This window comes from Saccopteryx bilineata, chromosome 1 (genome assembly GCF_036850765.1).
Source record: "Saccopteryx bilineata isolate mSacBil1 chromosome 1, mSacBil1_pri_phased_curated, whole genome shotgun sequence".
Taxonomy (NCBI): Eukaryota; Metazoa; Chordata; class Mammalia; order Chiroptera; family Emballonuridae; genus Saccopteryx; species Saccopteryx bilineata.
This window is the reverse complement of record NC_089490.1, coordinates 82,018,029-82,160,584: the sequence shown is the minus strand read 5'-3', so window position 1 is coordinate 82,160,584 and position 142,556 is coordinate 82,018,029. Positions and strand designations below refer to the sequence as shown.

The 142,556-nt window shown below is 47.8% G+C and overlaps 3 protein-coding genes across 30 annotated transcripts; 1 reads left to right on the top strand and 2 right to left on the bottom strand.

The window, feature by feature from the left end:
• The first annotated feature begins 31,021 nt into the window (after positions 1-31,021).
• Positions 31,022-100,826, top strand: PPARA (peroxisome proliferator activated receptor alpha). Of its 22 annotated transcripts, none has more exons than XR_010728988.1 (11): positions 31,201-31,418; positions 32,566-32,647; positions 70,255-70,374; positions 70,607-70,697; positions 71,991-72,238; positions 77,224-77,384; positions 80,377-80,515; positions 81,182-81,384; positions 90,143-90,590; positions 93,839-94,227; positions 95,745-100,290. XR_010728988.1 is itself a non-coding variant. In XM_066255332.1 (11 exons), exons 6-11 carry the CDS (start codon positions 72,031-72,033, stop codon positions 94,084-94,086), a joined length of 1,407 nt encoding a protein of 468 aa, XP_066111429.1. In that variant the 5' UTR covers positions 31,201-31,418; positions 32,495-32,647; positions 68,018-68,092; positions 70,255-70,374; positions 70,607-70,697; positions 71,991-72,030; the 3' UTR covers positions 94,087-100,290. The 22 variants fall into 22 exon arrangements, 21 of the variants coding, with proteins under 21 accessions (XP_066111425.1, XP_066111429.1, XP_066111516.1 ...); XM_066255332.1 differs by adding an exon at positions 68,018-68,092 and having other exon boundaries at positions 32,495-32,647; positions 93,839-100,290; XM_066255328.1 differs by lacking the exon at positions 31,201-31,418 and adding an exon at positions 31,022-31,044 and having other exon boundaries at positions 32,495-32,647; positions 93,839-100,290.
• Positions 100,561-109,196, bottom strand: LOC136323581 (cysteine-rich DPF motif domain-containing protein 1-like). Of its 7 annotated transcripts, none has more exons than XM_066255464.1 (4): positions 108,315-109,196; positions 104,134-104,246; positions 103,066-103,177; positions 100,561-101,615 (listed from the first exon to the last, which is right to left on the bottom strand). In XM_066255464.1, exons 2-4 carry the CDS (start codon positions 104,244-104,246, stop codon positions 101,469-101,471), a joined length of 372 nt encoding a protein of 123 aa, XP_066111561.1. In that variant the 5' UTR covers positions 108,315-109,196; the 3' UTR covers positions 100,561-101,468. The 7 variants fall into 7 exon arrangements, 6 of the variants coding, with proteins under 6 accessions (XP_066111561.1, XP_066111552.1, XP_066111568.1 ...); XM_066255455.1 differs by lacking the exon at positions 108,315-109,196 and adding an exon at positions 108,165-108,286; XM_066255471.1 differs by lacking the exon at positions 108,315-109,196 and adding an exon at positions 108,058-108,152.
• Positions 109,197-123,849: 14,653 nt separating this feature from the next.
• On the bottom strand, positions 123,850-130,689 carry LOC136319919 (polycystin family receptor for egg jelly-like). Its single transcript, XM_066253053.1, has one exon. It carries the CDS (start codon positions 130,687-130,689, stop codon positions 123,850-123,852), a length of 6,840 nt encoding a protein of 2,279 aa, XP_066109150.1.
• Positions 130,690-142,556: the final 11,867 nt, after the last annotated feature.

Below are 142,556 nucleotides of genomic sequence, written 5' to 3'. Positions count from 1 at the left end.
TCCCAAAAGCCACATTGCACTTTTCCCTCTCAATTTTCTCCCTTTTCTTCCCTCCCGTTCCCTCCTCTGCCTGCTCTCCCCTGCCTCCCTTCCCCCATGGTTGGTGGTTTCCTCATGGGGCTCCTCTCTGTGGTGGGGCTGCTTTGGGGGAGCTGACCCGTGGGCCAGAATCTCCCCCCACGCCCCATGCCCTTAGCACCTGCAGGCCTAGACCCCAATCCCATGTCCCCTGCGCCTGTAGCCCTTCCTTGCCCCCCTCCAGGAGATGTCTCAGAAGCTGTGAAGCTCGTCCCAGCGCCAAGACTGACGGCCCTTTGGGGTGAGGTAGTAGGTTGTATAGTTTGGGGCTCTGCCCTGCTATGGGATAACTATACAATCTACTGTCTTTCCTGAAGAGGCTGTAATATCGACGGTGGACAGCACCCAGGACCCTGGCTGGGGAGGGGCGTGGGGGGCCATGGCTGCCATGCAGTAATTCTGAAAGCCTGAGTTCCATTTGCTGTGTGACCTTGAGCAGGTCCCTGGACCTCTCTGGGCTTCAGGTTCATCCTCTGAATTGGGGACAGGTGAGGATTGAAGGAGATATTTGAGTAAAGTGTCCAAAGCAGGGTAGGGCTCAGAGTGGACTCTTCCCTGTGCCAGTGGACCCATGGGGCAGTTTGGGCAGCTTCTCTCCCTTCCCTGCTTCTGCATCAGGCCCATGGGCCAGCCCCGAGTCTGGCCGGTGCCCTCAGCTGCATCCCTGTGGCGGTCACTGGGCACCAGGTGGAATAGACAGGCTTGAGGGCGACAGGGCAGCTGAGACTTGGCTGGGGTTGCAGGGCGGCACCCTAGGGAGACCTACAGGGCCTGCCTCTGTCAGCACAGCCCCCTGGTCAGGGACGGCACCTCCACGTAAGGACAGAGGGAGGCCAAAGTCCATTCCTGGTTGCTGGCCTTTCCCAAGTAGGAGGAAGGGACATCACGTGGGCCCTCTCTCCACCAAGTACAGGTAGATGGTGTGAGTGGGGAAACCGAGGCGCTGTTACCACATTCTTCCTGCCCCGCGCCTGCCCAGACCTCCAGCTCAGCTCTGGTGGCCACGGCCCACCGGGCAGGGGCGAGGCTGGCGTGGGGCAGCGGTAGGGATGGTGGGCCCTCCCGTACCCAGGGAACCGGCGGGGTGAGGTAGTAGGTTGTGTGGTTTCAGGGCAGTGATGTTGCCCCTCGGAAGATAACTATACAACCTACTGCCTTCCCTGAGGAGCCCAGTGGCACGTTTCCACGGGAGGGCCTGTCCCACGCTGCGCCAGTGACTCCAGCTATGTGGGAGCCTGTGGCATGTACACCTTTTCAATAAAAGCTGTTCTGATGAAAACCTGGAATTGACTCTGTTCATTCTAGAAGCTTAGGGGCTGGGGGCATGCCTGCTGTGGGAGAGCATGTGCGGCCTGACTGTGGAGATGTGTCTGGGCTAATGGGGGTCACCAGGCTTGATCGTATGTGCCCCTGGCCCATCCATCCCAGCAGCTTTCAGGGCCTTCAAGTGGCTGGAGTCTGGGACCCTGGACCCCATCGCATCCTCCAGCCCACCTACGCCTCCTGTGAGCACAGGGCTGGGACTCAGGCCACAGAAGTGTAACTCCGCCCCCACTCTTGTACACAGACCTCCACAGGGCAGGAGGTGTGGGCCCTGGTCAACAGCTCCAGGACCTGGCCTCTGAGGCCACCTAGGGACCTAGTGCTTGACCATAGACCAGAAGTCCCGTCCTGTGCCCAGCCTCCTCAGGACAGTTGTCAGGGTGTCCGTCCTTGGGCCGACTGCCTTCCAGGTGGTCACCCACATTACTCCTGGAGTCCTTGGGCCCTCATAACCTCAGGCTGCTGCGGGCCTGTCCCTACAATCTTAGCCTGCGTATTAGAAGAGCTGTTCTTGCCTGCAGGTGCCCAAGAGCACCCCTCCGGTCCACACCCTCCCCAGTGCCTATGGTGCCCAGCATAGATCCCCCCAGTCGGATACCCTTTTTCCCAGCTGTGGTCAGCCCCCACGTCACCCCACTACCCCCCTGCGAAAGACACTAGACCACTCCAGGCTGACTTGCCAACTTCATGGACACTCGGGACAGGACACCACCACAGCCCTGAAATGCTCCCAGCCTGATGGGAACGGATGGGACACGGGCAGCCTCAGACGCTGATCCAGGATAGGGACGCTGTGATGGGGACCAGAGGAAGCCCCTGACCCAGCTGGGGGTCCAGAGAGACCCCATGAGGAGGGGACCAGCTGAGCCAGGTGTACAAGAACCTGAGGCCTTAACCAGACCCTCCTTGTGCCCTGGCCCCTCCCACCGCCATGATCACTGTCCTGAGCCACCATCTGGGCGCCCCCCCTCCATCATGAGCCTCCTGGCTCCTGCCTGGGTTCTGTAGGCTTTCCCAGTCCCACATAGCCATGCCTGGGCAGACCAGCACACCCCTATCTCCTGACACCCACCCATTCCCGTCCTCACCCTGGGCAGCTCCCGAAAGGGGGGCTTCCCAATCTGGCCTTCTGAAATGGATCGTGATGGTTGTGTCGGAGTTTGCCGCTGGAGACAACAGAGCAGAGGACTTCCCAGTTGAGTACCCACCAGCCCCTTACCCATCCTCTGGGGCCAGGGTGAGGGACAAACTTGGGTACTGTCCACCTGCCTTTTCCTCACCATATGGTCAGTGCCAGTCTTATCACTTCTGTCCCCTGAACATCATTTCTATCCCTCCCCTTGCTCCATCCTGGCTCCCACCACGAGGCCTCAGAACCTCTCAGGGTGTCCCCTCTAACTTTCTTCTGAGCACCCCACCCCACCCCATATGCAGCCCTGCCCTCCGAGCTGTGCAGCCCCTCCCTGAGACTTCCTACATGTCACGGCTCTGTTATACAGCCCCCTTGTCTATCCCTGCAGCTCAGGCACTGCCTTCAACCATGGTAGTTTGTGTCTGTCTGAGCTGACCATGACTGAACCCCCCCAAGGAGTCAATCCTCTTCTGTGTTCCTGGCCCTGCCATCAAAGCCAGGCTCTGCGAAGCAACCAGGGACACACAACAGCTACCCACTATGGTCAGCACAATGGCGGGCACAGCCCAAGGAACTGGGAAAAGCCCTGAGGAGCCCTGGATCCAGCTCTGCAGTCAGAGGTGGCTTCCTGGAGGCAGTGACACCTGGCTCACCCTACCTTCCAGCCAACTGATTTCCAGGCTCTCCCCTGCCAATTTGTGATCCCTAGAGATGAGGGCGTTGGAATCCTCCCAAAAGGTGGGCTTGTGGGGTGTTGAGGGGCAGGGACTACCCACCATCTGGTTTTAGGCAACATATGGAAGCAGTTTAGTCCTGAAACAAACTGGATGAAGATATCAGTGTGGCTGAGGCAGTTTGTTTTTGTCCCCCTCCCCCAGCACAGGTAGCCCCTGTGGGGTAAAGGGCCTGGCTTCTGTGACAAAGGCTAAGGGCAGTCGCTCTACTCATCCCATTTCGTAGGATGCTGTGAGGTTGTCAGAAGGTCACAGAGCTTAGCTTTGGGTGGGGGTTGCAGGGTGGGAACAGAAGGGCAAGGCGACCGTGGGCGGGGCCTGAGCCCTGATTCACGGCTGGAAGCCTGGCGCCACCTGCCTCCAGGTTGGGGATTGGCTCCTGGCTGGACTGCGGTGAGGCTGGGCATGCCTGCTCCTCCTGGGAGACTGAGAAAGGCTTCTAGGGGTTGTCTAGGGAGGTTCATTCAGAGGTCTGTGAGTCCTACGGTCCACAAGAGCTATCTCTGACCTTGGACCCCCTCAGGAGCTAGTCCAGCAATTAGGCCCTGCCGTCCACAGTTGAGCCAGGGCCACGTGGCACCAAGGGACAGGACCATCACTCAGGGCTAGGATTAGGGTGAGTTGGCAACGGCCAGCATCTCAGGGTGCCCTCTCTCTAGGGGATATGTGGCAGGGCTGGCCTGTCCATCAGCACAGTAGGCACAGAGCCAAGGCTCACATACTGTGTGGGGCCTACAAAGTGCTTTTATTTCTTTTTTTTTTTTTCATTTTTCTGAAGCTGGAAACAGGGAGAGACAGTCAGACAGACTCCCGCATGCGCCCGACCGGGATCCACCCGGCACGCCCACCAGGGACGACGCTCTGCCCACCAGGGGGCGACGCTCTGCCCACCAGGGGGCGATGCTCTGCCCATCCTGGGCGTCGCCATGTTGCGACCAGAGCCACTCTAGTGCCTGGGGCAGAGGCCACAGAGCCATCCCCAGCTCCCGGGCCATCTTTGCTCCAATGGAGCCTTGGCTGCGGGAGGGGACGAGAGAGACAGAGAGGAAAGCGCGGCGGAGGGGTGGAGAAGCAAATGGGCGCTTCTCCTGTGTGCCCTGGCCGGGAATCGAACCCGGGTCCTCCGCACGCTAGGCCAACGCTCTACCGCTGAGCCAACCGGCCAGGGCCTTATTTCAATTCCTTTAAAACCCAAAGGAGCCTGACCTGTGGTGGCGCAGTGGATAAAGCATCGACCTGGAAATGCTGAGGTCACCGGTTCGAAACCCTGGGCTTGCCTGGTCAAGGCACATATGGGAGTTGATGCTTCCAGCTCCTCCCCCCTTCTCTCTCTCTATCTCTCTCTCTCCTTTCTAAAAATGAATAAATAAAATTTAAAAAAAAAACCCAAAGGAAAAGTGAACAGCAATATTGAATCTATGTAGCAATGAATGCATACATAACATACTCCATGCAGTGGGTGTATGTAATAACACGCAGTATGGGATATATGGTATTGGTAATAACCTAGCCTGGATTATATTCCTCATTATTCTAACCAATTATAAATCCATTGAATAATCTGTTTTATGGAGGAAGGACCCATAGCCCTGCCAACACGAGAGGGTGCGCGGCATGGCCCTGCTGTCATTCCCCATTGTCCCCTGTCTTCGCCAGCCTGAGGGAGACCTGAGCCATAGCCAGCTGGGCACCCTGCCATCAGTATGTGCACTTCCCAACAGCGACACCGTGTGGCAGTAGGAGGTGGTGGCAACTGAGCTGTGAGCCTCTGATTTAGGCATGGCCAACATACGGCTCACAGGCCATATCCAGCCCACGTAATGAGTTTATGCAGCTCGCGATTAAATTTTTAATATTCTCCGCTACTTTGAAATATCAGCTATTCAGAAGTGGAAGCGTCTTTGATTATTGGAAATCGAGATATTTAAGAAGATAGTGATACGCGGAAAAGAATTCTGCGTGTGACTAATCTAGGGTTAACTTCCAATGAATTGGTCAAATGGATTCGCGATACTTCTTTATTTTTATAAAAAATTTCATATTTCATTACAAAGATTTACAACATTTGTATTCATCTGTACTAGATATGAACTGTTTGATGTTTAGCGGTGATGTGAAACCCACATTCTTTTAGGAGTATGCCAGTGCACACCCAAGGTCAAACAATTCGTTATTTTTGTGGTCAAGTGTGCTGAATCAAGTGGCATCGTAGCATAGACAATAGCTGCAGTTGATAACTGAAAACGTGTCCAGGCTGTTTGTAAAACGAAATAATTGTTTTATTTGCGATATAACCCCTTCAAGCTCATTCTATTAATTAAATATTGTTTTGATTGATTGCGATACAATTTGGATATTTATACGGTATGTAATTATTAAAAATTTTTTTTTTGCCCTGGCCAGTTGGCTCAGTGGTAGAGCATCGGCCTGGCATGCAGGAGTCCCGGGTTCAATTCTCGGCCAGGGCACACAGGAAAAGCGCCCATCTGCTTCTCCACTCCTCTCCCTTTCCTTCCTCTCTGTCTCTCTCTTCCCCTCCCACAGCCAAGGCTCCATTGGAGCAAAGTTGGCCCTGGCACTGGGGATGGCTCTACGGCCTCTGCCTCAGGCGCTAGAATGGCTCTGGTTGCAACAGAGCAACGCCCCCTGGTGGGCATGCCAGGTGGATCCCAGTCGGGTGCATGTGGGAGTCTGTCTGACTGCCTCCTGGTTTCCAACTTCAGAAAAATACAAAAAATAAAAAATAAATAAAATAAAAAATTTTTTAATAAAGCTTTTATTTTTTATTTTATTTTATTTATTTTAATTTTTTATTCATTTTAGAAAGAAGAGAGAGAGAGAAGGGGGGAGGAGCAGGAAGCATCAACTCCCATATATGCCTTGACCAGGCAAGCCCAGGGTTTCGAACCGGCGACCTCAGCATTTCCAGGTTGACGCTTTATCCACTGCGCCACCACAAGTCAGGCCTTTTTTTTTTTTTTTTTGACAGAGTCAGAGAGAGGGACAGATAGAGACAGACAGGAAGGGAGAGCGATGAGAAGCATCAATTCTTCATTGTGACACCTTAGTTGTATAATACATTGATTGCTTTCTCAATATGTCTTGACTGGGGGCTCCAGCAGACCAAGTGACCTCTTGCTGGAACCAGCAACCTTGGGCTCAAGCTGGTGAGCCTTGCTCAAACCAGATGAGCCTGTGCTTAAGCTGGCTACCACAGGGTCTAGAACCTGGGTACTCTGCGTCCCAGTCTAACGCTCTATCCACTGCACCACTGCCTGGTCAGGCAAAAAAATATTTTTATTAAAAGAATATTATATATTAAAATTTTTTTCACTCACATTTTTTTTTTTTACAGAGACAGAGAGAGTCAGAGGATAGACAGGGACAGACAGACAGAAACAGAGAGATGAGAAGCATCAATCATTAGTTTTTCATTGCGCGTTGCAACACCTTAGTTGTTCATTGATTGCTTTCTCATATGTGCCTTGACCGCGGGCCTTCAGCAGACTGAGTAACCCCTTGCTGGAGCCAGCGACCTTGGGTCTAAGCTGGTGAGCTTTTGCTCAAACCAGATGAGCTCGCACTCAAGCTGGTGACCTCGGGGTCTCGAACCTGGGTCCTCTGCATCCCAGTCCAAGGATCTATCCGCTGCGCCACCACCTGGTCAGGCTCATTCACATTTATTTATAAACAAGTTACATAATAAAATTTTGTTTAAATGAATCATTTTGTATTTAACATTTTTTAATTTTAATATTTCAAATATTTCATCCGACCCATGAAAAAAGTTTTCTTTCTAATCTGGCTCGGGAGCAAAAACTATTGGCCACGCCTGTGAGTCTGACGCCTGCCTACACCTTTCCACAGGACACTCTTCCCAAGGCCACAGGGCAGGCTGGGACAGAGCGAGGATGGCATCAGTCTGTCCACCCCAGGGCCTGTAGCTGTCCTGCCTTCCTGGCTGCCTGGTGGTGGGGGGCGGAGGGAGTGGTGTTGCAGAGGAGTGACAAGTAGAGTTCTGAAGTCCTTCCTCTGTGGGCAAGGAAGCAGGCCAGGTCCAGGTCCAAGGCCTTCCCAGGTGCCCAGGCCACCTGCTTTGCTCCTGAGGGGCCACCTCAGCTACAGAAAAGTGGCCACCTGCACATCACATGTCTAGGCCCCCTTGCTCCCCAGAAAGAAGTGACTTGACTTTGGCTCAGAGGTGGTAGGGCTGTACCTGGTGGGCTTAACTTGCAACCCTCAACTTTCTCAAATCCTGGACATCCGTGTTGGCATGTACTCAGAGCAGTGTGTGTGTGTGTGGGGGGGACAGAACAGGTGAGAATGGCCAGTTTCAGGAGCAACGGAGCCCATGTCCACAGAGATCACCAGAGGATCCAGGGCCCAGTAGTTTGAGGGGCCCAGCAAGATGGCCACCACCTACTTGGCCAGAGGGAGCTGAGGCTTCGGGCAGTACCTAGTAAGTCCCCAATGGGGCAGGGGGTTGGGGGACATCCTGCAAGTAGTCTATGGTCACCCCCAGATAGAGGTAGCTAGAGGGGCCCATGTGGCACCAGGAAGGCCAGTGGTCAGCTAGGCCCTCTGGCCCATAGGTATTTGCTTCAGGAGGCCCTGAAATGCCATGCAGGGGCCTGGGGTGTGGCAGAAGGAACACAGGGTCAGGAGACCACCCAACAGAAAGGGTCTGGTTCAGCCACCTGCCAGCTGTGTGACCTCAGGCAAGCCTCCGGTCCTCTCTGAGCCCATCTCTTCCTAGACTGAGGGCAAGAAGATGGGTTTTCTGGCTACTATGGGCCCGTGGACCCAGATGCTGGCAGGGCAGGCAGGGCCGGCAAATGCTGGGGGGCGGGGAGATAAAGCCCAGCGCTGTCCTTTAGGATGGAGCCTACAGCCTGCCTGCAGAACAGGGAGCCATCACAGTGGCCTGTCACCCAGCCTGGTCTGGCAGCTGTGTGTGTGTTAAAGGTCTCCCTGGCTGCCAAGAGGGGAGACAGGCCCATGGAGGCAGAAAGCCTGAGAGGTGGCAGCTACTGGGCTCAGGCCAAAGCAGGTGTATCTGAAGCATGGTGGTGACCGAAGGTGGCAATGAAGTGGGCCTGTTTGAGAAATATTGGGAGGCGACACTAGTGGGACCTTGGGGTTGACTGGAGCAGAGGTAGGGACAGTGGGCAAGCCTCAGGCCTCTCTGGGTTGACAGGTGGACTGTCACTGAGATAGAGGAGCCAGGCTGGGAATAGGTCTTAAGCAGATGAGATTGGGAATTGAACTTGGGGGCCCCAATGAACTTGAATACAGGCCTTTGAGCCCCAGAGGAGCCAGTTGGGCCCACCGTGCAGGAAGCCAGACCTGTAGAGCCAGGCGCCACTGCTGTGCTCCCTGTTTTCTCTGTTTTCTGCACACCTTGCCCAAAGGACATCTAAGAGACCCCCAAGCTGCCTTGTCCACTCTTCCTGGGTCCTCGGGGTCACAGAGTGCTCCTCATGCCTTGCCCCCACGGCCTGGCTGGGGAACTACAGTGGGAACAGCAGCAGCGGTGCCCAAGGATGCAGGCCCAGCTGGGACCCAAACAGTGTTTGGAGCTGGGCCGTGATCCATGTGTTCTGAGAAGGCCCCAAGGTGGGCTCAGGGCTGGGAACCACAAGGACAGAAACTACGATAATACACTGTTCCTGGGGCTCCTATTCTTTTTTTTTTTTTTTAAGACTTTATTTATTCAATTTTCAGAGAGGAAAGAGAGAGAGAGAGAGAGAGAGAGAGAAGGAGGAGCAGGAAGCATCAACTCCCATATATGCCTCGACCGGGCAAGCCCAGGGTTTCACACCTGCAACCTCAGTGTTCCAGATTGACGCTTTACCCCACCGTGCCACCACAGGTCTGGCTGGGGCTCCTATTCTTGGTCAAGGCCCTCATCCTGGTCAAGGCCCAGGGTCCATTTTTCTCTCGCTAAGGTAGACCCTCAGGTGCAAGGCAGGTGTCTGAGCAAGCTGGGGCTCAGGATAGGGCAGAGCCTGGCTCTGGTATGAAGCCTGGTCCTGTTTACTCACTCTCAGGGCAAGGGGCTGTCTCACTAGGGTCTCAGACAACTATGAGATGGGTTGGGGGATAGCAGGGCAGGGCCTCGCTGGGCTGGGGCAGACAGCACCACTGACAGAGGGCTGCACAAGCCCCGCTGTGACTTGAGTCCCTGTAGGGCTGAGCTGGGTCCCCGCATGCCCTAAGCCACTTGAGTGGGGTCTCCCAGCCAGTCCCCTGAGTGCACCCAGAGAGAAAATGAGCCCTGGCCCCAGGGGTCATTTCAGAGCCCCTGGCTTCTGTCCCTCATTCATGCCCTGCATCCTTGAGGGATGTGGCAAATTTCTTACCCTGGTTTTCGTGCATCACTTTCCCTATGTGCACAACGAGGGAGGTCCAAACTTGAGGGAGACTCTCAATTGCTTGCTCAGCCTGCCCCAGCTCTGGTCCAGCTTCTGTGGCGAGGCCTGGAGTGGCCAGCAGATGGCGCCTGGTGCTCAAGAAAATGTCACATTAGGCTGGCCACCACTGCAGAAGGCAGGGCCCCCTTCCTCCTCACAACAACACCCTTTAGGTAGGTATAGTGCTTTAGTGGCTGTGGAGAGGGGTGTAGGGGACGTGGGCCATCCCACCTTCCAGCCATCCAGGAAGACTGCCGCCTCTTGCCCCTCCCATACACTGGATAGGGGTCTGACTATTGGGGCTGGGGTCCAACCCCCCATCTGTCTGCACTCACCCCCACCATGGCATTGGACCACACTACCTCTTCCTCTCTGAGCCTCAGTTTCTCCATCTATGAAACAAAATAACTGCATCCCTTCCCGGCTGTATGAGGCCAGACTCCTCCTCCACATAGCACTCCCCCTCTCCCCTAGCCACCTCCACTGCATGCCGGTTCCTGCAGATGGGGTCTCCCCAGCAAGGTCGCCTGCAGAGTGAAGTGTGCTGCCCATGCCAGGCTGCAGGAGGCCATGCAGCCCGAGGTCACACCCCACATGGGGCTGAAACAGCAGGAGAAGGCCCAGGGTAAAAGTTCTGGGGTCCACCACTTGCCAGATGGCAAAGATCTGGGCGGGGCCACCAGTGGTCTCTCATCCAATCCACAGCAGATTTCCCATCCCCATTTCCCAGACAGGGACACAGACAAGGGGTCAGTGCCGTGTCCTGGGTCACACAGGGTGTGACCTCCAGAGGCCTCCCTTACTCCTCTTGGTGTCCCTTGAAGAGGGACTGTCCCATGGGAGTGGTGGGCAATAAACACCACCTGTTGTTACCAGTGTGGTCACTGCTTGGTAGTCCCGGGTGGGCACCCTCTTAGAATCCCAGTGATCCCCACCCCAAAGAGAGTCCTAGGAGTATCACTCAGCTGCAAGGAGACCTCCCCGCCCTCAGCAAAGCTCTGGGCTCCCAAGGACAGACTAGTTATAAGTTATAGGGTGGGCTGGAAGCATTAAAATGGCCAGGGCAGCTGGGCAGCTGCCATTCCTGCACAGATGGGCAGGTGCCACCCCTGACAGCTGTTGAGAGCCATAGACTCTTCCTGCCTGGCTGACCTATACCCCAGCGAAGGGCAGGCAGCCCAGAGGGTGAGATTGCCCCATTGGCAGTGGGTGGGGTGGCAGCCAACACAACTCCAGGGGAGCCAGTGGGCATGTGGGGAGCAGGCCAGGACCCGGGCCAGGCCGGTGGGCTTGCTGCTCCAACAGGCTCTGGGCTAGGCCAGTGCTCAGCTGGGGAACCTTTTTGGGGAGGCCATAGGCTTGAGCAAGGCCACTGTCCTGCCTAGCTGTCTTGGGCCAGATGCCACCTGGTTCATAGCCTTGGCATGATCCCTCCCAGTTCCAAGGGCCTCACTTGAAGTAGAGATGACCCTCTCCTGCCAGCTTCCCTGCAGCCACTGGAGGTCACTGGCACCTGGAGCACATGGCATGTAGCCTCTGCTGGGTCCACCTGCTACCCCTTCTCCTCAGTCATCTCCCTTGGGGCCTGTCATTATGGCAGCGTCCCAGCTCCCATTAGCCACTATGTCACCTGACTCTCCTGTAGGTGTCACTTTTTTCTCCGTTTATCAATGATAAGCAACCTGCCCATGGTCTCACAGCCTGAAAGATGCCCCTTCTGGGGCACTGGGGCCTCAGGCATACTTGCACAAACACAGGCATGCCTGGCCTCGCCTCCACCAACTCATCCTGGAGGCAAGAGTGCAGCCTCTCACCTCTGCAGAGCTTTCCTGGCAGCCATCTTTCCTCTCTGCCCCCACATCTGTACCCAGACCTTCTCGAGTCCTTGCACCGGCACTTACAGAAAGTTGGGGGCAGATGGGGAGCAGCTCACAGTCCAGGGCAGACAGGCCAGAACAGAAGTTCATCACCTTGAGGGATGCAGCCCTCAAAACTATTTGTCCTTCGCTATGTTTCAGCTGGGAGACACACAGGGGAGGGATGCTGGGGGCCTTGGAGGCAGAGGACAGGGGAGAGAGAGGACCCACACCGCGGCGTGGTGTGGGGAAGAGTTCATGGAGAGCTTCATAGGACAGGTGAGTCCTGAGTTGGGTTTTGTAGCATGAGTAGAAGTTTGCCAGGTATGAAGTCAGAAGAAGGTTGAGAAGCTCCCACACTCCTACCCCATAGTCATATGTGTGTGTTGTGGGGAACTGTGTGGTGTGGGAAACAGGCTGCAAGCTGACAGAGTCCTTGAAGTTTAGAGTTTTGGGGGACAGAGGTGTGGGGGACTGGCAGTGAGCTGACAGGACTCCTTGATGCCCATCCCCCACCTCACTTGTTTGATTTAGTTGCTAGAGGCTTTGACAAAGATCCTTGCAGTTTAAGGGTTAAGCCAAAGGCTAAGCTCTTCCCCACAGCCTCTGATTGTTTGATTAAGTTGGTAAAAGGCAATTTTTTGCCCTTCCCCACACCTCCCTGTTAGCTGTGATGCTGACTGTTTCTACTCTTCCCATCTCCCATGTCCCTGAAAGAGACTGGAGGCAGTTTTCTTTTTACCCATTGTTTGGTGAAGCTAAAATGTTATGCATAGTGGAGGGTTTTTTGGGCTCTTGGGAGCATTCTTGGTTTGCCTCAGAAACGTGACTTTGTATCAGAGATCTCTTTGTTTTGCAAATGGCTTTGCTCTCCTGCACTATAAATAAAGTGTTTGGGGGGTGCAGGCTGCTCTGCAGACCATCAGTCTTGGCAATGAGTTATCCCGATCCCATTCTTTTTATTTCTGTGTTTATTTTCTAATCCTCCACCATTCCCATTCGAGACCTGCACAATTACGGGTTGCACTGGCACACGACAGTGTGGGTTGCTACGTGGTATACTGATGGGGTGGGAGGACAAGAGACCCTATGTGGGCACCAGGGACTACTCATGCCTGAAAAGGCTGGTCAATTCTAGAGTCAGTCTCAGAGTTAATTGGAAAGTTTTAGTTGTAGGTGACAGAAACCCAAACCAAACCAGCCTAGGCCCAGAAGGGGATTTATTGGCTAACATAACAAAAAAATCCAGGAATTGGACCACCATCAGGCATGGCTGGATCAAAGGGTGTCCTCAGGACTCTGTGTTCCCCATTTCTTCTGACTGTTTTCCCCCTTGTGACCCCCCAACTCAGGCAGGCTCCCCCGATGCCACAGAGATGGCACACTTCCATTGCACTCTGAGGAAAGTATCCCCCTTCCCCACTAATCCTGACAGAGTTGTGAAGTCACCTCTGATCGGCCCTGCTTGAGATAAATGCTCAGCACCAAACCGCTGGCTGTGGGTGCTCACTGGCCAGGCAGGGGCCTGGGTGGGGCCGCCCCAGGGACTGCTGTAGGATGAGGGGGACAGCGGACTCCCCATGGCCAGAGCCAAACGCTGCTCCCAAAATGGGCACTGAGAGCAGTGGGAATGTGCCCTGTGTGGGCAGGCTCCTGGCAGCCACCTTGAGCTGTGGAGGGTTGAAGCAGCCCCGCTGCTGAGTCTGCTGGGACTTCTCTCCGCTTGTCCTCCTGAGCCAGCCTGAGCGCTTAGCTCTGTGTGGGCCTGTGTTCAGCCTGGGCAGATGGTTGCAAAGGAAGCAGCACACCTCCAGGCCAGTGTGGACCTACAGTGACCTCTGAGTGAGTAGGGACCCCCAGGAGAGCCTCCCACAGCCTCCAGGAAAGCATGGTTAGCATATGCTCTGTTCTACAGACAGAGTTTGTGATCCAGCCAAAGGGAGCCTGGGGGTGGTGAGCTGAGACTGGCCAGCGGGACTCATCTGCCCAGGTGTGACCTGGGCCCGGGCCCTGCTTGGTTCCTGCCCCTGCCCCTGCCCCACACCCTAGCCCCTTCCTGGATAGACACCCCAGGGACCAAAGGACAGCATGACACCATTTTCCTCCCAACACCCTCTGTGTTGGCAGTAGGTGCTTTGCCCTTCCCCACCCAGGCTGAGTGCCGGGACAGACAGAAAATCGCCCCAGCCCAGGAGGAGCCAGCAGCATGCTCAAGCCTGACTCTCACACCAGGCCAGGACGGGGCTGCACGGTCTCAGTCTGCTGTTCTCTAAACAAGGGGCACACTGCTGTCCTAGTACCCATCCTCCTGGGGGGCCACTCTCCCTGAGTGAGCTCAGGGTGATGTCACCCACAGTCTCTGCTCTGACCCCGCATCTGGCAGGGGTCATAAGGACATGTCTGAATCAAATGTGGGGCACCACCCAGCCCCACAGACAAGAGGAAGTATGTGTGTCATGGATTCAAAATGCCCTGGGCCACTGCCGCAAGAGAAAGGTCATGAGGTGCTCAGAGCCTGGCACAGGGCTCCCTTCCCTGCTTCGGAGTGCCTCCTCCCACCCTGTGGCCTCCCCACCCTCACCTTCATTTCTTTTTTCTTTTTCTTTTCTTTCTTTTTCTTTTTCTTTGACAGAGACAGAGAGAGAGAGTCAGAGAGAGTGATAGATAGGGACAGACAGACAGGAAGGGAGAGAGATGAGAAGCATCAATTCTTCGTTGCAGGACTTCAGTTCATTGATTGCTTTCTCATATGTGCCTTGACTGTGGGCCTTCAGCAGACCAAGTAACCCCTTGCTTGAGCCAGCGACCTTGGGCTCAAGCTGGTGAGCTTTGCTCAAACCAGATGAACCTGCACTCAAGCTGGCGACCTTGGGGTTTCGAACCTGGGTCCTCCACATCTCAGTCCTCCGCTCTATCCACTGCACCACTGCCTGCTCAGGCCCCACCCTCACCTTCAAATGCAGCATCTCAGTGCTGCCATGCTGAGCAGTACACTCAAAGAGTCTCAGCAAAGCCCCTTCTAGACTAAGACCCACACCAACAGATGACAATCGCCATGGCAGCCACTGGAGCTCCATGCTGCAGGAAGGTTTGCCGCTGAGAAGCATGGGCTGGAGCCCTGTTGCTTTGTGCCCTGTGCCTAGCATAGAGTTGGTACTCTGAACATCTATGAGACAGACAGACAAATGAGGTAATGTTTGAGTTAGGTTTTGAAGGATGAATAGAAGTTCATCAGGGGGAAGAAGGGAGGTACTTTTCAAGTGGAGGACACAACACAAGCAAAGACCCAGAGGTGGGCAAAAACTGTGTGTTTCGCTGCTGCAAAAGAAGTCGAGACCCCTTAGTAAGAAGGAAGAAGTAGGGTCCTGGTTCCCTAGGAGCCAGTGTCTACTGTTCCCTGCCCCGGCCTTGTTGGTGCTGCTAGTCCTCTGGCCTGGCTCTCCAGCACAGCCCCTGTTCCTCCCCCAGCCCCCGCCCCCACCCCTGCCCTCCCCTGCCTCTTCTCTCCCAGCACTAGCTCCCTCCTCCAGGAGGCCTCCTGTAACCACCCCGAGCACTGGCTGTCAGGACTCCCTGCCCATCCTGCCCCTCATACCCCACCCTGGCCAGCCCATGTGACACCCCACCACCACTATAGATTAGATAGCATCCACTGGACCGATGAAGACAAAGGCCAGGGAAGGTGTCACAGTGGTGCTTCCAGCTGGAATGGGTCAGGTTAGAGAGCTCCTGCCCCAACCTGAGGCTAACTCTAAGGACAGACACGGAGCCCATTCTGGCTGGATGCTGCCCAGGGGCCAGGGCTGGACCGGCCAGGAGGCGCCCCCTCGGCCTCTCCCTCAGTAGAGGAGGAGGACACGCCCCTCTGCTTTCCACGGCTGCAATTCCAGTTCTAAATGCAGGAACACGGCTTGGCCAAGCGCCACATTCAGCCTGGGCCAGCTCCCAGCACAGCCGAGCTGCCAGCCACGACCCAGGGCCTGGGGATACAGGCAGGACCTGGCCCTGTCAGGGGCCTCTGAGGAGCGGTCAGCTCAGGAAGCTGGTGACCTTCCCAAGGGCGGAAGCCAAGCAAGGGCCAGAGGTATGTCCACTGCTCCTGACCTGTCCTCCCTTCCCTCCCCTGTGATGCCTCCTGGGGTAGCCTCCTGACTGAGTGGGCTGGGAGCCCCTAGGTGCTCAGGGGCCTGGGCCTTCCTACAGGCCTGTCATGGCCCCTGCCCACATCACCTCTGCAATCTCAGGCTCTAGGCAGGTATGACTATTGTCCTCATTTCACAGCCAGGGGACAGATGCTGAGCAAGGTCAACCCAAGGTCACACAGTGGTGAGAAAGCTGTCATTAAAAGTGTCTACTGGACCCTACCTATTTGCTCACCCACCACACCCCACTGCCCCGGTGCAGCACCCAATTCACAGATGAGGAAACTGAGGCTCTATGAGGAGAAGCGACCCCTGAGGTCACATGCTAACTGGGAAGAGCACTTGGTCGGTGGGCTCAAAGCCAGCACACCCCATCTCAGGTCTCCATATCCTGCCGCAAGGAGAGGGTGCGTCCGTCTGTTGTAGTTTGGGAGTGTACAGCTTCATCAGGGAGACAGGCACAGAAGTAGACGACATTGTGGGGTGATGGCAGCTGCAAGGAGCACACAAGGGTCTTGGGAAATGTGCTCTCATCAGCTTGGGGGACCAGAAGGCCTCCTGGAGGAGGTGATGTGATTACTAACCCATGTTCCTCTGGGGCAAGGAGCCGGTTGCAGGCAAGGGGTAAGGGTGGGGAGGGAAGTCTGTGGTGTCCACACGTGAGGGAGCACCTGGAAAGAGAGAGCTGGGAGGCAAGAGGCAAGTGAGTAGTCCACAAACAATCTTGGGCACCCTTGGGTCCTTGAGGGCCACAGGGGGCCACCAGAGGTTTTAGTGGGTGAGTGACAAGATCAGGTGTGTGTTTAAGTTAATTCTGGCTGCCATGTGGATTCTGGATTAGAAAATGGGGGCTGGGTAGCAGGACTTCACAGGCAAGCACCCAGCAAGGAGCCACTTGAAGCGGGGGCAAGGCTGTACTCCTACAAATGGAGCACCAGCAACCCCATCCCCCATCCCCAATACCAGGCCTCCCATCCCCATTCCCACTGTCCTCCTGGGTCCCACCCCAATGGCATGAGAGCTGGGGGAAGACTTGGGCAAAAGCCCCAGGACGGAGGGAGGGGTTTGAGGTCTTCAGGTGAGGTCTGCGTTCATTGTGGACGGTGGAAAGAGGGAAAGAACTCAGGCAGGGAGAAAGAACTGCAGGCAAGGAGATGGGGGAGGTGGTGCTGAAGCTGCAGGAAGGGATTGGGGGGACAGGAAGGAGACACCTGTAAGCCCAGAGGTCCCAGTGGTGAGGTTACATGGGGAAGAGTAATTCAGAACTACTTCTGTCATCACAGGATATCTGCTGAACTCTCCCTGAGACCCCCAGGCCTATTCAGGACTGTGGTACCAAGCACTGGCTGACACCAGAGAGCAGGGCAGGGAAGTCCCTAAACCCATAGAAAAGCCAAGGAGGGGCAATTGGTGGGATGGGGCCCAGAGACTTCTAGAAGCAGGTATCTAGTAAGAGTGTGGTTCCTGAAGCCACGGCTGGGGCTGGGCCCAGGCCCAGACTTGGGAGGCATGGCCTGTGGCAGGAGCTGAAGGTGTGAAGCCATCCAAGTGGCCAGGGTGACCCAGAATAAGGGTCATGCCAGGAACAATCTCATCAGGCCTCTGGATTCACAGCATGCTGGTGCAGAAGAGGCCAGGATGGTGAATCAGGGGCTCCTTCGGCATCTGGGCGATGGGTGTCTGGCACTTGGGGCCTCAGGTTCAGCAGCAGGATTCACCCTTGGCAGCTGGGTGGTCTGTAGCCGTTCCCCGCTGGACAGCAAGATTTGTGCATTCTGAGCACTGCTGGCCTCTCAGGCCTGATCACCTGTGAAGCCGTGTGCAGAGACTCAGGGCTCCCCAAATGTGAGAGGGGGCTCAGCTCCACCTTGGAATTTCATCTGGTAGTGACATTTTCTGTGGTCTGTGCTGGACAGTGCTGTGGGCAGTAGTCATCTATCTGACCCACCCAGGGTCAGGGGGTCATCAGGGTGGGGGGTGATGTGGGCAGATTGTCACAGGCAGTGCTGTCCCCTGAAGCCACCAGGTCAGAGTGCCTCACTCAGTGGCTGTGTGACGTGGTCCCAAGAGTCCAAAGGCCAGGCCAAGGTCGCCCCATGGTCTGGACCAGCCAGGGCCTAGAGCCAGAACTCTACTCCCACAGGAGCCGTCTCCCCCGCAGCAGGGCAAACGGTCCAGGGCTGGGCCGGTAGGGGGCTGTGGTTCTCTATTGTTCTGTGGAAGCCAGGCCCAGGCTGTCAGCTGTTGGATCGGGGTCCCAGGTGTGGAGTGGCTGGGTGATGATCAGAACCTGAGGACACCCTTGGCCACCCAGGGTGGGCGGGGTGGGGGTTGAGGGACAGCTAATAGTGCTGCAGGCTCTTCCTTTGCTGTCTAGCAAAGAAGAACCAGGGACTCCAGCTGCCTGGCACGGTGGCTTGGTGGAAGGCTGGAGTGTCTGAGCACCTGGCTCCCAGGGGGTGTGACTTCAGGACACCCTCAAAGGCCTCCTGCCCCAAGGAGGACCATAGTTTACTTGACAGCCCCTCCCTAGTCTTTTATCTGGATTATTGGTCTCATTGGGCTCTGAGGGCTGATGCCAGCCCACCCCCTGGGCCCCTGCTGCTCTAAGCGGCTACAGGTGAGCTCCCAGAGGTGAGGCCCTGAGTTTCAGCTCAGCTCCTACCTCCCACATCCCACCAGGTGTCTCTTCACCCCTCACCTGGTTCTCCCACTTTCCTTCCAGGGCAAACGGCCTGGCACCCTCTAGTCATCATGCCCCCCCAGCTCTGTCTTTTTCCTAACCCCAGTTCCTCTCAGAGCACCAATGCCTCCTCCCAGCCCAACCCTGCACCTGGCATAGGATGGGGCTGGGCCCTGGAGCCCTGCCCCTGGCTCCCTTCCCCCTCAGGGACAGGACTGCACAGTGCTTGGGTACCTGCACTCCAGACCTGAGTCCCTGGTTCAATCCCTGCTCCACCACCCTAGCTGTGTGGCCTCTCTCTGACTCAGTTTTCTCACCTGCAGAGTGGGTTCACTGGTCCCATCCTGTAGAGCCAGGTGAGGATTCAATGAGCTCATTCTTATAAAGGCTGCTCTGGGCATGCCTCAGAGCCTTCCCCTCTCCCTTGGGCCTTTGCTGGCTGTGCTCTGCCTAGAACTGACCTCACTGCCACTTGTCCCTGGCTTGCCATGCTCAACTCCCTCCACACTGTCCACACCACCTCCAGGACCTCACAGTGCCTTCCTTACCCCTACTCCATCCATGGGCTGACCTTTCCTGACTCTGTAGCACTCATCCCTGACCTGGCACTCCTCAGGGTCAAAGCCAAGATCTAAGTCACCTCTCTTCTCCCCTGCTCTCCTCCCTGCATGTTCAGTGACCCTACAGTTGCCCTGCCAGGGGGCCTGGGAGACCTCTTAGGATAAGAGACGTTCTCCTGCAGCAGTGTGAAGGCTCAGAGACATTTTAGGCAGCACAGTGATAGATAAGAGGTGCTTTTAGAGGAGTGTTTGAGGGGCAAGAGAGTGAAGGTGGGGCTGCTTAGGGAGCAGGTGGAGACTCTGAGGTCCTCACGGGCAAGGGGTGGCGGCAGTAAGGTGGGGAGGTGATGAAAGAGACGCTCTTGGAGGACCTTGACTTTCAGAGGTGATGAGTATGGAGGAGCAGGGGGATGGGGGGTGTCAAGGCCAAATCCCCGAGGGCTGGCTTAGGCAGAACTGGCTGGCAGGTGGCGCTGTTGGCCAAGAAGGAGAGCATTGAGGGACATCAGGGCAATTTGAGGACAGCTCAAGAAGGCACTGCCTCCCGTGGGGTTCATGGAGCAAGGCAGGGGATGGAGAAACACCAGGAGTTGGAGAACTGCACAGGCAGAGCTGGGAGCAGCAAGGGACAGTGCTTAAGGCCTGAACACAGGCCACAGACCCAGCAAGGAGCCCAAAGGATAACAGCAGGAAAGGCTGGTGTCCACAGCAAGGAGGGAGAGGCCAAGCGCATCCCAGACATGCATGTGGGATGATCGTGGTGTTGAGGGACAGAACAGACACCCCTCAAGGCACTTTTGGGACTGCAGGAGCCATGACCGCAATGGCTGGCCGGCCACCCACACTGCCGGCCCCAGCTCTCTCCCAGAAGCCACTTCCAAGTTCCCAGGCGGTCCCTGGGCCTGGTGAGAGGGCTCAGATCAGTGGAGGAAAAAATAAATTCTTTGTGCCGCACATGCTGCTGCCCCATTCTCACAAGCTGTTACAATTCTGCCTTTGTTCCCAATGAAGCAAATGATCAAGGAACCGACACTGTTCGCATTACAGCTGAGGTGTAGAAAGAAGTCCCCTGAGCCCTGGGCAGCTAGGCAGCAAGCTCGGTGTTGATGGAGGCAGATCAGCAGGACAGGGTCCCTAGAGGCTGCCTGGAGCAGACTGCACAGTCACCCTCCGGGGTGGGGACAGTCCTTGTGCAGCTGGAAGACAGAGCTTCCACTGGACGACGCTGCTGCAGGCTCTTAAATCTCAGAGTAGGCTTGGAACCACAGCACCTGGCAGGATGCCCTCAAGTGGGAACGGTTGGGAAATAAGCCGAGGAAATGGTCAAAGGTACCGGCAGCAGCATCCTGGGAAGCGTCCCAGACTGCTGACCTTGACTGGGGAGTGCCATGTCCTGAGGCCTTCGGTGTCTGCGCAGACTGTGGGGGGTGGAGGGCAGGCCCAGGCCCAGGAAACGGTCACTAGGACTGTCTTTCCACCCCCCTCCCTTGCTAACTCAAACCTCCACGGTCCTCTGGATTGCCGAGGAGTAAACATGCTCATACATACACACAGACATGAATACACAAACAGGCTCACACACGCAGATGTGAAATTACACTGCACACAGACATGTGCACACACGGTCATGAGCACCCACAGAGACAAATGCATATGTACACACACAGACACGTGCCCATGCTCACACACACACAAGCATGCATGCACACACAGACACATGCACAAAGACACACAATGCACATATGCACATGCACTTACAGACACACATGCATGTTTGCACACAGGTGTGCATGCATCCAAGCATGCATGCACATACTTGCTGATGCAGAAACACATATGTGCACACACATAGTCATGCACATGCACAAGTATAAACACATATACCCATTCTTGCCCACAGGTACCTGCTCAAGGTGACAGGTGTGGCCGTGAGCTGACAGTCCAGGAATGTGGCCTCCACTCCCCATGCGGCTGTGCATTGTGGAGTCCGGGGCTCTCTTACTCTCATCTTTGCCTTCTGCTGGGTGAGGAAATAGAGCCATGGTGTAGGGGGGCTCCCGGCTCTTGGCTGTGGGCAGCACATGCTCACTCAAAGGCCAGACACACAGCTGAGGGACTACCTGGCTCTGGGCAATGCCTGGCTTTCAAGGGCAGCTCCCAAGGAGGACACAGAGCTGAGCCCCGGTGGCAGCCACCTCTCACCCTGGTGTTGTGCCCACCCTGCACAAGTGGGAGTGATTTGCTGAAGGTCACAGCCTGCTGAGGCCAATGTTCTTTTTCTGTTTTGAAATAAATACCACTTACATTATGTTAGCAGAGAAAAACGGAGGCTTTGAGGCAGCAGGCAGGGAGCAACTTTGATTCTGTCTCCTCTCCACCACCCGGCCAGGGGATGACTCATTGTCCAACAAGTGTGCACTCAGTGCCCGCCATTCCCCAGCACCGTGGGAGGGCGCAACACTGAAGGAAGCTTTTTCTTGTAAACTGATTAAATCCAAGGGGCCTGGATCACCTCTGTGCCCTTCCACACCCACTCCCAGGGAGTGCCTGGGGGCTCTCTGAGTGTGCGTGCACTCAGGAAGGGGCAATGGACAGACAGCTGGGTGTCCTGCCCACTGATCTAAGTGGTCAATGTCTCTTCAGCTATAGGTGCCATGGCCAGGGGACGTTCCAGAAACATCACCCCTACCCACGTCACTCGGCTGTGGCCAGAAGGTGTTGTGGAAATAGCAGTGAGCCAGGAGCTGGGTGCTCACCAGCAGCTGGACCACTCTGGCTCATCCTCTGGGGCCCCGTCTCTCAACTGTGCAGTGCTCACCTTCCTAAAGCTTGTTGCTTCGGTGCCGTCCCTGGAGCCCCCCTGCCCCTGGGTCCTCAGGAAGCTCCTGCAGATCGAGGTGGGAGGTGGGAAGACGTGGCGGAGCCTACAGGCTCGGGACACAGGCCGGCCTCACATCCTGGGCTGCACCAGAACCGCTCTGAGCCTTCCCAGGTGCGTGTGGCGGGGGCTGCCCGGTGACTTCAAGACTGGGCTGCGAAGGGCATAGTGCCCTGTAAGAGTGTGAATTTTATCACATGTAAATATACTGTAATACAGTCATTAAATTAAAAAAGAGAATAAGTATCCACCTGTTGAATTTTGGTGCAGTATCGGGGAGTATCTGCAATGACCTGAAACCACTGTTCAATTGATCCCCCTTTCCACCAACTATTTGTGGGAGGCTCAATTTTCTGCACAGATGTCCACAAATATGATGTTATTTTAGCAGATCGGTTGTAGCAGCTGGCACGTGAACCCAGCAACCTTCTATTATATCAATAATTTAATAAATTTGCAAAACTGTTTTAAAAAACTGGAAGGGGGGTGCTTTGAGCACTAAAATTATTTTTATCAATGTGTTATATATGTTAACATATGAAGGATTTATGTTGTTATTTTTATGTGAATTAATAAGTATTTAAAGTAGCCAAGTTCACCCAGCAGAACTGCTCTGGACAAAATGGGTGACAGGTCAGGGAATCTCTCTTGGGGATGAGCCCCGTCTCACCCGCATGGCTGCCTGAGTTTTCGCTTCAGGACCTGTGCCTGGCTCCAGGGACCCAGAGAGAATTCCATGGGGTCCTGCCCTTAAATAATCCCCCAGTCCAGAAAGTCCCAGTTGGACCTCAGATCCTGCTGAAAGGCCCCTCTCCAGCCAACTTCTCGTCTCCCTTCCAACAAGGGCAGAAGTGACTATGCCAGGAGGCCCGGGTCTAACTGGGAACCAGCCTTCTGTTTCCCCGACATCCTCGTGCATGAGTGCGGAGGACACACGGGGCAGCCACCCTGGATTCCCACTCTCCCGTGAATTTGCCTCCCTCTTATGGGCAGATCTATCACCCCTGCTGGTTTCTAGCAAGAAGCCAGAGAGTTATTTTTAGACCAAAGCAGTGGGTGGGACTGGGAGTCCCTGGAAGAGCAAGCAGGCGGGTAGGAAGGCACAGTGGGTGTCCCCTCCTCAGACACCGAGCCATCTGTCTACTGTGTGTTTCCAAAAGGCCGGGGTGGGTGACTTTCAGCTGACCTGCCTTGGCCTGGGAGGTTCTGGAAAGGGAGCTGATTTCTGGAGGCCACGGGCTTGGAGGCCAACCCTGGGCCTGGACGTACTTCCAGAGCACAGAGCACAAGACCGTGATCATAATTCACTACAAGTGCTCAGCCGGCACAAGTCACGTGTCCGCTTCCCTCAGCGAGACAGGAAAAAATGCATCCCTCGTGGGCAGTGGCAGCTGGCTTCTGGGGCATGTCACAGTCACACCCCCGGGCACAACTCAGAATCTGAGCTGGCAGGAGACGTTTGAGACCTGCCAGCCCAGCCTCTCAGCTTACAGTCGGAAAGGACGCAGGGCAGTTGTGACTGTCCAAGGTCACAGAGTCTGGGAGGGGGGCGGTGGGCACAGTGGAAAAAGTGAGGACACATGAGCCAGGCCACCGGGCACCAAGCCCAGGCCTGCAGCTCCAGGGATGTGGCTCAGGGTGATAGGTCAGCCGCTAGCCTCAGTTTCCACAGCTGGGAGCAGGGAGAAGAGCAGCTGTCTGCAGGGCTGCTTAGGGTTGAGCTGTGCAGTATAAAGTGCCCTGTGCACAGTGGGCAGCTCACTGACAACCTCCACAGGCAGCCAAGCCAGGAGGGAGCTCCAGGCACTGCACTCTCTGCCCAGCGAGAGGGGCAGGGATCTGCTGTCCTCTCCTTCAAGGGATCTACTTCAAAACCCCTGAGGAGTGACCACCTCCCTGTGCCAGGTGAGGTGAGGACACTAGGAACACAAGGGAAAGGCCAGGACTTCAAACTGCTTCACATCTGAAGATAAGATAGCACGTAGAGAGTAAATATCATCCATGAAGTAACGGACCAAGCTTCCATGTCCAGTAATGCAGGCTAGGTTATTGGGACTGACTCTCTCAAAACCAGTGAAATTTTAGATTAAAAAAAAAAATCATGTTAAAAGCCCCTAAGAGTGGTCAGGGCAGTGGAGAACCTACGGACCCAGTTCCTTTAGGGGGAGCAGGAACCTGGAGATGGTGTTGCAGCCATGTTTGCCCTGAAGGCCTTTGCCAGTCTGGAAAGGTTGGACCTTGACCTTGAAGGGGAGGAGCACATGAGGACGGAAGTCAAGGTATGAGGTGTCTAATGGAGGACTCCCTCTTAGTAGGCTGGAGACCCAAAAGGCCACACCAGGGACCGGGGAACAAGGGGTGCAGGGAAATGTCCTGGCAACCCGCCTTGCTGTCCTAGGAGTCAGCACTTGCTGGCTGGCTGGGTGGTGCCCCGGGAGTCACCCTTGGAAAGCACCAGCTCAGTCTTCGACAGCTACTTAGCCATCATTTGATTGGTTTCTTTCTTTGGTGGTGGTGGTGGTGGTGGTGGGGTGTTTAAAATTAACCTCAGCATTAACACTTACCTAGACATATTGATTAGCCTCATGCTTCCGCTGGGGGGAAATAAAGAGACAGGTTTACAGTTCCCCGTCTGTCTTTCCCACCAGCCATCCAAGAACCCCACCTTCCAGGGGGCAGTCCCGTGTCCTCCTGTCCCATGCCACCATCACCTTCTGGAGAGTGTTCCAGTGTGGGTCGCCTTCCTGTGGAATTCAGCTTTGGTCCCACCTGCAGCCAGCTCCCTCCCCTGCCCACTCCAGGCTCCCAGGCAGAGAAAGCTTCTTCCAAGGGCCCCGGCCATGAGGGTGCCCAGCAGCCTGTGAGCCAGGACCCTGAGCAGGTATGACTCCTGTGCTCCAGAAGTGGCCGCCCACACCTGGCTCCGTCGGTCGACAACGATCAAGATCAGCAATCGCTCGGGCAAGATTTTCTGTTTCACGCTGCAGGTCTCAACACAACCTGATTGTGGACTTGGAAGTAAACATCATCAGTGAATCTGGAGGAGGGAGCCGGGCGTGCAGAGCTTGGGAAACTGTTGAGATGCCTTCGCCACATGCTGCAGTGTTTCTCCACCAACGGCTCCTCTGGGCCAGCAGGTCCTGGACTTTGGCTTTGGAAACAAACATTTTAAACAGCTTTGGGGACTGACATGGGGACTACCAAATCAAAGCCCACCACTCCCTACCCACAGCACACTTCGTCTATGGCATTTTTATTAAGAAAAGGCACTTTCAACAACGAAAGATGTACAGGGAGAAAGGGGTTTTCTTATAAGCTTCCCAGAAAACTCCATAAAGTCCTCGCTTCTTTCTCCCATTTTGCTGCAAAACCAGGGACATTTGGTTAAATGTGACTTGTTCCTTTAGGGGACTGGAGACCATGGTCAAATTCCTCATTTTAGTGAAGCCAAGGCCTAGAAGTTCTGAGAGCACCTTGTCCATTCACACGCACACTGGTGGAGCCTCTGTGTGCCGGCTGTGTGCTGTGCACCTGGGCCCAGGACCAGTAGTTGGGTGAGGGTGCCCTCTTGTCAAAGAGCTCGCAGCTGGGCTGAGCCCTGCAGGCTGCTCAGGCTCGGGTGCCGGCTGCCTCAACTGGCTGGCGGTATGCTTCTGTAAAAGGCAGACACCAGGGTAGTTCTGGAGGTCACAAGAGGAAGCAACCAATACGCACCTGACCTACTGTCAGAGAGGTTTCAGGACTCAATCAATGTCAGCTGTTTTGAAAGGTAAGCCAGGTAGGGGAGTAGCCACTTATAAAGATAGTGCTGAACTAGACAAATACTGCAACGGAGGTGGTGGCAAGAGGCCGCCTTTTCGGTGGGATGGAGGCCAAGCAGGCTTCCTGGAGGAGGTGACCCTTGGCAGAGCCCTCAGGCAGGTGGTCACCATATCTCAAATATGACCCACTTGGCTTGACCTGCGGAGGCACAGTGGATAAAGCATCAACCTGGAACACTGAGGTAGTTAGTTTGAAACCCTGGGCTTGTCCAGTCAAGGCACATATGGGAGTTGATGCTTCCTCTTCCTCCCCCCTTCTCTCTCACTCTCTCTCTCTCTCCCCCCTCTCTAAAATGAATAAATAAATAAAATTTTGGCTCTGACTAGTTGGCTCAGCTGTAGAGTGTAGACCCAGTATATGGATGTCCTGGGTTTGATTTCCATTCAGGGCACACAGGAGAAGTGACTATCTGCTTCTCTCTCTCTCTCTCTCTCTCTCTCTCTTCCTTTCCTGCAGCCATGGCTCAAATGGTTCAAGCAAGTTGGCCCTGGGAGCTGAGGATGGCTCCATGGCCTTGCCTCAGGTGCTGGAATGGCTCGGTTGCCAAGCAATGGAGCAGCATCCCCAAATGGGCAGAGCATCATGCAGTAGGGGGCTTGCCAGTGGAACCCGGTGGGGCACATACATGAGTCTGTCCCTCTGCCTCCCTACCTCTTACTTAACAACAACAATAACAAAAAGAAATATGACCCCTGCCCACTCCAGGCTCCCAGGCAGAGAAAGCTTCTTCCAAGGGCCCACCCAGGCCATGAGGGTGCCCAGCAGCCTGCAAGCCAGGACCCTGAGCAGGCATGACTCCCATGTTCCAGAAGTGGCTGCCCACGTCAGGCCCTATCCCTGTACTTCTTCCACACTCCCCCCTTACTCTCCCCCAGGACTTATGTTGCCGCATTTTACAGATGAGGGAGTTCAGGCAGGAGGTCAAGTAATTTATTTGTCCAAGGTTACAGCATGACTTAAAGGTGGAGTAAGGTTTTGAACTCCCAGATTCTGTCACTCATTTCAGGAGGGAATTGAGAGCAGGTGCCCCAGGCAGAGGCTGTGATATGCATGTATATCTGCATTTATTATGCATTTGTGGGTGAACACATTGTGCCTTATCTGCACCCCACTGCAACCTCACTCACCCACAACAGAGCAGTTCACGGTTGGGAACCCCAGCCTGGGTCACATCACTGCAAACCCCACCTCCGTGCAGAGATGAATGTCCTGTATAGATCAAATTCACTATAAATCGGCCCTGGCCGGTTGGCTCAGCGGTAGAGCGTCGGCCTAGTGTGTGGAGGACCCGGGTTCGATTCCCGGCCAGGGCACACAGGAGAAGCGCCCATTTGCTTCTCCACCCCTCTGCCACGCTTTCCTCTCTGTCTCTCTCTTCCCCTCCCGCAGCCAAGGCTCCATTGGAGCAAAGATGGCCCGGGCGCTGGGGATGGCTCTGTGGCCTGTGCCTCAGGCACTAGAGTGGCTCTGGTCGCAACATGGCGACGCCCAGGATGGGCAGAGCATCGCCCCCTGGTGGGCAGAGCATCGCCCCATGGTGGGCGTGCCGGGTGGATCCCGGTCGGGTGCACGCGGGAGTCTGTCTGACTGTCTCTCCCTGTTTCCAGCTTCAGAAAAATGAAAAAGAAAAAAAAAATCACCATAAATCACTTTATAGGGACACTCTCACCTACCCGGTCACATGGGTCCTGATGCTCCAAGCCCATGCTCTGAACTAGACAAAAGGCATCGCTGGCCCAGCTCCTGTCTCTCTGCCCTTAAGACAACTGGTGATGGGACAGTGTGTGCTGACAAAGAGGGTCTGACTTCTGGGAGGGACAAAGTGGGGGGCAGTGTAGCTGCACGTGGGTGACCTTGGCTTCTCAAGCATGACAGGGACATGTTAGAAACAGAGGTCCATGTTGAGGTGGAGCCTATAGCAAAGCCAGGGCCAGGTTCATATTCAAAGGGATCAAGCATCTATGATGGCAGCAGTTGCTGAGCGTTCAGAAGGTTCCAGACACTGCAGACCTCCAGTGAGTGCATAGCTTTTCCCACAACAACAACCACTCTTGCTGCTGTTTCCCACAACCACCCGCACCCCCACCACTGTTTCAATAATAACAATGAGGGAACATGTATCATTTAGTATTTGCTACTATCTGATGGAGGCAAGCCATATTCCCCACCAAGCCACAAGAAACTGCATGGGTGGGGCTCTGCCTACCTCTGCCCATCTTGTACTATTTCCCCTCTCTCTCCCCTGGAGCATGGCCCCTCTCATCTTCCACAGGCATATGCTCTCTGCCCCCGAAAGGGGTAGGGACAGGACTCATCCTTAACACCACGCTCCTGGGTCTGCAGGTGACAGCTAGGCTTTTGGGCCTGGATAGCATGAGCCTCTGGACCAGATAGCAACCTCTGGGGTGCCCTGTGGCAGGCAAGGATGGCTTGTGGGATTGGACTCCAAGTACAGTTTCTGCTTTCTCTTAGAGACCTCAGCCAACAATATTACTTGGTTTCCTCGCCTGTAAAATGGGGATGAAGCCAGCTACCTTTGTGGGACTGTTGTGAGTTCCATGTAAAGTGACAAGACTTCTCTCCCTGGACCCGTGAGGTTTTGCTGTCATTACTAGGATGGCCATCACACATGTGCTTGTGGTTGGCCCCTGCCGGGGTTCAGCTGTTGACCAGGGAGCAGCTCTGGATTTGCCAACAGTAAACTCTCCCTTTTTCAGTCTGTGTCCCCTGCCCCTGTGGCCTTCCACCACCTGACCCGAGGGCACACGTCCAGGAGACCAGAGGTCATAGCCCTGGCTGATGATACCCTGGGGGCACACACTCCATGTCATCAGGAGGCTTTGCAGATAGATCAGCAAAGGGCAAAAAAGTGACCCTCGGAGGCCTTGGGTGGTTCCTGGAAAAAGGGCTTACCTAAGCTGCAGGGCAAACAGACAGGCTTCAGCCCTGACTCCCAGACCTGTGGGAGACACTTCTGCCTGTCAGGGATCAGGGTCAGCAGGCAGGTCACCTTCTCTCTGAACACAGATGGCTGGCACCACTGCTTATAGGTTTGGGGTCTAACTTGCTGCCTAGTCTCTAGTGGCAGACCCCTATCACTTCCGGTCGCCTACTCCAGCTACTCACTTCCCCTCCTCTGAGTGTCCCAGCTTCTTGATTCTCCTTGGGTTGGGGGTGGGTGGCACAGCACGAGAGAGAACCCAGGCTGCTCTAGTGGGACTGGGCAGGTCGATATATCCTGGGGTGGCTCAGCAGGGCAAGGGGCTCCACAGACTCGCCTCCTCTCCCATGCCTTGCAACTGGCCTTGCAGTCTGGTTGTGAGCTTCAGTCTCCCTATTGTAATGTGGGGCATAATATAATGATCTTTCCAAACATCTTCCAGATGAGAAACCATGAAATGGGACCTAAAGCAATATTAGCCCCAAATACATCAAAGCCATGGCCGAAGGTGCATGTGCCCCAAAGGCTCCCAGGGCTTAGCGAGGATCCAAACAGGAACTCAAGCGGTGTGCAGACGCCTCTTCAAGAGTACTTATTTGTCCCTGAAGTGACAGGGGACATTCTGCTCAGCCCTCGTACAGGAGGCCGTCTCTGTTTTGTTAAGTTGCCTACACTATATCAATGCTGAAGGAGGGGAAGGAGGGAGAAAGGGAGGAACTTGCAGGAGCTGGGAGCAGGGTAGAGGTGTCCTTTGTGCCAGTTTCTCCTCTGTGGGCTGTGTGACAAGGTCTTCATGGCAAACAGGAACCCAACAGTCCCCCAGGACAGCACAGATAGAGCCATTTCTGGCCAGCATTCTCCCATGAGGAAAATCTTGCCTTTCCATTTTCCAACTGGGGCGGGATTGGGGTTGGGGGCTGGCTGAGAGTATTTATTTAAAAGTGACGAATTCAATACATGCCCAAAAAACAAGTTTTCTCTCCCTAAAACCTTGGGAGCCCCTAGAACCCAAGAATATAATTTCTCTATGTCTGCTGGTATACCCACTACCCTGTTGGACCCTACACAGCTTGCTTTGTCCTTAAATCAATTTTCTCCAGGTCTTTCCAACCACTTGGTTGAACTGTGTTTATGATAATCATGGTACATCTGGGAAAAGACGCTGACACCCCTTGCATTTGGACTCTTGAGTCCCTGACAGACTGGGATCTGGAATATGTCAGGTGACGTCTTTGAGCCTGGATGTCCTGGTCAGCTTCCTTGGCTGCTATATTCATGACACCAGCACAATATGGCTCCGAGATGTATAAATAAATAATACTGTTGCCTGCCCAACCTGTGTGATATCTAGGATATAATGTACACGGATCACTTTGTAAACTCTGAAATAATATAAATATTAGCAAGTGCAATAAAAGTTGGGCTTGTCAATGTGGGCGTGGGTAGGTTATGTGGGTGTCTGCAGGGTGGGGCAAAGTTCACCACAGGAATGGGGCTAATCAACAGGGTAAGTTTCAGACACCTGCGAAAGGGCCAGGTGGGCCTGCTCTCCCAGGTCTCTGCATAATACAGGATTTGTTTGGAGGGGCGTTTCCTGCCCTGAGTAGGTCCTCCTGGGCGCTTGCCACTGCAAATAGAACAGTGGCGGTGGGGGGAAGGTGTGGGGAGGAGGGTTGGCATAGCACACATTTCATTCTTAAAGAAGGGGCGTCCTGATGCGCTGGCACCGGGGGCTTCTTGCCTTCCGCGCGGGGAACTCGGGCATCGCTGCGCGAAGCAAGCCGCTTTGCAGTTCCCTCCCCCTCTTCAGTGGCTGTCGGGCCGCGACCTCCCCCTGCTCTAGCAAGACCCAGCACCTTGGCGGGGCAAAGTCAGCTCGTCAACTGGATACACCAGAAGAGTGGGCACGGCTCTACTGCAGCCCCGGACGGGCAGGGACGGGTGGTCAGAGTTGGTAGCGCGTCCTCGCGCCCGTTCTGGTTGCCCTTCACCCATCTCGGCAACCAGCCCGCCGCCTCGCCACCTCCGCCACCTGTTGACGCGTCCTAGCTCGCACTCTCTTTCTCCTACTTTTGCATTCTGGGATCCCAGGACAAGATCCTTCCCCGCCAGCCCCGCACCCCGTGAACCCCTGAAACTCGAGGACACAGCATCTCGGCAGATCGAGACCAGTTCACACTACAGACGGGCATAGCTGGGCTCCCGGAGGGAGGTGGGGCCTCGCCAGCCTAGCCTGGGCGCGGGGCGGGAACCTCCACCCGTCCCGCAGCCTGGAGCCCACCCCTGCCTGGACTTCAGCCCCTCCGGGTGCGCGGGGCTGGACACGCGCGGATGCCCGTACGTCGTGTCCCATCGAGGCGCCGTGCTCGCCCGCGGGGTGACCTTGGCAGTCCCTCCACCTCCCCCGCCTCAGTTTCCCCACTAGTCCAGCCACCTAGGGGCAAGAAGAGGGAGTCGCTGCGAGCGACTCCGCCTCCACCTCGTAGGTAGCCAATCGGGCGCCGCCATCTGGGGGGTGTGTCCCTCCCCGGCCTCGGCTGGAGGGTCTGGGGGCGGGTCCGGAGGTCCGGGGCGGGGTCGGGGTCGAAGTGGGGGCCTCGGGGCGGGGCTTCCGGGACGGCCACCCGTGCAAGCCGCCCGCGCTGCCCCACGGGCTGGGAGACAGAGGGGCGGCGCGTGCCGCGGGGGCGCGGTTGGCACGGGGGAAGGAGGCGGTGCCCGGCATGGGCTGGGGACGCGGCGGTCCCATGGCGGGGGCAGCGGCCGGGGGCGGGGGCAGCCGCTAGCCCCGGGCCCGGTGCCTCCTCCCTCGGCGCGTTCGCCCGGCGGACCAGCAGGCGGCAGACCCAGCCCCAGGTGCTCGGGGGCGAACGGACGCGCGCGGAGTTCAGCGGGCCGGGCTGGGCCTTCCCTACCCCGGGACCCAGAGCGCCGGCGAACAGGGGAGGGGCCGGGGCCGGCGGCGCATGCGCGGGGCCCGGGGGCGCGGGCTGAGGGCGCTCGCCGCTAGTTCGTGCAGAGTAGCCCCGAGCCCAGGGGGCCGCCCCCTGCACCGCCTTCCCCCCCGGAGCTCCGGCGCCCGCTGCTGTCGCTGGGTTTGGGGGCTGCGTGGAGGTTGAGGCTGGGACCTCAAAGACACTGGTCCTCTGGTTGTTCCCCGGGAGGGAAGGCCCACGAGGCGGGGCATCCAGCGCGCCCTCCACTCGGCACCGTGGAGTTTAGGCGTCACCGACGAGAGGGGGCGTTTCCCGAGATCCCAGGGGGTCCCCGAGGCTAGCTCGCCCTAGATCCTGACAGTCCGACCCTCAGGGCCTCGCGCCGGGCGGCTACGGTCCGATGGGAGAAGCTCACTAGCGGGTTAGTTAACAGCCATGGGGCACCTTTGAGGAACTGCCCCACTTTGCGCCCGAGCGCAGGCGGGCCACCAGGACGGGCCGGGCAAACCCAGGGCAGGCTCCGTCGCGTGACGCCTTCTCCTGCTTCGGGCTCCGCGTGGGTCCGCGCCCGGGTCTCTCCGGGTCCTGGCTGCGGCCACAGGGGCGCAGGGTGGTGCTGGCGAAAGTCCGGAGGGTCGGTTTTGTCCCACTCTCATCCTAAATTAGGAGGGGACAACTGTACACCCGAGCTTTCCTCGCCTGTTTGAGTTTAAAGGAGGGACGGCGTGCCCCAAATGTCAAGGTTCTTTCTAAGAAAAGTTCATGGTGATATAATGTTTTGGGTTTCGTGGGGCGCTGCGGGGACCCCGGGGCTGCGCGCCAACCCAAACTCCAGCCACCCCTCCCCAAAGCAGAGGGCCCTCTCCGATCTCAGGGCTGCTTGGGAAGGGATGGCGGGGGAATGGTCACAGAGAGAGGCACAGGGTTTCCTGAGAGCGACCCTGCCATACCATTGCCTTTGAAGAAGCGGGGTCACAGTGACTTTCCTCTTCCAAGGTGGTGGAGCGTTGGGGAGAATCCAGAGGACATATCGTAATCATTTCCTCCTTTACCTTCTTACTGCCAAGGCCGCAGTTAAAGGCCCTGCTTCTTCTGTGAAGTAACAGTTTGTGGCAAGACAAGCTCAGTACCAAGACGCTGTCATTACAGGTAAATAGAAGGCTTGATTTACTAATGCTTCCTGAACCCAAATGTTTTAAGTGTTTATTTCTGTTGTCCTACAGACTAGCTATTTGGGGGTTAATTATTACTTTGTGATGCAAGGTTGGATATATTTTTAGGGCTTTGAAAGTGAGATAAATGTGGGTAGATTCCCTTTTAAGTTCTGAAAACTGTCTTCTGTCAGTTTCAGTAGGGACTTCATTTCTGTTCTGCAGGCCGGTTTTGTGTAATTCAAAACTGGATAGTGTTACTGTGAGAAATGTGATTACTTAACAGACATGAAGTCACAGTCGCTGACAAGTAAAGAGCTGTTTTAATTGCAATTTGAATATCAAGCAGATGGCTTGCTGAGATAGTAGGTTGGGTTGAGACCTGCCCTCCAGTAGGGCAGGGGTGGCTGGAGAAGTGGGATGCGGCTGGTGGCATGGTCACTGTCCATGAGGGGCTAAATGGTGAGCCTTGCAAAATTTTCACAACTCTGAATCAAGAGCAAATTAATTGACAGTAGAAAAACAAGTGTTTCTCTTTTCTGTTCTCTTAGATGTATATTAAGTTATTCCATTATCATAGACAGTTCTTTTTCCTGCCGTTGGTCAAACTTGTAAACAGATTTGTAAACATTGTGTGTGTGCATGAGAGAGGACAGAAAAAAAAAGTGTTTCTTTTATATAAACTTTTGTGATCTGCATTAACTATTAGATTATGAAAAATACTTCCATGTGAATAAATTTTTTGTTTCACCATTTAAAGTGTCTATATAATATTCCATTATGAGCCCTGGCAGGGTGACTCAGTGGGGAGAGCATCGTCATTATTGAGTAGCTGCTTTTGAGCAAGGCAACCAGGGATCTGGTCATGAAGCCAGTTTTTATACCGAAATGTAAAAGAATAAAGTTAGGCCTGGCCTGTGGTGGTGCAGTGGGTAGAGCGTCGACCTGGAATGCTGAGGTTGCCGGTTCGAAACTCTGGGCTTGCCGGGTCAAGGCACATATGACAAGCAAGCAATGCACAACTAAAGCGAAGCAACTCTGAGCTGATACTTCTCGCTCCCCCCAGCTCTCATAAAACCAATAAAAAAAATCCTAAAAAGAAAATAAAGTATTTTAAAAATAAAGTTAAAGAAGATTGTCTTCATCATCTTAAAAGGTGACACTGGGGTGCGGAAGGGAAACTATTTTTGCCATAATATCTTGCTATTCAGTGTTCTTTTTCTGGAATGCTGTCTATGAGCCTTGGTGTGTTTTTATAATAAATATTCTTTGAGTAATCCTAAATTTTTAAAATTAAAATGTTTCTTTGCTTAGTGTAAACAGATTTTAAGCACTCCAGTTTCTCTTCCATCTTTTTCCTCTCTCACAGCATCTGCGTGTGAGGATCTGGTCTTAATGGCGCATGGGTTGGCAGGGGATTGGAGATCTTAACCTCCAAGTGGTTGTTGCTGGAGCGTTTGTGCTCACAGGTTGCATCGCGGTTGGAGGATGTGGCTCGTATAGTTTCTGCTTTTTTTGGAAGTTGAGGGCCTCTTTTTATTTTTGTTTTTCAGTGGCATGGTACAGGGTCAGTGTTAAATGTTTCATAGGCATTTCAGAAAAAGGCATAGTTTATGTCTGGAGGGTAGGTGTTTGCTGTGTCGGTTGTTTCTACCTTCTTAATTACATATTGCAAGCTAGCTGCCCTCTAAGGCCATGTGGTCAGGGAAGATTAGGCCAAGAATTTTAATTTCCAACTTGGTGTGAGATAGTTGTAAGGTAAGTACCACATAGGAGGAGCCCTGGATGTCCCAGCGGACTGTATCTGAAATACTCATTTCTTCTTCCCAGTGTTCTTGTAGCTTGCAGGCAGTGACATTCTTAGGGAAGGGAACACCTGCATTGTGAATTTTCCGGCCTGCTCTGTGGGTCACAGACACGAGGTAGTTCAATTTGCTTGTGAACTGGAAGTGTGGTTGTTTTTTTGCTTCAAGAGTATTTAATGGCTTAGCATTGTGTGGTAATGATTGTGTGATGGTTGGAGGAGGTTAGATACTTCAAAAAGTGAAGGATTGCCTAACCAGTCAGTGGCACAGTGGCTAGAGCATCAAATTGGGACGCAGAGGACCCAGGTTCGAAACTCTGAGGTCTTAGGCTTCAGCATGGGCTCACCAACTTGAATGCAGTGTTGCTGGCTTGAGCGTGGGATTATAGACATGACCCCATGGTTGCTAGCTTGAGCCCAAAGGTCACTGGCTTGAAGCCCAAAGTCGCTTGTTTAAGCAAGGGGTCACTGGCTCTGCTGGAGCCCCTGGGGTCAAGGCACATATGAGAAAGCAATCAATGAACAACTAAGGTGCTGCAATGAAGAATTGATGCTTCTCATCTCTCTCCTTCCTGTCTGTCTGTCCCTATCTGTCCCTTTCTCTCTTTCTCTCTGTTTCTCTTGCTTAAAAAAAGAAAGAAAGAAAAGAAACAACAAAGAAAGTGAAGGATTTATGCTGTCCTCAGTCAGGTCTGGCGTAGCTATTCTGGTGGTTGAGCTGCCTGTGTTTTGAAGTCAGCATATAGTACAAGAAAAAGGGTTTGAAAATTTTGGTTCACACCAGGGAAGCAGTTGATAAGTGGTGGAGACACATCAGGCCATTCCCTGGAGACCAGGATTCCCGTCACTAAGGTGCTGCCTGCTAGACCTGTGGGTCCTTGGCCACCTCTCCAGCCAGACTGCTGTTTTCATATTAAAAAAAAAAAAAAAAAAAAAGGATTTCCCCTCCATTCCCCCTCTCAGAGGGGTTGGGAGGCTCAAAAGTCGTATCTTACATGAAGAGTTTTGTAAAACATGAAAACCTGTGGGCAGCCCAGGAGGTGTCCCAGAGGAGGAAGCCATGGACTGCCTGCCTGCGCCCCTTACCTGGCCACATCTGACACCTGCGTTAGTTTTGCTCTGACCATTTTATGATTTTTCCAAGGCTTTCAGGAAGAGACACACTTTCTCCCAGATATGCTGGTGGTTTGTTTTTTTTTTTCCCATTTTTGAATAGGTAGATGAGAATTCTATACCAGTCAGAACCAAACCATCCTGAGTGGTTTGTGTTTTCTCTGAATGTGCACGTGCCCTCGGGATTTGGTCCTTACTGCAGTATCTCTGGTGTACCAGTTCATGGAACGGGCTCTTTCTCGTTCTGGGAGGGCCTGCAGAAACATGCTTGATGAAGACCTCCCTGGGCACAGGCACCTCTTCCTTCAGCCGGGCCTAGGTGCTGCCCTGTGTCACGGTCCCCAGTTAGAAGGCTAACTTTCCCCACCAAGTTGAACTCCCTGAGAGCAGTCTTGCTTATTTCTGCCCACCTGGTCCTATATTTTCAGTAGGTTCTTCTAAAATGTAAATATTCGTGGAACAGATAATCGAGGAAGAGTTTAATCCAACAACTATTTATTGACGGGCCTCTGTTTTCTACAGTCTTCAAACGAGGGTGGCAGCTGGCTGGGCGTGTGTGCGGGGATACCTAGAAGTACAGACAGTGGGCCTGCCCACGGCAAGAGGATGTCCCCTTAGCATTGTTTTGTTTCCATCACCCCTCAGAGAGCGAGAGTGCACTTAGAGACCATAAGTAAAACTTTTGAAAAAGCATCCCTTTGAACAGTGAGAGTTAGAAGGCAGATGCAGAATGACATCTATCTCCAAGGGTGCGACGCTTCCTCTGAATGGTTTGAAATTATGATATAGTTACGTAAAACAGCATATCCTCATTCCTTTTTTTTTTTTTTTTTTTTAAAGTGAGTGAGGCCCCAAGGTTTCTTGCAGCCATGTGTAACTGAATAAGTCTGTGGTTATGTGATAACCACATCAAGGTGACAAGTTGCCAAGCTACAGTGACAGAGACCCAGTTATTTAGAGATTGACATGGATAGAGCCCCTTCGGACATATTCTAAGAAGTTAGTTGTCAGCCTCACACGAGTGCTTAAGTGCATGTTTACAACGAAGCCATGTGGCTTGTCAAATGCAGGAATTCAGGGTCAAGTGACAGTCAAATTTTGATTATCTTAAAGTAAGTTTCTATTATCCGTATATTAAATGGGATTTTAAAAAATCATTGATTTTAGAGAGAGAGGAGAAACATAGATTTTGTTTCTTTGTTTTGTTCCACTTATTTATGCATTCATCCATTGATTCTTATATGTACCTGGATTGAACCTGCAACGTTGGCATATTGCTCTAACCCACTGAGCTACCTGGCCAGGGCCAGATGGGGATTTTATTTTTTAATCAAAAGAAGTTTTAGAAGCATTTTCAGTCAGCTGTCTTTTTGGACAAATTGATACCTATTGGGCTGCCAGCTCGAGGACTGTATTGTTCTCCGTCTTGGATTATGAGTAAATTTGATAAATTCTAGACTGCAGTCTCATTTTAGCTCCTTTGAATGCGACAGCCCATTTGAGATATTGGGTCAGTGTCTCAATTCCCTGTCCACTCCTATTTCTGGTCTTTGTCTGTTAATTGGGGATGGAATTCATGAAAGTGAAAATGTTCAGAGAAATCTGAAATTTGTCTTAAAAAGAACCATGTTGTGGTGTGCTGAGGTGATTACCCTAGAAATGCCCTGCGGTGTGTGATGTGTTCACTACAGCGTTGTGGCGGGGGGGGGGGGTGGTGGGGGGAGTTTGCTGGAGATGATGACTGCCTTTTCTTTCCACTCTGGAAATGTGACAGTCCGTCACCAGCTCTCACCCCTCGTGGTCCAGCCCCAGCAGGCCGGGGTGCAGAGACGCGCAGAGAACTACCTTTGTTCTTTCCTTGCCTTGGAAAAACTGCCTGTGGAGAGCGTTTTCCAGAAAGGAAGACTTGACGCTGCTGGGGCTCTCAAACCATAAAAAAACGGACCTAATCCTTGGTTTTCAGCAATGACTCCTGAAAGAGACAAGATATTTTTGACAAGTTCAACTGTGCAGAGATCTTAACAGTGTGCCTTCGTGGGGTGAAACGAGGCAGAGTCTGGGAAGGTAGGAAGCGAGGAGAAGACAGAGCACTCGCTTCCTCGGGGGTTTAAATGCATCTGAAGCTGCTGTTCCTTGAGAGCCACTACCCAGGCTCACGCATACACTCACAGACACACGGTCAACGAACTCCTGTGACAAGTGATGCCAAGAGAGTGTGGGGGCAGAAATGTTGGTGCCTAGAGTGTTTGTCTGGTTCAGAGAAAGAAGGTTCTAGGACTGGGAGCAGGTAGGGCAAAGGTGCTTGCACTGGCCAGTGTGGGGGCAGGAGTGTGAGAGGGGTGAGAGTCCGGTGGTGGGTGAAGTGCTGACCACCAGCTGCACCACTGAGCAGCCTGAATACCAGAGATTTGCTGTCAGCCAAGAGACAGGAGGTGTGGATCCAGCCTGGGTGTGTTGAGCCAGGTGACAGTGGTGGTGACCTGAGTAAAGGCTCAGTGGGAAGCAGTATAATTCTCTCAAAGTCCTGGGCCCTGTGTGTGAATACACAGTGAGAAGAGATAAGTATGGTCTTTTTTTTTCTTCAGTTTGGAAACTGAAAGTTATTGACTTTTTTTTTCTCTGCTTCAATCTCTGTACCTAGATGACTCTCACAACGTTAGCTTTCAGTGTCTGGGGCAGAAGTCTAAGTGAAGGTGAATATTTAACCACATTCAAGGACAGCCGATAATCTTTAATATGGGCAGAGGCAGAAGACTTAAGAGAATGAAGACTAGAAGGGAAAAGAAGCAGATAACACCCATGGCTGACTTGTGTGGACAGATGCAAAGGGTACAGTACCTGAGAGATACACTCAGTTACTCTGTTTAGAATGAACAGATTCACACGTGGGCTTGCTGAGTACAATGAGCCATTTTCTAGAAGGTATTTTGGAAAGATACGTGCCCAGTTAGGATGCCAGATCTGGTACTGTCAGAGAATGAAACCTCTGAGAGACAGGGGAGTGCAATGAAACTTAGAACTTGGGAGAGGGATTAGTTTTAAGAGATGAAAAGATGAGGTTCCAGCCTAAGGTATTAACACATCCACTTGCCTGTTATTAGAAGACAGCTGCCGTCATCATCATCATAGTCGTCCTTGGTCCTTGTGTTTATACTTGGGAAGCTACATTGCCAGGGGACGGGGAGGCGGGCACTCACTTTCTGGTGGTGTGTAGCTTCCTCCAAGCCTCCTGGCTGTCTCCTCCCTGGGCCAACATTAACTCACCACGGTTGCTGGATCTAGCCAGCCTTGGTCCCTGTTATGATCTCAGGCCCTACATTCCTCATGTCACACACCCTCTGACCCTCTTGGAGACTTATACTCAACATGTCCAGTTCTGAGCTGCCCACTGTTCCCCATTCCTGGCCCTGGTCTTCCTCTCTGTCCTGGGAGAGGCTTCCCACTGGGGCAGTAGAGGCTGGACAAGTACAGACGGACTGCTCGTCTGGCCTGTGCCTCAGTATCCTCATCTATAAGTGGGGTGACTACTTGAACGTTCTCCATGGGTGCTTGTACCTGGCACATACTAAGAACCTTATAGATGTTTTTTTCATTGTTAATTCTTGGCCTTAACATATCCTCCCTCATTTCCTGGCATCCTTGTGGTATGGGGAGGCACTGATCTTGCTATACTGGCTGCTCCCAGTTTCATGCTTTCAGGACACTCTGGAACCCTGACCCCCAGTTTCCTCTTCACCCCCATAATCATTACTCTTGTGATCTCAGCCTAAAATTACTTTCTTAGGAAAACCTCCCTGACCTGCGTGCCCAGGCCGGATCTCCAAGGCAGACACTGAACCCTCGGTGCTTTCTATCTAAAACTCAGGATCATTGTGTTCATTTGTGTGAGGCTGGACTCAAGTCCCTCTCCCTGTGAGTCACAGACGCCTAGACAGTGGAGGCCAGAAGCTATTGCTGCCCGGCTCACCCTTGTCTCTGAGCAGGCCACCAGCAGGTGCTCCAGGACCAGCTTTGTGAGCCTGCAGCTCCCGCTGGCTTAAACAAAGGCCACCTCCTTAGCGAAGCCTTCCTTGATCCTGCCCCAAATTGGATACAGGACTTTTGTCCCTCACATACCATTCTGGCAGTTTGAATCTCTCTGATTATCCTGCTTGTACTGTGGCCATTGTCCACTGAATACTTTACTTACTTATGAGCTCATTCACTTATTCAGCAGATCCTGACTGAGCACCAACATGTGAGTGCCAGGCGATCATCTGCCGGTACAGAGCACTGGAGACTGTGAAGTGTGTGGCTTCTGGACTGAGAGGACAGGCAGCACTGTTGCGTGACAGGTGGGAGCCAGCACAGCGGGCCGGTGGGTACTTCCTGCAGCACCATGTTTTCATGGTGATCTGAACATCCGGCTCAATTATTTGTCTTTAAATTCAGAATTTTCTTTCAGTAAAGGAACCGAGCTGGGAGAGAGGAAAGAGTGAACAAAAATTATAAAAGAAATTTCAGAACTCAGTTTAGTTCTGATGATTATCTTAAGGGCATTAAGTGCTCAAGTGAAATCCTTTTGACCCACTTAGGTCAGCAGAATCAAATCTCAGGGGTATGTTAATGTTAATCATACATGTAATGGTCTGTACTCGAGAAGCACTGTCGTCACATAGCTGCCTTCTCACTCTTGGTCACGATAGTTCCAGCGTTCATAGCAGGTGGACCCTTGGAGCCTGAATCTGCCTTAATCATATAAGTATGATGATTGCTCTCTGAAAGGCAGGCTTTAAGGGACAAGAGCTGGCTGGTTTGTACCCTTAGTTTGACACCGTTTGGTTTGACAAGTGAAGGAGGGAAATTGTTCCCTAGACAAGTGCAAGCTCCTTTCCTGGGCTAATAGACAATGAGTGATGTCAAGGCCTTTGGGGGCAGGCAGGCTTCTTGCTTTGTGGCTGGGGTGACAGGGAGGGAGGCAGTGTTATCATGTCGGGCATCATGGGCCCTGGTACGTCAGGTGGGTGCAGGGCTGGCTGCTTGATGTGCCTGAGGAATCCTGCTCTCCTTTGTGGGCAGGGCCACCTTTGAACACCAGACTCACTCCCTTCCATTGGTCTCCCTGAAAACCAGGAAAGGGAACTGGATTTGAGGGTTTTTTCCCTTCAGTCATATTTATTAACTGTATTTTTATAAAAACAGTAAAATTCATCCTCTTAAGAGGTTGTCCACTGGAAGTACCCAAGTTTCTTTGCTCGTGGTGTCCTAGTTGTCAAAACCAGCAACCTGGACTAAGTGCTTGTCACTCTCTGAATCTCTGACCTCCACCTGCCTCATTGCAGCCAAAGAAAGTTCTCTGCTTCTAAGGGCTCAGGTGATTCTGTTGGGCCCATCTAGATAATCCAGGATAATCTCCCCTTTTAGGGTCTGTATCTGTATCGGTCTGCTGGGGTGGCCATAACAATGCGCCACAGTCTGGTTTTAACAATAGAAATTTATTCTCTCACAGTTCTGGGGGCCTGAAGTCTGAAGTCAAGGTGTTGGCAGGGCCATACTTCCTCTGAGACTCTGGGTAGGATCTTTCCCTTTTTTTTTGGTATTTTTCTGAAGTGATAAGTGAGGAGGCAGGGACAGACTCCTACATGTGCCCGACCAGGATCCACCCGGCAAGCCCACTGGGGGCAATGCTCTACCCATCTGGGGTGTTGCTCCATTGCAACCGAAGCCATTCTAGCGCCTGAGGCAGAGGCCATAGAGCCATCCTCAGCACCCGGGCCAACTTTGCTCCAATGGAGCCTTGACTGCGGGAGGGGAAGAGAGGGGCAGGGGAAGGGTGGAGAAGCAGATGGGTTCTTCTCCTGTGTGCCCTGACTGGGAATCGAACGCAGGACATCTACATGCCAGGCCGATGCTCTACCACTGAGCCAATCGGCCAGGGCTTTATCCTTCCTTCTTGCCTCCTCTTAACTTCTGGTGGTGGCTGTCAACCCTTGGAACTCTTTGTTTTGTAGAAGCTTTGCTCCAGTCTCTGCTTATGTCATCACACAGAGTTCTCTGTGTGTGTGTCCACATTTCCCCTTTTTATATGGATACCAGTGAGATGGGATTAAGGGCCCACTCCAGTATGGCCTAATTTAACTAATTATACCTGCAAAGATCCTATTTTAATAAGGTCCCATTCCAAAGTACTGGAGGATAGGACATGGACATATCTTTCTGAAAGGATACATATCAACCCATAATACCCTTTTTTTATTTTAAAGCTTTTAAAAAAAGTTTATTTTAATAAGAGAGTCATTTATTTGTTATTCTACTTATTCATGCGTTCATTGGTTGATTCTTGTATACCCTCACTAGGGATCGAACCCACAACCTTGCTATATCGGGCCGATGCTCTAACCAAGTGAGCCATCTGGCCAGGGTTGTCAGGACCCTTAATCACATCTGCAGAGCCCCTTTGCCATGCAAGGTCACATATCCACGGACTCCCAGAGTGCAGCATGGATATCTTTGAGGGCCATTATTAGGCACCACACCCTAGTTCTGCCCACATGGAACTTACATTCGACTGGCAACTAACAACTGCTCAGGAAGGTGTGGAGCTTTGAGACCACAGTACGTCCTGATCATGCTCAAATGTGGGTGACCTGTTAAGGCAGATTCATAACGTCGGAGATCAAAATTGTGACCGGAGTTGCCCAGTGCGTTAGGCAGCAAAGGTAGGGCCGGTGATCCTGGCCTTGCACAAGTGGTGACATTTTAGAGGAGTGATGTGTACGAGACAGCACGAGTGCAGAACCTGGCAGCTTCTTCCTTCCTTCCGTTCGACTGGAGCCAAGGGGAAAACTCTAGCAGCTGAGGGTGCTGGAAGGTAAGGAGGTCGCGGGGCCTGTAGGACTGCCCTAGCTCCCTGCCCCTGTTTATAAGAAAAAAGGATATCATTTGTGTTCTCATTCCTCATGTGGGGAGGCCCTCTCTGACCTTCTTGTAATGGCAGCCTCTCCCTGTCCTGTCTCCCTCTGATTTGTGTGGCTTTCATTGTTGGTTCTCTTCTGTCTCCCTGCTGAGCACAGCAGCTCCACGGGGCAGGGCTATCTCTCTGTTTCCTTCATTCCTGGACCCAGAGTAGCTCCAACCTGGCCTGGCATAGGAGGTTTCTAAAACGTCTGTCGCAGCGACAGAGCCTTCCTGGCTATTTCATAAGCTATGTCCTTGTGCTTCTTGAAAATAGGACTGATTTTCTGGCCTAAAATGTTATTAGCAAGTTATTATTTGAGTAATATTGCCTGAATATGAGGAAACCCTTAAGGATAACAATGGAAATCTTAAAGAAATGCAGTAGGTTTCCTATATTCTGGTCTGTGGATTTTATTGAAGAGTACAGAAGTGTTTCTTTTTAGTCAATTTTTTATTTATTGTTTATAAATAAACAATAGTAGTGAGAGGAAGGGGTGGGGAAGAGAGAAAGAAACGAACATCAGTTTGCTTCTCCACTTATTCATCCATTTGTTGGTTGATTCTTGTATGTGCCCTGACTGGGGATCACCTTTTTTTTTTTTTTTGGTAGGAAGTAAAAAATAGAAAAATGACCTTTATAACCTGCAGCGTTGACAAATATTCATGAGTGTTAGTAGTTTAAACACATTAAGATGGGGAGCCCCATTTCTAATAGTGGCTTAGTAATTTGGAAGTAAGCTTGAAAAGGTGGAGAAAAATCTTCAAATGTGCTGAGGCATTAGCTCATAAGATGGTGAACAGACAGCAGGCTGAGGTCTGAAGATGATGGAAACGTGACATTTGGGCTTATTTTGATGAAGCAGTTAAGAACCTGAGTAGCATTTCTATGGGGCCAGGAGTCAAAATTTAGGATATAAGAGCTTTAAGAAGGGAAGACCCTAGTAAACATCTCAAGCTTTGGCTTGGAACCTCAAAAAGCTGTCCCCCGTGACCTAGGAATTGATCAGCTGCTCAAAGACTAAAGGCCAGACATCTTAGCCCTTGTGATTAGGTTCAGGTAACTCCAGATTGCTGGGGCCTTCGATGCCAGGCAGAAGTGAATGCATCTCTGGAGGAAGAACAGCATCATCATCCTTGACCTCTATTTCTAAGAAAAAGATTTTAAATACAGGCAGTCCTCACTTTGCTCAGTTCTATGATGTACAAATTTTAATTACTGCGGATAGTTTAATTTAACAGCACCAGCCCCCCCACCCACATGGCTTACATTTCAGTTACTGTGAATGGTTGTGTAATACAGTCTGAGCTACCCCTTCTCCAGTCCACAAATCATTGCATAGATGTAACAGATGTGCGTAAGGCCCAGTGGCCAATCCTGTCACTCCTTTCAGCATTGGTCTGTGATTGGTCCTTGTGCATCTGTCATTCAGTTCACTTGCAGACCACAAAGTTCGTAACTGTGTTTGCCTCCTTTGTCTCCCAGAAATGGATAAGCCAAAGAGGGATTGGCTGGCAGAGATAAAAATGGAGGAAATGGATGAAAAGTGATTAACTCTGGAAGTAAAATTTGAATCAAGCATAAATGGATTTAGAAAAAAAATAGCTTCCCATGGGAATGTGACCATTGCTGCATTTTGGGAAACACTGGACCAGTAGCAGAGGAACTTAGTTAAAAGTGACTTGTAACGTAAAACGAGGAATGTGGTTGTGGTGAAAAAGATGGTGTCCTAGAGAAAGTGATCCCAACAACAACAACAAAAAACAACAACACTTCACACAAGGGAATACTAAGGCACTTCATGACATTCAAAGGTCAAAGGATACAATGCTGGCCGCTGATCCCAAACTCATAAAGGAGTATGACAGTTTGCTAAAGCATTGGAAAAGGTGTTTACTTGGTGTTTGTAAGTCTTTCAATGAGAAGGCAAGCACACAGGTCAAGCTGCTCTTGGAAAGTTTCTCATGAGAAGATAAAGCCATTTAATTTTTAGTGCTTTGAATGTTTTTGTGACAATATACTAAAATGAGTAATGTTTTCCTGTATTTTTTATTCCCCTGTTTTTTTACAATGCATAAGAAGAGAGGTTTTAATGTTTTGCTAAAAAAAATTTTTCAAAGTCATGAAACAGTTGTGATTCTTACCATTAGTAAAATCATGTGGCACGATTTCTGCTTTGTGTGATACTTTTTATAGTTTGTCACTACCACTCATGTCAAGGCTGTGCAACAGGACACACAACACAACCAAACAAGCATTATGAGGCGGGAAGAGCTTATGAACCAGGAGATATAACAGATGATAGAAACAGACCCTCATGACTCTAAATATGAGACTTATAAACCACAAACTTTAAAATAACCTTCCTTTCTACATTTGAGAAGATGAAAGACAAGATTGGGAAGTTTGGTGGAGTATTAGAAATCATATTTTTAAAAAGCATATTGACTTGAATATCAAGTAGAAATTATAAAACTGAAAAATACAAAAATTGAAATTATCTGCTCCATAGATACAGCAGAGTAGATACCACTGAGGAGAGAACTGGTGAATTATAACAGTGATCAGAAGATAATACCTAAAACGATGCACAAAGAGACTAAAGAATGGGATACAATTATAGAGCCTCTAGTGAAGAACTAATTCTACTGTACATGTGATTGGCATCCTAAGAGGACAAGAGAGAGAGAAAGGCAGAAGCAGTATTTGAAAAGATAGTGGCTGAAGTTTTTCTAACACTGGTGACATCAAATCACAAATTCAAGAATCTTAAAGAACTTCTCCCAGAATTAAAAACAAAAAAACCATACCTGGATATGTTATCGTAAAACCGATGGAAAAAAAGGAAAGATAAAGAGATAATCTTTAAAGAATCTAAAGGTAAAAAACAAACAAACAAAAACCATTATTTTCAAAGGAGCATCAATTCGGAGATAATTTCTCAACCAAAACAAAGGCAGCTATAGAAGGATGAGAAGACACCTTCAATGTGCTGAAAGTTGGGTTCTTTCCACGTACAAGATTAATTTAACATTTAAAAGTAATGGAGCATCCATAAGTACAAAATGCTTAGGGACAAAATGCATTAGACCTGTATAGAGACACCTACAAAACATTGCTGAGAGAAATATTAAAAGGCTCAAATAGATGGCGAGTTATACCATGCTGTAGTATCAAAGACTCTGTCATTAATCTGGGGATCCCCCCCCAAGATGGTTTACTGATTCAGGGTGATTAGAATCACACCTCAGCATGCCTTTTGGTAGAGGTCAACTGGCTGATTCTAAAATCATATAGAAATGGGGAGGCTCTACTGTGGCTGAAACAACTTTGAAAAAGAACACAGTTGGTGGACTTAAGACTACTTGGTTTCAAGAAGTATTATACAGCTACAATAATCAAGACAATATGGTATTGGTATGAAAATAGACAGATGAGTGGAACAGAATAGCAAGTCCAGAGATAGACCTAACATATATGGTCAATTGATTTTCAACCAAGCGATGAGTCATACCAGTGGGAGAGGTAATCTTTTCAACAAATAGTGCTGGAATAATTGGCGACCCAAATGCAAAACAACGAGCCTCAACCCTCCTCTCACTCTACAGTGAAAACTAAGAAGAAGAAGAATGTGCAATGGGCCATAGACCTAACTGAGAGTTAGAACTGTATCAGAGATCTTAGTGATTTGGAGTTTGGCAAAGATTTCTTACATATCAATATGATTCAAAAAGCGAACTCTAAAAGAAAATGGGACTTCATCAAAACTATAAACTCTTGCTCATCAAAATAACACTTAAAAATAAAAAGGCAAATCACAAACTTAGAGAAAATATTTGTAAAACATATCTGACAGGGTTTGTATCTGGAATATTTGAAGAACTCTTACAGTTCAATAAGAAGACAACCCAATTAAGAATGAAAGCAAACATGGGGAAACACTGGATGAACTCTTCAGCAAAGGGCATTGGATGGCAAGCAAGCACGTGAACAGACATTTCAAGTCATCAGTCATTAGGAAAATGCACAATAGTCATAGATGTCACTATTGGTAGTAGAGAGATCACTGCACACCAACCAGAATGGCTAAAATAAAAATGACTAAAGTGTGGCTGAGGATGTGGGACACCAGGAACTCTCATATGCTGGTATGCTGGTAACAGGAAAGTGAAATGGTACAGCCACTTGGGAAGACATTTTGGAAAGTGATATCACTGATATTATCAAATATCATATACCTGAAAGAAGCCAATCTGAGAAGGCTGCACTGCATACTGTACAACTCCAACTCTGTGGAACGTCCTATTCTGGAAAAGGCAGAACTATGGAGACAATGAAAAGACCAGTGGTTACTAGGGGTTACGGGAGGTTCAGGGCAGTGAAACAACTCCGTGATACTCTACTGGTGGGTACATGTCACTGCACATTTCTCTAGACATGTAGGATGTACAGCACAGAGTGAACCCTGATGTGAACTGTGGACTTTGGTTAATGACAATATATTGATATTGGCTCATTTGTGGTAACAGATGACCCGCACGGATGCAAGCTGTTCCCAAAAGGAAAATCAGAAAGGAGGATTGGGGAAGCTGTAAGAATTCTTTTTCTGTAAACCTAAAGCTTTTCTAAGTAATAGTCTCATAATAAAAACTTAAATTGCATATGATGTTATATATTGTGTGCCTCAGAATAAATCTAAAGAAGGCATGCAAGACTCCTACTCAGAAAACTGATTACATTATGGAGAGAAATTAAATAAAGCCCAAATAGAAAAATGGCTGTACCATGTTCATGGAAGAGACAAATAAGTATTGGGAAGGTATCTGTTCTTTTTAGAAAGGCTTCATTGCCACAAAAGGGACACTGGCATCAAACACAGGTACAAGTTTAAGTGAATGGTGTAGACTTTCAGAACTGATTACAGATGGTATCAATGACCCTGAAGCCTTAAACGCACCCCCTTCCAGAATGTATAATATTAGGATGCACTTCTGGAACTTTATAGTAGAAATTTCCATTTGTTTCTTATACTGATTATTCTGTTATTCTTGTCTACTTATTTATTTATTTTTATTTATTTTTAAGTGAGAGGGGAAGACAGATTCCCGCATATACCCCAAGCGGGATCTACCTGGCAACCTATCATGGGCCGATGCTTGAGGCAACTGAGCTATTTTTAGCACCTGAGGCTAACACGCTCAGACCAACCAAGCTATCCTTGTCTCCTGGGCCGACACTCAAACAAATCGAGCCACTGGCTGCAGGAAGGGAAGAGAGAGAGAAGGGGGAGAGAAAGGGGAAGAGAAGCAGATGGTCGCTTCTCATGTGTACCCTGACTGGGGATCAAATCCAGGACATCCATACTCTAGGCCAACATACTATCCACTGAGCCAACTGGCCAGGGCCCAGCCTTCACCCTTTAAGTGCTGGCGTGTCCTCTCTACCTTTCATAGGTTCATTAATTTAAATGATATGAGATTTTTTTTGTAAGAAAGGGAACAATATTCAAAATGTATCACTGGTGTTAGATTCATTCGGTCAATGTTTATTGGACACCCACCTCGCATGGGAGGGGAAGGTGGCCAACCTGTGTTCTTGTTAAGGAATTAGAGCTGAGTGGGCAGAAAAGGCATCAGTGAACCTGTGGTATGAGCTGTGGGGACATGGAGGACAGAGAGATGGAGTCATTCCCGCTGGGTGGATCTGGGAAGGCTTCTGGGAGGAAGTGGTACTTGAGCTTTCCCTAAACTGTATAGGAACGAGAGGCATTTCAGGTACTACGGGAACAGGATAAAGTGTGGGGGCTGGAAAGCACGAGGTGTGGTAGGCGAATGCTGAGTGGTTAATTTTGGCTGGAATGCGGGGTTTGCCCAGGAAAATACAAGAAGATGGAGTCATTCACCATCAGATTTCATTGAGCCAGGCATCGTCCTAAGCACTTGGGGATGTGTAAGCAGGCAAAACACAAAGTCCCTTTTCTCACAGAGCCGGCACTCTGGCAGGAGGACAGGTGGGAAGTGTGGTGAGCGGTGTGTTAGAAGGTGCTGAGTTTGGGGGAGGCCTGCGGAGGGCAGGTGAACTGGTCACAAGCACCAGGGACCGTGGGGACGCTCACAGGTGGCCTCACTGAGAAATTGATTCTTGAGGGAGAACGGGAAGGTGAGAGTGGCTAGGCTACGCAATGCCAGGGTAGGGAGCGTCCTGGCATAGCGGGCAGCCAGGCCAGGCTCCTGGGAGGAGCGTGAACAAGTGTGTGACTGTGGAGGAATGTCCGGGAGGGGAGAGGACAGGAGGTCACTGTGGAGGGCCTAGGAGGCGCTGCACGGGCTCTGGTTGTGCTTTGTGACGACAGCCCCTGGCAAGGAGGGTTCTCAGTGGTGGCACACTTGGATTTAGCTGTGAAGTCTCCCTCTGGCTGTGGTCAGGGGCCAGGAACAGAAGCTGCAGGGCGTCACCAGGCTAACCGGGCTTGCAGAGGGTCTGAGGTGTGCGGCTTGGGCAGGCAAGGGGGTGTGATGGCAGAACCTGGCACTGAATGGGGCGAGGGTGGTGGTGGGGAACCCAGCACTGCCCTGGGCTGGAGGTGGGGAGGTGGGGGGGCTGACTTTGTGTCCGGCCTGGCCTTGGAGTTGCCATGTGACCTTGGCTAGTGCTCATCCTTGGTCTGTTTCCTTGCCTGCTAATCTAGGTATTTGGAATTTGGAACTGAGGGTCCTCAGAGAGGTCCCCAAGGAGGCCGTGGGATGACCAGGCCTATCCTTCAGGTGGATAGGGAGAGAGCTGGCGAGGGGGCCCACTAGGAGGCTGTTGCCGGGGTCCATTCAGGTGGGAGACAGTGATGCCGTGTGCCAGGATGGAGACAGGATGGATACAAGGTGTTTTAGAAAGGAAACAGATTTATTCAAAACAAACCAACCAGAGGACCCTATGCTGTAACTCTGCAGACACGAGAGACCAAGGTCACGTCAGGGCGTGTTGGGGACAAGGCGTGCTGACAGCTGTTCCCGCCTCCTCCTGTAAGCTCTCTTGCTGGCAGGGTGGCCGTGCGCGCCTTCTGCACGTAGAACACCGTGGCTGTGACAGGATCCCGGCATGCTCCCACGTTTGGCCCAGTGGAAGCCTGACCTGGTCACCCCCAAAACATGACTGACTGTCCTTCAGCCTCTAGCACTGGGTCTTGTGAATAAACCCTTATTAGGTTTCTCATTTCTCTTATTCTTATGCAAAGCTTTACTTTATAGCAGAAAAGTATACTTTTTTTTTTTTTTTTAGATTGCTTCTTTTTCTTTGTGGTGAGTTGCCTTCTGGCTGTGTCTGTAAAAAAGGATTTGTTGTACAAGCAGAGGAGCCACTGCAGAAGCCACTTATCCTTAGCAACATTTGCAGGCTGTTTGAATTACCCCCAAGCTGCCTGATGTCAATGTCAGGTAGATTTCGTTTCCATTCTTTCTTTACTCTCCTCTCATTTGAGAATTTACTCAGTAGTGGAGGTCTTCAGTTTTCTTTTATCAGTCCTCCTGAATAGGAATTAAAGCTGTGTAGCTCTGGGAACCTCTGGTTCCAAATAGGAAAGCCTTGTGACCATGGCCAGCTGGCACGCTGACAAAGTGAGGGCCTGGATGTCGCTAGAGAGGCTGGGAGCCTGTTGAAGAACCTGCCTTGGAATGGGACCGTGGGGTGTCCCGTGAGGTAGGGGTTCGAACTGTCAATTCTTCTCTGCACATTCCTATTGAGGTATAGGGAGTAAGAATTCAAGCAGTTCCTATATTCTATTTAAAAATGGGGGGAGGGGGCCCTGGCCAGTTGGCTCAGCAGTAGAGCGTCGGCCTGGCGTGCGGGGGACCCGGGTTCGATTCCCGGCCAGGGCACATAGGAGAAGCACCCATTTGCTTCTCCACCCCCCCTTCCTTCCTCTCTGTCTCTCTCTTCCCCTCCCGCAGCCAAGGCTCCATTGGAGCAAAGATGGCCTGGGCGCTGGGGATGGCTCCTTGGCCTCTGCCCCAGGCGCCAGAGTGGCTCTGGTCACGGCAGAGCGATGCCCCAGAGGGGCAGAGCATCGCCCCCTGGTGGGCAGAGCGTTGCCCTTGGTGGGCGTGCCGGGTGGATCCTGGTCGGGCACATGCGGGAGTCTGTCTGACTGTCTCTCCCCGTTTCCAGCTTCAGAATAATACAAAAAAAAAAAATGGGGGGAGGGAAGGGATGTCAAAATGGTGTCCCTTAAAAATCTCAATGTCATCAAAGACAAAGAAAAGCCATGGCCCTGGCTGGTTAGCTCAGTGGTAGAGCGTTGGCCTGGTGAGTGGATGTCCCCGGTTCGATTCCTGGTCAAGGCACACAGGAGAAGCACCCATCTGCTTCTCCACCCCTCCCCCTCTCCTTCCTCTCTGTCTCTCTCTCTCCCCCTTCCACAGCCAAGGCTCCATTGGAGCAAAGTTGGCCCGGGCGCTGAGGATGGCTCCATAGTCTTGCCTGAGGCACTAGAATGGCTCCGGTTGCAACATCCCAGATGGGCAGAACCCCTAGTACAGGCGTCCTCAAACTACAGCCTGCGGGCCGCATGCGGCCCCCTGAGGCCATTTATTCAGCCCCCCCCCCACTTCCGGAAGGGGCACCTCTTTCATTGGTGGTCAGTGAGAGGAGCACTGTATGTGGTGGCCCTCCAACGGTCTGAGGGACAGTGAACTGGCCCCCTGTGTAAAAAATTTGGGGACCCCTGCCCTAGTGGGTATGCTGGGTGGATCCTGGTCAGGCTCATGCATGCAGGAGTCTGTTTCTCTGCCTCCCTGCTTCTCACTTCAGAAAAATACAAAAAAAAAAAAAAGAAAAAAGCTATGAACTGTTTCAGATGAAAAGAGAAATGACCACAGAAAAATACAGGACCTGATCTTCGATCCTATACTGGAGGGAAAAGATGCCATCGAGCTCATGATTGGGTCAACTGGCAGAGTCATAAATTATGGTGTGTCTGTTAAATTTGCTGAAATTGATAAAGGGGGCTGCAGTGTGTAAGACAATGTCCTTATTCATAGCACACATGTGCACATGTGTGCACACACATACATACACGTGCGCATGCACACGTGTGCACAATGGCTACCTACCTCAAAAGAAAAAGGTAATGATAAGACCAATGGGTAGAATATTAATTATAAGTGAATATGGGTAAAGGATCAGTGGTGTTATTTATACTATTTTGTGTGTGTGTGTATAACTTTTCTGTAAGTAAAATTATTTCCATAAAATTAAATAAAAAATTAAAAACCAAACAACTAAACAAAAAAGGCAGTGTCCATATTATATGTTCTAGCTTACATTTATTATCATGTTTGAATTCAGCAAATATGAGTAACAGCCCACCTGTGCTTAAAATGTCATTCCTAATTGACCTCCCTGTAGCACTTTTTTAATTAAACTTTTTCAATTTTGAGATAATTATAGATTCACAAGCAGCTCTAAGAAATAATACAGGGAGACCACCAGTGTGCTTTAACCCTGCTTCCCCCAATGGGGAACAATAATGCAACGTCACCACCAGGGTATGGACCTCGGTGCCGTCGACATACAGAACATGTTCATCACCCACTGACCCTTTTCTGACCACATGGATCCCTCCCTCCCCCAGCCCTTCCTTATCCCTGGCAACCTGACCTCTGTTTCTATCAATTGTCACTTCAAGAAAGTTACATAATGAACCATGTGGTAGGGGCCTTTGGGGACTAGCTTTTTTCCCTTAGGATAGTTCCCGGGAGAGTCAGCCAAGCTGTTGTGGTATATCAGTGTTTCATTCCTTTTCCTGCTGAGTAGTATTCCCTGGTATGGACACCCTGTGTCTGACCCCTCGCTTATTGGGGTACATCTGGGTTTCCAGTTTGGGGTCATTATGAATAAAATTGCCATGAACCCTTGTGCATGGTTTTCTGGTTTTGTTTTAAATATCTCTGTTCAAATGTGGTTGACATCGTGTACGACACTGGTTTAAAGTACAAAATCCCATGGTTGTTATAACTTAGAGGGTTGTGCAACCATTATCACAGTCTTAACTTTAGAAAATTTTCATCAACCCTGAAAGGAACCACATAACCATTCTCTCAGCCCCCGACCCCTCATCACCTTGCCCCAGTGGACCACCTGTCTACTTTCTGTTTATGATTTGCCAGTCTTAGACATTTCATATAAATAGATTCATATGATATGTGGTCTTTTGTGAGTGGCTTTCTTTCATGAAGTATAATGTTGTAGCATGAACAATACTTCATTTCTTTTCATCATGAAGCATATGGTATGGAAATAGTACTTTTTGTTTTTCATTTATGTTGGTGCACATTTGGGTAGTTTATACTTTTCGGCTATGATGAATAATGTGGCTCTGAGTGTTCATGGATAAGGTTTTGTAGAGTTGGGTGTCTTCATTCTCTAGAAGTGGAATTGCTATGTCATACAGTAACCCTGATTAACTTTTTTGAGGAATGGCCAGAGTGTTTTCCAAATAGCTACATCTTTTTAGTCCCACTAGCAATGTGTGAGATTTCCATTTTTCTCCACATCTTTGTCAACACTTGTTATTGTCTGTCTTTTTAATTCTAGCCATTCTAGTGGGTGGGAAATGGTGTCTCACTGTGGTTTTGGTTTGCATTTTCCTAATAGCTAATAACACTGAACATGTTTTCATGTGCTTATTGGCCATTTGTATATCTTCTTTGGAAAAATGTCTATTTAAATCTTTTGCTTGATTTTTTTTTCTTTTATTTTCTTTTTTCATTTTTCTGAAGCTGGAAACAGGGAGAGACTGTCAGACAGACTCCCGCATGCGCCCGACCGGGATCCACCCGGCACGCCTACCATGGGGCGGCGCTCTGCCCACCAGGGGGCGATGCTCTGCCCTTCCTGGGCGTCGCCATGTTGTGACCAGAGCCGCTCTAGCGCCTGAGGCGGAGGCCACAAAGCCATCCCCAGCGCCCGGGCCATCTTTGCTCCAATGGAGCCTTGGCTGCGGGAGGGGAAGAGAGAGACAGAGAGGAAAGCGTGGTGGAGGGGTGGAGAAGCAAATGGGCGCTTCTCCTGTGTGCCCTGGCCGGGAATCGAACCCGGGTCCTCCGCACGCTAGGCCGACGCTCTACCGCTGAGCCAACTGGCCAGGGCTCTTTTGCTTGATTTTTAATTGGGATAGCTAGCTGTCTTTTTGTTGTTGAGTTGTAAGAGTTCTTTATATATTCTGAATACAAGTCTCTTAACAGCTATATAATTTATAAATATTTTATCCCATTTGATGAGTTGTCTTTTTACTTTCCTTTTTTTTTTTTCTGAGAGAGCAAAACAGACAGACAGACAGGAACGGAAAGAGATGAGAGGCATCAACTTGTAGTTGTGGCACTTTAGTTGTTCATTGGTTGCTTCTCATATGTGCTTTGATCTCGGGGCTGCAGCTGAGCCAGTGACTGTTTACTCAAGCCAACAAACTTGGGCCCAAGCCAGCGACCTTTAGGCTCAAGCCAGCAACTATAGGATCATATCGATGATTCCATGCTCAAGCCAGATGAGCTCATGCTCAAGATGGCGACCTTGGAGTTTTGAACCTGGGACCTCAGTGTCCCAGGTTGATGCTCTATCCACTGCACCACCATCAGTCAGGCCCTTTTTACATTGTTGATGGTAGTGTTTATAACAAAAAAAATTTAAATTTTAATGTCCACTTTATTATCTTTTTTTCACTTGTGTTTTTGGTGTGTATACAGACTTTTGTGTGAACATAAGTTTTCATTTGTTTCACTGGGATAAATATTCAAGAGTGCAATTGCAGGCCATATGGTAGTTGTATGTTTAGTTTTAGGAGAAACTGCCCAGCTGTTTTACAGAGTGGCTGGGCCGCTTTATGTTCCCACCAGCCAAGTCTAAGGATCCTGTTTGTTCACATCCTCACCAGCACCTGGTGTTGCTTTTTTTGTTTGTTTGTTTGTTTTGCTTTAGTTTCCAAATGGTTATAGAGCTATTAAGATGGTCTGTTTCATTTTAAGTCTTTGGTAGTTTTTAGTTTTCAAAGCATTGATTTAATTCTTCTAAGTTGTCGGATTTATGAGCCTAAAATTGTTTGCAGTCATTTTTTTTTTGTGTGTGTGTGTGACAGAGACAGAGAGAGACAAGGAGAGGGACAGAAAGACAGGAAGGGGGAGAGAGACGAGAAGCATCAATTCTTCGTTGTGGCACCTTAGTTGTTCATTGTTTCTCATAAGTGCATTGACTGAGTGACTGAGTCACTACAGCGGACCGAGTGACCCCTTGCTCAAGCCAGCAACCTTGGACTCAAGCTGGTGAGCCTTGCTCAAACCAGATGAGCCTGCGCTCAAGTTGGCCACCTCGGGGTTTTGAACCTGGGTCCTCCACATCCCAGTTCCGCACTCCATCCACTGCTCCACCGCCTGGTCAGGCTGCAGTAATTTCTTATTAACCTTTTTCTGGTTGCAGGATCTGTAGTGATACTACATTTCATTTCTGATGTTTCTTGTTTTTTAATTTTTGTCGATCTTGCTAGAGGTTTTATTAGGTTTATTGATTTATTTTCAAAGAGCCAGCTTCTTTTTTTTTTTTTAATTTTTTTATTTTTCTAAAGTGAGAAGCGGGGAGGCAGGGAGACAGACTACTGCATGTGCCCGACCGGGATCCACCCAGCATGCCCACCAGAAGGTGATGTTCTGCCCATCTCGGGCATTGCTCCATTACCACTGGAGCCATTCTAGCGCCTGAGGCAGAAGCCATGGAGCCATCCTCAGCGCCCAGGCAATTTTGCTCCAATGGAACCTTGGCTGCAGGAGGAGAAGAGAGAGACAGAGGGAAAGGAGAGGGGGAAGGGTAGAGAAGCAGATGGGCATTTCTCCTGTGTGCCCTGACTGGGAATCAAACCCAGCACTTCCACATGCTAGGCCAGTGCTCTACCACTGTGCCAACCGGCCAGGGCCCCAGGCTTTTTTTTTTTTTTTTTGAGAGAGAGAGAGAGAGAGAAATATGAAGGAAGGAGGGAGAGAGAGAGAAGCATCAACTTGTTCTATTTAATTGTGCCATTCATTGCTTCTCATGTGTGCCTTGACTGTGAACCAGTGACCTTGGGATTGGCAACCCCAGGCTCTACCCACCGACCTTGGTGCTCTGGGTTGATGCTCTTTTCACTGCGCCACCAGCCAGGTCATCAAAGAACCAGCCTTTTGTTTCATTGATTTTTTTTTTCTTTTTTTTTTACAGAGACAGAGAGAGAGTCAGAGAGAGGGATAGACAGGGACAGATAGACAGGAACGGAGAAATGAGAAGCATCAGTCATTAGTTTTTTGTTGTGCATTGCAACACCTTAATTGTTCATTGATTGCTTTCTCATATGTGCCTTGACTGTGGGCCTTCAGCAGACTAAGTAACCCCTTGCTTGAGGCAGCAACCTTGGGTCCAAGCTGGTGAGCTTTTTACTCAAACCAGATGAGCCCACGCTCAAGCTGGCAACCTCAGGGTCTCAAACCTGGGTCCTCGGCATCCCAGTTCGATGCTCTATCCACTGTGCCACCGCCTGGTTAGGCTGTTTCATTGATTTTCTCTATCTTTTTCCTAATTTCAAGTTCATTGATTGCTGCTCTTGTCCTTATTTCTCCCTTCCTTCTGCTCACTCTGGGTTTATATTGCTATTAAATTGCCAGTTTCTTGGCCCTGGCCGGTTGGCTCAGCGGTAGAGCATCGGCCTGGTGTGCGGGGGACCTGGGTTCGATTCCCGGCCAGGGCACATAGGAGAAGTGCCCATTTGCTTCTCCACCCCGCCCCCCTCCTTCCTCTCTGTCTCTCTCTTCCCCTCCTGCAGCCAAGGCTCCATTGGAGCAGAGATGGCCCGGGCGCTGGGGATGGCTCCTTGGCCTCTGCCCCAGGTGCTAGAGTGGCTCTAGTCGCGGCAGAGCGACGCCCCCGGAGGGGCAGAGCATCGCCCCCTGGTGGGCAGAGCATCGCCCCTGGTGGGCGTGCCAGGTGGATCCTGGTCAGGCGCATGCGGGAGTCTGTCTGACTGTCTCTCCCCGTTTCCAGCTTCAGAAAAATACAAAAAAAAAAAAAAAAAATTGCCAGTTTCTTGAGGTAGGAATTTAGATGATTGATTTGAAACCTTTCATCTGCTCAATTGTAAGCATTCAGTGCTATGAATTTCCCTCAGTCCTGCTTTTGCTTGCATCCACATGTTTTGATATGTTGTATTTTCATTTTTGTATTTTAAATTTTCCTTTGTGACTTAAATTTTCCTTTTGAGCCATGCATTATGTAGAAGCATATTGATTAACTTTCAGATATTTATAGAGACTTTCCCATTGTTTTTTCTGTTATTAATGTCTGACTTGATTCCATTGTGATAAAAAAATTACACACTGTAAGGTTTCAATTCTTTTAAATTTGTTGATGTTTGTTCTGTGGTCCAGAGTATGCTCTGTCTTGATGTTTTGTGAGTGCTTGATAAAGATGTATATTCTGCTATTGTGGAGTGGGGTGTTCTATTTATGTCAGTTGTCCCCTACTGGGGGATTACGCTAGAGTGGTAACCTTGCTGGCTCTCTGTCTGGTAAATCTATTAGCTGTTGGGGGGGAAGTTGAAGTTCCTGCTGTAATGGTGGAGGCGTTCACTTCTCCTTTTAGCCCCGTCAGTTTTTGCTTTATATATTTTGAGACTTTACTGTTGGTAGCATACATATTTAGGATCATCATGACTTCCTTGTGGGTGAATCCCTTTATCACTTGTGATTCCTTTAGTACCGTAAAAATAATCTGTTTCATAGCTGACTGATGTTCTTATTTTCCTAATTTATTTAGCATTTATGAATCCTAACATTATGTCAGAACTACCAGCGGTGTTTTATGTAAAAAAAAAAAAGGTAGTATCATGCCCTCTATGATTAAAAATGAACTGTGAACAATTTTATTATGTATTCTTGATAAACATGGGTTTTGGGATAGATGTTAGTGTTGAGTTTAAGCAGGAATTTGAGCTTGTGTGAGGAGTCAGGCATAGACACAGGTGTTAAAAACAGAATCTCAGGTGTGTGTCCAAGGAGACCTATAAGAATCTTGGATGCCCACGGCAGTATAGCAAAGTCTCAGGTATAGACCCAAGGAAATATATTAGAGTGTTAGGTTTATAACAAAGGGTTTATATCAGAATCTCAGGTATATACCCAGGGAGGCTTAGCAGGATCTTTGAACAGGGGGTAGGTTTTAAAAGTATTGTTGAGATAGTTTGTTTACTTTGGTATTTAAGACAATGTTAAAGGAGAATATGAGATATCTCTATTTATAAAGGAAACGTGTTTGAAGAGATTGAGAAATACTGGATATGGCTTTGTAAATCTACTTATTCTATGTGCATAAAAATGATTGGCTTTGGTGGCCAAGATGGAATAGCAGCGACCCATTTATCCTCCTGCCTGAGACAGTCAAACTTCCAGACAAATATATGAAATGGTGTTTTTTAAGACTGGACATCAGGCAATGAATGGCACCGAGGGTTGTGAGGCAAAAGCAAATAATGTGAGAGGTGTTACTTGAGAGAGTTTCCAGGCAACGGTGCAGCAAGGGGGAATCCGGGCAGAGCATGCTGACTCTCTTAGTTGAGGAGATGGAGCTGAGAGTTTGGAGAGGCTAAAGTGTCTAGTGTTCCCAGGGCAGAAACCCAGCGAGAAGATATACAGAGAGAGAAGGCTGGAGATCTGCTGACATATTTATTGGTACACGTATATACTTAGAGTATACACATGTAAGTGTATACACAACATTCACTGGGACAGACCATATTCGGGGCCATAAAACAAATCTCAATACATTTTTTTTTTAAATTCAAATCATACAAAGTGGATTCTCTTTGAAATTAAAGTTAGAAATCAGTAATGTAAACATGACTGGAAAATGATCAGATAATTAAAAATTAAATGACATGCTTCCAAATAAGAAATTAGGAAGCATTTTGGATTATATAAAAATTGAAAACAACATACTGAAAGTTGTGGGATGCTGCTACAGCAGTACTTAGAGGGAAATTCATAGTACTAAACACCTACATTCAAAAAGAAAGGACTCAAATGAGTGGCCTTAGGAAACTAAGATGAGAAGAGCAATTAAATCCAATGTAAGACCAAAATAAATAAGTAAATAAATAGCAAGAGAGAGAGAAAATAAAGGTCAGAGTGGAAATCACTGAATAGAAAACCAAAACAGAGAGAAAAATCAAGAGCATCATCCTGAAGCACATTGGTTGCCAATTTAATCCCTGGTCAGGGTGCATACAGGAACAGATTGATGCTTGATGCTCCTGTCTCTCTTGTTCTCCCTTCCTCTTTTTCTAAAAAAAACCCCAACCCCCCCAAAAAAAAACAACCAAAAAACAAAACACACACACACATACACACATCCAAAGCTGGTTCCTTGAGAAGGTAAATCGAACTGATAAACCACTAGCCTAGCTGATCTGGAAAAAGAGGGAAAAAATACAAAGTACTAACATCTGGAATGAGAGAGACAGTATCACTATAGAATTTAGAGATGTCAGAGAAATAACAAGAGAATATTATAAGCAACTCCATGCCAATAAATTTGACAACTCAGATGACAAGGACAAACTCCTGGAAATACACAGACTTACAAAACTAAAGATTCAAAAAAATTTTACCACTTGGCTAGCCATACCTCTATGAAATAAATATAATTTGTATTTAAAAACCTTCCCATAAAGAAACCACCCAGCTCAGTTAGCATCACTGGTAAATTCCACCAAACATCTAAGACATAAATAACACCAGTTCTTCAGATAAATCTCCCAGAAAATTGAAGAGGTGGGAATACTTCACAATGCATTCTATGAGAACAGTATTATCTGATCTCGGAACTAGACAAGGCATTGCAAGTAAAGAAAACCAAAGGCCAACATCCCTTGTTAACATGGGTGCAAAAATTCTAAACCAAAGCTTAGGGCATTGGATTCAACCATATAAAAAGGAATACTCTATCCTAGCCAAGTGAGGTTCAACTCAGGAATGCAAGGATGGTTTAAGAGTCGAGATTAACATACTGTACCCTATTTAAGAGAAGGAAGAAGAAAACCTATGGGATCATTTTAATGTATACAGAAGAAGCATTTGAAATTTTTCTGTCTTTGTTACTAGTAAAAACCACTGATTTTTTTTTCTTTACAATGGCAATTCAGTGGAGAAAGAACAGTCTTTTTAACAAATGATTCTGGCACAACTGGCTGTCCATATGCCCCAAAGGAACTTTGATTCATACCTCACACCACAGGTAAAAGTTAACTTAAAATGGGTCATAGCTATAAATATAAAACCCAAAACTACAAAACTTCTAGAAGAAAACAGGAGAATATGTTTGTGACTTTGGGTTACGGAAAGATTTCACAGATCTGGCATCAGTTACACAATCCATAAAAAAAAAAAAAAATGATCCATTGGACCTCATCAAAACGAAAACTTCAGCTCTTTACAAGAGAGGTTTAGGAGAATGCAAACACTCATTACAGACTCAGAAGAAGTCTGTGGAAAGCATAAACCTGATAAATGACATATTCAGAATAAAAAAAAAAAACAGAAAATTTACCTATGAAAAATAACCCAGTTTTTAAAAACAGGTAAGAGATTTGAACAGATGCTTCACCAAGGAAGGTATATGCGTAGCCAATAAATGTGTGAAAAATGCCCACCATAACTCGTCATTGGGGCAATGCCAATTTAACCTACAGACTCCGTGCTGACATGTCCTAGCCTCCACGGTAGTGTGTGATACCACTGTGTACCCATCAGAACGGCTGATATTGAAAAGACTGACAATACCCAAATGCCCTGACCTTCTGGTGGACAAACTGGAACTCTCCTACGCTGCCGGAGGGAATGTAAAGGGATACACTTTGGGAAACAGGTTAGCAGGTTCTCCAAAAGTTAAGCAAACACTATTTTATGATTAGCAATCTGACGCTTAGGTGTTTAGCCAAGAAGAAAGAGCATGGATGCCCATACAGAGATTGGCACGTGAATGTTTACAACTGCTTTCTGTGTCACAGCTAAAACTTGGCAAGAATTCATATAGCCATCAACAGGCAAATGGTTGGAACTTTGGTTGTCCATGCATTGGAATATCACTTTACAATAAAGAGGAATGGATTTCTGATATGCATGACAATATGGATAAGTCTCATAATAACCGTTGACCCTGAACAATATGGGTTTGAACTTCACCGTCCTTTTTCCAGTTGATCAGTGATGTTCAACTGACTCATGCATTTCAAACTCACTTTGTTCAAGGCTCTACTGGCAGTTGGGAATCCGTGCCTGTGGAGGGCTGACTTAAGTTCTATGTGGATTTTTAAAAATTTTTCCATTGACTTGAGACAAGGAGAGAGGAAGAGGGGGAAGGAAGAGAGAGAAGCATCAACTCATTGTTCCACTTAGTTGTTCTATTTAGTTGTGTACTCATTGGTTGCTTCTCAGGTGTGCCCTGACCTGGGATTGAACCCATGACCTCTGCATGCCGAAATGACACTTTATCCACTGAGTCCCCGGCCAGGACCTATACGTGGATTTTTGCCTGCCTGGGCAGTGGGCACCCCTAACCCAAGCATTGTTCAAGGGTCAACTGTACTTATGCTGTGTGAAAGAAGCCAGCCAAAATCAACTATATGCTGATAACTCTATTTATATAGCACTCTAGAAAGTGTGAACCAGCGTGCCATGACAGAAAGCAGGTCCGTGGGGATGGACACAGGGGCAGGAAGGAGAGCTTATGGATGGGCTCAAGGAAACTTGGGCTGATGGATGTGCTCACTGCCTTGGTTGTGATGGTGTTTTTGCAGGTGTATGCATATGTCAGAAGTTATCCAATTGTATACTCTAAAAAGTGAAGATTATTATATGCCAAGGATATGTGAAAAAAAAATGATTGGCTCATAATCGGGACTAAATCTTCTAAGTTGTTGGTTGTTGGGCTGAAAGCTGTGGGACGATGAACCTCATACAGTAACTGATTTGGAGGGTTAGAGCAGGGCAGCTAGCAGACACTGGAGGCAGGCAAGCTGGTTTCAAACCCCAGCCCTGTCCCCCCCCCCCGTTCTGTGACCCTGGGCAAATTCACTGTAACCTCTCTGTTGCTTCAGTTTCCTTACATGTAAATTAAACATTAATGCCTACTTTGAGGTTGTTGTCAGGATGGAATGAGTTAATATGTGCTTGGCACTGTATAAGGACTGGAGAAGTATTATTACTCACCGTCATCAGTATCAACAGAATCTGTCATTTATAGCAGTGTTCTGTCTGGATAATGGCTAATGATGACAAAGTCCTAGAGTTGGCCCACAAAGGTCTATAAAACCATTATAACACAACTCAAATGGAGTGCAAGCAACTTTGGACACTCCACTACAAGTTAGATGTCTAAAAAAGGTGCTCTGAGTTAAATTCTGTAATTGCATTAAAAAAAAGTTCACCAACAATTACCCCCTATAACCAGATAAGTACCAAGTATTACAGGAGGCAGAGGGTCTACAGTCTAGGAGTTGGAAGTTGACCCACTCATTATCTTTCACCTCCTGTTGAGAAATCCAAAAACATTATGACATTTGATCTTTTTTCATGTGACACATTCCCCCCTCTGAAATTTGTAGGAACAGGTGGGATCTTCTCATTGTCCCCCGTGCACTCTGAAATGTCCCAGTCATCTGCCATGACAGCTCTGTATTCATTCGTTCTGTTGGGAACCTAATGGATTCTTCCCACCTGGAAGTTCACAGCCTTTGTTTCTGAGAAATGTTCTTGCCTCCATTTGCTGATAATATCTTCTGCCCTGTCTCCTTGCCGCCCTCTCTTGGGGACCCCTGGGGGGAGTCTCCCTGCTGGACAGGTCCTGTCATGTTCTTCTCTCACTCTCTTTTTTTTAATATTAAGTGAGAGGCAGGGAGGCAGAGAGACAGACTCCCGCATGCACCCCGACTGGGATCTACCCTGCTAAACCCCTAGCGAGTGATGCTCTGCCCATCTGGGGCCGCTGCTCCTTTGCTTGGCAAAGGAGCCATTTCAGTGCCTGAGGCGGAGGCCATGGAGCCATCCTCAGCACCCAGGGCCAACATGCTCAAACCATTCGAGCCATGGCTGTGGGAGCAGAAGAGAGAGAAAGAGAGAGAAGGAGGAGGGGGAGGGGTGGAGAAGCAGATGGGTGCTTCTCCTGTGTGTCCTGACCGGGAATCAAACCTGGGACTTCCACATGCGGGGCATCTAGCCTGCTAGAGCACATTCTTCTCTTTCTTCTTCCATCTTTCTTGGCTTTTCACTTTTCTTTCTGGAAGATGACAATGGCCTTTTATCCTCAGACCTTTCTGCTAAGTTAGTGATCATGTCTGTAATTCCCCAGGAAGGTCCCTAGTTCTCTACTCCCTTAATGGCACACACAGCTTTTCCCACAACCTCAGGCTGTTGTCTTCCATGGGAGAGCTGACAACGTCGTTCTGCTGGTTTGGGAACGCACTTCCTTTGGGATGTTTTTCCTCCATATTGGCTTTTCTGTGTGTGTTGGTTGGTTGGCCCTCTTCCCTTCACACTGGAGGCCTTCCTGAGAGGTCTGGCATTTTTTTTGGCTGTCACTTTTGTGTATGAGTGAGGAACTAAAGCGCTGATCGAGGTCCTGAAAAGAGGGTGGGGTGATCGTTTCAGGGTTCCTGCAGAGAGCAGGTTGGGAGGGGGCGCAGAGGCTTCGAGGAGCTGACCACTGGTCCCCTTAGGTGTTCCCTGTTAAGTGGAAGATACTCTCAGGTACATATGGGGAAAGGCAGAGGGCAGCAGAGAAGGAGCAGGCTGGGGACATCAGCAAAGCAAACACATAAGCCCACTGGCTCCCCTGTGCATCCTGGGACCCTGCCTTCGCCTGAGTCTGCTGCCCGACATACAGCTACTGAAACCGAGGATCTAGGATTCAGGGTCACGCACAGCCGTGCCCTCCCCATGGGGATGGACACCGGGCCCGGTGTCCTCACCAGATGCTGCTGCTGTTAAGAGCGCTATGAGATGAGCATGAGTTTCCAGGTGACTTCCTGGAGAGGAGGAGAGGTTAACAGAGGCCGAGCCCGTGTGTCCCTCACACACCTTCCACAGTAGTTTACACCTGGACACTCCACCTGCTACAACTCTCTCCACCCCGGAACCTGCTCTTCTCTTTATAGTCTGGATTTCCCAGTTACCTGAGCAAGTGGAGCTTTATCCTAGACTCTGCCCCAGATCCCGGTCCTGTCAGCCACCAGCTCCTCGTCATCCTTCAGTCCGGCGCTCCTCCCAGGGGCATTGTCACCTCTGATGGGGACAGTATATCACCCTCATCAGGGGGCTTGCTGCATCCCGTCTCATCTCCTTTAGATCTAGGTGGCACCCAGCTGCCGAGGCAGATGTGCTCAGGTCTCCTGCCTGGCACCCGCCATGTCCCCCCTGCTGCTGCTCAGGTCGAGTCCGCACCCCTCAACACGGGGAGCAATAAAGCACCATGACTGGGCTGTACTGCTGGCCCCTCCTCCTGTGGGATCATCTTTCCACACAGCCCTGAGGCTCCCCCTTCAAAGGTGGGTTTCTTCCCTCACCCCTTGGCTCTGAACACACCTATGACCTGCTCTGACCCACAGAACATGACAGACTGACACTGTACCATCTACGAGGGAGGCCTTGCTTGTATCGCACTCTCGGAATATTTTTGCACCTGAACGCCAGGTCAGGCCTCTTCAGGAACAAAGGCCAGGTGGTGAGAAGAGCCCCCCACAGCCAGCACCAGCCTACCACTAACTCTCCAGCTGGGGCTGAGCCTCCAAGTGACCACAGCGGAGCAAGCCACCCTGAGGACCCAGCCAGCTGAGCCCAGCCTGCATTGCTGACCCAATTGTGAGCAGATAATGTGGCTGCAGTTGTAAGCCATCACGTTCTGAGATTGTTATGCAGTGACTTGTACCTGAACACAGCTCTCCAGGATGATGGACCAGCCATCATCAACTAGGTAGACCTTGCACACAGGCTACTTCCTTTTTTATTTATTTTTTTGTGTGTGACAGAAACAGTGAATCAGAGAGAGGGACAAATAGGGACAGACAAGAAGGGAGAGAGATGAGAATCATCAGTTCTTTGTAGCGGCTCCTTAGTTGTTCATTGATTGCTTTCTCATATGTGCCTTGACCAGGGGCAGGGGGGCTACAGCAGAGCGAGTGACCCCTTGCTCAAGCCAGCAACCTAGCGCTCAAGCTGGTGAGCCTGTGCTCAAGCCAGCAACCTCGGGGTTTTGAACCTGGGTCTTCTGCATCCCAGTCCAACACTCTATCTATTGCGCCACCACCTGGTCAGGCTCCTTTTCCTTTTTTGTTTAGAAGTGCCCCTATTCTCTTTTCTCTCATTTTTTCCTACCTCTGTGTTTTCTCCCTATAAATGGGACCAGTACTGCCAACCCTGCCCTGGTATCAGGGAGTTTAAAGAAAACATACACAAAGGTTACCGAGGGCCTGGTCCAAGGCAGGGCTCACTCAGCATCTCTTATCTCTCTCTGTCTCTCAGCCCTATTTCTGTCTCCCACTCCCACTGCCCTGGGTTGTGGGCCCCTCCAAGGCTGAGGCGCTTCATCAGGTGTGTCCTTCAGCATTAGGGACGGTCAGTGCTCAGGTGTGCATCCATCTGTTTCACAAAGTTCATAAAACACTGACTCCCTCCCCGAAAGTGACCATCAGTCTAATCCAGGGGTCCCCAAACTTTTTACACAGGGGGCCAGTTCACTGTTCCTCAGACCATTGGAGGGCCGGACTATAAAAAAACTATGAACAAATCCCTGTGCACACTGCATATATCTTATTTTAAAGTAAAAAAACAAAACGGGAACAAATACAATATTTAAAATAAAGAAAAAGTAAATTTAAATCAACAAACTGACCAGTATTTCAATGGGAACTATGGGCCTGCTTTTGGCTAAGGAGATGGCCAATGTCCGGTTCCATATTTGTCACCGCTAGCCATAACAAGTGATATGACGCACTTCTGGAGCTGTGACGCATGCATCCCACATCACCAGAAGTAGTACTACTGTATGTGAGCGATGCCGCGCTTTGTGGCACCACAGGAGCATGGGATGCATCCTCTGACCACCTCTCACTGACCACCAATGAAAGAGGTGCCCCTTCTAGAAGTGCAGCGGGGGCGGATAAATGGCCTCAGGGGGCTGCATGCAGCCCGCGGGCCGTAGTTTGGGGACCCCTGGTCTAATCTGAAATGAAGGCTCAGACTGTCATGTGACTGGTCTGTTTCCGCCAAAGCCCATCAGGCCCCCCTTGTTCTGGAGTGTCATTCATTTTTGTCACTGGCCAGACTCTGTTGTCTGGCTGGCAAATGCGTCGGCCTCTCGCTGCTGTGCCCTCTGTGCTGGGTTGGTGTTCACATGTTAAATGTGAATTACATTTCCGTTGACTTTCAATTCTGCAGTGAGTGTCCCAGCTCACTCCCCATTTTGTTGTGATGGACACTAAACGTGTCCAAGTTGCAGTTTTCCTTTGGTTGTTCTGATGTCGCCATCAACAGAGGTAGCATGACCGTATTTTAAAACCCCAACTCTGCTCTTAGGAAAGTGGGAAGGAGGGCGGGTATGAAGAGGAAGTAATAAACGCTGTCATAATGTGTGACCTTTGTGCAAAACTGGAGGCAGTTTTTCCTGGAAAGTGGCTGGGAACATTCTTTTTGCACACTTAGATAAAGGGACAGAGGCTCTCTGCTCCTCTTCAGTGCCATTTGGGCTTGTCACCCGTTTTCACATGCCAAGTTCTTTAAATTACAAAATTTCAACACCTTGGGCATTGTTAGGAAAGATCTAGATATCTCTAGTTAAACCTCTGTTTAACTATGTAGTGGGCAAGGTGTCTATAACGTGTTTTATTTAATTCACAACGGGGATTCTTTAGGTAGTGGTAACTTTTCTATTGCAAAGTAGGCATTCTCTATACTTTGTTAGCCTGCTAATCATTACATGGGTGGTAATTATTAATCTGTTTCTGTGAATTCCTGGTGCCAGGTGAAGGTACAGAGAGGGTTTTTTGGCATCCTTTTGTTTATTTTGAAATGATATTTTTAAATCATAGATCGTCAAATTAAGCTAAAGGGCTTCCCTAAATAGTAAATCCAACATCAAAAAAGTGCCTACAGCCTGACCAGGTGGTGGCACAGTGAATAGAGCATTGGACTGGGATGCAGAAGACCCAGGTTCGAAACCCGAGGTCACCAGCTTGAGCACGGGCTCATCTGGTTTGAGCAAAAGCTCACCATGCTTGAGCCCAAAGTCACTGGTTCAAGCAAGGGGTTACCCAGTCTGCTGAAGGCCCGCAGTCAAGGCACATATGAGAAAGCAATCAATGAACAACTAAGGTGTTACAACGCGCAACGAAAAACTAATGATTGATGCTTCTCATCTCTCTGTTCCTGTCTGTCTGGCCCTGTCTATCCTTCTCTCTGACTCTCTGTCTCTGTCTCTGAGAAAAAAAAAGGTGCCTACAGAAACGTGTAAACAATCTGACAAGGTAGTGATGAGAATAGGTAGAGAAGAGAATAATTCACAGCTGTCTGATCTGCTGCATAAGTGATGCTCCTTTGGCAGGAATTCCATCTCTTACCTGTAAATCAGTCAGTGAAGTCTTACCAGGTTTAATTTAGCAAAATAAAATATAAATAGGTTTCTATGAGATGGCATGACTTATTAAAAGCGACAATCTGACAGGGTTTTACAATATAACAAATTGGGATTGGTTGCAATAAGATACTTGTAGCCAAGTGAAATCTAATATCTGTAACCATTTATCTAAGACCCTGTGAGCTAAAAAAAAAAATACAAGTGTAAAGATTCAAGTCTAATGTATTTGTTCTTTTTGTCAAGTATCTGATCCCAAGCATGGAACAATGTTTGATGGTTGGGACAGTAGTATCCAGCTGTCATTTGATATTTAACTTCATAAAGTGTTTATGAAATTCTATTAAATCACCTCGGGAGACAAAGCTGAGTAAGGAACAGCGACGCCTTCGGAAGCCCACTGTGAAAGGGATCGCTCCTCAGTCTCTTTATTCCTACCAGATGGTGGAACTTCTTTATTTTTTTCAAAGCACCTAATTGATTTTATCGTAGGACATTCCCCAGATTCTCTCTCTCTGCTGCTGCTTGTAAGGTAGAGAGTCAAACTGAGAGTCTGATCATGGCTTTGCACAGCTGTCTGTATTGAGTGCCTGCTGTGTGCAGGTCCCGTGCCCAAGCTGTGGGCGGCGCAGTCCTCTACCTGGGGATAAAGGCATCATTCAGTATCACCTCTGCTCCCAATTCCTGCTGAGTTGGGACTTTCTTCATTGTTAAGCTTAGATCTCCCCCACTCCCACCCCCTCTGGAATGCTTTGTGTTTTAGTCCCTGTGATGAGTACAGATCACTGCAAATTTCTGATCACTTCCCCAAGGTAGACTCACTCTGACTTCTGCTCCAGATACCCTTGGTTTTGTTATCTTTGGAACGCTGACCGTGTGCCATGTTGCCATCCAGGTGCTAAGGCTGAGCCAAGGTGAGTCTCACAGACCTTCACCTACTTCTTGCTGGAATAGATGCTTTGTGTAACTACCACTGTGCCAGGCTTAGTGAAATATCAGGAATCGAACACGTGCTACATAGTATGGATTGTCCTGGATGGGAGGGGACAAAATTAGCAAAGCATCCCCTACCCTCCGGCTCTGGCAACACAGAGCGATGGTGACAGACAGGTACACAGTTCAGTTAGGGCTCTCCCAGGATTGGGCCCAAGGTGCGTGGGAACCAGAGAGTGCACCCAGCCCTCCTTGGCTTCACACTGCTAGCAACTCATTTTAGCCTGATCTTCCAAAACAAAAAATGCCTTAGTGTTAAAGGTTACCGATGGATGTTAAAATAGTTCCAGTGTCTTTACCTGCCCTGTGTTTAGATAGTATAAAACAGTAATAGAACTTTCTCCCTCCCTCCCTCCTTCTTTTCTTTATTATTTTTTCTTCTTTTATTTTTCTTTAAGGTTCTATAGTTTTTGTATACCCTACTTCATAGTTCTCAAAGGAATATTTTGATGGATAAATGATCATTCACTAAAACCTAAAAATAGTATTTCCGTGGTTCGTATCTGAGTTTCTGGCATACCAGAGGCAGCTCTAACGTTTAAATTGGGCGGGCTCAGAAAAAAAAAATGCATTAAGGATCCCCGTGGACCTTGGGTTCAGGAAGGAGTGACAGGGCTCCAGGAACATCACACCTTTGCTGGAACCAGGGACGGAAGCTGAGCCTTTTCTCAACACCCCCCGGGCTCCCTCCACCTCAGCTCGGGGAGAGCTCTCCCTGCTGGAGGTTGAAGACCTATTTCAGCTTTATTTGCATTCCAGTTGTTTCTCAAGACATTCTGTCTTGCCTCTTTGGCCAGATCCAGAGCTGCTGAGAAAAGCCATCCTTTGTCACACCACTTGATCCCTTCAAAGCACTTGGGCACAGGACACAGCACTGCTGCTCTCCCTCCATGGACTGGGAAGTGGCATGTTGTATGGACATTAGATAGAGAGCTTGTGTCTCCCTGTGATATTTCTGCACCCTGAGCAGAAGTGACGGCAGTTAGGGGAGAGCCTGAGAGCCAGGACTTGTCCGGAACCACAGGGCAGGCGGTTGCTGTGTGCCTGTGTGCCTGTGTATTCTCCACCTGGGAACCCGTTCATTCCTTACCTGCTCTGGCGGGAAGCATGAGGGGCTGGTGTGTTCAGTGATGTGTGCGAAAGCCAGTCCTTGGGCCAGAGTCAGGAAGGCATTGCCTCACTCTGCGAGAGGCTTTAGCTTGTCTAGCTCTTCATCCGCGGTAAGACCCATGTGTGTCCAACCAGTCCTCGAGTGTGCTTTGAAAGCATCTGAAAAGTAAAACAATAAGATCTCAAAACATTCAAACTCTTGGAATGCAGTGGCAAGGAACCTAACATTGTCTTATTAGTCTAAGATCAGTCCCTCCTGTTCCAATGCTCCTGGCCTGTCAAGGGGGCGTTTGCAGAAAACGGAGGCTGCTGACCACGTGCATCGTCCATTGCGTGGTCACAGCATCCCGCTGCCCCCCATAACGCAGCCCCCAGCTGGCTAGCTGGCAGTTGCTAGGCTGAATAGCATGGTTTGTAGGTTAGGACCCCCGTTTTGAACATTTTGTTCATGGTAAAAAATATCGCAAGTGATATTTACCCTTTATCTTGCCGTTTGAAGACATCTTCCTTCAGATAGAATGCTGAATACCATATAGTAGAGGAAGTGTAGATTCACAGCCTGGCTTATATTCACCGGTCAACAGGGAAGGAAGGTCTTCTAAATTCTTTGGAAGGCAAATGGTTCTATTTATTTCTCCTTGTGTGTTGCTGTCCACAGTGATAATTCATTGTCAGAACTCCAAGCGTGAGGTGTGACTTTCACAAAAATGTGTGGATGGTACCCATTTTTCATTTCTAAAGGTAGTCAGGGCATCCTGCATCTTTGAGCTTCAGGCCACTGTTTGCTTTAAGCGAGGCTGAAATGTGAATTTTTTTACTCAGGCAATATTTGATGGGGTTACATTGTGGAGGGGTGGGTTATCAGATGATCCAGGAGCTCCATGGTCATGATGTGATGTGATGATGGCCACCTTGCGGTGAGTCCGGCCACTGGTGACAAGGTCTGGTCCTCTCTACCCTGTGACCATTGCAGATGGAAAGCAATTCTGGAAGCTAAATGTCAGCTTGTCAGCCTCTTCCGGTGATGTGTGACTCGCCGGGCTCCCCAGGGGTAGATGTGCTGAAGTCACAGACCTGGAACGGTGCAGACGAGGTTTGGATCAGGCCGTGGGCAACACCACTAGTTGCCATTGAGGGGGGGCAGTGGCGATGGTGAAATCAGGTGGGAGATGGGTCACACAGGCCCAAAGGTGCTGAGGTTACGGGACATAAGTCTGGAGGTCATGGGAAGTGCTTTCAGTGTTTGAGCAAGAGGGCTGACTCCCCAACACGGGAAACACTGCTGCTTGACTTTGTCCCTGTGTTTGTTTGCTTGGCCACCACAGCAAAGGACTGCAGAGAAGGCCGCTTCAACAGCACACATACATTTCTCCACGGTTCCGGAGGCCGGAAGTCCAAGATCCAAGTGTCAGCAAGGTCTGGTTTCTCTAGAGGCCTCTCTCCTTGGCTTGTGGGTGACCACCTTCTCGCTTTGTCCTCGTGTGCATCCCTGATGTCTTTGCGTGCCCCAATTTTTCTCTCCTTATAAGGGCATAAGTTGGCTTAGGTGAGGGCCCACTCTGAAGACCTCATTTAATGTGGTCACCTCCTTAATATCTCCAAAGACGGCCAGGTTCTGAGGTTCTGGGGGTAGGGCTGCAGCCCATGAATTTGAGGGATGCAGTTCATTCAGCTCATCACAGTCCCCACAGGGAGAATGTCATTTTGCTGTGAGATGAAGTTGTCTAGCTTTGTTGGGGAATCACCTATTTAGATGTTTTAAAACTATGATATGTTTGTTACTGCACAATCATTTCTTAGGAGTACATGCAGGAGTGACCCCAAAGGCACCGGGGAGGAACATATATAGTGTATCCAGCATGTGTGCTGACTGCTTGTCCCTCCCACTGTCCCTGTGCCTGCAGCCTGAGCCACACTGGCTGCTTATTCCTAGAAGGTACTAACTGGTGACTTTGTGCTTGCTGTTTGATTTGCTAGAGCATTCTGCCCCTAGACATCTGCACAGCTCACAGTTCCATCAGTTCTTTTCTTTTTAAGTTGTATTTATTTATTGATTTGAGTGTGTGTGTGTGGAAGGGAGAGAGAGAGAGAGAGAGAGAGAGAGAAGGAAGCATCAATTTGTTGTTCCACTTATTTATGCATTCATTGGTTTATTCTTGTATGTGCCCTGACTGGGATTGAACCCGCAACCTTGATGTATTGGGACAATGCTCTAACCAACTGAGCTACCCATCCAGGGCCTTTATCCCTTCCGGTTCCCTCATCTGTGAGGCTGTCCCCAGCCTGCCATGCAGAGCAGAGTCCATTTCCCATCCACTCTTCCTGCGTCATCAACTCACCATCTGACATGCCGTCTGTGTGTCTGTTTATTTGTTCACCGTCTGTGTCCCAGGAGAGCAGGGACTTTGTCCACCACTCTCTTGTCCACCTCAGACACAGCAGGGTGAGCTCAGCAGGCAGTGTAGTTCAGTGACGAATGACTGTGTCCTGGCCTGGTTGGCGATGGCGCCTTAAAGATTTTGTGTTTAAAGATTTTCATTTTTTTCTCAGCATGCTTATCAAGACTTGGAAGCCGAGACAAGAGGGTAAACAGTGTTAGCTGTTAGATTATGAACTCCCAGATGTCTGTACTGATAAATGACGCGTTTATTAATGGTCCACTGGGGTTCTTCTGTGTCGGTTTCACTGATGACTTCTCTCTCCTCCTAGTGGGTTGGCCGCAGCTGTGACCCGAAGCCACCAAGCCAAGATGGTGGACACGGAAAGCCCGGTGTGCCCCCTCTTCCCACTCGAGGCAGGTGACCTGGAGAGCCCGTTGTCTGAAGAATTCCTACAGGAAATGGGAAGCATCCAAGAAATTCCTCAATCCATTGGCGAGGACAGCTCCGGAAGCTTCAGTTTTACGGAATACCCGTACTTAGGAAGTGGTCCAGGATCAGATGGCTCTGTCATTACAGGTAAGTGTGTAAAGAGCTGTTTCCGAAAAGCTCTATTTAGAGATATCTTTCCTGCAGAGAAAACTGTTCTCTTTGGCTAGAGAGTCACGTGTCTCTGCAAAGACTTCTTTTTTTTTTTTAACATGTTTGTTAATTTTCTGCTCCTCTCCTACCGTATAACCTCCATTAGGACAGGGACTTTTTGCTTACTGCTATATTCTTAGTGCCTAGAATAGTTCTTGATAAAATAGATGAAGTAATATTTTTTGTGTTTTTTTTAGATTTCATTTATTCATTTTAGAGAGAGTAGACAGAGGGGGGGGGGGGGAGCAGAAAGCATCAACTCCCATATGTGCCTTGACTAGGCAAGCCCTGAGTTTTAAACTGGTGACCTCAGCATTCCAGGTCGACGCTTTACCCATTGCGCCACCACAGGTCAGGCTGCAATGACTTCTGTAAGCCTACTTTTACCCTATCCTCTATTTCATTTTATTTAAAATTGAGTTTATTGCGGTGACATTGGTTCACAAAATCATATAGGTTTGAAATGCACAACTCAGCAATGCATCATCGGCAGGCTGCATGGTGTGCCCATCGCCCCAAACAAAGTCCCTTTCCGTCCCCATCTTTCCCCCACCCCCTACCACCTCCACCTAGCCCCACCTCCCTTTCCCTCTGGCTTTTGCCACACTCCACGTTGTTGACTGTGTCTGTGTGTTACGCAGATGTGTCTTTTAGCTAATCCCTTCACCTTCTTTCATCTGGTGCCCCTTCCCTCTCCCCTCTGACAGCTGTCCATCTGATCCCTGTGACTCTGCCTCTGTTTCTATTTTGTTCATCAGTTTACTGTGTTCATTAGATTCCTCCTATAAGTGAGATCACGTGGTATCTGTCTTGCTCTGTCTGGCTTATCCATCCTGCATTTCTTTAAAACAGAGACTCCTATTGTAATAAAGATAGGACTCCTTTTCTCCAAGTCTGTGTGATTCGTCTTTTCTTCCTCTTAACAGTGTCTTTCAAAAAGCATGAAGTCAGCCCTGGCTGATTGCTCAGTGGATAGAGCGTCAGCCCAGCATATGGACATCCTGGGTTTGATTCCTAGTCAGGGCACACAAGAGAAGCGACCATCTGCTTCTCTCCTCCTCCCTCTCCCCCTTCTCTCCCTCTTCACCTCCCACAGCCAGTGACTCGTTTGATTTGAGTGTCAGCCCCAGACACTGAGGATAGCTCTGTTAATTTGAACATTGGCCCCAGATGGTGTTGCCGGGTAGATCCCAGTTTGGGCGCAATCAGGAGTCTGCCTCCCTATCTCCCCTTCTCTCACTTAAAAAGAAATGAAAAGAAAAAAAGAAAAGAAAAAGGATGAAGTCCTTAATTTCCATGAAGTCTGATTTATCAGTGCTGTTTTCTTTCATGGACCATGCTTTTTGTGTCATATCTAAGAAATCTTTTTCTAACCCGAAGTCACTTCTAGAAGTTTTATATTTTTAGGTTTATGTTGATGTCTAGATTTCATTGTTAATTTTTATGTATAATGTATGCATGTGTAATTGTTTTAGCTCCATTTATTAAAAAGTCTACACTCTCCACTAAATTACCTTTGTACCTTTGTCAAGCACCAACTGATCATAGGTGTGTGGGTCTATTTCTGGATTCTCTATTCTGTTCCGTTGGTATATCTGTCTCATTTGATACCAACACCACAGATTCCTGATTACTTGATAATAAGGTCTGAAGTCAAGGGCATAAGTCCTCCAACTTTTTATTTTCTGAAGATGTTTGAGTATCCTAGGTCATTTTCAGAGAATCAATTTGTCAATTGATACCAAAGAAGCTGCTGACATTTTGATTGGGATTGGGTTCAATCTGTAGATCAACATGGGAAGAACTGACATTGTTAACAATACTGAGTCTTCCGAGCCATGAACTTATTATTCCATTTATTCTAGGTCTTTAATTTCTCTCAACAATGTTTTGTAGCATGTAGTCTACAAGTCTTTCACATTTTTTGGTCAGATTTATTGCTATGTGTTTCATATTTTTTGATGCTATTGTAAATGGTATTTTTCAGATTTCAATTTCTGATCATTTGTTGCTATTTATAAAAATATAGTTGATTTATGAATATTGATCTTGTATCCTGCACCATTGTTAAGCTTTTTAATTTGTTCTAGTAGTTTTGTATACATTCTTTAGGATTTTCCACACAGACAATTATGTCACCTGTACATAAAGACATTTTTACTTCTTCCTTTCAATCTGGATGCCTATTATTGTGCTGTTTAGAAGCTCCAATACAACACTGAATAGACATGAAACCTTGCCTTGTTCCTGATCTTAGAGGAAAAGCATTCAGTCATTTGCCACTAAGATATTGTTAGCTATAGTTTTTTATCGATGTTCTTTGTCAAGTTGAGGAAGTTCCCTTCTAATTCTAGATTTCTTTGAGTTTTTATCAAGAATTGAGATTGGATTTTTTCCAACACTTTTCATGCATCAAGATGTCAAATTTTCTTTTTTAGTTTGTTAATAAAGTGAATTACATTGTTTGGTTTTCAAAGGTTGTGACAACCTTGCATTCCCAGGATAAATCCTACTTGGTCATCACATATTATCTGCTTTATAAATTGTGGATTTTACTTGCTAGCATTTAGTAAGAATTTTTGTGTTCATGTGCATGAGGTATATTGATTCTAGTTTTCTTTTATTGTCGTCTTTGTCTGGTTTTGGTATCAAAGCAAGGCTGGCCTCATGGATGAGTTAGAGAGTGTTCCCTCCTCTTCAGTTTTCTGGATGTATTTCTGTAGAGTTGATATTATTTCTTCCTCAAATGCTTGGTAGATTTCACAGGTGAAACTCTAGTCTTTTTTTTTTTTCCTTCTCCAATCTTCTTTCTTTCTATGTTTGATTTTCGATAGTTTATTTTGCATATGGCTCATTCTAGCCTCCTCCTCTTGCTTAGCTATGCCCTCCCGCCCCAATGGTAGGAAACTGGCTCCCACACCCACCCTTCATTTAATTAATTGTTTATTTCTAGGTACATATGTAGTGGTTTCAGAAGTATTAACCCATCCCCGTCAGCTACCTTATCAGCTAACGTCCAGAGCTTATGTCAGCTCCCTTTGCCTGTAGTCTCAGACTCCATTCATTTCCAAGGCTCCGTAGGTCAGATCCGTCTGACCTCCTTCAGTGACTTTGTTCATACATATGTAATACAGTTCAACATCAAGGTTCACTCTGTACTGCAAAGTTCTGTGGGTTTTTTAGTGCATAGAATCATGCATCTACTGTTACATTTTCACATGAATAGTTTCATAACCTCCAAAAAAGCCCTTTTGCTTCTGGTCTTCAACCCTGCCCTCCCCACCCTCACCCCCCACCCCCAGAAACTGATCTTTTTACTGTCTCTGTAGTTCTGCCTTTCCTGGAATGCCAGGTGTTCAGTATTGTGTAGTATGTAGTGGCCTTTTCAGATTGGCTTTCCGTCTAGCCATTTGCCTATTGAAGGGCTTCTTGGTTGCTTCTGACTTGGACAATGATGAATAAAGCCATAATAAATATTCATGCTTGGTTTCTGTGGACATAAGTTTTCAAATTACTTGGGTAAATATCTAGGAATGTGACTCCTATAAGACTTCTGCTTATAGGAAACCCCCCAACCATCCTCCAAAGTGGCTGAATCATTCTGCATTCCCATCAGCAGTGACCAAGAGTTCCTGTTGCTCTACATCCTCCTCAGCAATTGGTATTGCCAGTATTTTGGATTTTAGCCATTCTAATAAATGTATAGTGATGTTCTCATCATTGTTTTAATTCACGATTTCTTAATGACCAGTGATGTGGCGCATCTTTTTATATGCTTACTGGTAATCTTTACATCTTCTTTCCTTTCTTTTTTTTGTTTTTAAATTCAGTGAGTGGAGGAGAGGCAGAGACAGACTCCCGCATGTGCCCAACCAGGATCCACCCAGAAAGCCCACTAGGGGGCGATGCTGTGCCCATTAGAGGCATTGCTCCATTGCTCAGCAACAGAGCTCTTCTTAGTGTTTGAGACAGAGGCCATGGAGCCATCCTCAGCACCTGGGGCCAACTCGCTCCAATTGAGCTATGGCTGCAGGAGAGAGAGAGAAAGAGAAAGAGAGTTAGAGAGAAAGGAGGGGGAGGAGTAGAGAAGCAGATGGGTGCTTCTCCTATATGCCCTGACTGGGAATCGAACTGGGGACATCCACATGCCAGATGGATGCTGTACCACTTAGCCAACCAGCCATAGCTTCTACATCTTCTTTCTTTAGTGAGGTGTCTATGTAGATCTTTTCCCATTGTTTAAATGAGTTATCTTATTATTGTTAACTTTTAAGTCTAATTTGTATATTTGGCTTACAAAATCTTATCAGATATGCGCACCTTGCAAATACTTTCCCCCAGTCTGTGTCTTGTCTTTTCATTTTTTTTATTTAATTAATTGTGTTTACATAGTTTCTAGTGTTGCCCCAAATACATCCCCCTCCCCCTTGTCTTTGCATTTAACAGCGTTTTTTTGTAGAGCAGAAATTTTAAAGTCCAACATATTTTTTTCTTTCATGGATGATGCTTTTGGCATTGCCCACATGGGTTTTTATATGCATTCTGGAGCCATTTACTGAGTGAACCGTGGCAGAAGAGCTGGAAGGAAGCAGACAAAGGCACAGGTTTGGTAGGATGAGTCAAGTGCTGGGGCTCAGGGAGCCCCTTGGCACAGGGACCTGTGAGACAGCCAGGTCTACGGGTCCAGGTCCCCGGGACAGCACAGCAGACGCTTTGGACATGCCCACATGATGCGAGGTGTAGGAGCACAGAACGGGGTGAACAGCCCAGGGCAGGGCAGACTCAGGCTGGGAGCTCTGACCACCAGCTGGTGCCCCCTCTCACTAAACACCTCACACGTGAAATCATACCCTCATAAACCTGATTTACACATAGACTGAGGATGCTTTCCAAATTCACTGGTCTTTCCCGTCTGTTTTCAGACACCCTTTCGCCAGCTTCGAGTCCGTCATCGGTCACTTATCCTGTGGTCCCTGGTAGTGCTGATGAGTCTTCTAGCCCAGCCTTGAACATTGAGTGCAGAATCTGTGGGGACAAAGCCTCGGGCTACCACTACGGGGTTCACGCGTGTGAAGGCTGCAAGGTACAGTGGGCGCTGGAGGAGGAGATGGGGGGTCTGCTTCAGGGACTACGTGTGGTTCCTCTTACTTGATACACCAACGTTTGTTGTTACAAAAATAGGTCTACAGAAAGCCATGGATAACAAACTGACCCAAGTAACAGGTTAATTTCTCTCTTCAGGGAGTCTTCCCTGGCAGATTGCCGGCCTGTACTTTGTGAATACCTTAGAGAAGAGTGTTCTTTAAAGGCAAATAAAGCACATGAAGGGTGATCCCTTCATTTGGATATGAAGCCAGAGAGCTTTGACCCATGTTCTCACTCATTCTCACCAGCACGTCAGGGAGGGCGGTGGTTCTCACAGGATCGGGGATGCACATTGTCTTGCTCAGTGGCCCGCAGCACATGCCAGGTGACAACCAAACCCAGTGCTCCCGACCCTTCCTGCGCATTGGAGGTCTCCACCCTAACCACAAGCACCCTGGTGCTTAGCCCTCATCCTCATGCTAGCTCAGCCAGATCGCTACACACGTGTGACCCAGGGCCAGCGGTGCAGAAGGTCAGGCTATCTCTGGCATCCTGCCCACTGGGTCACTGGTCCTTCTGGGACTTTCCAGGATAATAATAAGAAGGACGATGTCCTAATTGCTACCCTGAAGCTCCCACAGCATTGCATAGTGTTAGAATTATGGGCACATCTCGGGCTTGGCATTTCATGCCCATGATGCATAGGAGAGCTAGTGATCTGAATATTGGTTCACATCAGAAGTCCCTTTCCTTGCACACACTATATGCATTTACTAATTTCTGGAAATGTCACAGCCTGTAATGGTACTCTGCATATTCTGTATTCCCGAAATACCAACATCTTTCCTTGAACCAGCCTGGTGCACAGGTGGGACGGGCCAGGTGAGCCAGCCTGGTGTGCAGGTGGGACGGGCCAGGTGAGCCAGCCTGGTGTGCGGGTGGGACGGGCCAGGTGAGCCAGCCTGGTGTGCGGGTGGGACGGGCCAGGTGAGCCAGCCTGGTGTGCGGGTGGGACGGGCCAGGTGAGCCAGCCTGGTATGCAGGTGGCACGGGCCAGGTGAGCCAGGATGTCTCTCTACATCCTGACTTTTAAAATTCTCTTTTCTCACCCTTCCTCATAATTTCATATGTTCTTTGGCCATCCTGCTTTACCAACTTAGATAATTGATCCAGTGAAGATATGAGCCTTCTTCTTCATTCCCCTGGAAATTGCCGACCCCTCTCCTGTGGTCTAATTGGTCGTACTGTGCAAAAATGTGGAAGGATGATGGAAAGCAGAGAGAGAAAAAATACCAAATGTGAAAATGAACTGCTTCACAACCTTTCTAACCACGTATCTTTTTAAATGCTACTTGTGAAGCAGCATTTTCTGTGTGGTAAAGTCACTTTTGTTTAGAATTTTTAAAATAAAATTTTATTTTAAGTGTAAATAATAAAGTTGTTTCTTACTGGGTAAAGTTTAAGGTGATTTTATAGAGCAAGAAAGTTGTTTATGTGAAGCCAACTTCCTTTTATCACATTTTATGACAATTTTTATCTCTTAGGGCATTAACATTCCGATACAAGAATTCCTGGAAAGTTTTTAGTCACAAATATAGATAGTAGTAGCCTGACCAGGTGGTGGCGCAGTGGATAGAGCGTTGGACTGGGATGCTGAGGACCCAGGTTCGAGATCCTGAGGTCGCCAGCTTGAACGTGGGCTCATCTGGTTTGAGCAAAGCTCACTAGTTTAGACCCAAGGTTGCTGGCTCAAGCAAGGGGTTACTCGGTCTGCTGAAGGCCTGCGGTCAAGGCACATATGAGAAAGCAATCAATAAACAACTAAGGTGTCCGAAAAACTAATGATTGATGCTTCTCATCTCTCTGTTCCTGTCTGTCCCTCTCTCTGACTCTCTGTCTCTGTAAAAAAACAACAACAAAAACAAAACAACAAATATAGATAGGCATATGAGAGGAAAGAGTTTACATTTGTATAAATTTTATCAGGAGCCTGACCAGGCAGTGGCGCAGTGGATAGAGCGTTGGACTGGGATGCAGAGGACCCAGGTTTGAGACCCCAAGGTCGCCAGCTTGGGTGCGGGCTCATCTGGTTTGAGCAAAGCTAACCAGCTTGGACCCAAGGTCGCTGGCTCGAGCAAGGGGTACTTGGTCTGCTGAAGGCCCACGGTCAAGGCACATATGAGAGAGCAATCAATGAACAAATAAGGTGTCTCAATGAAAAACTGATGATTGATGCTTCTTATCTCTCTCTGTTCCTGTCTGTCCCTGTCTATCCCTTTCTCTGACTTTCTCTCTCTGTCTCTATAAAAAAAAAAAAAAATTGCCCTGGCCCGTTGGCTCAGCGGTGGAGCGTCGGCCTGGCGTGCAGGGGACCCGGGTTCGATTCCTGGCCGGGGCACATAGGAGAGGTGCCCATTTGCTTCTCCACCCCCCCCTCCTTCCTCTCTGTCTCTCTCTCCCCTCCCGCAGCCGAGGCTCCATTGGAGCGAAGATGGCCCGGGCGCTGGGGATGGCTCCTTGGCCTCTGCCCCAGGCGCTAGAGTGGCTCTGGTAGCGGCAGAGCGACGCCCGGAGGGGCAGAGCATCGCCCCCTGGTGGACGGAGCATCGCCCCTGGTGGGCGTGCCGGGTGGATCCTGGTCAGGCGCGGGAGTCTGTCTGACTGTCTCTCCCCGTTTCCAGTTTCAGAAAAAAAAAATACAGAAAAAAAAAAAATTAACAGGAGGACTAAGTAGCTCTTTGGGAGATTATAATTATGTCTTTCTGAGCCAGATGAGGACACTTTGAAATTACTCTGAATTTGGCCTTGTGTTCTTGTTTTTAATTTTACGTATAATGACATTAAAATTTTTCAGTTTGTCTTAATTATGTCAGACCTTTCAGAGCTATCTCTCTAAATTTAGTTCATTTAAAAAAAGATAACAAATGAACAACAAGGACCATGATAAAGCGATGGTATTGGTTTAATAAGCTCTAATGTTTATCTCACAGGGGTTCTTCCGGCGAACTATCCGACTGAAGCTGGTTTATGACAAATGCGACCGTAGCTGCAAGATTCAGAAAAAGAACCGAAATAAGTGCCAATATTGCCGTTTCCATAAGTGCCTTTCGGTTGGGATGTCCCATAATGGTAGGTAAGGTTGCCTACCTCACTTTCCCAGCCCATGCCTCAGTTTACCTTCCTTGTTGGGTTGGAATACACAGCATTTGGGAGTGAACGTGCCGCAACATTGAATACCCAAATCATTCCATAACTGTAATAAACCTAAGAAAGTAAAAGTCTCAGATAGCTGAGACCCGGCACAGCCCTCGGTGTTCCTGTTAGAAACCTCAAACGGTAGGACATTAATATAATAAAAATTTAAAACCCATTGTGTATCGCTGGGATAATGTGATGTTCATAGCAGACATGGGAAGCTTGTGTTGTTTTAAGCATCGTATGCTGTTGTGAATTTAATTGTGTTTTAATCACACTCTGAATGCACTGGCAACAGGAGGCAACCATGAGCCCACCCTACTAATGAAATGATTGATGCTGTTGTCTTTTCATTTTTACCTTTGGAAAAGGGCCCAAGATTAAGGGAATTTGAGTTTTATTTCCATCTCTCCGAAGTAGAAAGTTGAATAGAATTGAGAGGTGGGTTTGACCTTATCCATGGATTTTCATTCAGAGTCTGACACACACGCAGAGTTTCTGTGCCACGGTGGTCAGCCCCGCTTCACGCTGCTGCTGCTGCTTTGTTCACTTCTCTTTCTTCCCCATTATTCTATTTCTCCCCTCCACCCCCACCCCCAGCAATCCGTTTTGGACGCATGCCGAGGTCTGAAAAAGCAAAATTAAAAGCAGAAATCCTTACATGTGAGCATGACGTAGGAGATTCCGAGACGGCAGATCTCAAATCTCTTGCCAAGAGAATTTATGAGGCTTACCTGAAGAACTTCAACATGAACAAGGTCAAGGCTCGAGTCATCCTCGCGGGAAAAACCAGCAACAACCCGGTACGTGTCTTTGCGGAGTTTATTTTCAAGTCTGGAATGTCCCCCTGCCATCATGTCAGCTAGAGTCCTAGAGAAGGATTGAGAAAACAGGTTTTACATGTTGGGAAAATACCGTGTGTCCCCAAGGGAGCCAAGAGACAATGGAATTGAAGTATTTCATTTGGAGACTCTAAAACAAATGTAGCTTAATAGCAGCTCCTATCTCCTGAGTTTAATCTACCCCAGAACTCTCCTAGTGACCAAGTTATGATAATGACTATGTAATTAATACATCCCCCCCCCCCAAAATAAAAGCAGTCTAGTTAATAGCTACGAGATTTTAGGGTCATTTCTGAAGTGCATTTAAAAAAATTATTTTATTGATTGATTTTAGAGAGACAGAGAGAGGAAGTGGGGTGGGGGGCTGTGGGAAGCATTCATTTGTTCCGCTTAGTTGTATGGTCATTGCTGGCTTTCTAACTGGGGATCGAACCTGCAAACCTTGGTGTTTTGGGATGACACTCTAACCAACTAAGCTAACCAGGCCAGACCCTGAGTGCATTTTTTTTTTTAAATCCTCATTTTAATGCCATAAAATGAAACCATTCACTTCCTACTCAAAATGTGTTCTTGAACTCTTTCTACCAAAAAAGCTCCATCCTCTTTGACTTCCCCTGCCAGACACACATATACATTCCTTTTCTTCAATAACAAGGCCATGACATCTCAGGGCTTAGAAAGGGTGGTTTGTTTACAGAAACTTTACTGTCTTTTTGGACAGTTCTGTGCCTTTCCACGAGCCTTCGTGAGTGGTGCCCCTTGGGGACCCCAAGCACTTCGCCACCTGCCTAGCCTGGTGTCATCCTGCCCTTACCCCATCGGGACCCAACCAAGTCTGTCTCCATTATAGAAGGAATTTCAGAGCCTCTTTCCAAGAGGGAGGTATGGCCTGAAGTTGACAAATAAAGATATTTGGCATTTTCCTCTGTGCCTGGTGAAACAGGTTTCATTTGTGCTAATGAATAGCTTGAAGTAATCCTTACTGGGAATTACAATCTGGAATTTCTAGTCAACAGGAAAATAAAGTATTTCACAAGCTCCTTATTCTCACGAACGAACCAAACCTCTTTTTTTTTTTTAATTAAGTCTGAATTCTTCAGTAGCTTCTCCAATTAAATAGGCTGAGACATTTTAGGAGAGTTCAAGCGAACTTGGTTCAACTGGAGAAGCCACACCCTCGCCACAGGCAGCCCCAGAGGCGTGTCCACATTAGACCATTGCTGGATCACCTGTGTGAAAGCAAAGTACCTTGTAACTTTGAATTTCTATCCAGAAAATGATTAGTAAGTGTCGTCCAGAATTAGAGGGACCAAGAATTCTTATTTCTTTAGATCTTTTTGTTTTTTAAGACTTGATTTATTCATTTTAGAGAAAAAGAGAGACAAGGGGGAGAGAGAGAGAATGAAGGGGGAGGAGCAGGAAGCATCAACTCCCATATGTGCCTTAACCAGGCAAACCCAGGGCCTCAAACCAGCAACCTCAGCGTTCCAGGTTGATGCCCTATCCACGGTGCCATCACAGGTCAGGCTTTCACATCTTTTTAGATCTTTCTGAAATCTCTTTCTCCCTTGGATTTTCAGAATTTAAAGCAAACATAAAAGTGATCTTTCCTCTTAATCCAACACTTGTTGGGTATTAATCTGATTCCCATGGAGTGTCCTTCTGGATGGCCTGCTGAGATCTACACATCTTAGAAGGAACCCCCTTTACCCTCAGTCAGAGCCGATGACATCTGGGCAGCTGGTTCCTGTTGCAGAAGAATCTGTATTTTGGTCTTAGGAAGATAAATAATAGACCAGTAGTCTAGGATTGGGCTTCATTGTGTTGGACACATGGGATTTGGTATAGTGTAGCCGGCACCAGCTCCTGCTCCGCACCTGCTAACCACAGTGCCCCAGTGTTGCTCACTGTGGTCACATGGTTTGCTTTGAGGCAGGCTCCCTCGTACCCCATGTCCTCTCTGCGTGGGAGGCATCACCCTTCTCCTGTCCCCATGGAGCCCCCGGAGCTCCAACACAGTTACAGCCTCTGCCTTTCTACCTGTGCTCAGTCTGGAGGAGGAGCTGATGGGTGGCACGCCCACCGTCACTGCCTGGGTATCTTCCAGAGCCCTGGTTTTGTTGCTGCAGTGGACATTGAAGAACACAGCCTGCATCTTTTACATGGTTTAGAAAGCAGTTCAGTATATGGGTGGGAAATCTGGGGAGACCAAACTTATCCTCTACTGGGGAGACCAAACTTCTCCTGACCTGTCCACCTTGACCTGTGCTCAGTGACATAGTACGCAGTAACTTCTCAATATAAGTTCCAACCCAGGATGTCGTGATAGCCCTCATTGATGCTCCGTGACACTGGAATGGGCCAGGGAAGTGGATTCTGTTTCTCAAATTCCCAAATTGTGGCTGTTTGGAGAGGATGTGTCTAACGTTAATGGAGCTTCAGGGACTCCAGCCCACCAGGGGTGTGTTGTCAGGGTGGGGGGATCATGAGTTTGTCTAGACCAGTGGTAGTCAACCTAGTCCCTACCACCTACTAGTGGGCATTCCAGCTTTCATGGTGGGTGGTAGCGGAGCAACCAAAGTATAAATAAAAAGATAGATTTAACTATAGTAAGTTGTTTTATAAAGATTTATTCTGCGGCCCTGGCCGGTTGGCTCAGCGGTAGAGCGTCGGCCTGGCGTGCGGGGGACCCAGGTTCGATTCCCGGCCAGGGCACATAGGAGAAGCGCCCATTTGCTTCTCCACCCCTGCCTCCCTCCTTCCTCTCTGTCTCTCTCTTCCCCTCCTGCAGCCAAGGCTCCATTGGAGCAAAGATGGCCCGGCGCTGGGGATGGCTCCTTGGCCTCTGCCCCACGCGCTAGAGTGGCTCTGGTTGCGGCAGAGCAACGCCCCGGAGGGGCAGAGCATCGCCCCCTGGTGGGCGTGCCGGGTAGATCCCAGTCGGGCGCATGCGGGAGTCTGTCTCACTGTCTCTCCTCGTTTCCAGCTTCAGAAAAATACCAAAAAAAAAAAAAAAAAAAAAAAGATTTATTCTGCCAAACTTAGCAAAAATCTGACATAAAGTACTTGGTAAGTAATTATTATTATATGCTTTAACTTGCTGTAACTCAGCTTTATAAATTTTATAAAGTAAAGTTACTTCCCTACTTTATAAATCACCATTATAAAGTGGTTAGAAAATTTTACTACTAATAGAGATATAAAAGTGGGTGGTAGGTATAAAAAGTTGACTACCCCTGGTCTAGACTGTAAACAGGTTTATTCATACAAACTGAACTTGTGCAGGGGGTGGGGGTGGGGGCAGGCATTGACTCTGGAGCAAGTTGGGACTGCTTTGCCATCACTCAGGGCTGGGCTCCTTTCCCTCCCACCCCCAGCCCAGGAGACACCCCCTTGCAGGGCTCAGGAAAGGGCACAGAGCTCCTGACCTGTCACCCAGACTTGGCCCCTGTGTACTGGGCAGATTTTTAATTTGAAAGCAGGCTCTAGCTTGCTACAAGGGGGAGCTGAACTGATCCTTGCACTAGGCCACTCCTTTGTCTGTGAAAAGCACTTCCGTGGCTTGTGGGTTGGCTGAAGCAAAGACCTAAGCTTGACCTGGAACCTACTTGGATGCTAGGTGGACCAGGAAGGGCGATGCTGAAGGGCTCAGGGGCAAGGGTCAGAGAGAGGGTCTCAGGGAGGAAGGGATCTGCTTAGAAGCCATGTAGATTGAGCCGCTTTGGGGAAAGATGGTGTTAGCTGAGGGAGATGGGTGGTGGGGTGGACGGCCAATGACTGTTTCCACCTGAACACAGATAGGTTTGAGCCCATGAGATTTCACAATGGTGGACCCCAAAATGAGCAGGGCCCTTCACTGGCAGGTCACAGCCAGTCAGGGCACTCGCTGCCCCTTGAGTTGAGGCTGACAGGGACAGAAATCTCACTGAGGAACCAGAGGAACATAGTTCCCTCTGAACATGGCTTCCAAAAGACATGCTTCCCAGAGTGCTTTGAAAAGGTAATGACCTGGTTAGTGAGGTGTGAGGGATGTCATGCTTTTTAAGGAAGCAGCATGCAGTTGAGATTGTGGGGAGCTTTAAAGTGAATGTCTTTCTTCTGATGTGGGCTCAGGCCCTGGCATGCACGTTCATATACATACACACTTGTGCAAACATATTGTACATACATGCACACACATGTACTCATTCATGCACACACACATATACACACAAGCACGCACATGAATGCACTCATTCATGCACACTCACATACACACATGTGGACAATCATGCACATACATGCACTCATATTCATGCACACATACTCATGCACTCACACATGCATACACATGGACATTCATGCACAAACACATGCACTCATTCATACATGCTCTCACATGCAGACAGGTGCACATACTTGCACACTCACATTTGCACACATGGACACATGCACTCATACTCATGCATGCTCTCACATGCATACCCACACACTCTCACATGCACACACATGAACACATGCACACACATCACTCATGTTCTTGCACACCCGTGCACTTGCACATGCACACATGTGACACTCGTGGACACTCACATGCACTCACATGCACACTCATACATTCACATTCAAACATACACAATCACGTACTCACACATATGCACAGCCACACATGTGCACTCATGTACTTTCACAATGCATACTCACACACACACACACACATGCACACTCATATATGCTCCCATCCACAAACAAGCACACTTATGCACTCTTATACATGCACACTCACTCTTACTTAGGCTTAACTGCTTCTGATTTTAGTAACTGGCTCATCTCTGAAAATTGGGCCAGGGCACTTAGTTAAAAAAGCAACAACTCTTTAGCACAGACCGTTTAGACATCAACAATTTAGAATATAATGTGACAGCTAAATAATTCTGCTTTGTAAATGTCACAAATGTATCAGGACTCTGTTCAGTTCAAGTAAAGGGGACAGCATATGTCTATTTCAAGGATTCCTGTATTGCTCAGATTTGTTGGGGATTGTCTTTATTTTATTGATTGATTGATTGATTTTTTTACAGAGACAGAGAGAGAGTCAGAGGGAGGGATAGATAGGGACAGACAGGAATGGAGAGAGATGAGAAGCATCAATCATTAGTTTTTCGTTGTGGCACTTCATTGTTCATTGATTGCTTTCTCAATGTACCTTGACCGTGGGCCTTCAGCAGACCGAGTAACCCCTTGCTCAAGCCAGCGACCTTGGGTCCAAGCTGGTGAGCTTTGCTCAAACCAGATGAGCCCATGCTCAAGCTGGTGACCTTGGGGTCTCGAACCTGGGTCCTTCGCATCCCAGTCCGATGCTCTATCCACTGCGCCACCGCCTGGTCAGGCGGGGGGGATTGTCTTTAAAGTCTTTGAATATCTTCAGTTATGGAAAATGTTTATCCTCTGAGAATGTAATTGAATTTTAGCCAAAACTGTGAGTCATTTGCAGCCAGCCTGGTATATTGACTGAGTTACACAGAATAAAGTGTCTTATTAGGGGGAAAAAAATGAAGTCGACTAATTTTTGACATGTGGCTGAGGACAGGTTCGAACACTAGTTGTGAAAGAGGGATTCCTACATTCTCAATGTTTCAGTATCTTTGGGGTGAGGCTCCCAGCACCCTCCTGGACTAGCTGTGCTGCTTAGACATGGCACCATGTGGCATTCTCTTCCTGCAGTAGTATGCACACTACTTAAGTTGTCTTTAGACTGAAAAAGACTTGCCTGACCAGTTGTGGTGCAGTCAATACAGCGTCGACCTGGGACGCTAAAGACCCATGTTTGAAACCTCAAGGTTGCTGGCTTGAGTGCGGGCTCATCCAGTGTGAGTACTGGCTCTCTGGCTTGAGTGTGGGTTAACTGGCTTGAACAGTGTTATCTACATGATCTTGGGGTCACTGGCTTTGAGCACAGAGGTCACTGGCTTGAAGCTCAAGGTCACTGGCTTGAGCAAAGAGTCACTGGCTCAGCTTGAGTGCCCCCAACCCCCCAATCAAGGCACATATGAGAAGCAGTCAGTGAACAACTAAGGTGCTGCAACTACGAGTTGATGCTTCCATTTCTCTCTCTACCTTCTCTCTCTCTTCCTCTCTGTCTCTGCCTCTCTCTCTCTCTCTCTCAAGAAAGAGAAAAACAGACTTAATATTTTATACTGTTTCTAAAAATGTATAGTAAAATCTAATAACAAATGCTCATTAAATAATTTCATCCAAAGCAATTCTACCAATAATTCACATATTTTTTTCTAAAAGATGGTACTGCCTAACTTTTCATAGAAAATGCTGTTTAAGTGCATTTTGGAGATAGATTGTCATAAGTAATATCGTAACACACACAGGACAGCGTTGGGTATGAACAGTAATGCACGTGAGCTGGGAGCCTGCTGGTCTTGTGATTTCCGGGGTCACTGGACAGCACTCTGCCTAGAGCTGTTTAAAATCTTTACACCATGCTTTATTTATTCATTTTAAATGACCACCTATAGTGTTGGATGCATTCATATTCAGAAAAGTATAAAAGGCACGATCCAGTATAAAAAAAAAGTATAAAAACATCAAATGCATGGATTTTTTAAAAACAGTCTTATAAGGAATGTTTATCAGTAAAGTTTGGCAAATTTTCAAGTGTTTTAGCTACAGCCTCTCTCTAGCTTTAATAAACATTGACTTCTTGATGTTACTACTCATTTTGAGTTCAGGTGGTTTCCAAGTTGGCCAGTTAACCAGGCCTGCCTTCTAAAAATCCAAGTGATGATTTTATAAAAATTAAAAAAATATTTGTTACCATTTAAACCCCACTTTGTAAGAGTATGTTTCCCATAAAACTTGTCTGGGGCCGGCCCCTCAGGCATGCATTCTGTTTCCTGGCCCTCTGCTCCCGGGGGTTGGGGGACACGGTGAGGCAGAACGCTAAGCTGTTCTCTTGAAATTCTTAATCATTTATGAACAAAGGATCCCCCCCCCCCCATTTTCATTTTGTACTGGGCTTGTGCTAGTTCTGTGGAGTGCTACCGAGAAAAAGATGCATTCTGTGATCAAACACTTTGGGAACCATGCTCGCCCTACATGCATGTTGTGAAGATTCACAGACCACATGCATGTTGCAAACTCTGGGAGGCCTGCTTCCTTAAACTCATGGTTTCTCAAATTTTTTTTGACCATGGAATTAAAAAAAAAAAAACAACACTTTTGTTTTTTCCCTCCTGCTGAATGTACTTTAAAAAGCCAGTGATTTGAATACAGTCAAGGTGGCTTAATAATCTATTTTCTGGAATTGAGGGATATGGCCATCTATCCTTTGAAAACATTACTGTTGTCCATCCTGTGAATGTTAGCGCCTTAATGCCACGTTCCCACCCCACCCCCAGCTGACTTCCTTCTCAAAGTAGTGGTGGTGGTCTGGCTGTATTTACGAGCTCTAGAGAGAGGCAGTTTCTGTCTCCCTCTGTCACTCTTGAGATCCTTCAGAATTGGGCTTTATGTTTTGTTTCAGAGAATGTTTTTACCTATTCATGGTCATTTTAAAAACTATACCCCCTTGCCTCAGATGTGGAATCAGGTTATTTTGCTGATTAATGTGCTATAGTGCACATTCTAATTCTGTTTAAGCATTTCAAAGGCAGCCGCTGGGACCATCCCAGCACATCCACTGCTCGGGACAGCCAAAGTGGTGCTGCAGATGGTTTGGGGCCGTAACTTCTCCAGGTGCTCTTGTGAGCCCCAAAACAGGGAACTGCCCTGGGTCCAGAAACCTTGTGGCAATGTGTTCCGCCCACTAGCGGTGACCCTTAAAGTCACAGGCTGCTCACATACTCTATGTTACTCCAGCGGATAGTGCCTTCGCCACTGCTCTGTGCACCCACTTGGCATAAATCCTGGCCATCGGGGGTCTGGTGCCCATTCTCCTGATCCTTACCAGATAGGTGTGCCCTTCTAAGCATGATGACTTCAAAATCCCATGGACAACCATCTCTTCTCTCCTCCACAGGGTCATTATAAAGTGCGGGACCAGTGGGTTTGAGAGCAAATGGCATGAGGGTATGGAGCTTGCTGCCACAGTATGTGTCACTTGTTTTGGAAATAGGAGCTCTGACGTGGGTTCCAGTCTTGTGCGTAGGGAAGTGAGTGTTCTCTGAGGCTTTTCCAGTCTGTCCCCGGAGAGTGTGGCTGGGACGGTGCTTATGTGCTTATTTCTACACAAGTGCCATTCTCCCGAGTTGTATATACTCACACGCCAGATTAGCTCATTCAACAGTCAGTGAGATGATGACAGTTGTCTATAAAAGTTCATAAAATGGTAAAATTAAGAATGATTGTAATGAAGGCTACTTAGTTGTGTTTAGGAGTTCAGATAATGTTTAAACTACTAAAAGTGCTTTGCTGATAGTCTGTGGTTAACTTTATCATCAAAATCAGTACTTCACTTTCTTAGCAGTGAAGCCTCCCTGTCCCCCACCCCCAGTGTCAGGCAGCGTTAGTATCTTGCTGATTTCAGCTGTTTGCTCCCTAAGGAGACCCTATGGAGGTCTCCGTGTCCCTACCAATGTTGGGGTTCTTTAAGGAGGAAGACTGTGTTTTGTACACACTTTGATTCTCCATGTGGTTTGAATACAGTGGCTACTCACCAGTTCCATTGGTTATTGGGAGGACAGCTTGTCACCAATCACCTGACTTACCACAGTGCCTTTCTCTGCAGCCTTTTGTCATACATGACATGGAGACATTGTGTATGGCCGAGAAGACACTGGTGGCCAAGTTGGTGGCCAACGGTATCCAGAACAAAGAGGCAGAAGTCCGCATCTTCCACTGCTGCCAGTGCACGTCCGTGGAGACTGTCACGGAGCTCACGGAGTTCGCCAAGTCCATCCCTGGCTTTGCAAACTTGGACTTGAACGACCAAGTCACATTGCTGAAATACGGCGTTTATGAGGCCATATTCGCCATGCTGTCTTCTGTGATGAATAAAGACGGGATGCTGGTGGCGTATGGAAGTGGCTTCATCACGCGTGAATTCCTGAAAAGCCTGAGGAAGCCGTTCTGCGACCTCATGGAACCTAAGTTTGATTTTGCCATGAAGTTCAATGCCCTGGAACTGGACGACAGTGACATTTCTCTTTTTGTGGCTGCTATCATTTGCTGCGGAGGTAAGTTATCATTGTAGGCTGCTGTCCCTTAGGCACCAGCAGAAGGATTGGCAGTGGTAAATTCAACAGAAGCAATGCCGCAATGGAGTGGGCACTGGCCGGGGCAGGGAGGGCGTCAGCCCCTGCATCGCCACCGACTAGGAGCAAGTTGAGAGTTGATACCAATACCGACCGTATCATATTATGTATGTATATGTAATGTGCATTATGTTATGTTCTATTTTTAAATAGTGTATTGTTTTATTCATCTATATTTATATATATTCTATTTATAAATAGAATATAACATAAACATGTCAAGTAGTATGTCAGGAATGGTTGATAATCATAACGTCATGTGAAGAACAGTGTATAATATGATACAGTCATGTGCTGCATAACTTTTTAGTCAGCAAGGGACCACATACCATGGTGGTCCCGCTGAAAAATCCCCACCTCCTGGTGAGGCTGTAGCTTTGTAACGTGGCAGCATGGTGCCGCCAGCACACGCCTGTGGCAGTGCTGGTGCAGACATATGTACGAGCAGACAGGCATGCAGCTGCACGATGCGTGCAGGTACGTACAGTATGTAATACTAGGTGATGGTAGCGAACGACTGTGACCGGTTTATGGGCTTACTATGTACTTACTATACTGTACTTTCTATCGTCATTTTACTTACAAAAAGAAAGAGTTTGTGGTGACCCAGACCGGCGGCAGCCTCACACAGCTCACGTTTGTGTGTCTCCCGACGGCATCACCCCCTCTTGTGTGGCTGTGTGCAGTAACCTGCCGTGCAGCCTGGCAGCTCAGCAGCCCAGCAGCCCCAGGCTGCTGCACAGAGTCAAGTGGGGCAGCAGGCGGCACCCTCTCAGTGTATGAAGGCTCTTGGGATGTGCACATGAGGACGAAATCGCCTAATGACGGGTCTCTCAGAAACGGTGCATGACTATATGTTATAATTATATTATTATAATGTTATAGCTACAGTATTCTACAGAGTGCCATACACGTGTCAGAACAGTCATGGTCACTATTGGCAAGTTGACGCTGTTTCATAGTGAAAGTGTCAGTAGCTTGTTGGCAGCGGCTGCAGATTGCTTCGCTGAAGGAAATCATCCCGGGGAGGGGGACGGGGGAAGCTGGGCTCTGCGGCCCCTGATTTCTGGCTCAGTGTCACATGCCCTTCAGTAGCACTGTCTCGGGTCTAAGAAGGTCATTCCCCTACTGTTGAGTTCGTTCATCGTACCCAGCCTTGGGGGAGTCTGATGGGGCGCCTGTCCCCACCAACTCCTGGAAGCTGTGCTGTCCACTTGATGGCTTCACTTGCAGAACTGAGGCTGCCTCCACTGCCCAGAGTCCATCAGGGGTGCTGGCTGAGGACTGCCCGCCCCATGAGGCCTGTCCCTGTTACTACCCAGCTGGGCAGCCGGGTGGGTGGAGGCAATCCTTACGTTCTGGCAAAAAGTGTAAAATGGCCAATGAGCTGTGCATGATCCGTCATTGTTCTTTGGACGTTTGGGGTGTGTGTTATGGGTACAGAGCAGTTGAAGAGTTACTTATAAGCACTGTGACCACAGTTTCATAAAGAAATGATAGCCATGTATCAATTCAATATAGAAGAATGGCTGGTGAGATGTACCATAGACCTGTATGATGGGGTTAACATTATCGGGTGTTCACTTCATTTTTGTTTGTGTGTTTCTGTTTAAAATGTTAATAGTTACAGTTAACCCTTGAACAATATAGGTTTCAACTACATAGGCCCACTTTCACTCAGAATTTTTTTTAGTATATATACAGTTGATCTACACAGGCTTTGTATCTACAGACTCTTCTAGCCATGTAGTTAAGCAGTTGGGAATCTGTGGATGAGAAGGCTGGATGTCTGCACTGATCAGTGCCATTTTATATGAGGCATGTCAGCATCTGTGTCTTTCGGGCTGCAGGGGCTGCCAGAACCAGTCCCCCAGAGATACCCTGGGACTACAGTTAAGTTTAGGGGGGTAGTCAAAAGTTAGATGTGTATTTTCGATGGTCCAGGGGTCAGTGCTCCTAACTTCTGCATTGTTCAAGGGTAATCTGTGTATTTTACAACCAAAAAAAGAAAAAGTTCTACATCATGAGCAGCACTTTTGAAAATTGTAGTGAATGAGGCTTTAAACTGTTGATTGAATATGGGTTGCGAGGTGGTAGGGGGTGTATTTTCTGGACCGAGCGCAGGACACCTGGTTGGTGGGAACTGTGACCCGTCCCGCACCAGCCCTCCCACTGCGGGTCCCAGCGTCCTCTCCCGCTGGCATCTGTCCTCCATGTCTACCTCACTTTGCTTGCCTCCACCTGATCCACGTTGGGACGTACCTGTAACCAACCTGTCACAGTGCTCCCCATGGCCAGACCCAGGTCTCACATGATCACTGTCCTGGAACCTCGCTGAAAAGCTCAAAACCAAGTATCTAGGCCCTGGCCGGTTGGCTCAGCAGTAGAGCGTTGGCCTGGTGTGAGGAAGACCCGGGTTCGATTCCCGGCCAGGGCACATAGGAGAAGCGCCCATTTGCTTCTCCACCCCTGCCTCCCTCCTTCTTCTCTGTCTCTCTCTTCCCCTACCGCAGCCAAGGCACCATTGGAGCAAAGATGGCCCGGGCGCTGGGGATGGCTCCTTGGCCTCTGCCCCAGGCACTAGAGTGGCTCTGGTCGTGGCAGAGCGATGCCCCAGAGGGGCAGAGCATCGCCCCCTGGTGGGCAGAGCGTCGCCCCTGGTGGGCATGCCAGGTGGATCCCGGTTGGGCGAATGCGGGAGTCTGTCTGACTGTCTCTCCCCGTTTCTAGCTTCAGGAAAAAAAAAACAAAAAAAACAAAAAACAACCACCAAGTATCTAGTTCTAACCCAGGAAGAAGCATTTCATCTCCCATATTATGCAGAATTGCTTGTTGTCATCATCGTCCGAATGTCTACTTACCCCTAATGTTTGGGTTTTTTTTACCTGACGGGCAAATCCAACACGAAAGGGCCAAACCGAAAGGTCTAGTCGATGTACGGTAGCCTAAATATTTAGAAACAAGTGTTTGTGCTGTCTGCCCCAGTTAGGCCTAGTGACTTTGGAAACATCTAGTTGTCTTCTAGGCAGGTCTACGGTATCTAAAGCCCGGCAGCTTCAGGTGAGAAAGGCCAGATGAGATGAGGATATTGGTTTCTCAGGCTGATCAAGTCATTGAATGTTACCATGATGATGATCAACTCAATCATCTCTTCTTTCCTTTGGGGATAGATCGCCCCGGCCTCCTAAATGTCGGACACATTGAAAAAATGCAGGAGGAGATTGTGCACGTGCTCAAACTTCAACTGCAGAACAACCACCCCGACGACACCTTTCTCTTCCCAAAACTGCTTCAGAAGATGGCGGACCTGCGGCAGCTGGTCACTGAGCACGCGCAGCTGGTGCAGGTCATCAAGAGGACAGAGTCGGACGCTGCGCTACACCCGCTGCTGCAGGAAATCTACAGGGACATGTACTGAGTTTTTCGTGAATGCACAAGGACAGGGGAATTTGTCAAGGCCTTTTGAAGGTGGCAGCACCACAGAGGGGACATGGGATCAAGGCCACTTCATCCAGACGCCAGCCATTTAACCCTCGAGAACGGGAAGCGTGTGCCCTAGGTAACCGCGACCCCATTCCATACCACCTTCCTTTCTTTTTTTAACCCAGCACTTCTAAGAACATGGAGTCGGGGCTTGGAAAATTTGGGAGAGTTGATGTTCAGCCGTCTGATTTGAGCCTGCCTGGTGTTAATCGATGCAGATTTCTTTAGATCACGTTAGTGGTTTTTACCACTGAATGACCTGGTGACCTCAGACGAGTGGTCTGTTTTCCCCTGAGCACCACTCTTGACTCTTGGGCTCCTTTATAATTTTAAAAACTAATCAGCACTTTTTTAACTTTTGTAATCCTGTCCATCTAGATGTAACCAAAGGTTAGGTATTTTAAAAGCGGCAGAATATTTATTCAGAAGACTTTCATTCTCTTTTCCTGGATCCGAAGAGGGATGAAGTACTGTGTTTTAATCAAAGGATTTAGAGTGTCAGAGGGTTATTTGATAAGCTATCGAAAATGCGGCCATTGTGTTGTGTTCAGTTTACTGTTTTCATGGTTGTAGCCAACACATGGAGAGAAGCCAGTCTCCAGGTTCACGTGGACGGTCCTGGAGAACTGCACCTCCGCCGCACTCTGGTCTGGATCACGGGCCTGGACACAGCTGGCCTCTTTGGGCAGGAGGGTGATGACCTCGAGAGTACCTCAGCATCCCAGCCCTTTTGCCTGGTTCCTCTCAAATCTGAACTAACCCAGTTGGGCTGTTTGGGGGCCACAGTAGTGTTTCCAGGGCAACCTGACAAATTTTTTGTGAATCTTCCTCTCTCTGGGCCCCTGGTGTCAAGGCAGCTCCTTGGTATTTTCCTTTTTTTTTTTTTTTTTTTTTTAATATGTAGCTTTATTTTTGTAACTCTTGGTGGTAGTACCTCCTCCCTGGAGTGAGAAGACAAGGCCAATGCGACTTCATTGCAGGGGAGGGCAGGTGGGGGAAGGGAGGTGGCACAAACAAAGTCCTTTTAAATGTGATTTCACTTAGTCTCAGGATTCACAACAGGCTGGTGGTTTTTACAAAGATTGATAGTTAAGTGTCCTTTTCCAACTACATATGTAAGGTGGTATTCCCAACCTCTAAAACATTTGTTTCAGCCTTAAAGATCAACTCCTCAGCCTTGGTCTACCTGGGAAAGTAATGGTGACCGTGTCTAAAGCCCATAGGCCCAGAAGCACTCTTTCTTCCTGTCACTTGAGTAGATCCAGTGACCCATCAGACATTGTTGGCAGCCCCTCCCACCACCCAGCCAAAAAGGGCTGCACCTGCCAGTGCCTAGTGTGTCACAGGCACAGCCGCTAGAACCTGGTGTATCCTTGATGCCCCTCCCCCTCTGTCTGGTGCTTTAAGGTCATTATCATTTATTATTAAAGAAGGACTAGAGTGGATGTTGGTAAAGTTCCAAAGAGCAGCATTAGGAAAATGTAACAGCAGAAAGAACACGAAAACTGCGAGACTTCCGGTAGAAAAAACACTGCAAGTTACAATTAGGACGCACTTTAAAATATTCTGCATATGGTGTTTGTTTTGTTTAAGATTCAATCAAAGGATCTTCTGGAAGCAAATGACAATATTTCCACATATGAATGACACCAAGCAAGAGATCACCTGGGTCAAGAAGGAGCACCCATTCCAACATTCCTCCCTAGAATGCAACCCTGCAACTGTTGCAGCTGGAGAGGCATGGCCGTCTAAGGACATGGGGTTGGAGGCTGGATTCCAGTGCCAGATTGGCATTGTCTCCATTGACCACTGGCCGCGGAAAGTGAGCCTCGAGACCCAGGCTTTCAGAAAAATTGTTCATTAAATGACTTTTATGAAATAGTGTTTCATGGAACCCATCTAAAGTAGCCCATTGCCTCACACTTTCTGCAGGAAGAGTCTAGGTGAGGGAAGGCACGGGTTGTGCGTTAGCAGCGTTCCTGAGCTATGGTTCTCTTGGGACCTGGCTAGATACCAGTCATGTCCATGGGGAAGCCACAGAGGAGGCCCCAGTTGACCTCAGCTTGAAAGTCACTTGCACATTGTTCAGTTTTAACAGGAAGAAAATCACACATTCCGTGCATCTACAGAGTCACTAACTGCCACTCAGGAGATTTTGGGTCAGCTAATCAGAATGATTTCGCAGAGCATCCTCAACAGTCATTGCATATTGGCGTTATTTACCAGCTCAGTATAGGTGTTATTTCCCAGAGGGACTGGATAAAAAGTGCACCTGTGCACGCTGAGTTCCCATGAATGTCAGCACAAAGTGTAACAGAAAGGTCCTGATGGGTTCGAGAAGCTACTGACCACGAGCAGGAAGCCACCTACTTGAGGGCGAATGCACCCCATCACCCATTTGTCAGCAAGTCTGTTAAACCTGCTTCTTTGAGGAGTCACATAAAGGCAGAGCTCAAGGCACAAGCCAGACCCTTTGTCTTTGTTTGATGTGTCGTAATGAGTAAACTATCCACTCAGCCACTGCTGCCTCCCCAAGTCCTCAGCATGTCAGCTACCTCATTAGATGTATCAAAAGGCACTGGTACAATGATGGTGCTCAAACCACTGTGGCCCTAACCACCTGTGATTAGGACTCAAAGGTTGCATGCTCAATCCCCTACCCCCCACAGAAATGGAAAGTTAAATGACCTTCAGAAGAAACTTTTGTTATTTAAAGGGAACGTCCAAGACACGCATGCGCAGAAGTTGCTGTTCAGTGTAGTGAAGCTGAGCTTGAGTGTGACACAGTTTGGGAGCAGAAGTGATGGCTGGGCCCACAGTGACCCACGCACTAAGGCTTCCCCTCCAGCTACACTGGCTGGCCGCCTGGAAGCCTGTTTGTGGGGAAATCCTGCCGGAGGAGGATGAAAGAGCCGCCTCTGTGCCAGCCATATCAGACTGGAACGTCCCAAGGTCTGGCCCTGGGGTCAGACCTGTGCCTCTGTGCAGGACGCCCAGCGTTTCCCGCCTCCTCCTCCCTTACAAACTACAGTGACACCAAGCACATGGGGTCCCAGCACCCAGATGCACATGGTTCTTTTTGGCCTTCACCCAGTGGTCACACCTGTTTCTGGAATGTCTTAGGAACTCCTGTCTAAATTTGGTTCCATTGTTTCAACGGAAGAGTCCAGCACTCCCAGCTAAAACGGATTTGGCACTGGCCTGGCCTTTGGTTGCGGGCTTCCACGGACCCAGGGAAAGCCAGCCACCTTCAAAGTACCTCTTCAGCCCATGTGGCCTTTCACACGCAGACCCCGATGGGTAAGCATGCCAAGTGCTGGCATGTTCCCACCTGTGTTATGGATCTTAAAAACATTCAGAGCAGGTTCCCGTCGTCTCCCCTGGTTCTCAGCTGCTCGAGAGGCTCAGGACAGAATCACTCGCATTGCAGAGTGAAACTGCCCAGGGATGAAAGGCTTTTCTGACCACAGTGACCTTTGGACGGCACAATCGGAAGTGAAGTGATGTTTTAAGGACCAGTCAGCTATGCTGTAGTGGGAGAAAAAGACACAGGTGGTGACACATGTGGCCTTGGCCACCAGCACAGTTTGACTGGCATGGCTCGAACGGGGATGCTCTTCAGTGCCATGAAGTCGGCGAGCATGTTCCTCTTTCTGCATCCAGGGACTTTGCCGGGGCACGTACTCCTCTGAGAGACCTTCCCAGAAAGAGCTAAGTTTTGATGAGATTTACACATATATTAGGTGCCTTTTTAAAAATATATAACTCAAAAAAATTGTCATCAACCCCGAACCTATGAAATATGAGAGGAAGAATAAAAGTGACACAGTTGGTCTGACTCAGAACACTGTGTTTCTCTGGGAAATACACTATCACAACGAAAATGTGCCATTGGAAGTTTTGTAAAAGAAAAAGGATGAGTTCTTGCTCTAGTTTAAGTAATTCCATAATGCTTTCCATGATGCTATTTTTGTGAAATGCAGCATGTTCTTCAACTTTATTTAAGTAGAGTGGGCGGCAGGTTGATTTGAAAAAAAAAAAATGGCTGTGTGTGGCCGCCTTGTTAGGAGAGTGAGGCCGCTGCCCTGGCCGCTCTCCGCACAGCCCTTCCCCCAGCTCCAGGCGCCCCTCAGGTCCGCGGTGGGGCTGCCCACTGACCATGCGCTTCTCACCATTTCAGTCTGAGACACTAGAAGTAGAACCGTGTACTTCCCCCGCCCCGAGAAAAGGAGGGGGCGTGTCATGGGGTGCAGCTGAATGCAGCCACGTTCTGTTGGAACCCTTTGTCAGCTGCACCCATGTCTGTGTCACATCATGTTTGAAGCAACGGACAGCATCAAGGATTTCTGTGGCCCCATGGTTGTTAAATGCATTATCTGCCAAAACAAAAAACCCGAAAAACCTAAGAAACCTCCAAGTCTTATATCAGAGTCGGCAAATTAAGACCTGGGTCAAGTTTTTTGTTTTTGTTTTTTCTTTAAAATATAATTGTTAGTTTGGATCAAATGTGAAAAAGTTCCATGTTTTTCTCCGGAGCAGGGAACACAGCGGCCTCCTCTTCTCTTGCCCTTGGCCCAGCAGCCTCTAAAAACAGTTGTCACGATGCACTACAGTACCAGGTAGGCCAGCTGGTGACAGACAAGCCTCTCCTCAAACCCCGCCTCCCCGGACCGGAAGGGAGTGAGCCGGGGCGGGGCCTCTGCTTAGCCTCCTCAAGGCGGGGAGGTCAAGCTTCATTCAGTCTAGAAGACCTGACTGATCTTTTCAAGGTAAAAATAAATCATTCACTTCGGGGAAATGTCTTTTCTTTTTTAAAAGCACAGTTGGTCTGTTTCTTTTTTTCTTCTTCAAGCCTAAAATAAAATGTACCTCACACAAGATGACTACCACTCAGTACCATTTTCAGTTAAGATTACAGTATTGGTGTTCAAGTTATTACTATTTTTTTCTACACTGTATAATAAAAAAAGGAACTGTGTTAATAGCTGTATCTTAAATACTGTGATTTGAATTAAAAAAATCCTAATATAAATATTTTACTAACTTACAATTGTATCTAATAACAAACACTAGGTTTTTTTGTTTTTTTAATCAGTGTTAATTGACATATACTCTTAGTAATCTGGCTCTTGGACCTACTGGAAAGAGGAGGTGCGGTATCACAGCCGAGATGGAACCGCATGCACCATGCACGTCCTAGTTCTTTGTGTCTCCTGACCTGTAAGAATTTATTCCAGTGTAAATCCCTCCCTCCCCACATGATGTGCAAGAAGCACAGTGACTCTGCCTTGATCAATTTCTACCAGTGAGGCTGCCTGAGATCCAGGTTAGCAGTCACTGACATCCCAGCAGTGCCTGGTAGGCCACAAATGGCACCTGGGTCTTAAGTGGCCGTCTGCAGGGAATTTGTACCTGTGGGTTATTATCAAAGAACTCTGTGATCTGAGATATGCTGACGGAGAGTGCGTGCTGCCTGCCTGTCCGGCAGCCTCGAGGATGGCCCAGCCGAAGCAGAGAGCACAAACCGCAGACCCCGAGGATTCTCCATTTGTTCCCTGATCCAGACAGCACGTTCACTCACCATGTGTTATGTATCCCACCCCCCCGCCAGGGATACACATCGGGACAGTGCAGATCTCTAAGTGAGGCCTGAAGTTGGCCCCCTGGCACGTTTCTATCACTATTCCTGGGTGCCTTACACTCTGAAAGCATGTAGGGGCTGACAGACCTCTTGCTTTTACAGTGAACAGGAGACGTTCCAGAGCAGATCTTTTTCAGCAGTCTCCAGCATCCACACCAGCTTAGAAGACCTCTGGGTCAGGTGGGGTCCAGGGCCTCAGGAAGCAGGGCGTGAGGAGCGTGGCAAGTGGCAGGTGGACATCTTCCTACTCGCCTTAACTGATTGTGGTTTCAGGCAATTAGAAAATAGCTATAAAATAACTAATTTTTCAAAATATTGGGTCTTACTCATTTTCACGTTTAGGAAAATGAACTGATCATATATATTGATTATATCCTAAATTTATGGGAACTGATGTATTTGGATTGTCCTACTGTAAGACTGATGAATGTAAAGACTTAATTTCAGGGTACCGTTTTGCCTTAATGGTTTAAAAAAATAAACTATTTTTAAAAATTATTTGGTGAGTGTTGAGTAATGCTGTGAGACGAACTGTTGGGTTTGCAGCTGAACCCCCAGCAGTATTATCTGCCCACAGCCGGGAGCAACCCTATCCCAGTTTAGTACTTGAGCTCTTCACCTGTACACAAGGTCTCTTTTTGTCCTTTAGAACAGAATGCACTGGGAGTGTGTGGCCCCGGACCATGACATCCACGTGTAAAGAAACATGAAGCAGGGAGCGCTTTTACAAGTGTGGGCCTCTGAGAATAAAACGCAGCACACAGGTCAGTCAGTACCAGCTCTTTAGTCATCCTCTCATCCAGCACACGTCCAGCGCGCTGGGCCGTGTAAGCTGGCCCTGCAGCAGTTACAAAATGAGAAAGTGCAGCACCTTCCCTTCAAGGACCAGCAGACGGACAGCAAGCTCACAGTCCAGGTATCACTAAGGTGGGGGTTGCTGTGAAGACAGGCGAGTCCTGGGCAGTGGTGCCACGGGACATCAGCATCCTGTGGGATGGACTTCACAGGCACAGAGTGAGTGCACTGTGGAGAGGGGCAGCAACCAAAAGAATGGTCTTGAGGTGCGGGCATGAGGGAAGGAGGCTGAGGGCATCCCTCTACCCTGGAGGAACTGGGCCAGGAGCCAGAACCGGAGTCAGGTCGACAAGAAGAGGCTGGAAGCACCAACACTTGACCTCCAGACCACTGCCGGGTCTGGAGCACTGGTGTGACCACAGGGTCTCCCCACACTGGGGCGGCTCCGAGGCAGTGGGCCTTTGTGCCTGCGCTGCTGTGTTCACAGGGCCCAGCAGAGCAGCATGGCACGTGGAGACAACTTGTGGATCTGACCCACACTACGAAGGGCACATGGGCCCTTCAGTCAGGCCTGGCCGTGTGTGGCCAGGAAACAGCCCGGGACGACCCTATAGGAAGGGTGGAGCCCCAGTCCAGGTGAGAGCGAGGGGGCCAGCAGGGCTGACCGTGGCTTCCCGTGGATCCATCCCCATGCCCAGCACTGCGGGAGCTCTGGAGCATGGGGCTGGGTTCGCAGGGTGCCTCCTCTGCATAGTTTCCAGCCCTGTTTCTGCTGCAGATGGGACCCCATCTCCCTAGAGCTCCTGACACTGCTCCAGACTGCCCAGAAACGAGGCCGGCACAGCGGTGCCCAGCTCAGCCTCAGGCTACGGAGGCTGCACTCAGGTCAGAGAGCTCGGCTGGCTGGCAGGCCTCTTTGATGGAACTTTCCTTTTTTCCAGGTCTTGCCGAATTTCCTGAGGGAAGGCATGAATGTTCTTCTGGACATAAGGGAGGCAGAACCGCTTGCAGTAGAACAGACTGCACTCCTGGAAGAAAAAGTGAGGGCTGAGAACTGGGGGCTGGTGCAGCTCCTCCCTGAGACCAGCCCCTCCCAGTGTACAGGGGTAGGGGCAGAGCAGGGCCAGAGCACACATGGGGCCGTGTGAGGAGATGGGAAGGGGTAGCTGGAGCCAGAACAGCTAGAGTAAGACTGCAGCCCACCCAGGGGCCTGGCCAGCCAGCTCAAGTAACGTCTGTGGTCTTCACCAAGAGAGAAACGATGCAGAGGGGCCAGCCAGAATCAGACCCTGCAGACCAGAGGTCGGGAACCTTTTTGGCTGAGAGAGCCATGAACGCCACGTATTTTAAAATGTAATTCCGTGAGAGCCATACAACAACCCGTGTACATTACACATTATCCAATAAAAATTTGGTGTTGTCCTGGAGGACAGCTGTGATTGGCTCCAGCCACCCGCAACCATGAACATGAGCGGTAGGAAATGAATGGATTGTAATACATGAGAATGTTTTGTATTTTTAACATTATTATATTTTTTATGAAAGATTTGGCTGTGAGCCAGATGCAGCCATCAAAAGAGCCACATCTGGTTCGTGAGCCATAGGTTCCCGACCCCTGTTGCAGACAGTGGGTGTTGGAGGGTTGGAGGGTTTTTGGAACGTGGGAATCACTGAGGCTTCCTCCCTCCTGTCCAGTCTCATCACCCTGTCATTTCTAACTTTGAGAGATGGAGGAAGCTGACTGTTTAAATGTGGCCTGTGGTACAACTCCCTTGTTCACCTTCATCCCCAGGCAGGATGCTCAGGGACCTCTGGGAGGGCAGGATCACTCAGACTACAGGAGCCACGCTCCTCAGCTACACCACACCACCACCGTCAGGCCTTGGGTTTTAAAACAATAGGCTCAGCTGTGCCACTGAACTTGGCCCTCAGCCTCTCTGAACCTCAGTTTCCTCACCTATGAAAGGGGTGGAATACTGCTTTGGGGTGGGATGAAGGACGCCTCACTGGTGAAGCAGGTCCCAAGTGCAGAGCCTGGCAAACAACTAGTGCTCAGAAAAGCATAGCTCCTTCCTCTGGAAGGTCCCACAAGAATAGTTAGAAAGGTACCATCCTGTGGAGGGGCAGAGACTATTGGGGGCCACTAGAGGTGGTGCAGAGCCTCCAAGAACCTATTTTCTACACCTCAGCTCCCACATAGACCCTCCGACTGACCCCAGTTAGCCCCACCTATCCCCTACCCTCTGTTGGCTGAGGGACCACCTACAATGGGGCAGACCAGCTAGCCTCTAACATCTACCCCTGCTGCCCCCCTCCAGTGACTGTGAAGGTCCTAGGATTACTGTGGCGAGGAAAGGCTGGTGGCACTCTGTCCTTGATAAAGGTTCATGTGCCACCTCTCCCGCAATCATGTATGTGTGGCCCCAGACATGGGGGTTGGGGAGAGAAGGTGGCTCCAGTCACATGTGGCTTACACACCGGACCCACACACACCAGCCGGCTGCAGACGCTGCGCCTGGAGCCGAGGATCAGGAATCGGTCCTTGTCAGGGGTGAAGGGATCCTTCATGATGTAGCTCTCCTCCAAGAGGCTGCAGGACAGTAAATGATCCCAGCGTCGGACACTTTGCTGATGGAAGCCCGCAGCAACATGGCCCTTCCTGGGCCTGCACACTGTGCCGGATCAGCCCCTGCCCTGTGCTCTGAAACAGTCGTAGTGGAGGCCACCACTCCTTCTTGGCCAACAGAGGCGCAGCTGCAGCCTGAGCCCCCAGACCTCAACCCGATTCACCAGATGAGGCAGGGGCCACGAGGCATCCATCCAAGTTCTCCAAGCCCTTCCCTCACCCTACCACAGTGGTGCCCATTCCCTAAAAGCCTGTTTTCACGCTGGGAGAACCAGGTGCCTTACACATGTGTAAGGTGCTGGCCTCACCCCACACAACAGAAAGGAGACCCACAGGGTTCTGAGACACATCCCCGGTTTCGATCAGTAAAGGAACCCAGTCATATGGAAGAAGCCTTGCCCCTGCCACTTGTCCCGTGTGAGTAATGTTTGGGTCAACTTCTCTATGACATGGCACTTGAAGGATAAATTGAAGGTCAAGAATTAGTCCTGAGACCCAGTGGCTCCACTCCAGGACTTCTCTGGGCAGATCATCAGCTGATCCTCAGGACTTATTTCTACCAGTGCATGAGCTGCAAGGCAAGCAGGCTCTCTGCTGAGAACCAGCAGGAATGGCCACAGGGCCTGGCCCTACTGAGGAAGCCCCCTTTGCTTCTCTCAATCCAGCAGCTGAGCTGCTCAACCTGAGCCACAGAGCATCTTCACCCCACTGGAGCAGTACTGGACGCTGGGTTGAGAGGGGAGGAAGGGGCTTGGAGGTTCTGGAAGAGCTGGAGGGTCCTCAAGCCTTGCCTCATGCCTCTTCAGGTCACACCGAAGCATCTAGGGTTGGGCCTAAAGCCAACATCCAAGCCATGTGTCAAACTCAGGCCACCAGCTCTGTGGGCAGGGCCTCCTGAGCTACTGGACACTGATACTCACATGACAGACTGGGTGTCGGGGGCCTTTTGGCCCATGTAGCTGTATGGACCTGTCAAGGCACAGAGTTGGCACTCAAACACACCCAAGGGATGCTGCTCTGCCTCACATGCCATCTGCAAGATCAAGACACCAGGCACATCGCTTCAGAACCCAAACTGCACACATCTCAAGTGCCCCCACTGCATGATTTTTTTTTTTTTTGTATTTTTTTTTTTCTTTTCATTTTTCTGAAGCTGGAAACAGGGAGAGACAGTCAGACAGACTCCCGCATGCGCCCGACCGGGATCCACCCGGCACGCCCACTATGGGGCGACGCTCTGCCCACCAGGGGGCGATGCTCTGCCCCTCCGGGGGGTCGCCATGTTGCGACCAGAGCTACTCTAGCGCCTGAGGCAGCGGCCACAGAGCCATCCCCAGCGCCCGGGCCATCTTTGCTCCAATGGAGCCTTGGCTGCGGGAGGGGAAGAGAGAGACAGAGAGGAAAGCGCGGCAGAGGGGTGGAGAAGCAAATGGGCGCTCCTCCTGTGTGCCCTGGCCGGGAATCGAACCCGGGTCCTCCGCACGCTAGGCCGACGCTCTACCGCTGAGCCAACCGGCCAGGGCCCCACTGCATGATTTTAAGACAACAAAGGGAACCCTTTACAGACAAGCAACCTCAAGTTCAGAGTAAGTCCAAGACCTCCTCAAGGTCACACATTCGTTTCAAGTGTTTATGAGATATTTACCAAAAGCAGTAATATTCTGTTCCATAAAACAAGCCTCAAATGGTAAGAAACAGAATCAGAATCAAGAACACTCTCCAATCCCCACAAAATCACTAAATTAAAATCAGTAACAAAAAGATACCTGAAAAAAATCTCCAAACATTTGGAAATGAAACAATATACTTCTTAAAAATATACCTCATCATTTCATTAAAAAAACCACAAGGGAAATTAGAAACTATTTTAACTAAATGACTAAAATACAGCCCATCAAGACATGTAAAATGCACATAGGCTGTGCTTGCAGAGAAATGCACAGCTTGAAATGTTTAAATTGGGAAAGAAGGTTTCAAGTCAGTCATCTAGGTTTCTACCTTAAGAAGCTAGAAAAAAAGCAAATTAAAGCCAACATAAATAAAAAGAAGAAAATTATAAAGGACAGAAATCAAAGAAATAGAAAATGACAAACAAAAACCCACAGAGCTTGGGTTTTATCGGGGAAAGTCGATAAAACCCAAGCTGGTGATTCCAAAACATCAATAAAGTTGACACCTTCTAACTACTGATCAAGAAAAATGAAGATGAAAATCACCACAAACAGGAACAAAAGAGGAAGGAGCACTAGGAACACAGACATTAAAAGGAAAATAAAGGGATACAGTGAATAACTTTACCAAGTACATATGACAACGTACCTGAAGTGGACAGATTTCTTGGGAAAATACAACAACAAAACACCAATTATCAAAAGTGACTCAAAAAGAAATAGAATACCTGAATATCCCTATATCTAGTCAGAAAATTGGTTTCCTCATTTAAATTCTTCCCAAAAATTGAGATAAAACAATACCAGAAAAAGAAAAAAAAAATGAATCATGCCTAGATGGCTTAACCGCACTGTTAAGCATTAAAGGAAGAAACAGTACCAAGATACAGAAACTCTATCAAGATTCAGAATGTAAAGCAGCGGTTTTCAACCTGTGGGTCGCGACCCCAGCGGGGTCGCCTAAAGCCTTCTGAAAATACATAATGCATATCAGGTATTTACATTCCGAATCATAACTGTAGCAAAATTAGTTATAAAGTAGCCACCAAAATTATTTTTTGGTTTGGGGTCACCGCAATATGAGGAACTGTATTGCGGGGTCACGGCATTAGAAAGGTTGAGAACCACTGATGTAAAGAGAAGCACTTTGGTGGTGATTTTAGGAGGCCATGTGACAGAGACAGCAAAATTGGCAGGATTACCCCAATACCATTAACCACACAAAGCAATTACAGGAAAACTACAGACTAATATCTTTCATTAACCCAGACACAAAAGTCTTTAACAAAATATTACCAAATTGAATTTAGTAATATAGAAGAAGCCTCATGCATCATGCCTGAGTGGATTCAATCCCAGGAATGCAAGGTTGGTTTAACATTAGGAAGCCAATGAGGACAATTTATGATACTAACAAAAAATAAATAAAAAAAAGGAAGAAAACCGCAGTATCATTTCAATATATGCATTAAAAAGCATGACAAAATTCAACAGAATTTACAAAATCCAAGGCTCTGGGTGATGCTTCAAATCTAAGGGGCTCCTCAGCTCACTACAGAATAAACTCCCTTCTGTAACATTCGAGGCCTCTTTAAGGTAGGTATCATGCGATGGCTGGTTGGCTCTGGCAGAGCGTCACCCTGTATGTGCATGTCCTGGGTTTGATTCCCAGTCAAGGCACACAGAAGTGCCCATCTGCTTCTCCACCCCTCCATCTCTCATTCTCTCTCTCAATGCTGCAGCCATGGTTCAATTAAAGCAAGTTGGGCCTGGCCGGCTAGCTCAGCGGTAGAGCGTGTCTGCCTGTTGTGTGGAAGCCCTGGGTACAATCCCCAGTCAGGGCACACAGGAGAAGCAACCATCTGCTTCTCCACCCTTCCCCCTCTACTTTCTCTCTCTCTTCCCCTCCCACAGCCAAGGCTCCATAAGAGAAAAAGTTTGCCCCGGTGCTGAGGATGGCTTCATGGCCTCCGCCTCAGGTGCTAGAATGACTGGTTGCAATGGAGCAACAACCCAGAATGGCAGGGTGACACCCCCTACTGGGCATGCCGGGTGGATCCAGGTCAGGTGTATGTGGAAGTCTGTCTCTCTGCCTCCTTGCTTCTCACTTCAGAAAAATAATTAATTAAGAAAGCAAGCAAGTGTGTTGGCCCTGGGTGCTGAGGATAGCTCCATGGCCTTCACCTTAGGCACTAATAAGAGTTCCGTTATCAAGCAACAGAGCAACAACCTCAGATAGGCAGATCATCTCCTGTAGTGGGCTTGCTGGTCAGCCATAGGCATGCATGCCCCCAGTATGTCTCTGAATTTCTTGCCCTCCCTTCACTAAATTTTTTTTTTTTAAAGGGCATTATCTTTTCCCATCACTCCCCCTTCACCACCAGACTTCCTAACCTTCAGAGAGTCCTTTCTTTCTTTTTTTTCTTTTACTCTTTCTAAAGAGAAGGAGGGAGGGGAGAGGGAAAGAGAGAGAGACATCCATTTGTTGTTCCCCTTATTTATGTCATTACTGGTTGATTCTTCTATGTGCCCTGACCTGTACTGAACGTTCAACCTTGGCATGTCTGGACAATCTTCTACCGATTGAGCTACCTGAACCAAGGTCGGATACTCCGGTTTATTCACTCCCTTCTACGTTTTCCACCCTGCTTGTACGTCTTTAAGCAGTCTTTGACCCGTGTTTTAATAACTTTCATTACTTTTGGAAAGTTCTTTACCACGACTGCCCTTTTCATTCTCCTTCTTCTGCTGGGATGCGAAGTGCAAGGACGTTGGGCTGTTCGCTTCCTCCCACGCTTCCTGCACCCTCTATGCTGGGTCTGTGTTTTTTCACGCCCTTCACTCTCCGTGTCTCAGTGTGGGGACTTCTATGGGCCATCGCACATTCTTTTCTACTTTCTCCCTTGGCCTGTCGCGACCGAGCCCGCCATCCTTCAGCGTGCCCTCTGCAGGCATTTTCCGTCTCGGCTGTCTCGCGTCCCTAATCTCTACATCCGACCATTCCTCGTAGCTTCCTGAAATGCCCTCTGTAGACGTCAGGAGGTCCCGCGCGTCCTACGGACCCCGAGAGCTCCGCAGCCCGCCGCCACCCGGTGGCCCTTCCCGAATACTCCATCCCCGTCCCCAGCGCCGCGGGCAGCGGCTCCGAACATAGGCACTCGGAACCCTGCAGACCTCCACAGAGAGGCCAAGGCCTGCGGCGAGCAGCGGGAGCTGGGAGGAACGAGGGGCGGGCCGTCAGCGCATACGCCCCTGCCAGGCAGCCAGGCCGCTCCACTCACCTCCGCCAGTTGCTGCCACTGACTATCGAGCTGGCTCGAAAGCCACAGCGTGTGCGCAGTCCCGCCCTACCGCTTTCCCCGCCTCCTCTTCCTCCCTGACCGCCTACAGAGCGTGCGCGGCCCCAGCCCCCTCACCCCCCAGCTATGGACCTGGGCGCATGCGCTGTGCGCGGTGGACTTCGGTCTAGACTTCCGCCTCCGTTGAGTCCTTCTGGTCCACGGGTTTTGAGTGTTGCTCCGGCCAGAGGATGCCTGGTTGGCCTGCTGTTCTGGCTGCTTTTAAGTTTCTCGGCTTCTTTCGGTGTTCTCCACCGGGCTCTGCGGAGTCGAGGCCGCTGGTGCGCGGCCGGCTGATAACTTGCCTGCTCGGAGGTCAACCTCTGTTGCCACCCACGCCACTGGGACTCTCCTTGTACGCGCTGCTCATCACGCGCCTGAGCCTGAATATCCTGTTCTGTGCGGGGCGCTTGCTGACTCCGTTAGGACACAAGCGCCCTGGACCGCGGGCAGGGCCCACTGCCTAAGTAACAGAGGATGGGGTCTGCACGAGCCCTGTCGTTTCTTGAGACCTTTGTAAAGCCATGTGCACTTGCGACATGTCACCGCGCTCCTAGTGATCTAGGCACGACCATCTTCCAACCTCCTGGAAGCCGGTACCCCACCAGCTTCCAAAGGTTCTCCTGGCTCCCAGGTTCCCCTTGCCCCAGCTTCAGACAAGCTCTTCCCTATACCTGCAGTGATGGCACCACCCACCACCTCACGTCTGGCCTCCACTCCTGTGAGGCGCCAGTCTTTGCTTTTTCCTTTGAGGAATTAGGAAGTAAGGATTATACAAAGTACACTGCTCAGAAAAATTGGGGGATCAGGGAATGTGCAGATACTCCACTACTTTCAGCCCTTTGTAAATAGTCATTTCCACCAATGAAATAGAAGTTGGTTTTGCATCTCATTTGCATAACCAAACAACTTTCTTTGACTTGTCATTTGCTTTTCTGAGGTTTAATAAAAAAGAAATCAAATACTTTATTTTTTATTGCTTCACAGTCACTTTAAATATCCCCTAATTTTTGTGAGCAGTATATTTTAGTAAGGCAGGGGATGAACTACTCTTGGACCTGGGTGAGAGGTGCCCCTGCCCTGGGCCCCAGGATTTAACAAGCACTTTGATATTGGTCCTAGGAAATACTGTTCCACGAAGACACTGCTGAGGAGACACTCAGATAACTTAATAAAGGAAGAATTTATTAGTAGCTGGCGAAGCCTGTGAACTAGTAGCGCCTCCCCAAATTAGATTTTCTTACAGGTTATTTACCTTTACATTTGCCAAGCAATGGGCATGTAATTCCTTTGTTTAGGGTTTCCCAGGACTTAAGGAGAGGGGAGGAGGGTTTTGGTGGGTCAGCAAGGGGAAAGGGGTTTAGAGATCACTGCTTGTAGCTACATACAAATCCTGCTTTTCTTGCTTTGTGTTGTAGGTGGCTCTAAGCAACCATTTAGAGAATTATGGGATGTAGTTAATTTATAACTGGTTGACTCAGTTATCCCTACTGGCTCCTTTTCCTTGTATGTTTCTGGTTTCTCCCTCAAGGGAGAAGGGAGGCTTGCTCCCTCCTCAGTATGATCCTCAACTGTGCTTACAGCTGTGATATTCTTTGGATCAATTCAAAGCACAGAGGCTATTTAGGGCAGTGGTAATAACTCTGTATGATACTATAGTGGTGGATACCTATAATTGTACATTTATCCAGACTCATAGGATGGACCACACCAAGGGTGAACCCTAATGTGAACTATGGACTTGGGGTGATTGGTATGTGCTAATGTAGGTTCATCACTGTATGTAATAAATGAACCATTCTGGCGGGGGATGCTGATGGTGGAGAGGTGGTGCATTTGTGGGGGCAGAGGGTGTACAGGACATCTGAACCTTCTCAATTTTGATATGAACCTAAAACTACTCCAAAAATATTTTTATAAACTAAAATGACATCCAAATACAACATAGGAAATTAGAACTAGGAAACAGAAATAAATGTTTACTGGAGTCTAAAGAAGATTCGTGTACCTATCATCCCCAAACTATTTTCTGTGGAGACTATTTTCTGACTACTGTGGATCAAAGTATAGTCTCTACTGAAGAGAGATTTGAATACAATGAGCAACCAACTGTGGTTTTCAGTTTTTATACTATCTCAGCACTGAAAAATGTGAAAGGAGAAAAACCTAAGAAATACTGTATGATATAGATATATTGTAAGAAATGGTGGTAACAGTAAATAATGATAACATACAATGAAATGAAAATATCTTGTAATATATTCAGTAATAATGATAAGCCCTCCTCACAATGTTTAAACAGGATGTCAATATTCATGGTTCAATTCAAAATCTAAAGCTTAAATAATTTTATTGACAATTCTAGTTGATACTCAGCAGAGTGAAGATTCTCCCAACTGAAAAAATTAAAAACTATCTACAGCTGGACCGGGCAGTGGCGCAGTGGATAGAGTGTCAGACTGGGATGCGGAAGACCAGGTTCAAGACCCAGAGGTTGCCAGCTTGAGTGAGGGCTCATCTGGTTTGAGCAAAAGCTCATCAGCTTGAGCCCAAGGTCGCTGGCTCAAGCAAGAGGTTACTCGGTCTGCTGAAGGCCCGCGGTCAAGGCACGTATGAGAAGGCAATCAATGAACTATTAAGGTGTTGCAATGCGCAACGAAAAACTAATGATTGATGCTTCTCATCTCTCCGTTCCTGTCTGTCCCTGTCTATCCCTCTCACTGACTCTCTCTCTGTCTCTGTAAAAATAAATAAATAAATAAATAAAAACTATCTACAAACTATAATGACTCAGGAACAATCATCTAACTTGGCACTATTGTCAATACCCAATTTTGGGGAAATCTTTATGGTTATCAAAATAATGACTTCTCTGAAAGTCAGGCAAGGGAAAGCTTATGGAATACATATCTAATACAGTAGTTTATGGATTGTATTTGACATTTTACTCATACAAGCATCAGTGGCCTATTAAGAGAACAGCCAGAGGTACACAATAGTTCAGTTATCTTTGATATTTTGCCAGTTTTCAGCTACGTAACATATAGCTTTACATATAATTTTACTTTGTTATTGTGAAGGTGTTTTTGTCAAATAGATGGATGAAAGATATTTTATGTGATGGTGTGTAAGCTTGTTTTATAACCTTTAAATATGAACACATAGATTGGTCATGCTGTGCTGGGCCTTCACAATGTTAGGGGTGGGCTTGCTGGGAAAAATAGTCAGCAATATGTTGTGGCAATATTTATAAAATGTTGCATAAATGTGGTCTTTAAAAAGTCACTCATAAGCATTTTTGTTTTTTAATTTTTTTCAAAGTTAGAAGTGAGGAGGCAGTCAGACTGGAATACACCCGGCATGCCCAAAGGGCGATGCTCTACCCATCTAGAGTGTTGTTCTTTGCTGCAGGAGCCATTCTAGTGCCTTAGGAGGAGGGCATGAAGCTGTCCTCAGTGCCCGGGCCAACTTTGCTCCAATGGAGTCTTGGCTGCTGGAGGGGAAGAGAGAGAGAGAAGAAGGAGAGAGGGAGGGGTGGAGAAGCAAATGGGTGCTTCTCCTATGTCCTGGCCAGGAATCGAATCCAGGACTTCCACACGCCAGGCTGATGCTCTGCCACTGAGCTAACTGTCCAGGGCCACTCATAAGTGTTTTTAAAAATCACATTACCAGATATAGATGATGTCAGCGTAATGGCGTGGTAGGAAGTGATACCGATAAATCTCCCCCAAAACTCAACAAGATCTTCAACCAGAAACAGAAAAACCTATCCTTGGAGCCTCCAGATGTTTTGCAATACACCCGAAGGTATGGTCGAGTGAAAAATTGGCTAAATATATAATCAAACCCCGAAGGAAATAGGGAGTAAGAAATGCTCCGCTTTCCTCACTAACCTTAACAGGGCGGCTTTCACTGGGAACTGAGAATATAGAAACTGAGGCGGGTAAAGGGGGTGAATAGATCCAGGTCGCGGCACAAAAGGCCGAACCAGGCTGTAGCACGGAGATCCAAGCCGAGGAAAAACTGTGCCTGTGGCAACCCAGTCAATACAAGCTAAGACTCGCGCCAAACCCAGACAAAGAAAGACAAGTGGGGCAGCCATTTTCCCTGATTTCCTGGTCGGCGCACGCAGATAGTGGGCGAGAGATTCCTCCAACTGCCTCAGCAGTGGGCACCGTGTTATCCCACAGAGAGGCAGAGTCAGACGCCTTTGTGTGGGCCAAAAGCGGAATCTTGAGCCGCCCCAGCGCCCTGAAGGAGCTGCGCACTGGGAGGGAGTGAGAGCCAATTTCAATGCTGCAACTTTTCCGTGCGGGAGGTGGTTTCACTCAGAGGGTGAAGCGCCTGGCCTGATATCCTGGCCTGCACGCGCAGATAGTGAGTGAGAGTTTCCTCCAAGCACCCCAGGAGTGGGTGCCCACCCATGTTACCGGACAGAGTGGCAGAGCCAGAGGTCTTTGAGTGGGCGGAAGCCCCACCTGATTATGCTAGCAGCTCTGACTGACTGAGCCTTACCCAGAGCCCTGTGCTGAGTGGGAATAGAGTGGGGAGTTGCCAGCTCTTTGAGCCTCTAACTATCCAGGCAGAGGCAGCAGCAACCTCATAGCTGGATTATCAGGCTACTAAATGAGGAAGGAAACTAGGAGAGAGGCTCCAGGAACATGGACTCTCTCACTGTCAGAGCCTATAAATGCTAATGAGCCTCGACTGCCAACAAGACTAAAGCACAATACATGACATCGCCATAGAGACTTATCAACTACAAGCCTCTCTACCTGAGCATGCCAAAGGGGCAGAACCCGGGGTACAGAGTCATCAACCAGGAAGAGGGAGAGAAAAGAAAAAGCAAGAAGATAACCTCTCAAAATCAAGAATAATCTGCAGACTTTATAACCTATCCCATTTTATTATATTTGTTCATTTCTTTCTCTTATCTTCATTCTTGATTTTTTTTCTTTTTTTCCTCCTCCAACTTGGTCGTTTAACTCCCTGCCGGTCTTACTCTCTCCTCTCCTTGAACTACACTACCCATAAGTGTTACATCTCCCATTATCTTTTCTTTCCTCTTCCTTTCTCTCTATGAGGGTTGCACTCCAAAACCCTTAACTCTCTCTCTCCTTTTTTTTCTTTTTTCTTCTTTTAGTGGTACCCTCTTTTTTTTTTCTCTCTCTCTCTTTCTTTTCTCCCTCTATATTAGGTTCTTCCTTTCTCCTTTACAGCTCCTCTCATTCAAACCTCAAATTAGTTTCTTCCTTTCTCATTTACAGCTCCTCTCATTCAAACCTCAATATTGAACAAATTATCATATCTGGGGCTCAAACTTATGTTTGTGGATTTTAGGGGTTTTTTACTTCACCTTTTTAACTCACTAGCAGTGCTCCCATCCCTGGCTCTTCATTTTATCTAGTTCTTGTTTCACTAAATACAATAGTAATTTTTTAATTTGTCCCCCCATTTTCCTGTTTCTCTCTTATTCCTCTCATCATAACTCTTAGTCAACCAACACCTAAAAACAAATCATTTTATTCTTTATTTATTTTTATTTTTTTGTATTTTTCTGAAGCTGGAAACGGGGAGAGACAGTCAGACAGACTCCCGCATGCACCCGACCGGGATCCACCCGGCACGCCCACCAGAGGCAACGCAGTGCCCACCAGGGGGGGATGCTCTGCCCCTCCAGGGCATCGCTCTGTCGAGACCAGAGCCACTCTAGCGCCTGGGGCAGAGGCCAAGGAGCCATCCCCAGCGCCCGGACCATCTTTGCTCCAATGGAGACTTGGCTGCGGGAGGGGAAGAGAGTGACAAGAGAGGAAGGAGAGGGGGAGGGGTGGAGAAGCAAATGGGTGCTTCTCCTGTGTGCCCTGGCCGGGAATCGAACCTGGGACTTCTGCATGCCAGGCCGACGCTCTAACACTGAGCCCACCGGTTAGCGCCAAATCATTTTATTCTTGACCCCAATTTATTCCTTGCTTGCTTTTTGTAGGTCCATACCCCCTTTTTTTTCTGGGTTGTTTTTTTTTTTTTTGCCTCGTTATTACTTCTCCCCAATTCAGGCCCTCCAGTACAGGCATTGTTTGTTGTCTTTAGTACAATATAACTTACAGTTCACCACAAGATTTTCTTAAGAAAGAGGGGAGAGGAAAGGAGAGGAAAAAAGGAGGGGGGGAATAATTTCCTTTTTTTAAAAATTTTTTTACTTTATTTTTCTTTAATTATTTTTTTAAAAAAACTATTCGATTTTTTATTTTTATTTTTTAACTCTTTATTCTTTATTAAATCTCATTAATACTATCAACAAAACCACCCTCAGATGCCATTAAGGAAGAGAAAATCGAATATCATGGATACAAAAGAAAGAGAGGTAACATAGATAGATGAGGGAAAATCTATGGAGAAAAAATTTAATATATTGGAAACCTTGGAGTTAAACGACAGAAAATTTAAAATAGAAATCCTAATAATACCCAGCGATATACAAGAAAACACAGAAAGGCAATTTAGGGAGCTCAGAAAACAACTCAATGAACACAAAGAATATATTTCCAAGGAAATTGAAACTATAAAAACAAATCAAACAGAGATGAAAAACTCAATACACTAGCTGAAAAACGAGGTAAAAAGCTTAGCTAACAGAACAGGCCAGATAGAAGGTAGGATTAGTGAAATAGAAGACAAGCAACTTGAGGCACAACAGAGAGAAGAAGAAAGAGACTCAAAAATTTTAAAAAATGAGATAGCCCTACAGGAATTATCTGACTCCATCAAAAAGAATAACATAAGAATAATAGGTATATCAGAGGGAGAAGAGAGAGAAAATGGAATGGAGAACATACTCAAACAAATAATAGATGAGAACTTCCCAAGCCTGTGGAAAGAACTAAAGCCTCAAATTCAAGAAGCAAACAGAACTCCGAGTTTATTAACCCCAACAAACCTACTCCAAGGCACATCATAATGAAATTGGCACAAACCAATGGCAAAGAAAAAATTCTCAAGGCAGCCAAGGAAAAGAAGAATACAACATATAAAGGAAGGCCCATTAGATTATCATTCGATTTCTCAGCAGAAACTCTACAAGCTAGAAGAGAGTGGACCCCAATATGTAAAGTCCTGAAAGAGAGGAACTTTCAGCCATGAATACTATACCCATCAAAGCTATCCTTCAAATATGAAGGAGAAATAAAAACATTCACAGATACAGAAAAGAGGAGGGAATTTATTATCAGAAAACCCCACTCCAGGAATTATTAAAGGGGTTCTCCAATCAGATACAAAGAACAAAAAAAAAACAGAGCCACAAGTAAAAGCTCCAAGAAGAACACAATAAAACCAAATTTAAACTGTGACAACAACAAAAAGAAAGGGAGGAGAGGATGGAGATTAACAGTAGCAAAGGACAATGGAGTGCAACAGTACTCACAAAATAGTGCACTACAATGAACAAGGTAGGAACCCTTTTCATTACTTAAAGGTAACCACCATTGAAAAAACCACCACAGAAGCACATGATTTAAAAAAGATAGCAACAGAGGAAAGATGTATAAAATACAACGAAGGGAAAACAAAAGATAGAAAAACGAAAGAGAAGGATCAAACAAGACACAAAACTAACAGAAAGCAATCTATAAAATGGCAATAGGGAACTCACAAGTGTCAATAATTACACTAAATATAAAGGGATTAAACTCACCAATAAAAAGGCACAGAGTAGCAGAATGGATTAAAAAAGAAAATCCAACTGTATGCTGCCTACAGGAAACTCATCTAAGTAACAAGGATAAAAACAAATTCAAAGTGAAAGGCTGGAAAACAATACTCCAAGCAAATAACACCCCAAAAAAAAGCAGGCGTGGCAATACTCATATCTGATAATGCTGATTACAAGACAGCAAAAGTACTCAGAGACAAAAATGGCCATTTCCTAATGGCTAAGGGGACACTGAATCAAGAAGACATAACAATTCTTAATATATATGCACCAAACCAAGGAGCACCAAAATATATAAGACAGCTACTTATTGACCTTAAAACAAAAACTGACAAAAATACAATAATACTTGGAGACCTCAATACACCTCTGACGGCTCTAGATCGGTCATCCAAACAGAGAATCAACAAAGATATAGTGGCCTTAAACAAAACACTAGAGCACCTGGATATGATAGACATCTACAAGACATTTCATCCCAAAGGGACTGAGTATACATTTTTCTCCAGTGTACATGGATCATTCTCAAGAATTTTTATTTTTTTATTTATTTATTTAATTAATTTATTTATTTATTTTTGTATTTTTCTGAAGATGGAAACGGGGAGAGACAGTCAGACAGACTCCCGCATGCGCCTGACTGGGATCCACCCGGCATACCCACCAGGGGCTACACTCTGCCCACCAGGGGGCGATGCTCTGCCCCTCTGGGGCGTCGCTGTGCCGCGACCAGAGCCACTCTAGCGCCTGGGGCAGAGGCCAAGGAGCCATCCCCAGCGCCCGGACCATCTTTGCTCCAATGGAGCCTTGGCTGCGGGAGGGGAAGAGAGACACAGAGAGGAAGGAGGGGGGGTGGAGAAGCAAATGGGCGTTTCTCCTGTGTGCCCTGGCCGGGAATCGAACCTGGGACTTCTGCACGCCAGGCTGACGCTCTACCGCTGAGCCAACCGGCCAGGGCCTCATTCTCAAGAATTGAACATATGTTGGGACACAAAAACAACATCAGCAAATTCAGAAAAATCGAAGTTGTACCAAGCATATTTTCTGATCATAAAGCCTTGAAACTAGAATTCAACTGCAAAAAAGAGGAAAAAAATCCCACAAAAATGTGGAAACTAAACAACATACTTTTAAAAATGAATGGGTCAAAGAAGAAATAAGTGCAGAGATCAAAAGATATATACAAACAAATGAAAATGACAATACGACATATCAGAATCTATGGGATGCAGCAAAAGCAGTGATAAGAGGGAAGTTCATATCACTTCAGGCATATATGAACAAACAAGAGAGAGCCCAAGTGAACCACTTAACTTCACAACTTAAGGAACTAGAAAAAGAAGAACAAAGACAACCCAAAACCAGCTGAAGAAAGGAGATAATAAAAATCAGAACAGAAATAAATGAAATAGAGAACAGAAAAACTATAGAAAAAATTAATAGAACAAGGAGCTGGTTCTTTGAAAAGATCAACAAAATTGACAAACCCTTGGCAAGACTTACCAAGGAAAAAAGAGAAAGAACTCATATAAACAAAATCCAAAATGAAAGAGGAGAAATCACCACGGACACCGTAGATATACAAAGAATTATTGTAGAATACTATGAAAAACTTTGTGCCACTAAATTCAACATCCTAGAAGAAATGGATAAATTCTTAGAACAATACAACCTTCCTAGACTGAGTCAAGAAGAAGCAGAAAGCCTAAACAGACTTATTAGTAGAGAAGAAATAGAAAAAACCATTAAAAACCTCCCCAAAAATAAAAGTCCAGGCCCAGACGGCTATACCAGCGAATTTTATCAAACATTCAAAGAAGACTTGGTTCCTATTCTACTCAAAGTCTTCCAAAAAATTGAAGAAGAAGCAATACTTCCAAACACATTTTATGAGGCCAACATAACCCTCATACCAAAACCAGGCAAGGATGGCATACACAAAAAAAAACTACAGACCAATATCTCTAATGAATACAGATGCTAAAATACTAAACAAAATACTAGCAAATCGAATACAACATATTAAAAAAAATAATACATCATGATCAAGTGGGATTCATCCCAGAATCTCAAGGATGGTTCAACATACGTAAAACGGTTAACATAATACACCATATCAACAAAACAAATAACAAAAACCACATGATCTTATCAATAGACGCAGAAAAGGCTTTCGATAAAATACAACACAATTTTATGTTTAAGGCTCTCGACAAAATGGGTATAGAAGGAAAATATCAACATGATAAAGGCCATATATGATAAACCATCAGCTAACATCATATTAAATGGCACAAAACTGAAGGCTTTCCCCCTTAAATCAGGAACAAGACAGGGTTGTCCACTCTCTCCACTCTTATTTAATGTGGTACTAGAGGTTCTAGCCAGAGCAATCAGACAAGACAAAGAAATAAAAGGCATCCATATCGGAAAAGAAGAAGTAAAGGTATCACTTTTTGCAGATGATATGATCCTATACATAGAAAACCCCAAAGAATCCACAAAAAGGCTACTAGAAACAATAAGCCAATACAGTAAGGTCGCAGGATACAAAATTAACATACAGAAGTCAATAGCCTTTCTATATGCCAACAATGAAACATTTGAGAACGAACTCAAAAGAATAATCCCCTTCAGGATTGCAACAAAAAAAATAAAATACCTAGGAATAAACATAACAAAGAATGTAAAGGACTTATATAATGAAAACTATAAACCATTGTTAAGGGAAATCGAAAAAGATATAATGAGATGGAAGAATATTCCTTGTTCTTGGTTAGGAAGAATAAATATAACCAAGATGGCCATATTACCCAAAGCAATATACAAATTTAATGCAATTCCCATCAAAATTCCAATGACATTTTTTAAAGAAATGGAACAAAAAATCATCAGATTTATATGGAACTATAAAAAACTCTGAATAGCCAAAGCAATCCTAAAGAAAAGAATGAAGCTGGGGGCATTACAATACCTGACTTCAAACTATATTATAGGGTCACGACAATCAAAACAGCATGGTATTGGCAGAGAAATAGACACTCAGACCAATGGAACAGAATAGAAAACCCAGAAATAAAACCACATATATATAGTCAAATAATTTTTGATAAAGGGGCCAACAACACACAATGGAGAAAAGAAAGCCTCTTCAATAAATGGTGCTGGGAAAACTGGAAAGCCACATGCAAAAGAATGAAACTGGACTACAGTTTGTCCCCCTATACTAAAATTAACTCAAAATGGAACAAAGATCTAAACATAAGACCTGAAACAATTAAGTACATAGAAGAAGACATAGGTACTCAACTCATGGACCTGGGTTTTAAAGAGCATTTTATGAATTTGACTCCACAGGCAAGAGAAGTGAAGGCAAAAATTAATGAATGGGACTACATCAGACTAAGAAGTTTTTGCTCAGCAAGAGAAACTGATAACAAAATAAACAGACAGCCAACTAAATGGGAAATGATATTTTCAAACAACAGCTCAGATAAGGGCCTAATATCCAAAATATGCAAAGAACTTATAAAACTCAACAACAAACAAACAAACAAACAATCCAATAAAAAAATGGGAAGAGGACATGAACAGACACTTCTCCCAGGAAGAAATACAAATGGCCAACAGATACATGAAAAGATGTTCATCTTCTTTAGTTATTAGAGAAATGCAAATCAAAAAGGCAATGAGATACCACCTCACACCTGTTAGATTAGCTATTATTAACAAGACAGGTAATAGCAAATGTTGGAGAGGCTGTGGAGAAAAAGGAACCCTCATACACTGTTGGTGGGAATGTAAAGTAGTACAAGCATTATGGAAGAAAGTATGGTGGTTCCTCAAAAAACTGAAAATAGAACTACCTTATGACCCAGCAATTCCTCTACTGGGTATATACCCCCAAAACTCAGAAACATTGATAGGCAAAGACACATGCAGACCCATGTTCATTGCAGCATTGTTCATAGTGGCCAGGACATGGAAACAACCAAAAGCCCATCAATAGATGACTGGATAAAGAAGATGTGGCACATATACACTATGGAATACTACTCAGCCATAAGAAATGATGACATCGGATCATTTACAGCAAAATGGTGGGATCTTGATAACATTATACAAAGTGAAATAAGTAAATCAGAAAAAAACAGGAACTGCATTATTCCATACGTAGGTGGGACATAAAAGTGAGACTAAGAGACATTGATAAGAGTGTGGTGGTTACGGGGGGAGGGGGGGAGAGGGAAAGGGAAAGGGGGAGGGGGAGGGGCACAAAGAAAACTAGGTAGAAGGTGACAGAGGACAATCTGACTTTGGGTGATGGGTATGCAACATAATTGAATGACAAGATAAACTGGACATGTTATCTTTGAATATATGTATCCTGATTTATTGATGTCACCCCATTAAAAAAATAAAATTATAATAAAAATATATATATATAAAAAATCACATTACCAAATGAAAAAATCACATTACTGAATGAATATTATACATTGCATATTCAAGTGAAGACTCACAAAGGACACCTTGGAAGATCTACCCCTAATCCACCTCATTTCATGGTAAAGTGTGTTCCTAGTTATCCCTTTCTCAATTCCTGCTAGTGAAATTAGGGTCATTTTGCTTTCCGTGCTAATGAAATTGCAGAAGCAGGCCCCTGTTTTTAAAGTAAACACTTCAAAGTATAACATATCTAAATAAAAAGTCACTGCACATGAATTTTAACAGATGTAGGACAACAGTGTGAACAGCACTCAGATGACGTCCTCCAGGACACAGGACACCAGACAGTTCTTCTGGCTCAAAGAAAGGTGGCCTCCATGGCACTGAGGAGGAAGGGTGTATGGCAAGGGTCGGGAAACATTTTGGCTGAGAGAGCCATGAACACCACATATTTTAAAATGTAATTGATGACAGCCATACAATGACCCATGTACATTACGCATTATCCAATAAAAATTTGGTGTTCTCCTGGAGGACAGCTGTGATTGGCTCCAGCGACCCACAACCATGAACAAGAGTGGTAGAAAATGAATGCATTGTAATACATGAGAATGCTTTTTAACGTCATTATTTATTTTATTAAAGATTTGTCTGCGAGCCAGATGCAGCCATCAAAAGAGCCACATCTGGCTTGCAAGCAATAGGTTCCCGGCCTCGGTGTATGGGGAGGCCTGCACAGGGAGTCCTCACATAGCGTCGTCATTGGTTCTTGGAAACAACGATTTTTCTGTGAAAATATATGTAACAAAACCAAGTTACCCTAGGCTTACTGATATGAACAGAAGTGCAGTTCCTATGGTATAATACTTCTGGTCACAGAAACATCACCAGACATCCAAGTAAAGACCCAAAGAAAGCACTTCTACTATTAAATACACATAAACATAAGCTATACATACATTTTAAAATGGTGAATAAAAACAAGTAAGGACATTATTTTCCAACCTGCTGTTTCCAGTTCAAGGTCCCAGGTGGCTGGAGCTTCTTCCAGCAGCTCAGGGTGCAAGGTGGGCACCCACCCCAGGCCGGCCACCCATCCGTTGTAGAGAGAGATCACACACATGCACACACACTCACTCTGACTGGGAAAACTGAGGCACGCCAGTTCACCTAACATGCACATTTTCTGTGACAAGGGAGGAAACCAGAGTCCCTGAAGAAAACGCATGCAGACTTGAGGGAAATGCTCCCTCCACACACACAGGGGCCCTGGCTGGGAATCGATTTTTTTTCTCTCTCTCATCAGTGTTATAACAAAATAACAATGTTAATTTGAGGACCTACTGCATTTGTGGCCAGTGAACAAAATGCCTTTAGTGTTGTATAGTTTTTAAGTAAATGTTTAACAGTCTTCATAATTAACAGGAGAGTTTGAGTAGATGAAGGACTCATTTACTCTCCCCTGTACCTACTACAGATGGAGACATCTCTCTGCATATAAAACTATTTCAACTACTCTGAGTTAACAGGGAATAAATCGAAAACCTTTGTCCTGTTTCCTGTGCACTAGATGGGAAGGTATTCACAACTGTTGACACCTTTTCCTGGAATGTACCTACCCTATTCCAGGACATATGATGAGAAAAAGGAGTCCTAAAAGATTTCTAGAAATTTTTGCCATGTATGTCCTATGAAAATGATCTTCAAAAGACACCTGAGTTTTGATTTGTCTCTACTGGATTAGAAGGCTCCAGTGCTCTCTTCTCTCCCAATACATGGAAGAGTTCCTATGACTGCTAGACTTGTCTTGTAATCACATGTTGAGAGTGTTGTCACCTTCACAGGACCTGCAGTGCCTGCCTGGTCCTCACTCAGACCACCTCCATGCTGTTATTGGCACCCTTGAGGCCTCTTGGACAGAACTACCCACTTGGGACCTGCATTTATGGCCCTGAAACTTCCTCTCCCTTTGCACAGCTCGAAGTCATGAGACAGTAATGTACCCCTGAGGCTTCCCCCCTGGCACCAGAATAGGGGCCACCAGTGTCCAAACCCTCCAAGGGTGCTCGCCCCACACTACCTGTAGCTGGGGCTTAACCTCCTTCCCTCTGTGAGTCAATGGGCAAATGCATGAGAAGGAAGCTAGCTTCCATCAGTAAAAAGCCTTGTTTGCCCCTCACCTATGGCCTGTTGAATGAATTTCTCAACCTGTTTAGTCAGGTGATTAAGAGAGGTGCTAACTACAAACATGGCCTGCAGTCAGAGCAGTGGGCCAGCATGAACTCCTGTGACCTCCCCAACAACACTTAGAAAATCTGGTTGTGAAGACTTGAGTCGTGCCAGCTGCTGTGGTTATCTTCTGACCTGGCAGGAAGACTCCGGCCGCCTCCAAGCTCTCAGGCTCCCCCCCACCCGCCCCAGGAGGAACCATGAGAGGTCATGGTGCCTGCAAGATGACAGGGCCACCTCAGTAACTCCCGAACACCTGGACCAAGAGGTCGCCAAGCTGACTTTGTTGTCCAGCTTTCCAGCCCTGTCGTCCAGATGCCCCCCGCACAGAAATCATGGCATATCTTGCAGAAGCCTCACATTCAATTCTGATAATGAATCTGCAAAAATCCCCGTGCTTCTGGGGGAAATACAGCAGCAGCCAGCCCACATTGCCACTCTTACATGATGAATCACATTTTCTTTATTATTCAGTAACAATGCACCAGGACATAAACAATAAGAAGCTAAAATCTGGAGTATGGATATGGTGACAGGCAGAACACTTACCACTTTCAAAGTGAACCTGCACATGCACCTTGCTGCTGTCTAACAAAGACTTTGTCTCTAGGCAAGAAGGTCTTTGGCCCCTCCCCTGTGTTTACTCAATTTCACAACCTGCTCAGAAGTCCGGTGTTTGAGAGACTATGCTAGCTACAAGTGTGCCCTATGGTCAGAAGCCATGGCCAGAGTGAGATTAAAATATTTTATGTGTTTAACTTGAAGGAGCCTTAGGGAGTAGATGAGAAGCTTTGGACTTCTGACCACCACGGTCCTCATCCGGGCATAACCCAGGACACCCTAGAGGTCCCCTGCAACCCTGGCCCAGCTGGAGTGTGTGTGGGCAGAGGAGACAGGGTCAGGGAAGCTCAGGTCTGTGAAAACATCTCTCAGTGAGGTATGTTGGGGAATCTTTAGCTCCCTCCCCCAAACGTGGGTCTCTAACCTTCTAAACTGCTGTGGGCTCCAAAGACACCTACCTCCCGCTAAAGGAAGCTCATCTCAGACTCATAGGCTGTCACCTCCTCTCCCCTGGGCACTGCACACCGATACCTCCTTTTTTGTTCCCAAGAGTGGAGGCCAAGAGTGGGAATACGTGCAAATGTGGGGGTGTGCGGCCTGCAGGCAGATAGCAAGATGGAGACACTAAACTGAACATTTTGAGGGCGAGACCTATGCCTGGACCTCTTGAAACTGTTACGATCACACCACCAGATACACCATCTTCCTCTCATTAATGTTTCTGGTCTTCAGCCCCAAGAAGCATCTGCTGTGCTTCTCTGGTTGCCCATAGAGCATGTGCTCAAAGAGCCCAGACTCATCTTGGGCCTTGGATTGGAAGGATAGGAAGCCAAACAGAGTCCTAAATTTGTCGCACAGGTAGACCATGGCTTCCACTTCGTTGGACGGTTCCTCGTACACAGGCTGCCTCAGTTCCTTGTAGGCAGACAGAATCACAACCCGAAACAGGTTGATCCACACGCAGATCAGCAGCAGCACAAAGGCCGAGAGGAACAGAACTGCGAGGACCCTGTTCCCGGAAAATTCCATGTTCTGAAATGCAGAGACACAGTAGGAGAAGAGTGTCTGCATGGCATGGGTCAAGTTGCTGTAGTTCCATTCGTGTTGACCAAACACCAGGTAGCCGGAAGCCATGAACAGGAAGAAGGACATGGACAGCACGAGCGCCATGTGGCAGATGCCGGGCAGGGCGGTCTGGATGGCCGTCTGAGCCAGGCGCACGTCATAAAAGACTCTGGAATACCACAGGGTCTTCAGGATGGTCAGAAACAGCAGGAAACCCAGAACGATCGCCACGTCGTGATCCACCTGGGACACCGCATGGAAGGGAATGAAATCCTCAGGGTGCGAGGAGTAGAACTGAATGAGGCTGGAGGCCCAGAGGTACCTCCTGAGAAGCAGCGCAATCAATGCAGCGAGGGTGCACTTGAGAGCAAGGTTGAGCCAATTGAACACACGTGTCACATAGGAGGCCCCCTCCTGCATGACGACGTAGCCCTCGTGCACAGAGTAGCCCAGGAAAAACACGAGGATGGCCACATACATGTAGGCCTCTGTCGACGGCTCTCTGGTGAATTCGCCCAGCGAGAAGGAGTGCGTGGAGAGGCTCGTGTTTACGACTCCTAACTGCGAGACTTCAAACACGACAGAGATGCTGCAGAACAGACCGGCATCCGGGTTATAAGTGGTCAGGTCCAGGATCACAGCCCACGTCCTCTCATCCAGCCACTTGCCCCTTTGGAGATCCTTGAGCCTCAGTGTGGAATTAAATGGATGCTGGTCTGGGAAAAAATAAAAAGCATATCCCCCCGACCCATAGGTATGTAGAAGTCCGTGGGAATAATACACCCACCTCTTTTCTGGAGGGTTATAGGTGAACCCTTTGGTGTTCTTGTCTGTCGCCCGCTTGTGAACTTTCTTCCATAAGCCGGTGTAGTTTTCTGTGTCTTCTGGATCGGTGCCGTATTCAGGATGACAGTGGATTTCTCCTTCGATGCTGTTGGGCACAAAGTTTTTGGCAGGCGGGCAGGCCTTTTCACTGGACTTTGCCCTCACTTGCCTCATCAGTGGGAGGCCAAGGATCCTAGAGGAGCTGTCAGGAAGAAACGCTGGGTTCAGGTCGTTGTGGAACAAAGGCACCAGCACATCGTCGAGCCACCGGTAGACTTCGGGCAGCCTGGTCACCGTAGCAAGGTCCACAGAGAACTGATTGCGAACAAACTGGTTATAGGCAAAGCTGTCGGTGTGGTGGAGGAGGGTGACGAGGCCTAACAGGAGGGCCAGGAAGAGAAAGTGAGTCAGCATGTAAATCAGGAAGAGCAGAGCTTTCTTCTTGATCCTCCTCTTCCTCTTGAATATGTTGATTTCATCCTCTGTGAGGGGCTGGTACATCCTGGAGGCCCGGATGTCTACGAGGTACTGGTGTTGTTTTCGTATCTCGTCCGGGTGCAACCCGACGTTCGGCAGCTGGATCTCAGTGTAGGAATAGTTGCTAACCCACGACAGGTTTTTACAGTACTTTTGCCTGTGTGACCTGATGCTTGACAAAAGCATGATTTTGCATGGCTGCACCAGGAAAATGGACTGGCAGAACGAACAGAACGAAGCAAAGAGCCATTCTACCGACTTGTCGTAGCCATACGTCAGTCCGTAAATAATAATGAAGAATGAGGATACGCCCGACGTGGCAAAAACCAAGAACCATGCGATGTAAACACACCACCTAGGCAGAACAATCCTGGGCTTCTTGGCCCGGGGCGGAGGACCCTCTGGAGAAGATGGCTGGGCAGAGGGGACCTCGGGAATGTCACTGACGTTTCTGTTATTAGTGTTGGTATTTTGTGTGTGTGTGCGTGAAGCCTCGCTCTCTGCTTGCTCAAGCTGGCGTTTACCTTTCACAGTTGCCTTGACAGAAGCCTTCTGAAGCTCATGAGCTTGCCTAGAGGAAGGTGTCTTGGCCTTCTTGGAGGGTGCCTCTGCCGTTTCCTGGGCATGCCACTTTTCCAAACGTTCCTCCCAGTGTCCACTTGCTACTGCCACCACGGAATGCTTCTGAGGAGACACCTCAGCTAGGGTCACCTGAGGTTTCCTCTGGGCGTAGGTGAACAAAGCGGTGATGGTGACTTGCACAGGTATGGTAATCACGACGCTCTCCAACCCTATGATCATCGATCTGATGTATCGGTTCTCGTTAGACTCCGTTCTCTTCCCCTTGTTGAGGTTGAAGAACATAATGTTGCACATTAGGGAGGACAGCAGCATCGCCAGACAACAGGACAGCCTCTGGAGCCGGCTGAAGCCTTTGGCCATGACTCCAGCGAAAACAGAGAACCACATATGACTTGTCCTTAGCTTGTTGCTCATTTTGATAAGGAAGAAGTCTATCCTCCTCAGGGGCTCGTCAGGGTTGGTGACGTCAAAGGTTCTGTCCAAAGAGGTGTTGACAGAAAGCCACTTCCGACACATGAACAGCCAGATGTGTCTGCTGAAAAGGTTTTCCACTTTGATGCGACTCAGATACCAACTGGGGGCGCTGCCCTCATTGTCCTGCCACACGCGGATGGAATGAATGTCCCCCAAGTCACTCTTTGTCGTTAGGAGGAAAGTGCTGATGCTTCCTCGGTAGAGAGTTTTAAAATGTGGGTGGCTTAAACAGTGCACATCGCTGGTATTTTGCGTTCCCCTAAGTTGGACAAAGACATTGGCCCTGGTCCCAGACCCAAAACGGCTTCCTGTAAAAATTGTGACCAGGTAACATATGTTATCATAAGGATCGTTATCAGGTAGGATAATCACATTGTCCCCAATAAACTGGTCCATTTCATCTCTGTGCAAGGCCCAGAAAGCTAGGGCTATATAGGTAAACATAATGAAAAGGACAGTGATGGTGGTCACGGGGTTTTGGGTGACCTTCTTGATGGTCTCTAACCGTAGATCTATAGGGTTAGGTACCACAATCACCTTCGCTGTCAGGTAGCGGATGTGATGTTCAACGTGGGACAGCCTGATGGCGTTCAGCTGCCGCCTGGCCCTCCGCGTGTTCTTACAGACACAGTGCACTCTGTCCCAGCTGGTCTTTTCTCCGACCACACAGTTATCTTCTCTCCAGTCACTCTGGATCCCATACATGTTCAAGCAGTGAACAGTGGAAACAGAAATTCTCACGAGCTTGTCACTGGGTGTCAGGACGAAATGAGGTGCCCGCAGCACCACGGTAATGTTGCACTTGGATGACTGGCCCTGCTGAGCTATGACTTGAAGCAAGGACGATGAGAGGCAAACCACATGGGGCATCTTAACTGTACAGGCTGGGTTGAACAGACCACTCTGGTTGGGAACTGGAGGGATCTCATGGGGCACAAGGAAGGTGGCCACCAGCGCCGTTGGGGTGATCTGACTACTGGCATACACCAACACGTTGAACAACACGGTCACATCTGTTATGATGTGAACCAACAGCTCCTTCACAGCTCTGCTGTCCACTTCAAAGCTGAACGCCCCTATGGTCTCTCTCAAGGACTCATCAACTTGATTAGGCTCATTGTCGGGTCCCACAATGAGACTGAAAGCTTCAGAGCTCAGCTGTTTTCGGCCTATGAATACTTCCACACTGTCAGGCATGATCTCCAGCACGTCTCCTTGAGCTGTAGTCCCTGTCATTCTGAATCCGACCACATCTGCTGAAATGCTCTCCCCGTCATTTAACCAAGGGAAGGGGTCTTCCGGAAACTCACAAAACATCACAGAGATAGGAGCATTTGCAGACAAGGTAGGAACACTTTTCTTGTCTATGGTTGGGTGAAAACAATTTCGACAGTGTTTCTCATTGCCTAAGATGCTAGTAACAGTCCACTGTTCCAATTTCCTGACATACATGTTAAAGCTCGAACTCCTCATGGCCGTGGTTTCATTTTCTGGCACTTTACCTGCCAGTACTATGTCTGCGAGAGATTGTATTACATAGAAAGGATCAGCATCAACTTCGTAATGAGGAGTCATTTTCAGGATATTGGACAGAGCTGTTAATATTCCGGTGCTCACCATTTCTATCTGTTCAGAGTGGATGTGTTTATCTTTTTGTTGCTGCTGCTGCAGGACTTGGCTTGCTTGCCAAAGCCTCACCGTGGCAAGTTTCCGAGCGACTCCAGTGAATTCAGATGTTTTCTGCGTTAATTTAGCCACAGCCGTGACTACCTGGCTGATTTCCACCAGATTGCTTATAGGAAGAATGAAAGACTGATTTACGATGTGTTCGCGGAGACTGGCTTTTCTTGCTTGCAGAGTTGCATCGGTTTTCATGCTATTCAAAATGGAGGCTGCTATGTACATTAAGTAACCCGCAGACAAATATTTTTGCTCTTGAATCAAAGTAGAGAGTGCTGAATTTTGTCCCACGGTCATATTATATAATTGCTGCAGCACGGTGTTCGATGAATTTTTGTCGGTGGGAGCCCGTACCGTGGTGTACAAAGTCACCTGGGAAAAAGCTCCTAGGAAGTCATATACCAGGACAAATATCTTCATAGCGTAATGATTGGCCAGCACACCCGCAGGAAAATAGGAGGGCGGTGAGGTGGGCTCATTGCCCATATACATGATGGTCCCCAAGCTGTTCTCTTTTAAAGAACTGATTTCACCAAAACCATGTAAATCAGATACTACCACTTTATATGTAAGAGGGATGTTCCGATCCGTAACGTTAATACAATGGACAACAAACTTAGTATAAAGTGAGATTCCACTAGTTGGATTGATTTTGCATTCTTCAATTTCAGGGGGATAATTAATAATAAAGGGATACCTGAGCACCAAGTTCACTCCACTCCAAGTTGCCAGATCTAAAGAAATGCAAAACTCATCTTCGAAAAATTTCCTAAAAGCAAAAGCTTTGATTGACAAATAAATGCTATTCCTTCCTGTTGAAGTTTGCTGTGTCCAATCAAACGCCACCTCATTCCCTGAAGGTAACAGAAGTGACCATGTAGAGACATCACGGCTTATGACGCAATGCGTGCAATTTAGAAAGAGAGAAAATCTGTTGGATATAATCAAAATTGGATCACAATTTTCAGTACATGCAATATTTGCTATAGGTGTTGGTCCTTGGAGCACATAGACCCTTTTTTCAGAAAATGCTGTTCGGTCACCCTTTCTTATCTCCATTCTGAAAAAATAGACTTGGTTCCCTTTCAGTGCCTCCGGAGAAAGTGTCAGTTCTGGGCTGGAAGCCCACGTCCACTTGAGATCAGCCTGCTCTGGGAGACAGACTTCCTTGCTGATCACTTCTATATGATATCCTCTGTAGTTTTTTGGATTTGTGGTACAGTACCAGAAAAATTGGAGTCCTTCTAAAGGGTCGTTTGAATCTGGGTCAGAGGACATTGACCCATTCAGAACCAGCCTACCTGTGAAATTAACTCTCATGGTAGAATTTCCGAGAAGAACCGCCTTCAGGGCACTTCTAGCAATAGTCACACGAATGCTATCTGAGCACTGGACAGACACAGAAGACTCTAGGATCAGGATCAGCCGGAATGAGAAAGTATAGACGCCATAAGACAAAACATTCTTGGGGATGTGGATAGATGTGAAATCTTGCCCTAACTGGCGTTCTGGTATATCTAACTGTTGAGGATCCTTCAGCGAATTAGATGGAGAGGGCTCTAGAAAAATACGCCAATGTTTTTCAATGCTCTCAGCTTTTGGGCATGTATACTGAATGGAAACATTCAAGGAAACATCCATATTCCTGGTCATCACCACGGGAGAACCGGCTTTCTTCCCATTGATTTTTATGGTGGTGACGAAACAATTCTTTTTACTAGATAACTGACAGGTCACTGAGGACTTCATGGCCTGGGCACTGTCAGAATTGACAGCTTCTGAAACAACAGGTGTGGGCCCATCTGTAGGACACTTGGTTTGGGCCACAAAACCCAAGTAAGGGTGAGGGTCAATGGGCCCAGTGGAGCGGGGGGACACGTGGGAGGCAGAAGAGTCATCTTGCGGGCTGATCTGTCCAAGCTCAAAGGTCCATTCCAGAGGCCCAATGGCGTGTCGCAGGGGCGTAGACCACTGCAGGGACAGCAGGCCTCTGGGTGCTGAGAGATGCAAGTCCACGTGGGTGGGTGCGGAGCGGCGGGTGCGACGCGAGCGGAGCAGGACGCGCACATGGAGGCATTGCTGAAGAGGCGGCCGCGTCGGGCCACAAGAGAAGCAGACGGCACGGTTGCCTCTGAGGATGACTCCGCCGCCAGGAGCCACGCGTGGGCGCAGGCTGAGGCAGGCCCGCTGGTCCGGCAGCCCAAGGCCCAGGGCGCCCCCAACTGAACGTATATAGTTCGCCTTACCCCGTGCGGAGGCGCGGATCTCAGCCGTGGGTGAGGAGCTATGGGCCACGGCAGGCGCTCCGAGATAAGGGACGGGGACCATGGCTCGAGCCCCACGAAGAGCCAGGGGTGGAAGGAGGCACCTGCAGCCCAAGCCCAGGCCCAGGAGCAGGAGCACGGGCCCAAGCCACATGGTACCTGTCCGGGTAAGCTGGGAGACGCAGCAGAGGCCCGGGGGTGAGCCAACGGTCAAGGGGCGCCGGCCTCGGGGGTCACGGGGCCTCGGGGGTCACAGGGCAGCGGGGTCACGCGGTGTGGTGGGGGCGGCTGGGGATCCTGGAGCAGTGAGTGGGGCTCAGGCTGCCAGCGTCCTGACCGCTTCCCACACCCATTAGGCCTTGGATCAGGGCTTGTTTGTGGGGTTAATGCGGCCCAGTTTCCTGACCGCTGAGCAGGGCCCTTAAGCAGGAGCCCCACTGCTCTGGAAAAACAGGAGACAGTAGAAATCAAGGACTGTGAGCTCCCTCCCTGAGCGCCCAGCGAGGTCTAACTTTGGGTTTCTTATGTGGCTTCACTTTTTCTATTTTCTTAATGTGAAACCCGGAGTCATTGATGTTAGCTCTTTCCTCGGTTCTAACAGAAGCATTTAATGCTGTAACTTTCCCACCAAACACAGCTTACTTGCATCCTGCAGGCTTGTTGTAGTTTACCAGTCAATTAAAAATATTTTTAACTTCTCCTGTTTGAGTTTTGACCTATGAATTAAAAGGGTGTTTGCTATTTAATTTCCAGGCATTTGGAGTTTTCATGAAACTCTTAGGGTTATTTATTCCTAACTGAATTCTGTGGTGGTCAGAGAATATATACTCTGTAGGATTTTTACCCTTTTAAGTTCATGGAGACTTTTTTGAAAGCACATGGTGTTGTCTGAGGTGATGTGTGCTCCATGTGCGCCACAAAATGGTGTTTTTAAAAAGTGCTCTATAAACGTCAATTAGATCAACATGGTGTGGCGCGGCTTAGATCTTCTGAGTCTTTCTGAATTTTTGTCTAGTTCCATCAGGTGCTGAGAGAGTGCCTTGCTGTCTCCTATTATGACTGTGGAATTATCTATTTCTTTTTTTTTTTTTCTTTTTTAATAATTTTATTTTTTTAATGGGGTGACATCAATAAATCAGGATACATATATTCAAAGATAACAAGTCCAGGTTATCTTGTCGTTTAATTATGTTGCATACCCATCACCCAAAGTCAGATTGTCCTCTGTCACCTTCTATCTTGTTTTCTTTGTGCCCCTCCCCCTCCCCCTTTCCCTCTCCCATTCTCCCCTCCCCCCCTCCCCCGTAACCACCACACTCTTATCAATGTCTCTTAGTTTCACTTTTATGTCCCACCTACGTATGGAATAATGCAGTTCCTGGTTTTTTCTGATTTACTTATTTCGCTTCGTATCATGTTATCAAGATCCCACCATTTTGCTGTAAATGTTCCGATGTCATCATTTCTTATGGCTGAGTAGTATTCCATAGTGTATATGTGCCACATCTTCTTTATCCAGTCATCTATTGACGGGATTTTTGGTTGTTTCCATGTCCTGGCCACTGTGAACATTGCTGCAATAAACATGGGTCTGCATGTGTCTTTACGTATCAATGTTTCTGAGTTTTTGGGGTATATACCCAGTAGAGGGATTGCTGGGTCTTAAGGTAGTTCTATTTTCAGTTTTTTGAGGAACCACCATACTTTCTTCCATAATGCTTGTACTACTTTACATTCCCACCAACAGTGTATGAGGGTTCCTTTTTCTCCACAGCCTCTCCAACATTTGCTATTACCTGTCTTGCTAATAATAGCTAATCTAACAGGTGTGAGGTGGTATCTCATTGCCGTTTTGATTTGCATTTCTCTAATAGCTAAAGAAGATGAACATCTTTTCATGTATCTGTTGGCCATTTGTATTTCTTCCTGGGAGAAATGTCTGTTCATATCCTCTTCCCATTTTTTAATTGGATTGGTTGTTTGTTTGTTGTTGAGTTTTATGAGTTCTTTGTATATTTTGGATATTAGGCCCTTATCTGAGCTGTTGTTTGAAAATATCATTTCCCATTTAGTTGGCTGTCTGTTTATTTTGTTATCAGTTTCTCTTGCTGAGCAAAAACTTCTTAGTCTGATGTAGTCCCATTCATTAATTTTTGCCTTCACTTCTCTTGCCTGTGGAGTCAAATTCATAAAATGCTCTTTAAAACCCAGGTCCGCGTCGGCCTAGCGTGCGGAGGACCCGGGTTCGATTCCCGGCCAGGGCACACAGGAGAAGCGCCCATTTGCTTCTCCACCCCTCCGCCGCGCTTTCCTCTCTGTCTCTCTCTTCCCCTCCCGCAGCCAAGGCTCCATTGGAGCAAAGATGGCCCGGGCGCTGGGGATGGCTCTGTGGCCTCTGCCTCAGGCGCTAGAGTGGCTATGGTCGCCAACATGGCGATGCCCAGGATGGGCAGAGCATCGCCCCCTGGTGGGCAGAGCGTCGCCCCATGGTGGGCGTGCCGGGTGGATCCCGGTCGGGCACATGCGGGAGTCTGTCTGACTGTCTCTCCCTGTTTCCAGCTTCAGAAAAAAAAATAAAATAAAATAAAATAAAATAAATAAATAAAACCCAGGTCCATGAGTTGAGTACCTATGTCTTCTTCTATGTACTTAATTGTTTCAGGTTTTATGTTTAGATCTTTGATCCATTTTGAGTTAATTTTAGTACAGGGGGACAAACTGTAGTCCAGTTTCATTCTTTTGCATGTGGCTTTCCAGTTTTCCCAGCACCATTTATTGAAGAGGCTTTCTTTTCTCCATTGTGTGTTATTGGCCCCTTTATCAAAAATTATTTGACTATATATATGTGGTTTTATTTCTGGACTTTCTATTCTGTTCCATTGGTCTGAGTGTCTATTTTTCTGCCAATACCATGCTGTTTTGATTGTCGTGGCCCTATAATAGAGTTTGAAGTCAGGTATTGTAATGCCCCCAGCTTCATTCTTTTTCTTTAGGATTGCTTTGGCTATTCGGGGTTTTTTTATAGTTCCATATAAATCTAATGATTTTTTGCTCTATTTCTTTAAAAAATGTCATTAGAAATTTGATGGGAATTGCATTAAATTTGTATATTGCTTTGGGTAATATAGCCATCTTGATTATATTTATTCTTCCTAGCCAAGAACAAGGTATATTCTTCCATCTCATTATATCTTTTTCTATTTCCCTTAACAATGGTTTATAGTTTTCATTATATAAGTCCTTTACATTCTTTGTTATGTTTATTCCTAAGTATTTTATTTTTTTTTGTTGCAATCGTGAAGGGGATTATTCTTTTGAGTTCGTTCTCAATTGTTTCATTGTTGGCATATAGAAAGGCTATTGACTTCTGTATGTTAATTTTGTATCCTGTGACCTTACTCTATTGGCTTATTGTTTCTAGTAGTCTTTTTGTGGATTCTTTGGGGTTTTCTTTTTTTTTTTTTGTATATTTCTGAAGCTGGAAACGGGGAGAGACACTCAGACAGACTCCCACATGCGCCCGACCGGGATCCACCCGGCACGCCCACCAGGGGTGGAGCTCTGCCCACCAGGGGGCAATGCTCTGCCCCTCTGGGGCGTCGCTCTGTCGCGACCAGAGCCACTCTAGCGCCTGGGGCAGAGGCCAAGGAGCCATCCCCAGCGCCCGGGCCATCCTTGCTCCAATGGAGCCTTGGCTGCGGGAGGGGAAGAGAGAGACAGAGAGGAAGGAGGGTGTGGGGGTGGAGAAGCAAATGGGCGCTTCCCCTATGTGCCCTGGCCGGGAATCAAACCCGGGTCCCCCGCACGCCAGGCCGACGCTCTACCGCTGAGCCAACCGGCCAGGGCCAGGGGTTTTCTATGTATAGGATCATATCATCTGCAAAAAGTGATACCTTTACTTCTTCTTTTCCGATATGGATGCCTTTTATTTCTTTGTCTTGTCTGATTGCTCTGGCTAGAACCTCTAGTACCCCATTAAATAAGAGTGGAGAGAGTGGACAACCCTGTCTTGTTCCTGATTTAAGGGGGAAAGCCTTCAGTTTTGTGCCATTTAATATGATGTTAGCTGATGGTTTATCATATATGGCCTTTATCATGTTGAGATATTTTCCTTCTATACCCATTTTGTTGAGAGCCTTAAACATAAAATTGTGTTGTATTTTATCGAAAGCCTTTTCTGCGTCTATTGATAAGATCATGTGGTTTTTGTTCTTTGTTTTGTTGATATGGTGTATTACGTTAACCGTTTTACGTATGTTGAACCATCCTTGAGATTCTGGGATTAATCCCACTTGATTATGATGTATTATTTTTTTAATATGTTGTTGTATTCGATTTGCTAGTATTTTGTTTAGTATTTTAGCATCTGTATTCATTAGAGATATTGGTCTGTAGTTTTTTTGTGTGTGTGCCATCCTTGCCTGGTTTTGGTATGAGGGTTATGTTGGCCTCATAAAATGTGTTTGGAAGTATTGCTTCTTCTTCAATTTTTTGGAAGACTTTGAGTAGAATAGAAAGCAAGTCTTCTTTGAATGTTTGATAAAATTCACTGGTATAGCCGTCTGGGCCTGGACGTTTATTTTTGGGGAGGTTTTTAATGGTTTTTTCTATTTCTTTTCTACTGATAGGTCTGTTTAGGCTTTCTGCTTCTTCTTGACTCAGTCTAGGAAGGTTGTATTGTTCTAGGAATTTATCCATTTCTTCTAGGATGTTGAATTTAGTGGCATAAAGTTTTTCATAGTATTCTACAATAATTCTTTGTATATCTACGGTGTCCGTGGTGATTTCTCCTCTTTCATTTTGGATTTTGTTTATATGAGTTCTTTCTCTTTTTTCCTTGGTAAGTCTTGCCAAGGGTTTGTCAATTTTGTTGATCTTTTCAAAGAACCAGCTCCTTGTTCTATTAATTTTTTCTATAGTTTTTCTGTTCTCTAATTCATTTATTTCTGCTCTGATTTTTATTATCTCCTTTCTTCAGCTGGTTTTGGGTTGTCTTTGTTCTTCTTTTTCTAGTTCCTTAAGGTGTGAAGTTAAGTGGTTCACTTGGGCTCTCTCTTGTTTGTTCATATATGCCTGAAGCGATAGGAACTTCCCTCTTATCACTGCTTTTGCTGCATCCCATAGATTCTGATATGTCGTATTGTCATTTTCATTAGTCTGTATATATCTTTTGATCTCTGCACTTATTTCTTCTTTGACCCATTCATTTTTTAAAAGTATGTTGTTTAGTTTCCACATTTTTGTGGGATTTTTTTCCTCTTTTTTGCAGTTGAATTCTGGTTTCAAGGCTTTATGATCAGAAAATATGCTTGGTACAACTTCGATTTTTCTGAATTTGCTGATGTTGTTTTTGTGGCCCAACATATGGTCAATTCTTGAGAATGATCCATGTATACTGGAGAAAAATGTATACTCAGTCCCTTTGGGATGAAATGTCCTGTAGATGTCTAACATATCCAGGTGCTCTAGTGTTTTGTTTAAGGCCACTATGTCTTTGTTGATTCTCTGTTTGGATGACCGATCTAGAGCCGTCAGATGTTTATTGAGGTCTCCAAGTATGATTGTATTTTTGTCAGTTTCTGTTTTAAGATCAATAAGTAGCTGTCTTATATATTTTGGTGCTCCTTGGTTTGGTGCATATATATTAAGAATTGTTATGTCTTCTTGATTCAGTGTCCCCTTAGCCATTAGGAAATGGCCATTTTTGTCTCTGAGTACTTTTCCTGTCTTGTAGTCAGCGTTATCCGATATGAGTATTGCTACACCTGCTTTTTTTTGGGATGTTATTTGCTTGGAGTATTGTTTTCCAGCCTTTCACTTTGAATTTGTTTTTATCCTTGTTACTTAGATGAGTTTCCTGTAGGCAGCATACAGTTGGATTTTCTTTTTTAATCCATTCTGCTACTCTGTGCCTTTTTATTGGTGAGTTTAATCCCTTTATATTTAGTGTAATTATTGATACTTGTGAGTTCCCTATTGCCATTTTATAGATTGCTTTCTGTTAGTTTTGTGTCTTGTTTGATCCTTCTCTTTCGTTTTTCTATCTTTTGTTTTTATTTGGTTGTATTCCATACATCTTTCCTCTGTTGCTATCTTTTTTAAATCATGTGCTTCTGTGGTGGTTTTTTCAATGGTGGTTACCTTTGAGTAATGAAAAGGGTCCCTACCCTGTTCATTGTAGCGAACTATTTTGTGAGTACTTTTGCACTCCATCATCCTTTGCTACTGTTAATCTCCATCTTCTCCCCCTCTTTCTTTTTTTTGTTGTCACAGTTTAAATTTGGTTTTATTGTGTTCTTCTTGGAGCTTTTACTTGTGGCTCTGTTTTTTTTTTTGTTCTTTGTATCTGATTGGAGAACCCCCTTTAGTAATTCCTGGAGTGGGGGTTTTCTGATGATAAATTCCCTCATCTTTTCTGTATCCGTGAATGTTTTTATTTCTCCTTCATATTTGAAGGATAGCTTTGATGGGTATAGTATTCGTGGCTGAAAGTTCCTCTCTTTCAGGACTTTAAATATTGGGGTCCACTCTCTTCTAGCTTGTAGAGTTTCTGCTGAGAAATCTGATGATAATCTAATGGGCCTTTCTTTATATGTTGTATTCTTCTTTTCCCTGGCTGCCTTGAGAATTTTTTCTTTGCTGTTGGTTTGTGTCAATTTCATTATGATATGCCTTGGAATAGGTTTGTTGGGGTTAAGAAAACTTGGAGTTCTGTTTGCTTCTTGAACTTGAGGCTTTAGTTCTTTCCACAGGCTTGGGAAGTTCTCATCTATTATTTGTTTGAGTATGTTCTCCATTCCATTTTCTCTCTCTTCTCCCTCTGATATACCTATTATTCTTATGTTATTCTTTTTGATGGAGTCAGATAATTCCTGTAGGGCTATCTCATTTTTTTTAATTTTTTTTTTTTCATTTTTCTGAAGCTGGAAACAGGGAGAGACAGTCAGACAGACTCCCGCATGCGCCCGACCGGGATCCACCCGGCACGCCCACCAGGGGCGAAGCTCTGCCCACCAGGGGGCGATGCTCTGCCCATCCTGGGCATCGCCATGTTGCGACCAGAGCCACTCTAGGGCCTGGGGCAGAGGCCACAGAGCCATCCCCAGCGCCCGGGCCATCTTTGCTCCAATGGAGCCTTGGCTGCGGGAGTTGAAGAGAGAGACAGAGAGGGAAAGCGCGGCGGAGGGGTGGAGAAGCAAATGGGCGCTTCTCCTGTGTGCCCTGGCCGGGAATCGAACCCGGGTCCTCCGCACGCTAGGCCGACGCTCTACTGCTGAGTTTTTTAAATTTTTGAGTCTCTTTCTTCTTCTCTTTGTTGTGCCTGAAGTTGATTGTCTTCTATTTCACTAATCCTCTCTTCTATCTGACCTGTTCTATTAGCTAAGCTTGTTACTTTGTTTTTCAGCTCGTGAATTGAGTTTTTCATCTCTGTTTGATTTGTTTTTATAGTTTCAATTTCCTTGGACATATATTCTTTGTGTTCATTGAGTTGTTTTCTGAGCTCCCTAAATTGCCTTTCTGTGTTTTCTTGTATATCTCGGAGGATTTTTAGGATTTCTATCTTGAATTCTCTGTCTTTAGCTCCAAGGTTTCCAATATATTAAATTTTTTCTCCATAGACTTTTCCTCATCTAGCTGTGTTACCTCTCTTTCTTTTGTATCCATGATATTCGATTTTCTCTTCCTTAATGGCATCTGAGGTTGATTTTGTTGATAGTATTAATGAGATTTAATAAAGAATAAAAAGTTAAAAAAATAAAAAAATAAAAAATGGAAAAGAGTTGTTTTTTTCAAAAAAATTAATTATGAAATAAAGAAAAATAAAATAAAATAAAAATTTTTAAAAAAAGGAAATTGTTCCCCCCCTCCTTTTTTCCTCTCCTCTCCTCTCCTCTCTTTCTTGAGAAAATCTTGTGGTGAACTGTGAATTATAACAAACAATGCCTGTGATGGAGGGCCTGAATTGAGGAAAAGTAATAAAGGGGCAAAAGAAAGGAAAAAGAAAAAGAAAAAAAAAAGGTGGTATGGACCCACAAAAAGCAAATAAGGAAAAAATTGGGGTCAAGAATAAAATGATTTGCTTTTAGGTGTTGGTTGTCTAAGAGTTATAATGAGAGGAATAAGAGGAAAACAGAAAAATGGAGGAACAAATTAAAAAATTACTATTGTATTTAGTGGAACAAGAACTAGATAAAATGGAGAGCCAGGGATGGGAGCACTGCTAGTGAGTTAAAAAGGTGAAGTAAAAAAACCCCAAAATGCCACAAACATAAGTTTGAGTCCCAGATAAGATAATTTGTTTGTTATTGAGGTTTGAATGAGAGGAGATGTAAAGGAGAAAGGAAGAAACTAATAAAGAGGGAGAAAAGAAAAAGAGAGAGAGAAAAAAAGAGGGAACCACTAAAAGAAGAAAAAAGAAAGGAGAGAGAGAGAGTTAAGGGTTTTGGAGTGCAACCCTCATAGAGAGAAAGGAAGAGGAGAGAAAAGATAATGGGAGATGTAACACTTATGGGTAGTGTAGTTCAAGGAGAGGAGAGAGTAAGACCGGCAGAGAGTTAATCGGCCAAATTGGAGGAGGAAAAAAAGTATCAAGAATAAAGATAAGAGAAAGAAACGAACAAATATAATAAAATGGGATAGGTTATAAAGTCTGCAGATTATTCTTGATTTTGAGAGGTTATCTTCTTGCTTTTTCTTTTCTCTCCCTCTTCCTGGTTGATGACTCTGTACCCCGGGTTCTGCCCCTTTGGCACTCTCAGGTAGAGGTTTGCAGTTGATAAGTCTCTATGGCAATGTCATGTATTGTACTTTAGTCTCGTTGGCAGTCGAGGCTCATTAGCATTTATAGGCTCCGACAGTGAGAGAGTCCGTGTTCCTGGAGCCTTTCTCCTAGTCTTTCCTTCCTCAATTAGTAGCCTGAGAATCCAGCTATGGGGTTGCTGCTGCCTCTGCCTGGATAGTAAGAGGCTCAAAGAGCTGGCAACTCCCCACTCTATTCCCACTCAGCACAGGGCTCTGGGTAAGGCTCAGTCAGTCAGAGCTGCTAGCATAATCAGGCGGGGTTTCTGCCCACTCAAAGACCTCTGGCTCTGCCACTCTGTCCAGTAACACAGGCAGGCGCCCACTTCCGGGGTGCTTGGAGGAAACTCTCACTCACTATCTGCGTGCGCAGACCAGGATATCCGGCCAGCAGTCTCACACTCTGAGTGAAACCCCCAACTGCATGGAAAAGTTACAGCGTTGGAATTGGCTCTCACTCCGTCCCCGTGCGCGGCTTTTGCAAGGCGCTGGGGAGGCCCGAGATTCCGCTTTGGCCCACACAAAGGCCCCTGACTCTGCCCCTCTGTGCGATAACACGGGCGCGCACTGCCAAGGCACTCGGAGGAATCTCTCACTCACTATCTGCGCGCGCAGACCAGGATATGAGGCCGGCCGCGCTTCCCTCTGAGTGAAACCCCCACCAGCACAGAAAATTTCCGCCGTTGGAATTAGTTCTCGCTCCCTATGAAGAAAACTAAGGCAGTCTAAGGGATAAAGACAGAGGATGAGATGGGGCAGTCAGGGAAGGCCTCTTGGAGGTGGTGCCATCTGAGCCAGCAGACCTGCATGAAATGAGGGAACAAGCTTTACAAAGAACTGTGGAGTAGCATTTCTAGCAGAGGGAACTGTAAGTGCAAAGGCATGGAGGTGAGAATAATATTGATACCATCACATCAGGGATTACGGCTTTACTACATGAATTTGTGTGTAGGAAGGGCATTCAGCCTCTAACCCCCTAATACCAGACTTGAGTCTCGCGTCCCACAGGACACACTGCTAAGATGTTATGGTGTTTGATCTTCAAAGCAGCAACTTCCTGAGGTCCAACCTAACACAGACCCCTTCCCCAGGCAGCTCCAGCTGGGCTGGAACAAGCATGACTGATTCAACCAGTAATGACTGATCTAACAGGCATAACTAATCAAACCAGGAATGATCCTTGTTTGTTCTTTTTCAGTGATTTCTGGCATCCAGGGCCAGTTCCATGGGGGTGCAACCTAGGCAGGGGCACTGGTCCTCACATGGAGAAGGGCCTTATGCTTGCTTTGAAGTTCTGATGTCACTGTCTTGAAATTATTCAATAGAAAAGGTTAGTAGCCAGGGCTGGAATAAGGGGAGGGGAGAGTGAGGAGCAGATGTCGCCGGCGAGATGGCTAGACAGCAGTGCACAGAGGGTCTTGTAGGCCACGGGCCACATTTTGAACTTCATCTCAAGTGGGTCTGATCTGACACCCATTTTGGAAGTGCTGTGGTGCTGTGTGGGAAACAGATGGTTGCTGTGTGGGAAGGAAAGGATGGAGTCCAGTTCCGAGGGGTCCAGAGAAAGTGAAGGGACAGGCCTGGAGTCCAGTTCCAAGGGGTCCAGAGAAAGTGTAAGGACAGGCCTGATTGCTGGAAGAACAGCCTGTGTTGTAAGCGAGCTGATCTGGACTCGCTTATGGTTGGTGATGGTGGACCACTGGGGAATTCAGAAACGATGGCATTTGTTAATGGGATGGGTGGAGAAGGACTGGCTACATAATGTTTAGGGCCCTGAAAAAAAATGAAAACTGTGGGGGGAGACGTTTGTTCATAAGTTGTTAATATTGTATTAGGAGATGGGGCCTTTGGGAGGCCATTAGAGTTAGATGAGGTCATCAGGCTGGAGGAATGGGAGGAATAGCCTTGTAAGAAGTGGAAGAGAGCTCTCCCTCTCTTTCTCTCTCTCTTTTTCTCTGAGGACACACACCCAGAAGAGGCCTGTGAGGCCACAATGAGAGGGTACCAGGAAGAGGCCCTCACCAGGTACCAGAGCAGGCTGGCATCATGACCTCAGACTCCAGTCTCCAGTACTGTGAGAAATAGTTGTTTGCTGTTTAAGCCCCCATCTGTGGTATTTTGTTTTAGCAGCCTGACCTGAGGAAGACAGGGGGAAAGGCCGGGGATGGCGATTCAGAAGGGCATCATCAGAGGTCACGTAGGAAAGAGACACATTTGGAGAGTGGACAGACCCTGGAGTCTTACCGTATTTAAGATCAGGCTAAGGAGGAGACAAGGATGGAGTGGCAGTATAGCAGGAGAACCATGGGGGTATGGTGTCCCAGAAGCCACAGGAAGAGGGCTCTTGAGAAAGGGTATAGCCTGCTGTGCCAGATGGATCTGAGGTTGAGGATGGTGATGTGGAGAGGTGGGCCTTGGGTTTTGGAATGGAGAGGTCTTCAGTGTCCTGGACAAGTGCAGTGTCAGTGGCGTGGTGGGGACAACCACATAGAACTCTTTGGACAAGGGTTGCCAACATTGTAGAGCACAAAAGTGGAATGTGGCTGGGGGGAATGGAAGGGCGTGAGTATAAAAGATTTAAGCTGTACAAGATATAAAATATAACCAAGAACACCCAGGTGCTCACAGCCCAGCTAAAGTAGTGAAACACACCTCGTGCAGTTGAAGGCCTCCGTGTACCAGGAGAAAATCCCCAGTGCCTTCCTGGAGGCATCCCTCAACCTAGGTTTGGGTTTATTCTCATGTGCTTCTACTATTTATATATTTACATAGGAGCCAGTCTCTTAGCAGTATACTGCTCTGCATGTGACTAAACTTTACATAACACCACTGTATTGCCTATATTCGTCTATGGACTGTACTACTTGGGAGCATCACTCACATTGATTTGTGTAGCTTTAGGTCCATTCCTTTTCACAGCTGCATAGTACAAACACTCGTGAACTCATGGTGCAGTTACATCTCAATAAACCAATCCTCAGCTAAAAATACCGTAAGTGGGAAATGTTATATATTTATTTATTTTTAGGTGAGAGAAAGGGAGATAGTGAGGCAGACTCCTGAGATTCCCGCATGTGCCCTGACCGGGATCCACCTGGCTACTTCATCTGGGGCCAGTGCTCCAGTACTGAGCTATCTTTAGTGCCTGTGGCTGTTGCACTCCTAGAGAGCTATCCTCAGCATCCAGGGCCATGTGCAAACCAGTGGAGCATATGCAGGAGG

Bases quoted from the DNA above. Each gene is read 5' to 3' on its own strand.
- PPARA (XM_066255328.1), top strand. From the start codon at position 72,031: ATGGTGGACACGGAAAGCCCGGTGTGCCCCCTCTTCCCACTCGAGGCA. The intron at 77,385-80,376 runs GTACAGTGGGCG...TTTATCTCACAG, and splicing joins ACGCGTGTGAAGGCTGCAAG to GGGTTCTTCCGGCGAACTAT. The intron at 81,385-90,142 runs GTACGTGTCTTT...CTTTCTCTGCAG, and splicing joins GAAAAACCAGCAACAACCCG to CCTTTTGTCATACATGACAT.
- LOC136323581 (XM_066255430.1), bottom strand. From the start codon at position 108,035: ATGTTCGGAGCCGCTGCCCGCGGCGCTGGGGACGGGGATGGAGTATTC. The intron at 103,178-104,133 runs GTGAGTATCAGT...ACTGTCCTGCAG, and splicing joins CCCGACACCCAGTCTGTCAT to CCTCTTGGAGGAGAGCTACA. The intron at 101,616-103,065 runs GTGTGTAAGCCA...TTTTTCTTCCAG, and splicing joins GGCTGGTGTGTGTGGGTCCG to GAGTGCAGTCTGTTCTACTG.
- LOC136319919 (XM_066253053.1), bottom strand. From the start codon at position 130,689: ATGTGGCTTGGGCCCGTGCTCCTGCTCCTGGGCCTGGGCTTGGGCTGC.